At 54.0% G+C, this 128,105-nt stretch overlaps 2 protein-coding genes, 4 non-coding genes and 1 pseudogene across 12 annotated transcripts; 3 read left to right on the top strand and 4 right to left on the bottom strand.

Moving 5' to 3' along the window:
* Gm20368 (predicted gene, 20368) lies at positions 12,743-14,646 on the top strand (annotated as a pseudogene).
* Positions 36,175-73,948, bottom strand: Kif26a (kinesin family member 26A). 2 transcript variants are annotated; one of them, XM_006516162.3, is made up of 16 exons: positions 73,592-73,948; positions 70,966-71,208; positions 60,249-60,674; positions 54,381-54,571; positions 48,965-49,154; positions 45,139-45,351; positions 44,488-44,581; positions 43,922-44,184; positions 43,638-43,821; positions 43,325-43,487; positions 42,986-43,148; positions 39,523-42,436; positions 38,574-38,779; positions 38,422-38,442; positions 37,977-38,127; positions 36,175-37,471 (listed from the first exon to the last, which is right to left on the bottom strand). In XM_006516162.3, the coding sequence occupies exons 1-16, from the start codon at positions 73,727-73,729 to the stop codon at positions 37,290-37,292; spliced, it is 5,742 nt and encodes a 1,913-aa protein (XP_006516225.1). In that variant the 5' UTR covers positions 73,730-73,948; the 3' UTR covers positions 36,175-37,289. The 2 variants fall into 2 exon arrangements, with proteins under 2 accessions (XP_006516225.1, NP_001091090.1); NM_001097621.1 differs by lacking the exon at positions 73,592-73,948 and adding an exon at positions 71,516-71,714.
* Positions 73,949-86,966: 13,018 nt separating this feature from the next.
* Mir203 (microRNA 203) lies at positions 86,967-87,042 on the bottom strand. Its single transcript, NR_029590.1, has one exon. It is a non-coding gene; the product is annotated as a microRNA 203 (primary transcript).
* Positions 86,976-87,035, top strand: Gm51289 (predicted gene, 51289). The gene has a single exon (NR_162782.1). It is a non-coding gene; the product is annotated as a predicted gene, 51289 (primary transcript).
* Positions 87,043-90,348: 3,306 nt separating the features above from the next.
* Positions 90,349-111,239, bottom strand: Aspg (asparaginase). 6 transcript variants are annotated; one of them, NM_001081169.1, is made up of 15 exons: positions 110,949-111,239; positions 105,622-105,730; positions 104,830-104,941; positions 103,417-103,542; positions 102,272-102,355; positions 101,395-101,521; positions 97,856-97,968; positions 96,875-97,057; positions 96,656-96,769; positions 96,059-96,172; positions 94,883-94,978; positions 94,469-94,632; positions 93,026-93,112; positions 91,511-91,610; positions 90,349-91,260 (listed from the first exon to the last, which is right to left on the bottom strand). In NM_001081169.1, the coding sequence occupies exons 1-15, from the start codon at positions 111,028-111,030 to the stop codon at positions 91,177-91,179; spliced, it is 1,695 nt and encodes a 564-aa protein (NP_001074638.1). In that variant the 5' UTR covers positions 111,031-111,239; the 3' UTR covers positions 90,349-91,176. The 6 variants fall into 6 exon arrangements, with proteins under 6 accessions (NP_001074638.1, XP_006515408.1, XP_006515409.1 ...); XM_006515345.4 differs by lacking the exon at positions 110,949-111,239 and adding an exon at positions 109,894-110,237 and having other exon boundaries at positions 90,361-91,260; XM_006515346.1 differs by lacking the exons at positions 104,830-104,941; positions 110,949-111,239 and having other exon boundaries at positions 90,361-91,260; positions 105,622-105,709.
* Mir3073a (microRNA 3073a) lies at positions 108,600-108,684 on the bottom strand. The gene has a single exon (NR_037234.1). It is a non-coding gene; the product is annotated as a microRNA 3073a (primary transcript).
* Mir3073b (microRNA 3073b) lies at positions 108,613-108,672 on the top strand. The gene has a single exon (NR_049197.1). It is a non-coding gene; the product is annotated as a microRNA 3073b (primary transcript).
* Positions 111,240-128,105: the final 16,866 nt, after the last annotated feature.

Genomic DNA, 128,105 nt, shown 5'->3' with positions numbered 1-128,105 from the left:
ATCAGCTGCCCCTCCCTGCTGCCAGCCTGATCCCTCCAGGACAGAATCTGCCCTTTGTCCAGAACAAGCTGCCAGCAGCCAGCCTGCTGGAGAGGCAGGGGCAAACTGGACATAACTGACAAACATCTTACCCGCTTAGGATCACCACAGCACCTACCCCCAGCTAAAAACACCCAGAGGGTATAAGCAAGATCAGAGAAGACACTATCAATGAGAAGTACCTCCAAGAGCTTGGGGGCTGGGAGGTGTAGCAGGAGGATTGCCAGTTCAAGGCTTGTGGAGGCTACAGAGTGAATTCAAGACCAACATGGGGACAACAGGTCAGCCTGGATGCCTCTGTCTCTGAAGTGGATTGAGCAGAATCCTGGGGAGCCTAGCTTGCCTCCTGGGCAGCCAGTCAACTCCAAGAGCCATTTTTGTTAGCTTAGATCCTTCTGAGTCTCCCAGTGATGCAGGAAGATGATATCATTCTGGGTTCCTTTAAGGATGGAAGGGAGGAAGGCTGGTCAGCCATGGCTCAGAGCTGTCTGTACTCGGCTGCTTGGCCCCAGGGTCTGCAATTGAAGGAGAGGATGTTCGTATTACACCGAAAGGGATCTCCATAGAAACCCAAGGTCTAATTAGACACAAGTAAGTGCTTCCCAAGTGCATTTTAATTACAGCTTTGCTGAAATGTTCGTCAGCCTGAGGATTCAATTGCTGTGTATCTGAGCTGAATGGGCGCTTCCCCGTGCCAGCGCTCTGTGGTGTGTGTGTGCTGTCTTATGTCAGAACCCAGCAGGATCTGGTATCAAGGAGCCCAGGAGTGGCACCATCAGGGCTCAGAAAGCAGTGCTAAGGGCCTCAGGCATGCAGAGGGAAGAGACTCCATTCCATTCCAGGGAGCACACATGGAGAGGACAGCCCAGCTGCAGGTGTCAGGACAAAGCCAGTCAATGTCTCGCTGGCCTGAACCCACGGGCGCCACTCCATGTCTGGGGTGGGTTGAAGAGAAGTAAGCCAGGCTAAGCAAGAAGCAAGCCCTGGGAGGGAATAATAACAAGGCAGGGATGGAGTGTAGGGGTGGGCACAAGGAGTCCCAGGCAAAACTAGACACAAGCATGGAGTACTGAGGCAAGTCTCCCACCCATGTTGCTCACACTGCCCAGTGAGTCCATGCAGGGAGTGTGGCAGTAAGGAAGTGTCTGGCAACATCTCTTTGAGGCACGTGGATTGGGGTGGGGGTTACGTCCTTCCAGGGCCTCCAGAAAGGAGAGTTTGGCCTGCTACAATACCAGCCACAGGGCCCCTCCCTGACAGGTATCTTCCATGCCCCTCAGTGAGCAGAATGAACCAGATCCAAGGAGACTCAGAAGATTGGCTCAGCAAGAAGGTGCCCAGAGATGATGTGAAGTGAAACTATGGCTCACCCTGGTAGGTTTTGATAGTGGCTCTTGCAGAATGTAAGCTTGACATCCCAGTCTTGAAGTCAGGGCCCACCCATCCACTTGGAGACACCAACAAGGAAAGACAGGGCAGTGCCTGAACCCAGGAGGAGCAGACAGGCAGCCACCCCATACCGGAGGCAGCAGGTTCTGCCGTTTGCCCTGAGCGGGTCCAGATGCCCAAGGGCTTTGATTTTTCCCAAGGGATTGGATATCCAGGGCCAGCCTTTGGTCCTTGGGGAAAGCAAAGTCTAGGCAAGGAGAGACACAGCCAGGAGAAGCCAGTTATCCCAAGAGGTGGCCATGGAGCTAGGAGACCATCTGCCTATGGAAATGACTAGTTCTGTGATCCTCAGTTTCGCTTTGCCTCCGTTTCTCCAAGTGAAGAAAAGGCGTTATCCCCCAGGTCCAGATTCTGCCAGAACTACTCTTCTGTCACGTATAAGGCAAGCAAGCAGTGGGCTCAGAGCCATCCAGGTCAGGTGTGTATGGTCCTGGGATGTGCAGGAATATGGCAGTGGGGTGGGGGTGGAGCCTGGGTCAACTGGGGTATAGGTGTGAATATGAGCTGTAGAAATAGAGGGTGTGGGGTTGGGCACAGGTATAAGTCGTGGGTTACAGTGTAATATGGGGGTTAGGGGCAGAGGTGTGGTGTGGGACACATGGCATTGTTTTGGGATGTGCAGTGGGTAGATGTTGGGTGTCGTACGTGCATATGATGTGAGGTGGGATATGAGATGTGCTAAGCGTGGGGGGGGTGCCAAGTCAGGCATAGGAGGGGTGAGCTGCACCGAGTATGTCGTGGGGGTGGGAGGTGATGTACCAGGATAGGTGTGAGGTGGGATGTGGGATGGAGTGTGATGTGTAATGTGTGGTGTGACATGAGGTATGGAGTGTGGGGTGGGTGGGCTGTGGTGTGCGGGTGGTAGTATGAGGTGGCCTGTGGGAAGGAGGTGGGGAGTGGGTGAAAGAAAAGAGAAGGCTTGGCTAGTCTGTTCATGCAGCAAGCAACAAGCTTATCCCCTATGAGGAAGGATGTAAGAGGTACCAAGGTTGGTTAATCTGAGCATGTGAACACACACACACAAAACACAACATAACACATCTGCATTGCACTGGATAGATAGATAGATAGATAGATAGATAGATAGATAGATAGATAGATAGATTTACACATGCATGCACATGGCACGTAGGCACACATGAACACACATGTGTGTGCATTATACCATATTCTCCCTCTCTCTCTCCTCTCTCTCTCTCTCTCTCTCTCTCTCTCACACACACACACACACACACACACACACACAACCCATATATATGCATTGTACTGTACTGATAGGTAGACAAACAGATAGACTTACATATACTTGGCACATGGGCACACATGAACACACATGTATGCATTGTACCATATTCCCCCCTTCTCTCCTCCACCCCCCTACCTTCCTCTCAGACACACACACATAACACATACATGCATTGCACTGTGCTGATAGGTAGAAAGACAGACAGATGGACAGATAAATAGACATTCATGCATTTGGCACATGGACACCTGTGAACACACACATATATGCACTTACACACACATGCACTGGTACATGGGCACATATGAACACACACAGCAGTGCTCATTAGCAGCTGCTGGGGACGGGCTAATGGCTGAATTCACATTAGGCTACCATCCACCCTGTTAGACTCATAATTGGACATGGAGCTGCCGCCGGGGCAGGCAGAGAGGAGGGCAGCGTTTGATCCTGGAGGGGCGGGTAGCTGCCTGGGGAGTGTGCGCTCATCTGTAATTGGCGTCTCCTCCCTTGCACTCGGCCTGCCTGGCTACCTTTCATCTAGAGGACAGGCGGGGCTGCAGGCTCTCATCTCTCCTCCCAGGCCTGGCAGCCATGAGTAGTAACTCAGCTGTCCCCCCACCCCGCCCTCCTGTCTCACCCCATAGTGTGGAGCCTTCGTCTGACCCTGAGCAGAGCAGGCAGCCTCCTTTCTAATTTACTGGCCGGCCCTCGATCAGCTCCTCCCACAGGCTTGGACCCATTTGTTCCCGTCACAGGAGTTACCTTGAAGCCCAGAACAACACTGGGTATGCCTAACAACCAAATGAGTAACCACCATTGAATAAAGACCCAGAACTACAGCAAACCAGGGCAGTGCTAGCTTGGCCTAGGCTATCCCCAAACCACTGTGAATCAAGGTCAGGGCCTGGTGACTGAGGACAGGGTCAGCCTCTAGCCACCTGACTAGTCTTTTGTGGCTCTGAGATAGTGTCTCAGCTCAGCCCAGTGTCTACTCTGTTGCCCCCAGACCCTGACCCTTGCCCCATGTGTTGGGGCCCCATGTGACCCCAAGATCCGGGGCATTGAGCCAGATGTCTGCCCCCAGCTCCTATCCAAGTCATAAGGGAAAAATGAGGACCCCTCCTCCAGATTAGAACCTACCTCAGCAGGAGCTCGAATAGGGGAGTGACCCCCAGACAACAAAGTCCCAGGCAGCCTGCCTGCCAAACTCATGGCTGCTGAATGTGGCCATATCAAAACCCAAACCGTCTCAAGTCAAGAAACAAAAGATTCCAGGTAAAAGGAGGCAGAGCAACTCATGACATCTGTTCCCTCTGCCTCTGCCTCTGCTCTGGCATAGAGCCCTCATCGACGCTGTGGCCTTGCTGGACAGCCACTGTGAGCCCTGTCCACTTCTATCCCTAAGAATGGACACACGACAGAACAAGAGACAGAAGAGTTAGCTCGGGAAGCAGTGCCCGAGCTTGGGAGGATGCCGGCTCTGTCCATGGCAAGCCCGTGTTAGAGACTGCAGCCCCTGTCCATAAAAAGGCTTCCTGCCCTCAGAACGCCCAGTGACATCGAGCTCAGGACATGTGACTGTTGCCCAGCTGGGTCTAGCTGCTGCAAGCAGAGTTGGAAGCTATCCACAGAGACTGCAAGGGATACCTGCCTGGATCTAGCTTCCATACATGATGCATATTGGCACTCAACTAACACAGGGCCGATGGGTCTATGACAGCTGGGATGGGTTGGTCCTTGGTGAGTCCCATGGCCAGACATGGCCAGGATTAGCAACCTGGACCAAAGCACTTGCACTTCTCCTCCTAAAGGAGGTACCACACGCCGTCCAGGCACCCTCACACTGACTACCGTCCTCCCCAGCACTAGCCCACCAGATCACTGTCCATTATCCTGGTTTTGGTCAGGTACCCATTACTACAAACACACACATCCATTACTACACACAAACACACACACACACACACACATGCACACACATACCCATTAATACACATACACATGCACACACATACCTGTTACTACATACACACACACACACACACACCTATCCATTATTACACACACATGCACACACACATATTCATTACTATATACACATAAACACACACATGCAGACATGTACCCATTACTACACACATACATGTACATACACATTACTACACACATATGCACACACACACACACACACACACACCTGCCACCTCCATCCTGTGCCAGGGCCTTCTCTGGATCCTTCTGGCCCCTGGTCTCCCTCTCTAATGGCCTAGAACTCCAGGCTTTAATGACTTGGTTGTAAAACCACAGAAGATTTGGTCAAATCCAGGTGATTTTTAAAAAGGTGATAGGTGGAAGGGAGGAGGGAAGAGAGAGGGAGAGAGGAAGGAGAGAGGGAAAGGAGGAGGGCGAAGGGGGTGAGGGAGGGAAGGGAGCAAGAGTGTTGGCTCGTTCTTGTTGTCAATACAGGCTGATAAGATGGATACGTTTTGCTAGAAATAGGTTTAGGGCCACATCTGGCAACGGCATTTTTACATGTCGTATCCCAAGGCATCATTTGGCGTGTGTGTCTCCTGCTCTTTCTCCTCTTCTTGTAAAGGTACCAGAATAGGATCACAGGGATTCAGCCCTGAAGACCGTATCTAAGTCTCCCACCTCCCAAGGCACCCTGTAAACAAGACAGTTAGATTAAGTTTCTGCTCCCTTAATACCCCGTGATGGGGATTAGATATCAATGTGCGAGGCCTCGGGAGAAGTACTGAAGCCATATTCCAGGGTAGCAGGATAGTGGGTGAACGCTGAGAGGAAGGGAAAACGGATATGAGAAAGAGACTAGCCACCAGTGATGGGGAAACCTTTCCTGCATGACGCTGTCACCGCCCTTACCTTCATAAGAGGGACTCTCAAGGTGCTCTGCATCCTTCATCCCACCTGTCCCTAGATCCTAGGTCCTGGTTCCTATGGCCCCATAGAGTGGGAAATAAGACCTGGGAAAGCATCCACACTCCACCAGCAGGGGGTTATGTTAATAGTGTGCACCCACCGCTAAGCTCCAAGGAAAGCCAGAGGACTCCCCAAAGCAACTGCATGTTTGCAACCGGTTTTGCGATGACAGATGTATGGCTGGCTGAAAGACCAGGTGTGCTCAGGGGATGGGTGTGACTCTTGCACATAGGAACCATAGGCGCAACAGAGTGTGGCAGGAACTGGAGCCAATGCCTCCAAGGAGTGGGGGGAAGATGGGCCCTGAGGACCACACCAGACTTTGACTCTCGCCTCTGACTACAATAGGGTTCTTCCCCGTGGCTGAACCTCCCTGAAGTCCAGGTGACAGAGAAGCCAAAGATGAATCTTCCTGGTAAACAGGATGTCTGTCTGGCCCTGCTTCTCTGGGCCTTTCTGGTTCCTGTAGCTGCTCTCCTTCCTCATTTTAGGACTTTTTCTGACCCCTCTCCCTTACTAGCAGAGTGTGTACCAGGGTCTTCTACAGCTACCCAAACTCCATGAGGCCCTGAAGCTTAGGCATCCCTGGTTTTCCTGTCCAGCCAGCACCTCTGCTGGGAAAAAGCTCATCTTGCCCATCTTTTATCTTGGGTGGACACCACTTGGGGAGTCCCATGCTGAGAGGTGATCTGCCTCATCTTCTGGCTGCCATCTGCTGGCATGTCTTCATTTGGCCTACATGCAGACGCTTACACACATCCCTGGTGTCTTAGGGTTTCTATCTCTGCATAAAACATGACCAAGAAGCAAGTTGGGGAGGAAAGGGTTTATTCAGCTTACACTTCCACATCGCTGTTCATCACCAAAGGAAGTCAGGACAGAAACTTACACAGGGCAGGAACTTGGAGGCAGGAGCTGATACAGAGGCCATGGAGGAATGCTGCTTATTTGAGTGTTTCCCCTGGCTTGCTCAGCCTGCTTTCTTATAGAACCCAGGACTACCAGCCCAGGGATGGCACCACCCACAATGGAGCCTCCCAGCCTTGATCACTAACTGAGAAAATGCCTTACAGCTGGATCTCATGGAGGCATTTCCTCAAGGGAGGCTCCTTTCTCTGTGATAACTCCAGCTTGTGTGAAGTTGACACACAAAACCAGACAGTAAACCTGGCCCTGATAAAAACCCCCCAACAGTCTTAGAGGCACCCAAAAGCACTACAACCCGTCTCCTGGTGAGACCCCAGGAGGTGTGGACAAACCAGTGCCGGGCCGTACTCAATGCAAATCAGGCCCTTAATGGTTGGGCCAGACCACCAGGCTGCTTGGCATTCAGCAGGAGCCCATGAGCAAGGAGCTATGTGGTGGCGGGAACTGTGTGCCTTGGCTAGGAGCCCAGCCGACAGCTTCCCATTCCCCTTCCGCCCCCCCCCCCCCCCCGCTAGCTCAACGAGAGAATGCAGAATCAGACCCCGTAAAACTCCCACCTGCTGTACTGCAGTGTGAGGCCATGTGTGTGGCGCGCTGCTCGGGGCAGCTGTGTGCTAGCTGGATGGGCTTATGTATTGGCCTTGGGAGAACTGGGATGCCTCCCAGTCAGGAGCCTTCAGACGAGGGCCCACCTCTTCCCAGCCCTCCTGCTACCCCCAGCTCCTGAGAAATCCTGTTCATTTAACAGCTAAAGAGAAAGCCGGGGTGCAGGAAGGGAAAGCAGAAGAGACATGTTCAGAGGAGAACCAGTGACGATTGCTTCATGATATACCCGGGGAGAAATTGCTGTTACTTCACATCATACATCCCCTCCTTTGCCCCCTCCTGGGATGTCCAACAGTCCTGGACCCTTCTCCCCCATTTCCCAGGGCAGACCTGCCAAGAAGAGCTTGCCCAACAGGACAAGAGATGATGGTACAAGCTGAGAAACAGACGAAACTGCTCTCAGACACTATCAGACGGGTATCACCATGGCTTAGGTGGCACGGCATGGCCCTGTGACCAGAAAGGGACCCTCTCTCTGCACTGAGCCTGGGTTCCTCTCACCTGCATGCCCTTTCTAGATACCTGTCTAAGCAGAATGAGGGATGAACATGGGAGTGAGCCAGGTGGCCCAGCTTGTCTTCGGAGTCAACACGTGCAGCAGCTGCCCAGTGGGCCACACACATTCCCAAACTCCATCCTGTAAGGCCAGCTCAGCATATCCAGAGGGTGGCCACTGTGTTGAGGGGCAAGGTCAGGTCTTCAGATGTGCCAGTCTGAGTGATGTCTGTGACTTTCCAGACCTTCCCAGCACAGGGACCATAAGCCACTCGAGCCAGGCATCTGGAGTCACTCTAAGCCTGCCACATTCTCCTCTGCACTGTGGCAAGACTGAGACCATCAAAAGCGGGACTCAGATGCAGGCTGGGGTACAAGCAGAGAGCTTAGGGGGCTCATCCAAGCCCCTACCCAGCCCTGCCGCCTCTTTATAAGGGGCTGTAATTGGAGGCCCTGGGGACCCAAAGCACCCACCGGCTGATCCCCCAACAAAGATGTGGCTGACTGTGACCTAATCCATATCCCTGCCCCTCAGGGGTGCCCAGGTGCCTGAGCTGGGCCGGGCCTCACTAACGGACTCTAATTGGAAGGTCTGCATGGGACAGGCCCTCAGAAGCTCTCCCTGGGGTGCTGAGGACTGGAGGGGGTCATCACCCCTCCCCTGGAGCATGGGGTACTCAGGGTCTGGGATCCTGCATGCACCTGAGCCCCACCCTGAAGGCCTTGTCTTTTGTTTCAGATATGTGGGCCATCATTACAATGGGGACAGTGATAGAAAGGTTGGGAGCCAATGGACTGAGCTTTGCCCACCCTGCCCCTCCCCCCAGGAGGTGGCAGTGGGGGTGTGTATTAGTTTCTTGTCTCATGACTGTGACAAAGCAACTTAAAAAGGATTTGGACTCGTGCTTTGAAGGGTTAAAGGCCACCGTGATTTGGAAACCATGGTGGCAGGACCGTGGGACGCCCAGTCATGGCAGACTGTTGGTTTTGTCACCAGGAAGCAGGGAGATGTTCACTGCTCAGCTCCCTGCTGTTTAGAGTTGGGGACAGGTCTTTCTTCCTGGGTTAACCTTTTCTGGAGATGCCATTGAGTATGCTAGAGCCCTGCCTCATTAATGCCCTGGGTGTTTCTTAATCCAGTCAAGTTGATTATGGGAATTAATCCTGTGCTATCTGTAAGGAGAACCCAGCTTGAGCCCCGATTCTGGCCTCCAGCATACGTGGCCTACCACCTGGGGAGGGGATGCTGTCTACGTCATCACAAAATCCTGGACTCTACTCTGGGGGAGCCATAGAGGACACGTTGAAGAGGAAAAGCCTTGGTCTCTTGATCCCACTACTTCATTCCAGCTCCATGTTCTGTCCCTTTCCCAGAGAGTCCAGCGATCTCTCCAGAAAGACCTTGGTTGTCTCTTCTCCTCAACCCACTCCTCCTTACCAGTCTCTGTACCCTGAGTCGCTCCCCAGCCTACACCCTGGAAGCCAGCACTAGCACTCTAAGAAAAGAACCCCCAAATCCTTCCCCGCCTCACACCCAGCTAACATTTCCAGTTAGCTCCACTGACAGCCACACTGGAGTGTGTGCCCCTCCTAACCCTCAGGAAAAAACTCCAGACCACTTTTGCCAGCAGTGACCGTGAGGGGGCGGGGGTACCGCTACCAGATCCATCAAGATAAGAGCTCGTCCCAGGCGATACCCAGCATGCTCAGGCACACACTCTCACATGCATGTACACCTCAATTCAGACGCTTTCTCACCCGAGCAAGGAGACAGAGCTGTGGCAGAGTTCTCAGGGTGATTCCCTCATTGAGAACCTGGACAGCTCCTCCAGGGTCTCTACATGGACGTGGGGCTGAATGGCTGATCACTCACTTTATCAGCAGGGAGTTCAATGGGCAGATCTGCAATGCTCCAAGCAGATGCCCACAGAGGTAATTTATGCTCTCAGGCTGCCAGGGAGAGGCTGGGCAAAGTGTGAGCACTGGACTCTTAACTGCGCCAGTGCTAACCTGGACGGCCTTGCTCAGCGAGACAAAGGCGACACAGTCCCCTTCGCAGGCATAATTTATCCTCCATTAATGTTCGAGACAACTGACAAACTAAATCTCTTTTAAATTTAATCTGTCTCTAATAGTTAGCAGAAGAAAGGGGGAGTCCTACAAGCTCTTTTGAATATTTAAACCTCCACGTAAAAATTTCAAACCCCAGGAGCATGGAGGAACTAATATTATCCCAGGGAAGGAAGGCTCAGTACCACTCGCTTCTTCGATGCAAATACCCTGTTTTTATCTGTGGCTTACAGGCTTGTCACAAATAGGATTAAGCAACCATTTCATGAAACAGAAGCAAACAGGACTTAATGGAAAAGCCAAAAGATGGTCCAAGACCTGTTTGCTTTAATGGCTTTTCTAGCCAGGAGGCTCTGCTCAATGGCCTCCCAAGATGTGCCCCCAGGACACATGACCCCCTCCCCAGGACACAAGCTAGAAGAGCACGGGGACCCCGATAAGAGGGCAGACTGAGGTGAGGGAGAAGGGCTAGCTGCCAATTACACAATTGATCCATCAGTACAATTCACTTACTGCCTTTGCTGGGAGCTTGATTACCATCAACAACTTAATCCTTCACTCTAGAAGTCCATCCTGGGTCCATGGGGACAGTGTTCCAGTATGGGTGCAAGAATGACCAGCTGGGCACACTCGAGCCACCAGATGGGCTGTAGACAGGCCAGTCAGGCAGCCAGGATACAGGGGCCATCCCTGGTGACATCCAATGACCCCTGCAGATCTACTGGCCCTGGTCTCTGGCCCAGATTGCCAAAGACAGAGCAGACAGAGATTCCTTGAGTCTGTTACTGCAGAGCCTGGCAACCCCAGGCCTCACTTTCCCACAGCCAGACAAGCCACGCCCTGGCTCCTAGCTGGCTCTCAGGCCTCAGTTCCCACAGTGTATGTGTGTAGAGGAGTACTTTTACCAGGGGGGTCACACCACCCCATCCCATGCCTTGCAGAACTCCCACTTGCCCTTGGCCAGCTTTTTCTCAAGCCCTGGCCAGCTCAGCAGACCCCCAAAGCCTCCTCAGCCACCCTCGTTCCTCATCCACGCTCTCCAGTTCTCATTCCACATCACCTCCCTACACACTCATCTATGTCACCCTACTGGGTGTGAGGCCAGGGCAGACACTCGTTTGCACGCTGTATACTACAGGCCCTATAGAACCAGATGCAGCTTCCTCTAGCCATCCTCATCTTCAGTGTCCAACACAGCCCCCTCCCCATCTGCCTCCTGCCACCTGCCTCCTACCACCTGCCTCCTGCCACCTGCCTCCGCCACCTGCCACCTACCTCCTACCACCTGCCACCTGCCTCCTACCATCTGCCTCTGCCACCTGCTACCTGCCTCCTACCACCAGCCACCTGCCTCCTACCACCTGCCTCCTGCCTCCTGCCACCTGCCACCTGCCACCTGCCTCCTACCACCTGCCACCTGCCTCCTACTACCTGCCTCCTGCCTCCTGCCTCCTGCCACCTGCCACCTGCCACCTGCCACCTGCCTCCTGCCATGGTCCTCCAGCTAGGGTACCTGGGCTTAATAAAACCCCACCTTGCTGCCAACTCCTCCAGGCAGTCTTCCAGTACAACCCCGAGAGAAGCCTTTCACTCAATTCTCTGGTGTCCTAGAATCCACCACACCACCATCGTTGTGGTCGTTTGAATGAAAATGGCTCCCATAGGCTCATAGGAAGTGGCAGTATTAGGAGGTGTGGCCTCCTTGGGGGAAATATGTCACTGGAGGTGGGCTTTGAGGTTTCAGAAGCTTATGTCAGGCCCACTGTCTCACTCTCTTCCTGCTACCTGCTGATCCAGACGTAGAACTCTCAGCTCCTCTCCAGCACCTTGTCTGCCTGTGTGCCACCACACTTCCCACCATGAAGATAATGGACTGAACCTCTGAACTGTAAGCCAGCCCCAACGAAATGGTTTCCTTCATAAAGTTCCTGTGTTCATGATGTCTCTTCACAGCAATAGAAACCCTAATCAAGACAGTTCCCATGGCCACAGACCTTGAGGCACAGGAAGCAGGGCTAAGATGTGCCTGGAGACCCTTCAAGGTGTGAGACCCAGCCCATGCCCAGGCCTGCTTCCAGGCAGCCTAGTCTCTCTTCTCGGGCTTCTGTGTACTCATCTGAACACCGAGGGTGAGTCGGGATTTCTCTTAGGCTCTGTGCCCACCTCTACCTGCTGAACGGTTTCCCGCTCGATGTCCACCAGGGGCTTGGCCCCATTCTCACTTTCCTGCATGTGTCCTTTGTCACCTGAGAAAGCCATATCCTTCTCCTCTGTGTCTTCCACCCTCTTCCTGTCCTGTGTGACAACTGTGCTTTGTGACTCTTTCCAGGCTAACAGTTGGTGCCAGGTGAGGCAGGTAAAGGGGAGTGGAGAGAACCTACCATAGCAATGACAAACCTGGCAGTGTGGCCCAGGGCAGGGGGCAGAGACCTTGGAGGAAAAAAATGGTAGTGGACACCAATAAGGGACGGGGCCACATAGGAATCCATTTCTTCAAAATCAGGATTTCTCAGGTAGGTGGGCACCCTCCATCCTCCCACCGGCTGCCTCAAAACTCCACCAGGAAGAACTTCAGCAGCTCGAAGGCTTGAGCAGGGCCAAAGTCTTGGGTATTTGTCTGCTTCTGGCCTGAGGTCTGAAGTCTTGGGGTCTGAGGCCACCCGGTCACAGGCCCAGATCTTTGGGAGGAACATGGTTACTGTCTCGGGAATGTGCTTTATGACCTAGCAAGGAACAGACAACTGCGGGAACAACACGGAGGAGAGGTCCTCACAGTCTGAAGATCTGCAATGGCACCCTAGGAGAAGTCAAGGTCTCTGCAGGTCAGGATAAAGCTGGGAAGGAAAGGACCGTCTCGTGAGTGCGGAGGCAAGGGCTGAGGTTGCCACACACAGCCAGCCCCAAGCATTGGTCACAGACCTCCTCCTGGCACCTGTATTTGGAGATAGTGCCTTTAAAGATTATTAGCGGCCTTGGAGTGACAGTGACGCAAGATGGCAGCTACCACAGGCCCGGGAGTAAAAGTCCAAAATTTCCGACTGTTGGAAGAGCTGGAAGAAGGCCAGAAAGGAGTAGGCAATGGCACAGTGAGCTGGGGTCTGGAGGACAACAAGGACATGACACTTACAAGATGGACAGGCATGATAATTGGGCCTCCATGAGCACTATATGGAAACCAAATATATAGCCTTAAAATAAAATGTGGGCCTAAGCACCCAGAAGCAATTTGTAACAAGATTTACAAATTTGTGGGATTTGTAACAAGAGTCAGTATGAACGGCGTGAGCATTTCAAATGGAGAGATGGCTCCAAGAGCCACGGCAGTGCTGGCAAAGTGGCAGAACTCTCCCACAGCATCAAAGCCAGCCTGCACGAACCACGGCACCTGATGATGTCAAAAGAGAACATGAAGCTGCCACAGCCACCAGAAGGACATTGTGACAGCAATTAGTCACCAAGGTCTCCCCTCCCCATCCAACCCAAGTCTTCATTTTCCACAGTAGTGAATTTTCTAGATACATCTGTAGACCTCAAAGTACCGGAGCGGAAGCCCCACTCAGACTTCATCCTGGGACGCTGTTCTGATACTAACTTCTCGTCCATTTGAAATACCTAAGTTGTGCTGTGTAACAGCAACTGTCGAGTGTAACCGCTGTCTGCCTGGTTGAACTTCTGGGATCAAGAAGGGCTGGTGAGATGGCTCAGTGGGTAAGAGCACCCGACTGCTCTTCCGAAGGTCCAGAGTTCAAATCCCAGCAACCACATGGTGGCTTACAACCATCCATAATGAGATCTGACTCCCTCTTCTGGAGTGTCTGAAGACAGCTACAGTGTACTTACATATAATAAATAAATAAGTCTTTTAAAAAAAGAAGGTGCTGTAATAGGTTTCCTGTGGGAGCGGTGGGTACAGCTAACACAACTGTGAACACACATATCACCCAATCACCTGCTGCTGGCCCTTGGCCTAGGTCTGCCTTTGCCCGCCCCACCCTCCACCACAGCTGTGTGGTAGAACAGATGGGAAGGCTTCAGGTAGCAGCCGGTGGGCTTGGGGCGCTTTGGCTGCACCCCTGCTTTCTTAAGTCTTAAGTGATGCCCCATCCAAGCCATGGTTTCCCACTGCTCCACTCCCACCCTTGGCCAAAGCTTGTAACCCTCCCCTCCCTCTGAGATTGGCCATGGGTGAGGAATTCAGGGCTTCCTGTCCCCCCACTTTATCAAGGTGTGCTGCATTCCCCTCCTCAACTCCCTTGTTGCCCATCACCATCCAACACTTGCTGTGGTCAGAAGCCATCAGATGAGGTTGGAAGAGCCTGGCCTCCCTCACTTAGCTCCGGACCACACTCACCTGCCACCAGCCTGGGAAGGGAGTGTGGGGTCCTGGGCCCTGATGCTACCATCAGCCTTTGAGCTTTGCACTCAGGTCTAGAGGTGAAGAGAGCAGTCACAGGGCATCTCAGACCAGCCAGTGCTCAGGGTCCTTGGTGGATAGATGCCTAGAGAAAGGCCATGTGGAGAGTCCTCGGTGCACAAAGTTCTGAGTTGGTTCCTTTTCCCATCATTGCTTTGCTTTTACACATTGAAAAGGTTTGAACAGGGCTCTCGAGTCACCCTGGCCATCCATCGTGTCTGATGTGGAGCCTGACAGCTGGAACATGAGGCCTTGACCTTGCAGACTCAGGATTCAGTGCTGCTCCTCAGACCCTCTGCAGGGACCATGAGGATCTCTGTGTCACCATGTTTGCAGATCATCCGCAGATCTGTGGGCCTGGCCTTCTGTCGCATTGCCATGCTCCCCACTCTGTTCAGGACCACTAAATGTTAAAATGTAGATGCATACCAAAATAAAGGCAATTCGCTGTATTGCACAAAAAAAAAAAAGAAAGAAAGAAAAGAAAAGAAAAAGAGAAAAGAAAAGAAAAGAAAAGAAAAAAAAATAAAAAAGAAGAAGAAAAAAGAAAAAGAAAAAGATTAGTAAGTTAAAATGAGAGTGGCAACCAAGGCACAGAAGGAAACATAAGGTATGGGGAGAAAGGAGCCATGTGTGAACCCGAGAGAGAGGCATCAAGAGAGATAGCTCAGCAGCTCAGAGAATGGCTGCTCTTCCAGACGACTAGGGCTCAGTTCCCTGCACATGCATCAGGTGGCTCACAACCACCTGTAAATACAGTTCAAGGGTGACCTTCTGGCCTTTGTGAACACTGTGTACAATGGGTGCTGTACACACACAATAATAATAATAATAATAATAATAATAATAATAATACATTATTGTCTAAGGAGAGAGGGGGTCAGGGGCCCCTTCTGACTCTTGATTTTAGAAGGAAGCACAAATAGTGGGCCTTGTTAGAGTGTCCCCAGCCTTGTCAGAGTGTCCCCAGCCTTGTCAGAGTGTTCCCAGTGAATCTACATGAAGTCTATGAGGGAGGGAATGTTGGGAAATCCTGGGACTTTGTCACATAGGGAAGCCACAGAAGGCCATGGAACTGTGTCTATGGGAGGTCCAATGGTTAGCTTCGTTGTTTGTCCTTGATGTTCGTTTCTTTGCCTGTTTTGTCATTTTGACACACATGTTAGAGTCACCCGGAAAGAGGAAGCTTAACTGAGGAAACGTCTCCCTCTGATTGGCTTGTGGGCGAGTCCGTGCAGCATTTTCTTGGTTTATGGTTGATGTGGGGAGGACCAGACTACTATGGGTGGTGCCAGTCCTGGTGGTCCTGAGTGGTATAAGAAAAGCAATCCATGGACAGTGAGCCTTCTTGCATGGCCTCTGCTTCAATCCCCATGCCAGGGATTCATCTCGCTTGGGGTCTCACCTCAGTTTCCCTCAAAGATCAATCATGCTAGGCATGTGTAAGCCGAGCAAGCCCTCCCCCGCTCCCCTGCCCAGTTTGGTTTTGGTCTTGGTGTTTTATCACAGTGATAGAAAGCAAACCAGACAAGTCACAGTGCGGGCCAGACTACCTTAGGAGAAAGGCAGCCTTGCCCCATATCCACAGCCTTGCCCAACAGACCACTGCCCTCTGGGAACTCTACTAGGCTGTGTACCCCAGGGCCATTCTCTCCCAGCGGTGGCCATTCTCCAGGCCACAGACAGCTACTCAGGGACAGAGGGTACAGGTCTGGGTGGCTCCAGTCCTTCTAGACATCAGGAAGCCTCTAGCCCAGATGGCTGCCTTACACCTACAACGCACTATTCCTCTGACTGCCTCTCTCCAGCAAACACCAAGGAGATAGGTGGTACATAGCCAGAGCTCCGCCATTAGGCAAACCGGCCCTGCTACTGGGTAGCCTGAGCCTAGATGTGGGGGTAGGCATGTTGGCTCTCTCAGAGATTCAGTATGGGCCTAGCATGTCCTGCACCTTCACAGCGAGTGGCCATCTGCTAAGTGGTGAAGAAAATGAGACCAAAGGAGCAACGCCTGTAGCACACACTGCCCAGGCTGCCTCTGGTGTCCTCACCTGAGCAGCAATCCACGTGCCAATTTTCCATTTAGGTGCTAGGGTTCAGTGGCAGGGAGATTTGATCATTTGAGATTGGAAATGGGTTTTATAACCACGTTTCACCAGGAGTAAAGTCTTGCATCAACCTGAGGGTTGCTGGGAGTAGGGGGAGAGGCACCCACAGTCTGCCTTCCCTTTGCTAATGAGTTGATATGTTAGCGACTTGGCCCCTCCGGTCACACACTGTTCTCAGTTCCAAAGTCGGGGTTACACAAAGGTGGATGCAGTTGGCTAAGTAGGGGTTTGCTGGCTAAGCAGGGCGTTCGTTTACTCAGCACTAGAAAGCACAAACTTTTGTTTCTAAATCAAGCATTCAGGGCAATCTCTCACCGTTAGTTTTTTTTTACAGCCTTTTGCTTTTGGTTTTTTTCTCCTGTCTCTAAGCTGCTCAACTTATAGTAAGAAATCCAGAGAAAGTCTGCCCCGAGTTCAGTGGGTTGTATTGCTTCACAGCCCAGAATGCCCTGGGTTCACAGGCTGCTGACATCAGCAGATGACCGCTGAAGGTCCTGCATGGAGTGCTTGTCTCCAGCACATCAGGGTGCCACTGTGTATTTCATGGGCCACAGGCAAGAGGCAACAGGCACATGTTACCTCAGCCCGACTCATGAGGTCACAGACACCTCTAAGCCAACAGTGAGGCTTGAAGGATCATAACAGTGGACGCCACATGAACATGTGGTTAAGAGTTCAGTGCCAGACGGTGGTGACGCACACCTTTAATCCCAGCACTTGGGAGGCAGAGGCAGGTGGATTTCTGAGTTCGAGGCTAACCTGGTCTACAGAGTGAGTTCCAGGACAGCCAGGGCTACACAGAGAAACCCTGTCTCAAAAAATGAAAACAAAAAAAAGAGTAAGGACAGTAAGGAGGTCCGTGTACCCCATTGCACCCCCAAAATGGACTCTTTCACATTGCTCCATACACTTAGTGTCCTGGTACCCAGTGGGGAGCAGCCTGCCCCTGGTCTAGCCCCAGGCCTAGTTGGGATAGGGTACAGCTCCCCCCAGGCTGAAACCAGAATTAACAGAGGAGTTCTGGCTCCAGAGAGCATTTCCGAGACAGGGTGCCAGAGCTGCTTAGGGCTGCCTGGTCCACAGGGCTTGAGAGCCGCAGAAACCAGGGTCAGCAGTGGGATAGCAGCTTCCTGCCCAGCACGTGGTCCTTGGTTTGCTCCTCAGTAGCCTCAAGGCAGGACCAGCTCAGTGTGCATATAATTAACATTTCACAACCATCTCAACCTTGGTGCCTTATAGCATGCATTGCTGTACACACATGTGCACACAATGTGCATCCTCCCTGGGACATCCCACCCCTAAGTACCGCAGAGGGCTGAGAAGCCCAGAGTAGAGAGGACTCTCTGCCACCAAGCCTGCAGAGGGCCCCTGACACCAAATCAACACCCTGTCCTATGGGAGGGAGGAAGTGAGCTCAGACTGCTGTCCATATGCTTGTTGGCAGTCTCTGAAAGGCCACGCTTAGAGCCAACAGCCACACCCATGTGGCCTTCCATACTTCCAGACCCTGGATCTGAATTTAAGTTCAGGGTTCCTGGTGTCCATGAATTTCTGAGCAGAATGGAGAGGCTAGAATGGGCCGCACCCTCTGCTTCCCCCGAGACGCAGTTTCCCCAATGTTTCCCTGCACTGTGCATTCAGTCATCTGCTCAGGGCTGCTTCACCCTGCAGTGACAGCCATATGCAGGCACCCCTCCCTGCGGGGTCCTGCCTCAACCTTCCTTCCAGGCCTGCAAGTGTTATCCTCTGCCCTGCCTGCAAGTGTTATCCTCTGCCCTGCCTGCAAGTGTTATCCTCTGCCCTGCCTGCAAGTGTTATCCTCTGCCCTGCACTGCAGAAGACCAAGGGCTGAATCCTAGGCAGAGTCTCAGACCCCAGTGCTACTCTCTCTGAGAACTTAAGCAGGAGGCCAGCAGATGAGCTATGGGTGGGTCCTCAGCACCTCATGCCTCCACTCAGGACTTTTGGCTGTCTCAGAGAGGTCCAGGGAAGGTCCCCAGGAAAGGCCACACAGCCCCACCCCAGCCAGTGCCAGCGGAGCCTTGCCAAGATAGGCTCATTACGGAAGCAATTAGCTCTAACAGCTTTTAGCTGGAGCTTGGTGGCTCCAAGAGAAATTAACCCTAATTACCCACAATCACAGACCCAGCACTGCTTAGCCTGCCCCTGGGTCACCAAAGAGAAGTTTCAGAGTGGCCAGGTATCCTGGGGATTGTCACAAGAGCCTGCGCTTGCCCAGAGGAGAGCACCAGGCTCTCCCTCTCTCATAGTCCTGAGAGTTGGGAGTCTTTCCAAGTGCATGGAATGTTCCTTCAGAATATTTTCTTCAGAGGGGCCAGGAGGATGTGTTCCTCAAGAGCCCAGGCCAGTTGACCCTTACTGCTCTGTGTGCCTCTGTGACCTCTGTCACCTACATACAAATGTTAAAGCCTCTGAGCACGGCATCCCATCTGTCTCGGGGTTAATATTGCTGTGACAAAACACATAACCAAAGCAAGCTGGGGAGGAAAGAGTTTGCGCGGCTTACACTTGCATATCATAGCCCATCGCTAAAGGATGTCAGGACAGGAACTCAGGCAGAGCAAGAACCTGGAGGCAGAGCTGATGCAGGGGCATGGACGGGTGCTGCTTACTGGCTTGCTTCTCGTAGCTTGCTCAGCCTGTATTCTTACAAAACCCAGGGCCACCAGCCCGGGAATGGAACCACCCTGAATGTGCTGGAGTTCCCCAGGGATCACCAATTAAGAAAATATCCTACAGGCTTGCCTACAGTCTGATCTCATGGAGGCGCTTTCCTAGTCAAGGCTCCTTCCTTTCTGATGACTCTATTTTATGTCAAGTTGACATAAACTAACCAGCACACATCCTTCTATCCACCTGCACTTTGCATCCTGGGGCTCATCTCTCTGGCATTGGATATGTATAACTTGAGACATAGAAGCTGGGGTTGTTGGGGCTGGAGAGATGGTTCCACAGTCTGCTCTTCAAGAAGACCTGAGTTCAATTCCCAGCATCCACATGGCAATTCGCAAGTGTCTGTAACTCCAGTTTCAGGGAATCTGAAACCGTCGCATAGACATACATGCAGACAAATATCAATCAATGCACATGAAATTTAGAAGGAAAAAAAACTTAAAAAAAAAAACTGTGGGAAAGTAGCCTTAGACTGGGTTCTAACAACTGGCCTCTTGAGGAAGCCAGATGGTCCAGTGATTCTAATGATATTCTGGGTTCATCACACGCTTCTGCAGAGGCTCTGAGAGAGCAGGATGCACAGGCCGGGTGGTGGTGGGCTGGGAGGTGATTCTCAGAGTCTGTAGAGTAGAGGCCAGCTGGACCACAGCACTAAGTGCCAGCCAGGGGGACAGATGATGATTAAGGGTGTTCTGGTCTAAGGGCAATCCCTCCCAGACTTCCCATGTTGATACCCTGTCCCCAGGACCTCAGCATGGAAGTGTATTAAAAGATGGGTCCATTAAAGAAGTGACTGAGATAGCAAAGACCCTAGGTCAGACATCACCTAGTCTGTATTCTCATGAGAGAAGAAGACAGAGACACAGATACTCATCAAAGGACAACTCAGTACGGACAGAGTACCAACTTTCGGAGTCAGCCTGCCAATGGCAGTGACCAGTAAGCAGCATTCCTCCATGGCCCTGGATCATCTCCTACCTCCAGGTTCCTGCCCTGAGTTTCCTCAGTTATGGGACTGTGGCCTGACAGTGTGAGGAGAAATTAACCCTTCCTTTCCCATGTTGCCAATGTTTTATCACAACAACAGAAATCTTAACGAAGGTGAGCTGGGGAAGACAGTCCTTTGTCCCTAGGCTGGTAGTGCTAGGCATGAAGGCCCCATGTGGCTAGGGGAGCTTCAGAGACTCTGGCTCTGCCTCCCATGGGGAACTCTGCAGCTGTGGAGGGCAGACGGTGTGAGTGTGGCCAGTGAGAGCAAGGGCGGGGTTGATTGGCATCAGGATGGGGGAAGAGGAGGAGGTCGCTCGGGAGAGGCTCTGGATCTCCAGGCAGAGAGGAATGGAGTGTCCTCATTCCTCCCTCTCTGCCCACCAGCTGGCTTTGGCTCCAGCCTCACCTCTTACAACTAAAATCCTACTTAGTCCCTGGGACTGCCCCAGAAAAAAAAGAATTCTTCCGCTGCCTTGCTCAGCCTACTTTCATATAACGCCCAGGACCACCAGCCCAGGGATGGCACTACTCACAATGGGCTGGGCCCTCCCCCAGCCATCGATCGCTATTTAAGAAAATGTACCACAGACTTGTCTACAGGCCAATCTGATTGGGACATCTTCTCACTTGAGGCTTCCTCTTCCCAAATGACTCTAGCTTGTGTCAAGTTGACATAAAACTACCCAAACCTGGCTTTTGCCAAATAGCCAATAAATTATTCAGTTTGCAAAATGCCATTATGTGTGAGTTTACTTAATTGAATAGAATAATTTATGGTAAAACCTGGGGAAAGGAAGATCGATGAGGAACGGCAAAGAGGAATGATTGAGCGTCAGCGGAGGCAATTTGATTTTTATCCCTCATTATAATAATGTTAAAGGGAAAACATCAACTTGGGTCAGAATCAATATTTGCAGAGTGTCTGGACCATGAATTTTAACTGGAGGTGGCGAGGAGGTGGCTGGGCACATCAATAATTAATGCTTTGTCTGCTGCCACAAATAACGCCTGGGCTTGGGTACAGATGCCCACTGCCCACAGATTTGTTGGCGATCGTAAAAGGTAATTTAGGAAGGAGTCTGTTGGCGATGCGTGTTCAACACGCCCAACATGATTCAGGATGTGGCTTCGCACAGGGTCCTCACAAATCACGAAGACAGATGAAGTGAAACTTGGCTCTTTTCCAAAGTCCCTGTATCCAGGAGTCATGTAGCCCGCCCTTTGTGCATCTCAGGCTCCCAGCGCTCACAACACAGGCCATGTACCACCAACCCTCAGGCATCCCTTATCCCAACAGGGCAGTAGAACAGCAGGTTCCAGGTGTGAGACACACACAGCCACCCCCTGAATGGGACCCTGGGCCTATCAATCCTGCTTGTAAAAATCCAGTCACCTCCCTTGTCACCGTGTGTCCCTGAAGAACCAGAGCCCAGAGGTTCCACTGAAGGTGCCGGCATTTTGTGCTTTGCTCTCGTGAAGACTCCTTGCCTGGCGCCTTCTGCTGAGACACTCCCACTGACAGGTGTGGACGTACGCCTACATAGAAGGCTGCTGGCTCTGGCCCTGAAGGTCTAGGGAGCAACAGTGTCCAGGGTCCCTGAGAGTGACTTGCTGAGCCAGCCTCCTATATCCTGGCATCAGAGGTATCCTGAGACCTCCAGGAAGTCCTTCCCTGTCCAGTGTGGTCAGCATCAGGAAACTGAACTTTGTGAATGTAAACTCCAAGAGAGCCATTCTTGTTCAGGCCTGGTGAAGCACAACAGCTGGAAGCCCATGTGCTCAAGAGGCTGGCCGGAGGGCCCTGTGTTCAAGGCCAGTGTGGGCAATTGAGCGTCAAACCAGTGAGGCTGGTAACACCGTGTAGGATGGGTTCACTGGGAAAGACTGGCAATGTCTGAATTCTCACAAGACCCTGTCTTCACTATGATATTGTTTACACTGTGCCATTGAGCCTCAGAAGAAATACTCTGAAAGGGAAATCTGATAGGCCATGAATTGGAAGGAGAAAGGGGTCATCTTATGCCCATGTAGTCTGCTACCCACCTCATAAATACTCATAAAAAGGCTCTTAACACCCAGCCAGAGCCCACTGTACTGGCGCCACTGGGCCTTTGGTCTGCCTGCCTCAGTCTTTCCCTGGTGTGCACTAGACAATTCTTCTTTGCTAAAGAAACTTCTCTGACTGTGTCTCTCAGCTGAATTCTTTTCTTCAAGAAGACAAAAGCCAAAGAGGAAACCTTTACCCAATAGCAGAAAAGCTGGACGGCTGATGGACAGAGTAGAGTACAGAAAACTGGTTGCCAAGTTATTGACGGAGTGGGAAGGAGGAAGGATGCCTGGGTAGATGCAAGGATGGTGCATGAGACTGAGCACTGGCCCTGGGAAAGCCAGAGAGCACCCTTGGTCTCCTCTCAGGGGGAAGGAAGACAGCAGTGCATGTTTATCACATGAACACGTGACTACTGCGTAGCTGTAGAACGCGTGCTTCAGCGTGAGCGTGGTCTTAGGTCCAATCCTCAGCAACACGCCTCAGCAGCGATGTCTACCCCTTCCCCTGCCGTGGTCCTCCTGACGGACAGCCCAAGCTCAGGACTCTGACATTTTGTTTCTCTCTGCAGCCTGCAGCCCAGAAGGAAGCTGGGAAGTGGCTGTTCTGGGCTGCGGCAGCTGTCCTGCAGACTGACGCGCACAGCAAGGTTCCTCACACTGCTGTCCCACCCAAGCCTGGTTCTCAGCGGGACGCCTGTCAGCAGGGGTCAGGAAACCGTGTGAGAGGCGGCAGGCGCTAATAAAAGCCACTGCCACCTGTCACAAAGGATGGAAACAAACAGAAAGGGCCAAAGACAGAGAGAGAACAGCCTGCAGGAATGAGCTCACCTCTGTATCAAAAGGGCTGAAAAAAATCTAAAACAGAACCCCTCGCCTGAGGTACCCTCGAGACCAAACCCTGCCCCTACCTCCTCTGGCCTCCCTCTCTAGCCACTTGCACCGACTGCCCAGTCCCTCCTTTCCCTCCCTTGGTCTCTCTCGCCTGGGTAAGCTCCACCTCTTTACAGCCTACCCTCTCCTGTCCCCACCACCTTCCCTGCCTATAAGCATCCAAATGTACCGACTTCTGGTTTGTCCCACCCACTCCCAAAGCCTTCCCAGGAGTACCAGTGAACAGTCCACAACCTACTCTTTGGGAAAAGGCATACGATACAGAAAGCTCTATATAAATGTCCCTACTGTGGAAGCAATGTACACACACGTCCTGAGGGATGAGACCCACACAGACTGCAAATTGTACCTGGCCTCCATCCACACAGCCAGCCCTGTAGCCGCCATTCACATGATCTGACAAATGAGGCCATGTGCCTTACCCCGATGCAAATCACTTAAGTGTGGCCTGTGATCTGTTCAACTTCCCTCCCCCTACACAGATTCGATTCATTCAACAAAAACTACCAGCCATGCAATGTCAACCCTGACTTCAGTGACTTTGAATGGGGCAGGATCAAGACATGAGCTATTCTATATTATTTACTGGCAAATGTTTGGCAACTGCCTCGTGCAACCTCTAAACATTTAGCCATTGCATCTGGCAGCAGCAGCAGAAGCCAGTGCCTCATTGGCTCCTCTGCAATACCTGCTTGCCACTGTACATGAATGGCTAGACGGATGGATGGATGGATGGATGGATGGATGGGTAAATGGAGGGATGGATGGATAGAAAGATAGATATGTGGGTGGGATGTGTGGGAATATGAGTAAAGGGATTATAGACGGATAGTTTGGTGGATGGATGGGTGGGTGGGCTAATGGGTGGTTAGATGGATGGATGGATGGATAGATGTGTAACGGAATGGTAGACAAATAGTTTGGTGGGTGGGTAATGGGTGACTAGACAGATGGGTGGGCACATGGATGGAGTGGTGGGTAGATAAATGTATGGGTGGAGAGACAGGATAAAACAAAGTCTCCGCACAAGGCACTGCCTCTAACTGCTGAAAACATCTCCGGCTGAGCAGGCCCCAGGCTCACACCTTGGCTGCTAAACCAGAACCACTGTGGTATCATAGGGCCCACAGCCTCCTTCATTCTCAAACGTGACCGGCATCCCCCTGCTCCACTCCAGCCTCTCCCCAGCACACACTGCCACCATACTATCTCTGCGATCGAACTCTTTGACGCCTCCCTCAGTGCTACCTACTACTCAGCCACACTAAGAGCTTACGTTTGGAGATGCAGGAAATTCTGTCCTTTTGAGTCCACCTTGTGCAAGTATGCAGGACCATTGTGCCCAGCTGTCCACATCATCCTCCAAGAAACAAGGATACCTCTCCTGGTTTACAGAAAAAAATAACTTTCCAGCCAGGACAGAACAGAGGCTTGTGCTGTGGCCCTGTAACCCAGGACCCATGACAAACCCCATCCAGGACAGGCATTCACTCCAGGACAACATGGCCTTGCCTCTACCTGAGGGCCCTTTGGTATCCCATGATGTCCAGAGCCAGTGTTCCATCTCATCTTCACCAGACCTGATCCCCTACCGCCCACCCTGATGGATGTGTCCTGAGTCAGGAGCCACCCTGGCAGAGCCTGGCATAGTTGGCTTCTAGGCAAATAGTTGTCTCCTTAAAAGAAAAGGATATTCTTGTAGAGCTGGCTACGTGGCTTAGCAGGCAAAGGTGCTTACCACTGATCCTGATGACCAGAGATCCATTCCTGGGACCCACATGGTGGAGCAGAGAACAAACTCCCTCAAGTTGCCCTTTGACCTTTACACTTTGACATTTACATGTATACATGATCGAACACACACATAATTCATAAGTAAATAAAACCTGTGCATAGCCACAACACGCCTACATCAGCCTAGCTGTGACACCACCCCCCCCACCACCCCACACACAAGCTGTTCTGAGACTGGAAGTTTTCAGAGCACACAGGCCAGGGATGACCAGAACTGATGTGGGTCACGTGTGATCTCAAGAGATACCAACAACTGTATTTTTATGAATGGAAAACAAAGAGAAGACTTTTGGACTGAGGGTTTCCTGGGAAGAAACCCTGCTACCCTATCCCACCTTCAGCCTGCTGCTTCCCTCTCCCCTGAGCATTGTGGGTTCTTCCTGGACGTGCCTCTACAGCCTGAGATCTCAACAGCCATCAAGGGAGGGAGGTGAACCCCTGGGGATCCTTAAGCATCCTTCTCTCCCCTTGATTCTTCTCCTAACTCTTCAGGCTCCTAGGTGTCCACTTGGTGACCTTCAGTTTGGCTCTAGCCTGGACAGCCTGGGGGGTCCTGACCTCACTAAGGCAGCGTGGTTGGCTGTGTCAGCTCTGGAGAGGAAGGTGGGGAGCCTTAGCATAGTTCTCAGGTGAAGCACATGAAAGAGAGGTAGGCTAAATGTCTGGAGAGTCCGAGGGACAGAGGAACAGATACCAAGAAGCTTATGGGATTATAAGTCTGGGGTTTAGGGAAAGGGCTTTAGATATTGCGCCACAGTGCCTCTATAGTATAGAGGGAGAAGGGAGCCAAACTGAAGGCCACCAGATGGACACCCAGGAGACTGAGGAGCTAGGAGAAGTAACAAGGGAAAGGAATGGCACACGCCTTTAATCCCAGCACTCAGGAGGCAGAGGCAGGCAGATTTCTGAGTTCGAGGCCAGCCTGGTCTACAAAGTGAGTTCCCAGACAGCCAGGGCTATACAGAGAAACCCTGTCTCGAAAAAAACCAAGAAAGAAGAAGAAGAAGAAGAAGAAGAAGAAGAAGAAGAAGAAGAAGAAGAAGAAGAAGAAGAAGAAGAAGAAGAAGAAGAAGAAGAAGAAGACCCAGAGGTTCACCCTCCCTTGATGGCTGTAGGAGGCTCATCCTCAGAGATAGGTGAGGCAGTAGGAGGCCAGCGGTCCCAGGGTACACTGCCCACACTGTCAGCAGGGTGGACATTCCACACTCCCGCAGCACTTCCTCAGCCCCGGGCTCATTTGCAAGTCTAACTGGCCTGTGCAGCTCTGGCGTTCACACCCCATATGTTAGCACCCAAGGCTGTGATGCTGACTGGGTGAACGCTCAGCAGGGGGCAGACCCCTGCTTTACAGCACAGAGGCGATCTTAGGAAGATGTCTCACATGGAGCAAGGCTTAGTTACCATCTCCCCTCCCCCACCCAAGTGCCTCAAGCTGATCCTGGCCCAGCTGCAAGAGGCTGAGCTGCCCTTAGGCAGCCAGGTCACTGAGTTGACCTCTCGGTGCTGACAAGTCTCAGGAGCAGCCGTGGAGTTGGGGATGAATTGACCCAGAGTTCTGCTGTCTCCACCTTGCACAACGAGAGGCACCGGGGACAGGACCTCTGACCATCATCCGACCTTGGGTCATTATGATTCCTCAGTAGAGTGCCACAAGGGACTGACCATACCCCAGCTTCTTACCCAACAGAGGACTTCCAGGCAAGCCTGGTACTGTCCACATCCACGGGCATGTGCTCATGTGCACACCAATGCTCACACAGGTATCACACAGGCAGCTAGCTGTCCATGAAGACCTTGAGCACCAGCCTGGCTTTGCTTTATAGTCAAAGAGCCCTGCTGAGCAGCGCCCAGGCTTACAGAGTCTCTCTACTCTTCCTTCTGAGCTTGAGCAGGCTCAAGCCCCTGGATCTTACTTGAAGTGGAATGACAGGTAGCAGCCAGGCCCGAACAGGAGAGGACACTTAACTGACTCCAAGGTGAATGAAGAGACACACAGGCTTCCTGATGCCCAGCACTCGATGGTGTAAGCAGGGCACCTTTTCTATTCCCTAGACTGGGAGGCAAGCCCAGAGAGGGTGTTCCACTTTCATTTCTATTGCTGTGATAAAACTCTGTCCTAAAGCAACTTCGGGAAGAAGAAAGGTTTATTCAGTTTACAGTTCCAGGTTAATAGCTCTCACTGAGGGGGAGTCATGCCAGGAGCTAAGCAGCTAGTCACATGCACAGTCAGGAACAGCAAGAAACAAATTCACCACGCTACCTGCTGCCTGCTCATTGAGATTCCTCCTGACCTACATAGCTCAGGACCCCTTTCCTACAAAATGGTACTGCCCACCATGGGCTGGTCCTTCATGCATCAATTAATAATCAAGACAATCCCCTATAGGCATGCCCGCAGACCAAACTGATAAAGACAAATTGCTCAATTGAGACTGTCTTCCCAAATGGCAAGTTGACATTTAGAACGAACCATAGGCCAGGTGGCGGTGACACAAGCCTTTAATGCTAGCACTTGGGAGGCAGAGGCAGGCCAGCCTGGTCTACAGATCAAGTTCCAGAACAATCAGGGCTACCCAGAGAGACCCTGTATTGAAACGGACAAGCAAACAAAAACTAACCATAACCGTGAATAAACATCCAACCCAGGTCACAGAGCCAAGGATGCTGTGCAGCCAAGGAGGCTGTGCATCCCTGTGCTTTATCATGTGTGCTGCCCCGTCTGACCCAGTTCACTAACACCCACTGTGTGCCAGGCACCAACCAACCCCTTACTAAGCTCAGTGTCTTAGTGGAATCCCCAGGAATCGAGAGAAATTATGTTGCTCTTGATTTCAGAAGAGTACACGGAGATATAGCTTGTAGGAATCTGGCCCTGGATAGACCAGAACATGTGCCTGTGTGTACCTGTGAGTGTGCACATGGACTGATGAGAATATGGCCACCTCGGGAAGCCATTGTTCTCCCTGGCAACTTCTTAACCAGCACACAGACTGACCCCTGGAGCCCTGAGCTCAGCATGTTGGGAAAATCCCAAACACTGGGACACAAGCTGCCACCCCTCACCCTGGCTATGCCTTGTGAGCAGACACCCACCGCCAGTGGCAAAAAGCCCTGGCCATACCCCATCTCTAATGGGGTGAAGCTGGGGCTACTGTCCCCAGGGACTGTCCCCTTGGTTCATATCACAGAGCTGCCAGCTCTGAAGAACTGTCCTCCCCAGACCCTAGGTCAATCCACTCTCCTTCCTGTGGAGAACCGCTGAGGCCCAGATGGTAACAGAGGCAGATCTACTGGATGAATCCCCATCCTCCCAGGAGTGTCCCCACAGATACCTCCCAATCCGCCCCACAACCTTGTCCTTCCAAGGGCAAGAAAACCATTAGTGAGCAGTGACTGGGTCACCCATGGGCCTTGTCAGAGAGATTGGTGGGGATACACTGCTTTCCACTGTCTGAGATTGACAACGGGCTGCCTTCCTGGCTGCCAGCACACATTGGGTCTCTTCTGGAAAGACATAATAGGCGGAATCTAAGTCCTGCCTCTCTCTCCCGCAGAAGCTTCCAGGCAACAGGGCACATCCTCAGGCCATGCTATCATCCCAGCATCATCCAAGTCTCCGGCAGGGCCTGAGACTTCCTGTCCTTGGGAGTCCCTGGCCTCCTCATAGATATGGGCCTATCCTACACCCTAAACCCTTGGAACTTCTGGGCTGTGGCACCAGCCCATAACTGGTTAGAAGAGGTCTGAAGCCTTGACTCATTTGGCTTTGGGAAGAGAGTGTCTGGGCCCAGATAAGCCGACTGACCACATTTGCCGACTGACCTCCAAAACGACACAGCTCACATCCCCACGCACACCAGAGAGGCAGGCATGGACATCACTTCTCTAGAGACTTGGAGCTGTCTAATTGCTACTCTGTACCTCACAGGAGCGGGAAGGAACCAAACTGCATGCTCGCTCTGTCCAGTGTTTGGGTGACAACAGTTTCTTGGCTGCTGGGGATGCATCTAAGATGCAGCCTTTTGTGATGGGCTCTGCAGGTGTGTTCACCAATCCTAAGATCCAGCCTGAGGAAAGGCTGGCCCAGAAACAGTAAGAAGAACGAGTGAGGTGAGACAGAAGGTCAGGAATGTTATTGGAACATGAGAGGGCCTTCCACAAAGGTATCTCACCAGCAGAGGCAAGAACTCCACTACAGTTAACTGCTAAAGTCTCTCCTGTCCTAGTAGAAAACTGACAAATTTCTAAGACTCTCACCAGAAACCCCCACCTCTAGTGAAAGTCATGCCCAAGCCCTCTTTTGGAACCCTAGTGGCTCCTGATTTTACCGTACCAGTTCATAACCACATCCAACGCACCCCAGAGACACCGGTGATACCGGGCCAGAGCCCTGAAGTATGTGGAGACGGGTAAACGGAAAGGTCAGCTCCCACCCAAAGCTCGCCTGCTCTCTACCTGTGTTCCCCACAGGAGGTGGCCTCGCCTAGCTCTTCAGCTCCATTGTTGCCAGCTCAACACACAGCCTACCCTCCAACCTTCTCCTCCCCCGGGGTCCGTAACCAAATCCCAGCCAGTTCCTACTGCGAGGTTCTCAGTTCAGCCCTTCGTTAAATTGGCAACCATCTCTGGGGAAACCAAACAACTGACCTATTTACCCACCTGAAAATCAAGGGGGTGGGTGGGAGGAGGCTTGACCTGGGAAGCAGGTGGAGTGAAGGGCACGACGGGAAACTCCCTGGGGAGCCATGTTCTCTTCTGGGGGCAGAGAGTGGAGGTGGGGGCAGGGACTGACTAGCAGAGACTGGCATAGGCTGGAGGAAGCCATGCGTGCCATAAGGAAATGATGTATATATCCACCCTTTCTATAGACACCCTTTCTGGGAGGCTACAACACTGGTTCTCGATCTGTAGGTCATGACCACCCCCCCCCCAAGACCATCAGAAAATACAGATATTTACATTATGATTCATAACAGTAGCAGAATTACAGTTATAAAGTAGCAACATAAATGCTTTTATTGTTGAGGGTCACCCTAACGTAAGGGCAAAGGTCACAGCTCTTTATTGAAGGTCACAGCATTAAGAAGGTTCAGAACCTCTGGGCTAGGTAAAGAGGCCTGGAGCCAGGTGGCAGAGCTGGCGCTAGCTTACAGGTCTGACATCCATGGCACCCTGGATATCTCAGAAGCACAGGACAGACCCCCAGCAGGCCACTACTAGCTTCTGCCATCTCTCCCAAGCTCCAGAAAACCTGGGTTCCCTGCATGGTCCTGGGACAACTTCATTTACCCCAGACCCATTCAGCCCGGCCCAAAGCCAGGCTTGCACACACTGGCTGCCTGTGAAAACTCCAAGAATCCAATTATCAGCCTCCCCAGACAAGCACGAAAGCCAGTACCTTCCTGCCTCAGCCTGGCATTAGACAGAAGCCAGGCCAGCCCTGGCCCTGGGAGGCACTGGGGTGAGTGCTGGAGAGACAGGCTAGGCTGGCAAGCTGTAGCTCACACGCCAGCTCATCACAGTTCTCAGCAGAGGCCCCTGCATCTCATAAAGATGTCCAGAGTCGGCACCAGCAAAGCCAGGACCACAAATCAGTGAGGGCAGTGTCTGTGCGTCTCTGCCAGGCAGACCAGCTCCGAGACAGCCACAGGCTGCAAGAAATACAGCCCATCATCCTCTGTGGGGAGGAGAGGAGAGATTTATTCCAAGCACAGAGCCCTGTGTGTGATGTCTAGGACAGCTCAGATGCAGCCAAGAGATGCTCTTTCTACAAAGGGAAATTAAGGACCCACACCTAATATCCTCAGAACTCCCTCCCTGGTCCTCATCAGCATAGTGTGGGACCCATGTTACCAGGGGCCTCAACAGCAAGCTCCCTCTGTGGACTAAGACTTCTTCCTTTCTTCCACTAACTGGTCTTTTTCTCCATAGCTGTAAAGCCAGGACCCTCAATGGGAGGAGCTGCTATCCTGTTTTGAAAGACAAGGGCAAGCAGCAACCACCTCAGGCCTGCAGCCAACCTGGTCTACAGGAAGTTCTAGGAAACTGGAACTTTCCTGGCCTGGCCAACACCCACTGACGGCAGGTGGCATAGAGGAGCCAACCACTGGCAAGAGGCCTGGCTGCCTGGGGCAGCACATCCAGTGTGAACTCACTCCCAAGGTGACGATGACGACAGTTGGAAGGTGGCTGTAGTGACCTCACCTGGGACCGCCTTGTGGGTTCTCAGGGACGTCATTGCTCCTGTTCTCAGCCTCGGGGACAGGCTGGGCTGTCCAGGCCACACTAGTAATTACAGTGGCATCACCCTGCCCAGAGGCCAGCAGTCAACTCCCTCTCCATCCCTTTTCCAAGTCTGGGCCACTGAGTTCACTGTGAAACCCAAAGCTGGTACCGGGCTGCCATCAAGAATGGCCCAGCCAAGTCTTGGACAGTTTCTAGTACTTGTCAGGGCTGGTCTGCAGCCTGGGGTCCTGCTTTATGCACATGGTCTCTACCCCTAGAAACTCCCCTCTTTCCAAGGAGCCCAGATAAGAAGGACAAGAAGGACCCTACATCCACCTGGGTCCTCTGAGAACTTAGCAGCTCCTCAGGTCCTCATATGGCCTCAAATCTGTCGTGCCTGTGAGTCCGGGGTATGTGGTAGGGAAGCCTACTAATGCCATGGGACAGATGGATTGAGTGTCCCCTCCAAATAAACTGATCTGCAAGGTCCCAGAACCCAGGCAGCTGGGATGACCTCTGGGATACCAGGAGTGGCCCCAGGGCAATAGTCTGGGATGAGAAAATAATACCAGCAGGTTGCATGGGCTTTCAGCAGCCTGACGGAGTTTCAGTTACAGTTCTAAGAGGTTGAACAGAGCCCACAGCAGAAAATAAATAACTGCAAGTCCAGGCTGATGTCAACCAGGGTTGACCAGAAGGGACACACTTCCTACACAGAATCCCCAACTATTTGTGTGAAGGCTCCCCCTCACCTCCAGAGGTGCAGAATTGTCACCCCAGTGTGGCATCCTTGGTTGAATTTCAGGGCAAAAGAAAGGCATAAGGGTTGAAACCAAGGCAATGGAGACAAAGGCCACGCCATAGTCTATAATGTCCCCATCCCCGCTCATCAGTCACAGTGAACATGACCACAATGACCGGAGTCAGAGCACTGGGGAAGCAATGTGGGGCTTGGGGTGCTGTGGTATCCTCAGCATTGTGTTTCAATATAAACCAATGTGAAGCGTGGTTCTGTGTAGCAGAGTGTGGAAGCACACAACTGCAATCCCAGCTGGGGTAAGAGGTTCATGAGTTCGAGGCCAGCCTAAGCTTATCTTAAAAAGTAAATAAAATATAAAAACTAAAATCCAGATGGGGCACACCTGACATCCCAGTACTTGAGAGATGGAGGCAGGAGAATTGGGAATTAGAGATCACTCTTTGCTACATAGGGGATTCAAGGCAGTTCTGGGCTACACGTTTCTAAGAATAAGTAAACAAATACAAGTCAATAAAATAAGGTTGGGAAGACGGCTCTGAGGTTGAAAACACTGGCTTCTCAGGACCCAGGTTCAATTCCCAGGACCCTCACAACCTCTGTAACTCTGGCCCTAGGGGAACTGATATCTTTTCCGTGGGCACCACAAGCATGTGGTGTAGACAACAGACATGCATTCAGGCAAAACACTCATACACGTGAAAGTAAGTTTAAAAACCTAAAATACAATAAAACAAGTAAATAAAATTTAAAAGGACAATTCGGAAACAAACACACTAAAGGACTAAATTGCTGTTTTGTTTTTTTTTTTTCTAAAACTGAGGACCGACTCTGGGCCTCACACACACAGAACCAGTGAGCATTTTCCCTGGCCACCTTTTGCTGGCTTCATGTCCGTGTGTCATGCGTGTGCCTGGTGTCAGGCCTTGGAGGGCACTGGGTCACCTCGAACTGGCATTACAGATGACTCTGAGCTGCCAGGTGAATTCTGGACTTCCCACCGGGTCCTCTGGAAGGGCAGCCAGTGTTCCTAACCTCTGAGCCATCTCTCCAGCCTCAGCTATTCACTCGTTAAATTCTGAGCCCGGGTCTCAAATCCAGGGAGGATTTGAATGTTAGATCCCATGCCTCTGTCGTCAGAGTGATTGGGATCACAGGCCTGCATCTCACCCCATCTAAAAGCTGGGGAGGGTGCATTTAAGAGTCTTGGTAAGGAAGGCCCCTGTGGAGGACTGTTGGGCTGCCCAGGGCAGAGCCACGCCCTGGAGAGAAGGCTCAGGGAGGCTCGGACCTTCTAGTCCTCCCAGAAGTCTCTGTATGCGACAACAAGGATACTCCTCGCTCAGCCCCCGTGCCCGGTACCCCTGGGTTCTGCAGAAGGGAAAACCCTCTGCCCTGCCTTTTCCTGAAGGACTGACAGACCCTGGGGCTGGACCTCGATGCCTCCATTTGTAACTTAAGAACGTCTAAGGCCACCCATCTGGGACTGTGAGTGTGTCCTACCACTGAGTAGCTCTCAGCTTCCTACCAAGACCCCACCATACCCCATCCTGCCTCCACCCTGCAGGAAAGCCAGCCTCTTGGCAGCTCTGGGAATTCCTTCCCAGCTCCTCCCAGCCTCCAGGGCTTCCTGTGTGGAAACAGCCTGAATCCTGCCTTGCTAAACACAATATCAGGAGGGAGAGGGCGCCCTGTGAGCTTCCTGTTTGCAGGCAGCAGATCCCAGGGCCTGGCCCCAGTGCTCCTGGCCCAGGAATGGAGCAGCCAATCCAGAGGGGTGGAAGGAAGAGTGTCTTCACCCCAGTTCAGGAATGTAGGGGTTCTCCTGGAAGGATATGGCTATGACACAGGGCCTTGCAGTTCCCCGGGGGACTGTGAGGTAGACCTCCTAAAGCTGAGGCCACTTCCAGAGAGCTCAAAGCATTGTGAGTCCACGGCGTCTCCTTCTGACTCAACTTAGTTCTTGGAGAAGGGATCTCTCTCTCTCTCTCTCTCTCTCTCTCTCTCTCTCTCTCTCTCTCTCTCTCTCTCTCACACACACACACACACACACACACACACACACACACACACGAGAGAAAGACAGACAGACAGACAGAGACAGACAGAGACAGAGAGGAGACAAAGAGAGTCACACTTCTGGAGGCAGTAGGTCTGGCTCTGTATAGGGATTAACCCCCACAGCACCCCTCCCCATTGGGGGCTTGAAGGGGTGCAGCCACACAGCTCAGCCATTGCTCTGCCTGCTTTGACTGTCTGGCTCTTGCCTCTTCTGAGTTCTCTACTGTGTCCTGGAAGCTCCTTGCCCCTCCTACCCATTGGGCTTTCTGTGCCCAGGGCTGGCGTGGTTAGGGCAAGCAGAACAGGTCCCAACTCGCAGGCTGAGTCAAGCGGGCACCTTGCCTTAGGGAAGCACGTGGCCAGGAGCCAGGCCAGCTTCTGAGCCTGAGAGCTGACGCCTATGCTGCTACAAGCCTGCCCCCTAAACGGCCCAGGCCCATGCCCCAGCCTCTCCAGCTTCAGGTCCCTGCTGGCTGGTATCCCTTAAAGCTGGTCTGCAGTCAGGCTTCATTGAGCTGCACGATCTGGGAAACATTCCCTCAGGATCTCAATCTACCATCCTCTGTGCAGGAATGGGGTCAGGAGCTTGGGTGGCCCCATCCCCTCTGCTTCAGTTTTCCATCCCTAAGGAGGATGCAGACATATCCATTACAGGAGGCACAGGGCAGACTGCCATGGGCCCAGCTTCCACTACAGAGCTGGGTTCTGGGTGAATGCTGTGTTCCCATCCATAAAATGGGCGTAGAGGGACTCACATTGCTCCCCACGAGATTCCCAGCCCTTAATGACAGGGCTGAGAGCTTTGATGTCCCAGATGAAAGGCCATGCAAGGCTCCCAGGAAGGCCTCAGGACAGTGGGTTTCTAGTCTGGAAAAGCAAGTGCCATGTTCCTCAAGTCTGAACTGTGAGCAGCGGGCTTTACCCAGGAGGCTTTACCCAGCTGGGCTTTACCTACAGCCTGTCAAGGATCAAGACCGGGAATGCCTCTCTATGGAGAAGCTTTTGACAGTCCTGTGACAGAAAGATGCCAGTGTAGCTGAGGTGTCCCAACTGCTTCCCACCCTCATACAGCCCCGATGGCACATGCCCAGGAGGCAGAGCCCATCGCAGGGGCCTTGTGGGAAGCCTTTCCCAGGCTCTATGTGGACCCTGCCTGGACCCTACGCTGCTGTTTCTGCAGATAGCACCTCTGCGCAGTGCACACGGGCACTGGGCTGCAAGACATAAAAGTGAGCTTTTTGCCTCTCTCCTGAGACTAGCCCCCCAATTCAGTATACCCTGTACAACAGGACATCTAAATCCAAGGACAGAACGTCTTGGATGACACAGAGCTGGCTGGAAATATCACTGTCCTTCTCAGAGCCTGTGTGCTACTGGCTCAGGGGAGTCTGGGCACCTTCCCAATTGGCCTGTGACTCCCAGCCCCGTCACATCCACGGAGGCCAGGGAGCAGACTTGGTTAGAACGCTTGGGCATTCTGCAAACAGCAGAGTAGTACTGTCTGCCCAGAGCCGTCTTCCGCCCCAGACGGGGGCCCTCTACAAGGAGACTCATTCCTTTGTTCAGTCATTCTCTTCTCTTCAGCAAGTGCCCCCCAGGGCTCTCTGGGGCCCAGCCCCGTGTCATGCAGAAGTGTGATGACTCAGACCCCGCCCACCCAAGGGCCCCACCGAGGCTATGAGATACAGACACAGAGACCACACAAGGTGTGACTTGCCACCAAGGATGGGCCCTGGCAGCACCGAGGCCCCCACAAATACTGCTAGAGGCCAGAGAAGGGGGTATCCCAGTCATGGGGCTGCTAAGAGGGGCAAGAGTAGAGAAAAGCAGAACACCCAGGGCCCAAAGCAAGGTAGGACCCTGCAAGAGGACCGGGCACAGGACAAAGGGAGAAGCAAATTAACTCAGTAGGTGATGTGCAATGTGAGGCCACAGAGGGTACCCCAGGTTAGCCTCCCTATCATAGGGGGAGTCAGCCCTGCTGGGCAAGAGCTCCCGTGTGCTCAGGCACTGAAAGACAAAGAACAATGGACACCACAGCCTTTCTGGAATTCAGCTTGTCACTTTGATTTCTCCAAATAATAAACCCAGTGGGAGGGGCTAGCAGCCACCAGGGAAGGCTGTGTCCTTCCACCTGGCTCCCGGCTTCACCTTGGATCTTAGGGTCACAAAAGGTCTTAGGGGGTTAAAGACCCCCTAAGATTTTTGAAGCCTAGGCTGTTGCTAGCCACCTATTCAACTTCATGGGAGCTCATCTAGAAAGAACAGGGAAAGAGCAGGTCCCAGCACAGCTCCCTGACCAGTCGGTGGCTGCCTCCCCGCAAGGCCCAGCAGCATTCTTAGCCCCCTCGCACGGTAAGATATGAGCACATCAGGGGTAAAAGGCTCAGGGGCACCCCGGAAAGTCAGAACCATATAAACAATCAACACATCTTTTATTCACAAATAAAAACAGCCGTGAGATTGTTATCTACACATTTGTACAAAGGTCTGGACGCTTAGAAAATACATAACAGTCAGAAAGCACGAACCTGCGTGCAGGCCACATCACAGGCTGGCAGGCTCAACCCTCGTCTGCATCTGAAAAGAACAGCCTCCCATAGACCCCCCCACAATGCCCCCAGTGTCCCCCAGGAAAAGCCTGCCCCCTCACAGCTGCCAAGAGCCCCCAACCTGGGAATACCTGTACAAAACCATAAAAACATAGATCATTTGTCTTCAAATTCCCACTGCAAGCTCTATGTTTATAGGCAAAATGATACAAAAATATGAAGCTAACAGAACTTTTACAAAAACCCACACCCCCGTCTTTGTTGGCGGTGATTCGCGTCATTGTTTTGTTTTTTTTTTTTTTTGTTTGTTTTATTTTTTTTGCTTGTGGTTTTGGTAAGAATTCCTGCCGTGGAAGAAAGCATTGTGTGCTCATGGCCCAGCCCTAGTTTGTGGCCTCTGGTGTCCTCAGAACGGAGTGGGGCCCTCAAGGAGAGGAGGGGACTGACAGCTAGCTGTCCACACTCCGAGGACACCACTGTTAGTGTGGTGGTGGCCACTCAAGCGGACTGTTGAGAGAAAACTTCTGAAAAGAAAAACTAAACCAATCCTAAAAGAAAGCTGGCCAGAACAGGCCTGCCCTGCTACACAAAACTGCTTGGTTGTAAGGAAGGCAAAATCAGAAACAAACTGGCTTTCGTCTGGCCAGAGTGGCTGCAGCCACCTAGGTTGAGACTCTGTCTGCTGGTGTCTGAGTTCTGTCTTGAGTCCGTAGCACCAAATTAGAAAAGGAGAAAAGGCCTACTCAAAGTTAAAGGCACTTGCGTGGCTGTCTGGGTGGCGACAGTCTTTCCATCTCCGTGCGCTCTCTGTCCACTGGCTGGCCCTCCCCTTCCCACCCTCTGTCTCCTCTCTGAGATCCCCTGGTCCTGCACAGACCCTGCGTCTTCAACCCGCCAACCCCCTCCACATCCTCACTCCATCCCACATTACGCTCACACCCTCTGCCTTGCATGTCCTGCCTACGCCCTGTGTTCAGCCTCAAACATCCACCTCTTGTGGCCCAGGTACAGCAGTGGTGGCAGCAACTCCAATGTCAAAGCAGGTGACCATCATGACATGGGCCTTGCACAGGTTAACGCACTGCTCCAGGGCAGCTGTGGCTTGCTCCAGGGCCACCAGATATTCAGCTGACTCTGGCTCCAGCTCTGGGTCCACCTCAACTGGAGAGAAAGAGACGGTGTCAGGGCGGAGATCAGGACAGCAGCCAGGGTCCTCAATTTCCTCAAGGAAAAGTGCCAGCCCAGCAGATCCTCCCTTCCTGCCGTCTGCCATCTGCGAGCAGCTGAGAGCAGAGAGGCAGACTTGGGAGCAGCATCTGGGATCCTGGACCTGCTGGGGGGCACCCTGTTCAGGGTCTGGGATCCTATATCTGCTGGGGGTCCCCCTGTTCAGGGTCTGGGATCCTGCGCCTGCTGGGGGTCCCCCTGTTCAGGGTCTGGGATCCTGCATCTGCTGGGGGGTCCCCCTATTCAGGGTCTGGGATCCTGCGCCTGCTGGGGGGTCCCCCTGTTCAGGGTCTGGGATCCTGCGCCTGCTGGGGGGTCCCCCTGTTCAGGGTCTGGGATCCTGCATCTGCTGGGGAGTTCCCCTGTTCAGGGTCTGGGATCCTGCGCCTGCTGGGGGGGGGGTCCCCCTGTTCTGCCACAGAGGGAGAGGAGCACTCACACTGCTCTAGCCAGCGCCCAGGTTCCACCATCAGCCGGCCCTGGGTCTCAGCCAGCTCCTCGCAGAGGTGGTCACGTTTGGCCTGCACTTCCTGCAGTCGCTGCTGCCTGCGCTCTGCGAGACGCAGCTTGGAGCTGATGCACACTGGGCCCTGATGACAAGGGACAGAAGAGTGGGTTCAGATTTAAACGGCAGGGACTCTCTCCCTGGAGGTTTTCGGCACCCTGGCTTTTGCCATGGCCTTCCTCCCGCTTTGGGGCCCACAAAGACACATGGCCAACCCCCAAGGTAAAGGGTGGAGGATCTCCAGAGGGCCCACACTTGGGAGTTCCTGGACCCCAGTTCTAGTTCTGTGGAGACAGCTGTAGCCTGAAGAGTCCCTGCAGTCACCTCCCTGGCAAAGGGCACCAGGACAAAAGCACAAGGATGTTCAGGCGGTTCCTACCTTCTCTGCGTCCTGGGAGGGCTGTGGACAAAAAAAGGTGAGGTCAGGGGTTGCCTGGCCACCTCTCCAGGGGCCCAGATAGCCTATGAGATGTCCTATCAGCTGGCCCTCCCTGCCACCCCAGGGCTCCCGCTGACTGTAGCCCCCCTGACCTTGGCTTCATTCTCCCTCAGAGGCAGCCGGTGCCGCTGCAGACGCTCCACGTCATCTATTTCGTACACCTTGATCTCAAAAGGCTCCTTCAGAGAGCCGGCCAGGGGCGGGGGCAAGTCCACCCATTGCCCGGGGAGGCTGGGCTTGCGGCCTAAAGCAGCAGCGTCAGGAAGTGGGGCCGGGATCAGCCTCCTCCGCTGTAGACCTGAAACAGAGCCAGGGACACCCCAGGTGTCTAGCCACATCACCTGCACAGCCGCACCAACTGCTTACACAGCAGCAACTGCTTACACGGAGTTACTGCTCTAACTCACAGCTTCCCTCCCTGCCCCTCTGGTCGACAGGGAGGGGCCCAGAGCATGCTTGGGTAGCTGGGACACTGGGCAGGGAGAGCCCTGCGCAGCGCCCAGTGCCTAGCTTGAACCCAAACCCTTGTCTTTTTACTTTCAGGGTTTAAGAATCAGCCTCTGGTGTGGAGCGGGTCAGAGAAGGGAGCACCCAGGAACTGACTGCTTATAAACTATCGCGGGCCGTGCACCTCTACGTACAACAAAGCCCAGGGAATATCTGGGAAAGTATCTGGCTGATAATCACGTGTGCTTGCAATCTGAATATCTTTCTCAGCATTGGGTTAAAGTTTATACCCTGTGAAGGGCTGTATGGCCCCATTGCTTGTAAGCTACCAAGGGTTGGGCACACTTGGCATTCATAGAGACCACACAGGGTGAGGTGTCAGGGTAGAGAAGCCGGGCCCACCCCCAAGGAACAAGAAAGGAGAACCCCACAGAGCTGCCTCTAAATGAAGAACCCACAGGGCTGCAAGACCCAACTGTGGGTGGGGATCAGGACCCACCAGAGCCTAGGGGTGACCAAATGCACTGTCAAGGATCTCTCGGGTCTACACACTGTAGAGTGCCGTGCCCACTGAGGACCAGCTCTGCCACTCACCTGTGGCTCTCTTCTTCGGGGACTTGAGGCTGCGGGAGCGGGCACCCAGGGAGGCCGTTCCACTCTCACTCATGGAGTCTGGAGCTGAGGAGGCACTGCCAGTGGCCTCGCTGTCCCGAATCATGCTCTCGTAGCCACTGCTGCCGCCACTGTGGTAGAAAAGAGCAGTGCGGCCCATGGCGGGGGGCAGCTCGCCGCTCAGCACGCTGCTGTTGTCACTGCCATGGCCACTGCTGTAGCGCTGGGGTCTCCTCGGAGCGGTCACTTTGCTGTAAGGGGAGGGCAGGGCAGGGCTCGAGGGCTGCCGCTCTTCAGCCAGGTTCACACCGCTGTCGTTGCCGCTGTCCGAGTCCGTCGAGCCCCAGGAGAGGCCACCTCTACTAGGAGATCCACTGGCTGCCAATTCGTGGACACGGCTATGGGCAGCCCGAAATGCCTGCTTAGTGCCCATGATGGTGCCCCGACCGGCCTTGGCCCCAATACCCGGCACAGCCCGTGGAGCAGCTCGGGGTCCTGGCACAGCGCCACCAGCTGTCTTGCCTGCCACAGGCCCTAGTGGCTTCACCGGAGCACCCAGAGCCCGAGATGTACTTGGCCCCAGATTACGACCCTTAGCTCCACCAGCAGGAGGCTTGGTTGCTCCAACACCCTTGGCTGGGCTGTTCCTACAGGCAGGAGCTGGTCCAAGTGGAGGGCTGGCGGATGGTACACCCAACCTGGGCACAGCCCTTGGTGGCCGTCCTACGACATCTCTGACCTTACTGCTGCCATGTGCCAGGCCCTCACACCGTTCCAGGGACATGTGGCCAGAGGGACGGTATGGCACGTCCATCTTGCCAGCTCGGGCTTTCAGGCTGGATGTGGCCTTGGGAACAGAGGAATCAGACCGACCACTAGGCCTGGCTTCCTCCTCCCCTCGGAAGGCAGAAGGAGCCCCTGCCCTGGTCAGTCCCAGGGCCTGGGTGGGGGTGAGGGCCGTGCTCTGCTCCAGGCTCGACTTGCGCACAGGTGGGGCTGGAGGCCCTGCCCCACTAGGCCTTGGAAAGAAGGCCCCCTTGGGAGAAACACTCTTCTTACTGCCCGAGGTGGTCTTCAGGCTTCCTGAATGGACCACTGCCTCTGCTGGAGCGTCCCCACAGGATGCAGCAGGTGTGGTCACTCCTAGTGTGGTGGCCCCCCTCCGCAAAGGTGGGATCCGAGCCACAGCCTCTGGTCTCCGCGACATTCTGGATGCCACCTCACACCCATCTACCACTCTCTGGGCACAAGCCAGCATCATCTGAGTCTCAGGCAATCGAGGGGAGCCTGGGGTTGGGCTTGGGGCTCTGCCCGTAGAGGCTATCTGGCGCGTGTCACAGTCCTCTGCCCGGAGCAGCCAAGGGTCCTCAAACAGGCCACCAGGGCTGTATGGTCCCCGGCTAGGACGAGCTCGGCTGGCTGTGGAGGTAGTCCTGGGTTTCCGAGGCAGGCTGGAGTGGATAGTCTGGGCTGAGGCTACCTCATGCGGGGACCTGGCCCAAGGCTCTCTGCCAGGTTGGGTCTGAGTTGTTGCAACTGCTTCTCCAGGGTGGAGACTCCGGGCTGAGCCGGGATTGTCTGGTCTTCCACACTCTGAGGACCTGACCTTGCTTTCCTCTAGGGAGCTGCCTGGGGTAGGAAACTCTGGTGGACCTGGCCCTGCTGCAGAGTTGGGGCTGAAGGGAGGCTGTGGTGTGGGACCACGGCTTTCAGACAAGCAGACACCAACGTCGCTCAGCCAAGAGCCAATGGAGGAGGCTGGACTGCCGCCAGCCCACGCTGTTCCCTCTGGGAACTCCCCGGGGTCTCCGGGACCCTCAGACATCTGTGAGGTATAAGCATCAAACTCGTCATTGATGCTACTGATGATACTGACTGGCCTGGACCCTGAAGCCAAAGCCTGCAGGGAGCAGTCGCTGCTCATGCTGGCCAGACTGGAGGGCCGTGTGGCCCCTGCAAGTCCGCCCAGAGGTAGCTCCTCTACCACCGTGAACACCAACTCATCCTCGCCATTGAGTTCCACCGGTTGCTGCAAGGTCACCGTGGTGGTCAGCAGGCCTCTCTCCAGATGGCGTCCACGAGCCGACGGGGAGAGATAAGCCGAGTCTGAGAGCAACGGGGGCAAGGCCGCCTGTCCACTCATGCCCACTGGGGGTGTCCGCAGCACGCTGTCAGTACCCTCTCCCCCAGGTTCTTTGGGGATGCCTTGAGCTTCCGGCTGGCGAGGCGGTGGAGGGGCTGGACTGGGCAGTGGCCTCCTGCCCCCGCCTCCTGAGGTCTTGTCTGAAGCAGGTGGCTCAGGCCGGGAACCATCTACTCTCTGCTCACTCTGTGTACCAGTCTTAGAGGGGTCTGAGGCGCTCCGGTGAGTATCGTGCCCAGGGCTGCCTCGAGGGCAACTGGTGACCACTGTGGGGGCCACAGCCTTCCTGGAGGGTGTGGCCTCAGGTAACGAGGGTTTCCTGCCTCCCCGGGCAGGGCTGGCTTGGGCTCCGTCAGAGCCACCCTGGGGGCCAGGGAATGCCTCGCTGCCATCTATGCACTCCAGACGCTCCTGCAGCTCGGCGAACGTACTGCAGCGGAAGTGGTCAGCGTCCCGGGGCCCCTCGGAGGGCCTGCGTCGGCTCAGAGCGGGGATGATGGGCACGAAGTCAGGTGGGCCCTCGTTGTCCGTGAGCTCACGGTCTGACAGTGCCATCCCACCGGGACCCACATAGATGACCGTGTCGCAGGACTGCTCACTGCTGGATGAGTAATCGGGGTCTCCGGACAGGCCAGGAGCCGAGCGGTCGGGGTCCAACACCACGGCCCGTGGGTGGAAGGGCCGAAGGTGTGGGGGACGGCGGGCTCGGCCCTCCTCACAGGAGCTCTCTCCTCCTGAGGAACTGGATGCATGCTGGGGCAGGACAACAGAGCCCTGTGAGTTCACCCACCCGTTGGCACACAGCCCGGGGTCCCAACTCATCTCTTCCTTGGACTCTGCCCTCTCAGCAACATGGGAGTGTGGTCTATATGAGGCAGTAGCAGCTGAGCAAGGCTAGAAGCAAGGCTGGGAATCCCAACATGGGGCACAGAACATAAGGGCGGCTTCTGGGGAGCTCTGAGGGGTGATCAGCATGGACCATGCCACAGGCTGGGGAGAGAAGAGCTCAGGCGGGAAAGGCCATGCTAGCGCAGCACTCAGACCTAGGGCAGTGACCTCAGATTCTCTGGGGTGCCCCACAAGTCTCCTCCTGAGGTGGTGTTCACTCCCTTTATGAAGTAAACCCTACTGTAAGCATTCTACCCCTGCTCAGTGCACCAAGGACTTGGGGCCTAAGAGGTCCACCCACAGCTGGACACACCTGTCGCCTCCTCTCCCTGACATCCAGAGTCGGGGGCTAGCGACAGAGGATGTGAGAGCCTGGGAGCCCTTGGGAGGCAGCAGGAGATGGGGCTGGCTCACCTTGCCCTTCTTCCTGCGCAGGCGGTGGATGCGGGCAGCCAGCTGCACCGTGCTGAGTGTCTCTGCGTGGTGAGCTGGAGAGTCTGAGATGTGCGCGATCATAGTGGTGCGGCAATTGGTGGTAGCCAGGGACTCCCGCAGTAACATGGTGAGTCTGTGGTCCCTACAAGCCAAGGAGGTGCTCAGAGGCTGACTGAGGTGAGGGGCAGTCTAGGGAAAAGGCCAGGTGAGATGTAGACCATTGCTGGCCCTGCGCTGAGGCTCTCAGAAACGCCAGATATCAAAATAGCCAGTTCCCCAGAGGTCACCGTACTGGCGCCTGGCTGTGCTCCCACTCACCTGTAGGGCACATGCTTGGCCCCGTTGACCAGGGCCAGAATGACACTGCCCAGAGCTGACAGAGACAGACAGAGGGGTCCCCCTGAGGCTTCTCCTCCTCTGCCGACGGCTGCGTCGCAGCTGCCCAGGTCGATCAGGTGCAGGCGGCTACGACCTCCAGACACTGAGGACACATTTGCAAGCAGGCGCTTTGGTCTGGGCATCCAGATGCTTCCACAGCCCACCCAGGAGGTCAGAGACGCCCACAAGGACTCCCCCCCAGGGTGGGGGTGGGGCAGGCGACCCCATGCACTTGGCCTTCCCGTGCACCTACTTCCTCCTTGGCCACACTTCTCCACACGGTACTGGTACACGTGCAGGGTGAAGAGCATATGGGAGCTTCGCCGGGCTTCCTCCCCGCAGCCGGCACGGCTGGTGCTGCGGGCTGCCAGGGCCGCGTCCAGGTAGAAGGCCGCCTTCTCTGCTGTGGGTGCACGCAGCTCGTTCTGGTTCTGGAGCTGTGAGGGGAAAGCAGAAGCCACGGACGTGTCTTCAGTGGCTTGAGGGCCCTCCCCCCTCTCCTCCGCAGTCCCGGGAAGGCTGGAGGCGTTGCTGCACCTGTGTCCCACACACAGGGTCCTCCCGGAGGTACACGCCCGGAGATTGGGTGTCCTGAAGGCTGCCTGAAGCCACCTCGGCAAGCAGGTCCCGCAGACTCTGGTCGTGGCCGCACACTTCCACGGCAGACACGCGGATGGAGAAGCGCGTGCCCAGCCTCTCCTTGCGTTCGTCAATAAGCCTGAAGAGCCAGGAGATAGCACAGGGCACGATGCCCAGGCTCTGGGGTGAGCTGTCCTTCCCAATCATGGTGTATGATTTGCCTGGGAGACAGGGGCATGTGAGAACCACCTCAGACTCTCCACAGCCTACCCTCAAGAGTCCTGTCAGCTCAGAAACCTGCCCAGTGTCCTCAGGGCCAACCCAGATGGGCCCCTCCAGCCTCCAGCCACTCTGAGGCCTCTGTCTTCCAGAGCTGCCTGCCTCCACTTCCTGTGAGATCTCCACTCCCACACCAACCATGGAGAACTACCCCCTTCTTCAATAGAGCCAGGCTCAAAGACGGCAGCAACTGGAATGGAGGACGGTTGGAAGATATGGGTGTACGGGGATCACGGAGCACTTACCGAGGCTCATGTGGCCAAAGGAAAAAATGCAGCCATCAGCTCCACTGACCACAGACTGGAGCACGTCAGCCACTGTCCCTGAGCAGACCTCAGCCTGGGGAGGAACCCGCGGGGATTAGGGCAGGTGTCAGAGCCAAAGGGCTGTGGCCACTACCTTCTGCTATGTCTGTATACACCTGAGGCCCATCTGTCCTGCTCACATTCAGGCAGACAGTCCACAGGGCGGCTGAACTACACAGGGCTGGGAACACCGGGCCCTCCCACACTCACACAGACAGTACAGGACATATAAGTCAGCAGATGAGACACAGACAATTCAGGTAGGCGCCTATACCCAAACACCCGACCCAGCTCTGAAAGTTGCTACCCACAACACAACACAAGGAAGTCTTGGTCACTGCTCAGTGAGCTGGGTGAGCATCCAGCTTCCAGGGCAGGACATGGCTACTCAAAAGTGTCATGGGAGAATAGACTCCGAAGAGCTCAGCGGTCCCCCAGCACTTGGCCTGGAGAACCAGGCAGAGGCTGGGCAAAATCCTAGGCTATGATTACTTGGAAGGCAGACCTGGCAGGCACAACAGCCAGCGAGGCTCCCTCTCTGCAGAAGTAAATCAGATGTCACAAGCACCCGGGAGCTCCCCTCCACTGTACCTGCTCCGAGTCCTGGGGGAAGATGGCATCAAAAGCAAACATCTTGGGGACTGGTGCGGTGGGGGCGTGCCGGAGTCCTGCACAGCCTGGAGGCCCGGCAGCGGGGTCATAGAGAGTCACCTGCTTCTTGCGAGAATCCACCTTCAGGAAGGATGTGGACTCGGCTGAGCGCTGGACTCCTTGTGCCGGCCATATGCGCAGCATAACCTTCACCTGGGGGACGGCAGAAGTAGGCATCTGAGCTCCGCCCTCCACCCAGCTGGCCACTAATTACAGGGCAGGGGAAGCAAGCACGAGTCAGGACGGCAGACCAGGTCTCAGCATGGGTACTGGTACCACAGGAATGCTGCCTGAACGGATCCTACATGAGGTCAGCAGGGTAGAGAGAAAATGAAGCCCAGGGTGGGGTAAGGCTGGTGGGGTGCAGAGCCAGTTGGCAGGGCAGGAGGCAGGGAAGTACAGGTCAGAAGGGAGGGAGGGCCCCTTGGACATTTCTCCTTCAGGGTTCCTCATCCTCCACCAGCAAGCAGCCTCAGGCCAAAGTGCCCCGTGGAAAGACTCACACTCCAAGAGGACAACAAGCACACCCGTGGGATGTACAAATGAACAAAGCCACAGAGGGGCGAAAGGCCTGGGAGGGCCAGGTTCTGGGGAGAAACTCCATGCTTGCTGCCTCTGCCTTGAACCAACTCAGGAAGCCATCATCATGGAAGAGAAAAACTACAATAGGCAAAAAGCGGAGGAAATTCCAACCAGAATGAGGACCCAATCTGAGAAGAGGGAATTCTGAAATCTTGTCTAACAAGTCCCAGTTTGGGGAAGCTGAGGGTGGGAGGGGTGTGGGAGAGGAGAGGACAAAGGTGGCCCAGAGTTCCCAGAGCTCTGCTATTGACTAGTCAGCCTGGTGGACTTGAGCTCCAGGAACTCTGCTATTGACTAGTCAGCCTGGGCCATGGCAGGAACACAAAGGAGACTCCAGTGTGCCCTGTGCCCATGCCAGGCCCTGAACTCTCAATGAAAATGGAGGATATGAAGATGCCAAAGAAAACTGCATTTCAGCACCCCAAAACCTGTGTGGGGAATGGATATTCCCCACAGGTGCAGGGGAGGGAGGCTGGGGCAGGTGTGAGGTTGGCAGGCACTATTTCCTCAAGGCCACCCTGAGTTAGGGCTCCCCTTTGCCTGGAGGCCACACCTTTCACTCTCCAGTGAAATCTCTGACTTCTCCACATTGGTGTAAATCAAATTACCAAGACTCATTTCAGAACCAATATTTTTCAAGGATTTAATTGTAAGTGACAGATACATAACGCTGCAAAATTGGTTTAGGGGGGCAGCCAGCCCGGGCACCACAGGCTTGCTCCCACCAGACAAGGGGCACATTGATATGCAGAGCCTCCCATGGAGTGCAGTGTCCCACCCTCTGGGGGAGAGAGAGAGAGGAGGAAAGAAATCCATGGCTATTGTGCTACTCAGAACCTGGGCTCCATCAGGCAAGAATCGATTCTTTTACTCCCCGGAGACATGAACAAAACGGTTTCATTTCCAACCACTGCGCAATGCAGACGAAAATGTGCACTTCCAGGTAATTTTTGGCAATTTTTTTTCCAGTGTGAACTCTTCACCACTTCAGGAGCCAAATGGGTTCTGGAGATGTGAGAGGCTGCCTAGCGGGGAGGAGAGGCCTGGAGAAGCTACGAGATTTGGCTCTGACGTCTCTCTCGATGCCTCTTGAGCAGACACTGATCCCGAGTCTCCAGGCAGGGAGGGGAACGAGCAGGGCATCTCGTCCAGCCTGCCCCCCACTGCCCCCATCCATTGTCTGCTGGAAAGAACCTGTCATTACCTCAGGGAAATGACAGGGTCTCTCAGGAGACAAGAGCATCCTCAACCCCCAAATGTGCAGATATCACAAAGCCGCTGCTCGCTGGCGCTGGGGGGAAGGGAAGCACGTTTTTTTACATAAAAGCAGGGCTTCTAGCTCCCCAGAGGTGGACCGATCTGGGGAGGGGGGAGGGGCGCCACTCAGCACCCAACACCAGAGATGTCTTTTTTAATACCACAGTATGATGAATTACCTTAAGTAGCACATTAATGTCAGACACTGAATGTAATCTAACTTCTTTTCTGTGGCAATATTAAATGCCTTTCAGGAGGCGCTTCTGGTGATGTGACATTAGTGCTATTAGCACCTAGGGCCCAGGAGGAGTACAGAGGTATGGGGGACAGGGGCTGGTTAACAGGCTGCTGGCCTGGACACCTGGTCTCTGGGGGAAGCCCCTAATGGTCCAGAGTCAGCAGCAAGAAGGTTGAGGGCTTCCCTTAAGCGGCAGAGACCTGGTAGGCCCCCAAATACAGTGACAGTAAAGAAGAGCTGTCACTTGGAGCTGTTTGTTTGTTTGTTTGTTTGTTTTTTCGAGACAGGGTTTCTCTGTGTAGCCCTGGCTGCCCTGGAACTCACTTTGTAGACCAGGCTGGCCTCGAACTCAGAAATCCCCCTGCCACTGCCTCCCAAGTGCTGGGATTAAAGGCGCGCACCACCCGCCTACTTGGAGCTTAAATGGAATTCCTTATGCCACCAGCCCTAAGGCAGACACTCCCTGCTCCCACCACAGCCCCTGAGGAAGAGATGTCAGGTGGGCAGACAGGCTAACTGAGCAGGCTGGTCCTGGGCCTGGCCTTTTCGGGGGTCTCAGCCTGGCTCTATGCCCACACAGCCCAAATATGACAGCCTGATCCATGGGAACCACCTGTCTGTCCCAGAGCTGTGGCAGGTAGAGAAGAGATTGGAGTGTTCAAGTCAGTTAGGCCTGGGTCCCATCTCCCTCCTTCCCTCTCACTAGACAGCGCTGAAACCTCATCTAGTAAACACTACCAGTGTGAAAGGTGGGGACAGCCAAGGACTGGCAGGCACAGGTAGTGGGGGTCAGGAACACTCCTCCTCCCAACAGAGTAGGCACAGAGGCAGGTGCAGCTACCTGACACCTAGAACTCTGTCCTAAAAGAGGGCAGGCGGCCTTTGCCCTGCTCACGTCCCGCCCACCAGGGGGGCTGAACAACTATACAGGCCTTCACCCTACACAGAAAGACCCAGACAGCTGAGCTGCCCAACTAGACCCACCACTGCAATACAGTGGCCTGGGATAGGCGCAGGTTTCTGGTTCAGATCCACTCATCTGGAGGTGGGTCCAGAATTGAGAGGCTTTTCAGAGTCAGCTCAACCTTCCCTGGTCTGGCCACAGCACTCCTAGCCATGCTGAACGTGGATGTGACTCCCATGCCAAATGCCTGCACTCAACCCCAAGCCAGTCTATTTCCCACACTCCGCCCCATCAGAGGCTAACTCCAGCAGACTGCCTTGAGGAAACCATGGGGTGTGGCCCCATCCCAGGGGAAGGGAGGAGCCAGAAGACCTGGCTTCCAGCCACCACTTAAGCGTTCTGAGAGAAGGGCAATGAAAGCTGCCCAAGAAGCTAAAAGGGTGCAGAGTGAAGTCAGACCCCCTCCTTGCTCAGCCTGACTCAAGGCAGCATCCAGCGAGGGTAAGCAAGAGTGATATGCTTGCACCTCAAAACCCAGAAGTTTCACCACACGGCTATCCTGGAACAAGCCCCTGGGACCTGAGGACAAGTTTCTCGTCATCATTTCTCACAGCTCCACAGACTCCCCATGCCCTTCCGGGCACTGCACCCCAGAGGCTCAGGTTCCCCGTCCTTAGCTCTGCCAACTGGCTTACCGTGGCCCTAGTGGAGCCTTCTAACTCCTAAATCTTATCAAGGAGTCCCGGCCTCCCCATATCCAGGCACCGGGCCTAAGTGGGATCTACCTTTCCGAAGCTGCTGGGGTTTTCCTTGGCCTTGGAGGCAGCCCTGAGCAGGCAGGGGGGCACCGGGGGCGGCCACAGCTGCAGAGAGCCACTGAAGTCGGTGGGGTAAGTGGATGTGCCTCGGGTGGAGGGCGCAGGCGGCGGGTGATGCTTCTTGCGCTTGGAGGCCAGGCTGAGCTTCTGGGCAGCCCTGGGGAGGAGAGGAGGGTGCTTAGGGTGTACCAACAGCTACCTCTGTCACTCTGTCACCGTGCCTAGGACCACAGCAGGCTGCCCCAGCTCAGACTCCATCAGCCACGTGGAGAGTCACTCTGAGGAAACAGCCAGAAATTCTTACAGTTGCACAGTCTGAACTGTGTTTTTCTGAGTGGGGTCCCAGCCTGGGGCCACAGGCCGGACAGGAGGCAGACAGTCCATGTAGGCATAGGACCATATTCTACTCTGAGCCGAGCTCTGAAATCACAGGCGTCAATCCTAGCTATCCATACTTTTCTTCAAGCTGGCCATATTCCAGGGATACAGGGTCCAGTGTCTGTCCTGGAATGGGCTTTCTTGCAGCCCCCCAGGTCCCTGCGATAGCTGTCCCCACTGTCTCCCAATATACCTTTCCTTGAAAGTCCTCTAGCCAAGTCTCAGGCTCCTACCTTGCCTGTGGACCACGAAAATTACCCGGCCCAACCCACACCTCCAACACAGAGACCCAAGAATATCACTGGAGTTTATATTATACACACCAAGAAGCTGAGCCATGCTCCCGGGCCTGTCACCACTTTCCAAAGGAGGAGACCTAGGTGGGGGCAGGTGACCAGGACGAGAAGCTATCTTACCAGTTCCACCTCTCCCTAACACCCCCAAATGTCCCCCACCCCACACCCATCCCTCTAGGCCTATCAGGTCCCATTTCTTCCTCAGAAGGATCCAACATGCAGGAGCCCAGAGCCTGGGGCCCCCTTGGCACCTCCCACCGTGTTGCTGGTGCTCTGGTAACTCCTCTCATCTTTAATAGGAGTTGTCTTTTAAGAGGCCCCAGGGACAGCTTCCTCCTAGTGAGGTGTCATCACAGAAAATAAAAGTAATCTACGATGCATGGCGGAGTCTTTAACAGAGCTGCAGAGGCACCCGTGTGCTGCAGACTGGGCAAAGTAGGGAGTGGGGGTCTCCTGCCCAGGAAGACCCTGGGCCCCAGAGCCCGGGGTCTCTGCCAATGGTGGCACCTGCACCCTGGGCTGCACTAAGTATTTGCCTAATACCTGCCTGAGCCTGCACTTTAAGGCTCAAACGAGTCTTGTGAGAAAGTGGGGCAGTCGCTCAGCTCCTTCGCAGAAGTAACATACGGCAAACCACGGGCAAGAGAGGTGGACACTTACCTACCACTGTGTATACTGAGAATTGTGAAGTCAAGGCTTCAAGGGTCCCCAACTACTCTTGTGGGGGTCACGGGCATGGACAGTGGCCGGGAAAGGCCACAGCAGACAGAGCCTGCACCAGCTCAGGGCTCTTAGTGCCTCCCAACTCCCTATCTGGGCTCCCGCGCCAGATCCCACCCTCACAGCCTCCGGAGGAAAAAAAAAGTCCCAGTCCTGCCTCCGAAAGCAGTCTTATTTCCAAGTACGATCAGGGCAGAGGAATCACGACCCCCTTGCCTGGCACTGCCCAGGGCTGAGGCCTAATATAAGATCTATGCCTTCCCAGCTGGGCAGGAAAAAAAAAAGACTTCCTGGAGTAGGGTTTTTTGTTTGTTTGGTTTTTTTGTTTTGTTTTTGTTTTGTTTTGTTTTGTTTTTTTGCCTATAAGTGGGTGCAAAGAAAACCTGTTCCTAGGGTTTGGAGACAGTACATGAGGGCTGCCAAATATTCTCCAGGGCTAGAGGGTGTGGTGAGAGCCTCCCCGCCCCTCAAGATGTCTACACTGGTCAGCAGTCAGCAGAAGGCCAAGGCACATCCACTCTGAACCAGCTCTTTACAGCTATGTCTGGCCTCCAGGCCTTCCCATAGGTCAGGCAGGGCCAGGGTGCAACCTTTAAAGAAGGCTAGGGGGGACACCCATACCTCGAGGTATATAGAGGCCAGCAGAGGCCAGACAGCTGGAACAAGACGGTGGCTAGGAATAAGGCTGGCTTTGCTGGGTAAGCCACTGGGTCTACAGAGAACCCTGCCCTTGGTGGCCTCCTCAGAAGCCAGAGAGGACAGTACAGGCATCAGCTGACCTGGGCACCTCCTGCAGCAGCCAGCTCTTGGGTCTGACCTGACTTGCAGTAGCAGGGGAGTGACAGCCAGCAGCTGCTGGAACAGGCAGGGACTTTAGGAAGTCCCAGAGGTCAGGACCGACCCTGAGGACCCCAGTTTGTTAAAGATACAAACCTGGGTTCTAAGCAGCAAGAACATAAAAAACACTATAGTCTCCCCAAGGCTAGGAAAAAATAGGGTATCACGTGCAGGGCCACTAAGACCACCATGCTGTTAGGAAGTGGCAGCCCTGGGGCCCTGGGGTAGGCAGGGAGGAGTGAGCAGATGTGAGCAGTCTCGAAAAGAAAAAAGGCAAGAGCTTCCAAACAGCTCGCACCCTCAAAGGACACCACCTCCAGGAAGCCTGTCCTGATGCCCCGATGCAGACCCCAGCCCTAAGCTTCCTAGTCTATAGAACCACTCTTGCCAGAGACTTCCTGAGCTCACAGGGAGCCTGGCACACACCTTTGCTGAGGACGTGAGTGGCCCAGTTTGTGAACACCAGCCTGAACAGCAAGCAAATCCAAGATCCATCACTTCTCTGGTCACTGACTCGTGAAAACAGAGAGAAGAAAAACAAAACAACAACAAAAACCAAAACCAAAATCAAAACCAAAACTCGTCTCATAAAAAAAAAAAAAAAAAACTTACCTCTTTCCAAGAGGAAGGTACTTTAGAGGCAACTGGGCTTAGCACTGAGATCTCTAGGTATCTGAAAGGCAGCCTGCTCCCTTGGAGCGACCAGCTGCTGCCAGTCCAAAACTTCCCTAAGCTGAGGGGTTGGGGGACACAACAAGGCCACACACCTAGCCTCCTTCACTACCTCGGACCTGCCATCTGCAGGATCCGCCTCATGAGGGCCTAAAGTGCTTACTGGGAGCTCCTCATGGGTCAAACAGCTAAAGGAACTCAAGACCTGACTAAAGAAAACTGCCACCAAAGCAGCTGTCTCTCCACAACCTACCCCAGCAGATGTTCTCAAGATAGCCAGATTCTGGGTGCCAGAGTATCTCATATTTACCAAGGGCAGTAGGACAGCTAGGCAGGTGGGCTGTGCTAATTAATGGGAGCATCAGAGAGAGGGGAGGCTGCAAGTTGCACAGCAGTTAGAGGGTTTAGGACATGGGTATCAGGGTCACGGTAGTCCCTATGGAGTGTGGCCTCAAATTTCTGACTGGGCAGGTATTGTCTAGTCAGTGCTTAACTGCAGGTCCAGAGGAGCGGATGTTACTCCACCCCTCCCCCAACTCCCAGGCTCCCGGGTACCCTTAGGACTACAGTGTTCTTCATGTGGGCATGGCCCACTGAAGTGGGTGAGGATGGCTTGAGTTGCTTGTTCAGCCTGGAAAGAGCAGTCAGGCCAAGTGCAGAGCCCCCGCTCAGGACTGTAAGATTGGAGAACCTGAACCTCCGAGCTCACCCTGCTTTCTGGGCACAGCATAGATGCCCCTGCCACCTCATCTCCTCAGCCCCTGAAGCCCTCCCGGAGGGCAGGCAACTCTCTGACCTGGCCTTCATCCAAGGGCCACCTTCACAGATTCCAGACACACACACACACCTATACACCATTGTGCAAAACCCCCAAGGGATAGGCGAGGGTCACTCCTACTGTCCAGGATCAGAGCGTGAACACAGCACCTGCTCAGTAGGAGCTGTGGGGTGGGGCGGAGGTCTACTGCCTCCTGGTGCACTCTGGGCAATCCCCTCTCCAACTCTATGCCTCGCCCTTATCCACAAAGCCAGGTAGTGGTTACAAAGTTTCAAAGCTCATTGGGGCGAGCCTCCCAGTAGCAATCTCAGCCCTGCTGGATACCACCTGCAGAAGCACCTACTCTAAACCCGACCCTTGAGAGGCCACACATCACAGGTCAGGAAGCCACTGATAGTCACAGTGACTCCCACCCACCCCCCACCCCTACCCCACACGTGTGCGTGCATGCGTGCCTTGGGAAACCTGCCTCCAGCCCCCACCCAAGTCCACTTGTTTCTTTGTTTCTATGGTAACTTTCCAAGGTCAGGGTGTTGCTCAGGCAGAGGAACCTCCACAGCCTGGGATGAGACAAAAGGCAGTCAGCAGCTGCTGCCTGCAGCCGGGCAGGGTGGCTAATGAGCCAGTGAGAGGGGGCCACACATACCACACACGCTGTGTCAAGACCTTCCTCAGGCACCTCAGAATCAGGGTGCCAGGTGGTACCCAGACTCAGGACCTACAACCATGTAAACACTTTTCAATAGATTTGAGCATTTCAAAACCTCCTACCTAGTACCAAGCCAGGAGTGTAGCTACACACCGGCCACCAAATCCTCAAAGCAAAGGCCCTTGAAATCAGGACTGAGCAGGATAAGGACATGGCCAGATATCAGCCCCTCGTGCCCAGCCCCCTAGACCCTACCCTGACTGCTGCTGGCACAGGGAGGTTCCCAGACAGGCTGTCCCCATCTAGGCAGCTTGTCTGCATCTGGCTGGGTTGGTTGCTGAGGCCACATCAGTCACAGGAGGTCGTGCGCACTGCACTGTAGCATTCATCAGCCAGCCCTGACAATGCCCTAATCACATGCCCCGTCACGCCCCCCATCAGGCCCTCAAGTCCCCCCGGACCAGGGCTGATAAGACAGCCTCTGCACACTGCCCAGCGTGATACAGACAAGCTTATCAGCGCCCATTCGGGCTGCTAATGGGACAGTGACCCCCAGCTGGCTGCCATTACCTCTCATTATGGCGATTACATCCTGTAATCCCTGTTCCCTCAGGCTGTGGATGAGGGTAGGACTCCAGCCTTGGGTCTGCAGAACCAGAGGCTTTGCCTTGGAGCCAGGGAAACTCTCTCCAACCCATGCACTGGCCAGGCTCCCCCACCCACCCGCTGGCCAAACTCAGGAAGAGGGGGTCCTGTTCTCACCCTGAAGTACTTCTTTCCCTCTGGCCAGACGACCACAACCACACCATCTTACAACCTCAAGACAGGCATCCGGGAGGGGAGGAGTCAAACCCCAGCCTCTTCACATCTATGCACCCAAACTGTGGGCCCTAGACAGGTACCCTTGAAAAGTGTCCCAGGAGGCCAGCCGGGATTCTCGAAGCTCCCACTCTTCCATCAACTGAGCCACAGTTCTTTCTCCCAAGAACAGACAGATCAAGGCCTCCATTCTCCAACAACATGCTGCAGCTTGTGTGACCCCAGAGGACCTACCTTATAAAGAAAGAGGCCGCTGCAGACGGGCCTGTGGAACCCCCTGCTGAGGTGCCTGGGGCTGGGGTAACCAGGGCTGTAGTGCATGCTGCCCCTCGGCCCCACGCCTTCGACATACGTTCAGGGCCTGCTGCTGGAGCACAGTCTCGGACAGTGTCGGCCACAGCCACCGCAGCTACAGCTGCCTCAGCCTGGAGGAAGGAGAAATCCGCGTGAGGAACAGGCAGGTGACAGACCCATCACCCCAGGCTGAGTACCCTCACTTGCAAAATCCTGCCTATGTGACTGGAAATCACAGCCTAGAGACCTGGAGCCTGCACTAAAGGCCTAGCCTCCAAGGCAATCTACCAGGACTCCTGTCCCCAGCTCAGGGCATGTGACAGGTCTACCCCAGCCACGGAGGAAAATGCAGACCCCACCTGGGGCTGACTCTACAGCTTTTCTCAAGTCCTGGAGTGACCGCAGAGGTCAGGCAGACAGACCTCTTCTGGCCCTCATCCCTGGGCCATCTGGGAGCACCCAAAGGTACAATTACGCAAGGCACCACAATAAATATTTGGCATGAGAGCTAATTGTCCCCCCATATGATAACGTATGACACTCCACTATCTGAAATACAACTCTGGCATTTCCAACTAATTAGCTAAAATAAATTCTAGAGAGGGAGAGGCCTCAGCACGGTGCACAGATATAATTAAATGTCCCCAGGACAGCTTTCACATGCTGTTTACTAGCCCCTCGGGCTCTGGGAGCAGAGGGGACTCAAGCCCTAGCAGGAAAGGACAGGCAGCTGGTCTCTTCCAGAAAGCCCCAGGCCCCTAGAGCTCCAAAATACCCTCTCCACTTTGACAATATGGCCTGTGTCCCAGATGACAGAAGCCTGGGATCCCCAGGCTGAGAGGGCACAGGTGACCCTGGGATGAGCTCAGATATTACCAGGGTCTCTCAACGGATGCAGCCCTGAGACCAGGTGTGGTACCTCTGTAGAACGAGCCACCATGTACCCAGAGACCTTACCGCAGCAGGGCAGTTACCGTCCTTACAGCAAAAGCCTCACCCTGCTCAGCCCCTGAAGGACCCAGCTTCGAAATCCCAGACAGGGGATGGGACACTCTCTGCCTGTGAAAGCCCCAAGCCCAGCCCATGCTTTGAGCCAGTGCCAGCCCAGCACCTTCCTAGTCCCCAGCAGCACCCAGTACCCCAGGACTTGAAAGATCCATAGCTGAGCTTACCGGACACTGCACCAAACATTAATCAACTGCAAGTATAGGTGTATAGGACAACAGTCCTAAACATGCCTCAGAATCCAGCCTGGCCTGCCCTCTTCTCTGATCCACTCCCTCACCCCCACTGCTTAGTCCGGAAGACTGGCCTAGGAAAGAGTCAGTGTACACGCTGTAAGGCTGATGATCTGTGGTCTGGGTCCTTTGGAGCAGAGCCTGATTTGACTGAGCATCTACTGGACACAGCAGCCAGAGCCCAGGGTTAGAAACTTGGGGAGGAGGAGTGCTCAGCCCACAGTTAACCCAGAGTTAGCTCCTGAGTCTGTGTTGGCTGCCTGGAGATCTGTGCCCAGGGTCCCACAACACTGAGGACAGAAGCAGGAGGCCTTGCGGGGGGCTTGAGCGGCTGTCCCATCCCCTATGTGGCCCTTCTACCCACTCCCACAGGCCCAGCCACCCAGAGGCATCTACAGAGGTACCGGGGCCTTTCGCCAGCCGACCCACCTGCGCCGCTCGTTGGTCCTCCCCACACTGACCTGTCTCAGGAGTCCCGCACGTGACTCGGCTCCACCGTCCCACCAGCTGCCATGACAACACGGCTCCGTCCCTCAGGACGGCCACTGTCAATTCCCGCCAGAAGCAGAGAGCCTGGACATTGCCAAAAGAAGCCGTCCCAAAGCGAGCGCACAGCAGCGGTGGTGTGGGCGAGGGGGAGGGACCACGACATGACACAACACGACATGACACAACACGGGGAGGATGCTGGTGGACAGCCAAACAGAAAGTGTGATGGAGGCACACAGCAGCAACGAAGGAAAAGCATGGAAAAAGGAGAGCGTGAGGCCAGCCCTGGCCAAGGGAAGCTACAGAGAAAGCCCTGACTCCATCACAGCCTGAAGGCGCCCACACGGAGGTGAGACACCGCAGGACCTAAGCGGACTCGCCCAGTGTCGGCTGTGGAACCCAGCTCTGCGTCTATGGGATTCTGGCATGGGAAGCACAGCTCCTTCTAGGACCTAGGATTCCTTCCCCCATCAGGACCCTGTCAGGTGCTCCTGTGAGGGGATGAGACAGAGGCTCAGGGCTATGTGTGAGGCAAGTGTATACCTGAGGGGGTTAGCATCCTATAGAGAATGTTACCTCCTCATTCTTGCTCGCCTGCTCCTCTCCTCTGGCCTCATTACCCAGAGGCCTCCAGGGCCTGGCGTAAGGTGGGAAGTCCTGTACCTTCAGTGCATTGTGCCCACCCACATCACAGAAGCAGCTTCACTGGGCCTCCACATGAAAGAGGAGGCCAACTCCCCAGCCCCTACTACATGGGTGGGTAAACTGAGGCCTGGACAGGGGCGTCAGCAACGTTAGGACGGTTGCATCGACAGTCAGGCTATAGGTCAGAGGGAGTTCTCCACCTTCAGTATCTACTGAGGTTTCTATGAACAACAGGCAACGGGAAGGCTCTCTGCACAGACTCAAGTGGGAAGCAAGCAGGTACCCCCAGGTCGGTGCCAATCAACCATCGTGCTAAGGGGAGCCCCGGCTCCTTGAGGCCTCTCTGATGTCAACCGTGCCATCTCAAACCAACCAAGGGGTCAGGAGGTTGAGTCCTGTCCTGGAGCTTCTGCTATAAGATCAGAACAGGTTTCTTGACCTCCAGGGGGGGGGGCTTCTGACTGTGGGGCATTCCACAAGCTGGCATGGAGGAGACCACATGGGAGGCTGCTCCTCATCTGTTACATCAGTGTCTCTCTGCCTGACTGTCTAGAGCAGCGCTTCTCAACCTTAAAGCCGTGACCCTTTCATCCAGTTCCTCACTCTGTGGTGACTCCCAACCATAAAATTACTGTTGCTGCTACTTCGGAATTGAAGTTCTACCGATGTTACGAACCGTAGTGTGACTCAGGCAGCCCTGTGAAAGGCTCCACCAGAGGGGTCACGATGCACTAGTACGGACAACCCCCCAGGAACTCCCTCCATGGCAAACCAGGAAAAGGCCCCTCTCTGAGCAAGGGTTAAGAAGAGCCAGGCCTCACTGGGGTCACTGGTGGGAGTGGAGGTTCAGAGGACATCCTTCACCTGTATCTGTCAGTGTGTCACTGGGTACTGCAGGCTCTGTCACCCATCCACAGGGCAGATTTATGTCACCTGATGTTTGTAGGCCCCAGGACACCTGTCAGGGCACTCTCCTCCAAGGGAGATGCTCCCTCCAACCCAAGTGAGATGTGCCTGTGGCTTGGACTAAATAAAGCTGTGTAGACCAATAGCTTCTCCAGCCACTGAAACTCCGGGGCCATAAGGACAACTGTACACAGTAACACCCAGATGCAGAGCCCAGAGCAGCCCCAGGGCCTAGACTCTCCCAGGCCTTGCTGGTGGTTCCAGAGGGCCCAGGGAGTCACAGGTCATACTCTCCCCTCTAAGGGACCAATCCTACCTAAGTCGACCACTTTCCCAGCCCTCCGCTTCTCCTCCTTTTACACCGAGGGCCAGCCTGTCTGAACCTCCTGTGGGAACCAATCCACTGAATGGCCCCAAAGGCCACCAGCCATCTGTGACAGCTTCACAACCCATCTCTCCAGAAGTGTTTAAGAGCAGAGCGCCCAGGCAGTACTTGATCATCAGTGATCGACACCCTGCTTCAAGGGACATTGCCTCAACTGCAGCCTAAAGTTCTATTTATGGTTCTAATAATCTCCCTATTGATTGCCAGGACTGTCCTCTAATTATAAATCCATTCCCACCTTTTCCTGAACACAATCAATGTGCGATGGGAAGCAGGGGCCTTAAATACCCACGTTTTATGGCATGTAGGCCATGGTCGAGCTTGCCTAACCAAAAGCCATTGACTGGTTCCTCCCTGCATCCTCCCCACCACCACCACACCAAAGCATGAAGACCGTCAGCATGAGCTTTGATCCATGTCTGCTCAGACCTAAGGCTATGGCCAGTCAATCAACGGGGCCACACAACACCCCTGGGGATCAGAGTTTTAGGTCTGAGCATGTCACCTGAGGCTTCCTTTAAGATCCAGTTCAACGTCACCTCCTCTAGGAATTGTTAATTTGCCTGAACAGTCAGGGCATCTGCACCCTACCCCTGGGTTCTGTTCCCACTCCTCAGGCAGCCCAGCTGTTGGGTCAAAACCCCAGAAGGACAGAGCAGCTGGCCTGCCTTCAGTTTGGTAAGGGAAGGGTGCTAGGCCATGATTAGCATGGTACTCCAACCCCAAGGACAGATGGCCTCAAAAACTGAGCCCCTGAACAAAAGCCCAGGCACCAGCTCCAGCTTGGGCAGAATTCTCAGCCCAGCCCACATCCAAGAGCAAAGTCCAGCCAGTAAGTTGCACCCTCCTTGGAAAGACCTTCAATCAAGACAATGGGAGGAGCCTTCCTTACATGGGAGCTTATATCAGCATTGCCCAGTGGCTCTGGGGTCTCTGTGCCTTTCTGCCTGTCTCCTCCAAGTGCCACTAGACACACAGACCAAGGGTGAGAGCTGACCATCCCACCTCAGGGACTTTGCCAACTCCCCAAGCTTGCATAGCTAGCTGCTGTGTGCCTGGAATGCACACCTGAAACTCTACCTCAGAGGCAGGATTCCTTAGCAACACCTACAGGATCCTCTGCTGTCAGAGGCCAAGGGAACAAAGGGGTGGGGGTGGGGGGTGCACTACTCCACGTAGCCAGGCACACAGGATCCACAACAGTCTGTCCCTGCCCCGATTCACATCCCGCCTCCCTCCTGCCTCTCCTCCCATAAGCCATCAGTGCCTCAATCTTGGTAGATTTGTTTACACCCTCTCTACCTAGAGGATCCCTCCCACGACGGTCACCGGTCTTGGGGGGGGGGGAACACGACAGGGACTCAGACCAACAAGTCCAAAGTACATTGCCCTCCTGCTGGGCACTGGGGGGGAGGGCTCAGACTAACTCCTCAACAAGCTGGTGGCTGTGCCCTCAGCGGTGCCCCTGGAGAAGCCCCTGGAGCAGGGGCAGAGTCAAGCAGGGTTCATGCAGAGTGCTGGCTGGGCCCTGGTGGTGTCAGGCTCTCCCAGGGTCTAGTCAAAGTCATCTGTTTTACCCACCCGAGGAAACCTCTAGGCCAACAGCATGACTCTCCCAGCTTCCACTCTGGGACTCCTTGAACCAGGTAGAAAACTGGGGACACGGGAAGTTGGAGAGTTGGAGAGACTGCAAGAGACGTGACGAGGTGCACGTAGGCAATGCCCCAGAAAACCACTCCTGGCCAGGGACTTCAGAGATGGATTAAGGGGAGCCAGGCCTTCAACCTAACCACCAATGCCAGCAACTGTGAACCTCACTGTGTAGTCTAGGCTCTGTCTTCCATCCACGGTATAGTCTATGCCACCCAAGCTGCACCTCTGAGGACAGCCTGACGTAGCAGGTTCTCAAAGGAAGATGTTCTCTCTAAACCCAAGACCAGACAAGGCTGGTCTCAGGAGTCCTTGGTTCCTCCAACCACCCACAGCATCACAAAAGATCTAGGAAGGTTAGCCAAAAGCATCCCTGATTTCCCCCAGGCTTGCAGTGGGCCCTGCTGATACCACGCTACAGGGCACCCAGACGTGGTCAGGAGCCTCAAAGAGAGTCAGCTGCGATCCAGTAGCCCACCTACCCAGAACACTCACCAGGCAAGTGGGTGGCAAGAAGCTGTTGACCCTTGAGAGGCTCCACACACCCTCCAAGCACTGCTGGGCCTGGATGGTGACTGTACTCAATGCTCCCCCAAGGCCTGCTGGTGCCACCGACACCTGGACGCTGGGGCCAGGTGGCCAAGCCGTTGCCTTCCTCCTGTCAGGTCCCACAGGGGGCTGCCTCCCCATGAGGCCCACGGGTCCAGGTGGGTCCCTGGAGCTGGGAGCCGCAAGGCCTCCTCGGGAAGCATTGGGGTCCTCGTGACTGGCAGGTGTCTGTAACAGGCGCAGGGCTTCCCGAGTGAGCTGGTGCAGATGCGTGGTACATACGTCACAGCGGCTCTCGGTGTCAGGGCGGCATGCCGGCTGAACCCCAGAGGCCGGGAGCTTGTCAAGCAGCAAGGTAGAGAGGCAAGGATCCTGGGGACGGCAAGGGACAGCAATCAGTGCTCAGGGACACAGGGAGCCCATCCCCTCAGCCCAGGCTGTAGCCAGAGCAACACCATCCATAACATTATTATGGCCCAAACTATTTCATCCGCATGAGCCCAGCAGGAAGGTAATTATCAGAGTTAATAGTGAGGTTCCCTGTGCCCTTGACAGCCACCCACCTCCCCACCATCATTAACCACGCTGGTTCACGGCTAACAAGATGTGTCTGTGGCTCCCTGACAACCGGCTTGTGGGTAAAGGCACTGGTCCAGGGCCTGGCAAGAGGCTGGCCAAAAGCAGCCCCCAGGCTCCCTTCCCCCTGCTTTCTCTCATGGGTCAGAGGTCCAATCCCTGTTGCTGCAGTCTCCAGCCAGCCCTGGTAGAGGCTGAGAGCACAATGCGACAGGGTACTAGCGTGGATGTCTCTTAGCAAAGTCCCCAGAGTGAGTGTGGCCATCTCTAACTCTGACAGCAGCAGGGACGGCGTGCATGGCTCACTGTCCTAAGCAAAGAGTGCTCAGAGACACTGTCCAGAGACAGGCAAGAAGAGGACCCTCAAAGCAGGCTGTAGGTCGGGGGGATGAGATTCCCACCCAGAGGGAGGACACCCCCCCCCAAAGGGACAATACCTCCCCGGAGGGACACAGCACCCTGTATGTGGACACACACACCTCCCACAGAGAGACTGGGGCTGGGTCAGGCTCAGAGTGACCTAACTAGGGCAAAACACCCATCCTGATCCAATTCCCTGCTCTCCTGTCCAGGCCCATGTAGTACAGTCCCTTAAACAAACACAGCCTAGTGAAGCTACAGCTGTCATCCTAAGAGCCCAGGATCAGTGGTCCACTCCACCAGCTCCAGCCTTGGCCTCCTTTCTGTCCAGTTTCAGGCACTTCCACACACTAAGCTGACCATACAGGTCCCAAGGGTTTTCTCACAACACCTGACTCCAATACAGCAGCCTTCCCAGATATACCCATTTCTCAGACCAGACGGCTGAAGTCATCCATCCCACAAAAGTGTCTCATTCATTTATCCCAGAAATGCATGTTTCCTCAGCATGCCCAGGGGCTGGTCGCTTGTGCCCATAATGCTCAAAGCAGTGAAGGCTGTGGCCAAAGGTGAGAGAGGCAAGGGACCTATCATGACGAAGGTCTTTCCTCCTTGGCCCCATTTCCACCCACCCAGAGCCCAAGGCAGATAAAAGAGTGACCTCTGTCAGACCCAGTATCATGCCAGCCGCCTGATTAATGGACTACTCCGTAAATTCTGGATGGTTTCCAGGCTGAGAAGTGCCTGGCAGATCAGGTCGCCATTAGCTGATGCCCCTGGAATTCACCAGGCTCAAGCATACAAGGGGGAGCCCTGCAGGGCATGAGAGGTCCCCAGAGATGGCACAGGGCTGGAGACTGGGGTGGGGTGATCCCAGCCAATGACCCAGGCCCAGGCGGAGGGTAGGCTGGCCTGTTTCCAGTCTGACTCTTCTGCTCTGATTTTCCACTCAGCAGGAGGCTACAAAGGGAAGGAAGTGTGTCCGGGTGCAGCCATTAGCTCGGCTTGAAAGGGGCCGCCCAGCGCAGGCTCCAGCCCCGAATCCAGGCCCAGCTACCCTTTGTTCTGGGCCCTCTGAACAGACCTGGAGGCCTCTGCCTGTCTTAGGGGCCACAGCCTCTGAAATAAGCCCCCTCCCCACAGCAGGAGGCAAGAATGAAAGCTAAGCCTAAGGAAGGAGAGTCCACCAGGCCCAACAACACAGCTAGGCAGAGAGCAGGCGAGAAGCCTGACCGGCCATCAAGAGCAGAAGTCCATTCAGGCACCGGACGGGAAGCAAGCGGGAGAGGGAGTGGACTCCCATATTCAGGTCCCCACTGAGAAGGTGGCCAAAAGTCATTTGCTCATCTGTGCTGTTGGCTCCGGCTCCGGGTATCTCAGGCAAGAGGCCTTCCTCCTCCCAACAGCTGCCCTGCACCCCATCCCTGCTGCATCAGCTCCCAGTGGGCCAGGACCCAGGTAGGAGCAAGCCTAGAAGTAGCCAAGTCAACGTTTTTGATCCCTCACCACCACCACCACCACCACCCACCCACCCACGTTGGGGGTTGGCAGGGCTAAAACCTTAGGCCACTTTTCCAGTCCTGGTCACACAGGGTGACCAGGCTACTCAACACATTACGGTGCAGTTGGGCTGGGGTGTGGGGATTGTGACCCACAGCACTGAGGCCCACAGAGAGCAGAGCCACTGTGGGGCTGGGTCCTTCACAATCAGCCCAAGCCCTTGTCTCCGGGAGCAGCTGGGAGAATAGAGGAGAGTGAGCAGAGCCGAGCTTCCCATAGTATAGTTAGGGCTCTAGGGAGGGGACACACGCGCACACACTCACACCACACAACACACATACTCTCTTTCACACACACACTCACACATAATCACACCATACACACACACACACACACACACACACACACACACACACACACACACACACACACGCTGTTCCAGCAAGGCCCTCACTCAGATCGGACAAAGGCCTTGAGGTGGCAAGCCACCAGATTCCCCTGCCCTGCCCCCTCAGCCACCAGCAAAGCCTGCTTGAACTTCCTCTAGCTGTAAGGATCTCGGCACACAGCAGGGACAGAGGGAAGTCCAGGAGGAACTGTCAGGACCAGGCTTCCTTTCCTAGCCACCCCTGAAGCTTAGTGTCCAGGAGCCCAAGCCCCCAGGGGTCCTAGCTCAGGATCAGGACTTTAACTCAGAATCCCCAGCCATTGGGCCTGTTGCTTTCGAAACCCATTGCTTTCAGATAGACAGTAATTACTCCATTGCAAAATATTACTTTTAATTTCCGCTTTATGGTCTAATTAAACAGATATTTTACTTGTGCTTGGGAAAGTATTTTTCTTAATTTGATTCAATTTAGCACTGTGCACAACCCACCCATCACACGGTGGGTTTTAGGGAGCCTCCCGTTTAAAAAATGATGGCTTTCCCGTTTTTATTTTGTTTCTGGGGTCTGCAAGTTGCTTTAAGTAATCTTTCCATTTTCTCCTTAGGAGAATGAAAGGGGGAAAAGGGGTACCCTGCTGCAGGGCTGGTCAAGCTTCACCCAGAGGTCAGGGCAAACACAGACTCTCTCTGGGTCCTGCCAATCACCCATTTCTGCAAAGGGGATCCCAGCCTCCACGGCAGGGCAGGTAAGAAGCCTAGGCCTAAAGTGCCTACGTGCCTTACACCCTGGTGTCCCCCACTGCACCACCACACAAGGACAAGGGAGGGAGCAGACGAGTGTGAGCAACCTGTGACTACAGTGTCTGCTACTTCAGCCTCCCTTCCTTCCCAAACAAAGCATTCTGGGCTATGACCCTGTAGAGCAACTGTTTCCGGAGTTGACAACAGGTCCAGGAAGAGACTCCCAGTGGCCTGCTGTCGAGGACATTCCTATGTCTCGTGCAGCCTGGCAGGGTGGTCCAGGGCTCAACTTTCCAGCCTGGAAACTGGCAGGCACGCCCAGGCTGCTCCACCCTACCAGGCACCTCACTAGAGGCCCAGACCCTCTATCTTCTCGGCTGCTAGCCCGGCCCACCCAGCACCGACCGGCACGCCACCCATAGCCCTGTGCCAGGAGACGCCCAGCTGGACGCTTCAGGACAGACTCCTTCATTGAGAGCCTCCCCCCTCAATAGCCACCCTGTTCTCCACGAAGAACCCACCACAAGATGCTAGAGACCTGGGGCGGGGGGCACTGACAGCCTCAGCTATGGGACTAATTGGGACCCGACCTGAAGAGGCATACCTTATATCCTCTGACTTAGATTTCTGGACACTCATTCTATAGCACAGACTATGGTCCCTACACAAAGCACAAAGGTTCCCCCACTGGACCATGAGGCAGCAAAGCATCCCCTGAGGCTGCAGCAGGTTCACTGCCAGATTAGGGTAGCCATCTTCCTGAAGCTGGACCACAAATGGGATTTGCCTATGCCTCTGGAGACAGCTGAGCACAAAGAGGCTGAAAGTCACCTGGAAAGGGACATGTGCAGAATCTGAATCAGGCCCCCGCTATTCAGTCCCTGGGCGGAGTCCTAGAGACCACCCCATGTAGGTGGCCATTGCCACCCTCCAACAGGGGCTGCTCAGTGTCCTGGGCTGCGCTGCACCACGGGGATATTCCTGGCCTACAGCTTTCAGCAAAAACTTTCTGAGATGATCCAAAGCCAGCCCTGGCCCCAGGGCTTGAATGCAGCTCTATCTGTGACACCCTGAAGAACTGCCACCTTACTGGTTCCCAACCCTGTCTGCCACCAATGACTGTCCCTGCATGAGTTCCAGACACACCTCTGTCATAGTCACGATGCTGAGTGTCTTGTTTATACTCGAGCCTTCCCGACTGGCTTGAGTGTAATCTGTAGGTGCTGCAGGCCTCAGCTGCCCAGCACTGCCCTCCAGATCCTTGGCACTCTGCTGAGGAGGCAGACTTTGGAAGAGAAGGCGGGTGATGGGCTCAGGCGGCTCCCAATCCCTCCCTTACTACATGGGAAAAGAGTTCGATGTGCCTGCATGCTTAGAGGTATTTAGGCAGCATGCTAAAGTACCAGGCAGCCTCCAGTACCAGGAGTCTGTCTGGGGTGCTCTGGTCTTTCCATTCTTCCAGCTTGTACCTGGAAGCTCTTCTCCCCACCAGGTCTTAGGGTGCCACCAGGTCTTAGGGTACCTATAGGAAAGGATGAGTTCTGACCCTATAAGAGATACCCACCCATATCATCAAGCCCAAATCACCTGCCAGGCAGGACCCACCCCCTCCCTGCCCATCCGTCACCCTACAGATGTGAAATGGCAGGCAGACTAGGTCCCTGGTATCACCCAGAATCCAACACCCAACACTTGACAAAGCCCTGCCTCTCCACCTCTACATACAACAACCTGGTCGACCTCCTTGGGAAGGCCAGAGAAACTGAAGCACTTACCTCAGGCCACACAGCCCAGGCAGTAGAGCTGAAACTCTGACTCTAGGGTCCCCGCCCCCCCCAGGCCTCCCCCTTCCATTCTCCCTTTAAGCCCAGCCCCCTCCGCCTGTGCGTATTAGGTTTCTGGGGCTGGGGATCAGAGCTCTGTGTGCTTCCTCTTGTGGGAGCATGCATGGGAGAGAGGAGAGGCCGACAAGAGCAAGGCAGGCCTTATGGTTGCACTAAAAAAAAAAAAAAAAAAAAAAAAAAAAAAAAAAAAACTGAGTTGGCTTTAGGGCAGCCTCTGGAGTTCCACACACGCTGAGCCCATGAAACGCACAGGAAGGAACCCAAGGCTGGGCTGCCAGGCGGCAGAGCTGGGCCAACAGGACAGAGGGAAGCCCACCCAGCCATCAGGCCCCTGAGCACAGGATCCAGCATGGCACGCTCCACCCGGAAACCGGAGACAGCTCAGGTTGACCCTGCTGCCGGAGTCAAAGGTCAAGCAGACCGTCTGCAGAAGCATCCATCTGACTCTGGATCCAGCCAACAGCAGGCCTGGCCCTGGGCCACACATGACTAACAGTCCACTAGCACAGGGACCTGCAAAACCTGCCTGCCCACCCCCACCCCAGCAGGATGCTACCACGAGGCAGGAACTAGCCATGGCTGGGGGCCTCTCACAGGGAGCCAGCTGCCCAACAAACAGCCTTGGGCTTCCTGAAAGGCAGTCCAGGCGAATCATCTGCAGGTCCACCACTGAGAGACAGGGCAAGGGTTCCAAACCAGGAGCAAAGGTGTCTCCTCTTTGGGCCTTGTAGGGACAGATGGGGAAACTGAGGCCTTGGTAAAGGAGAGACTGAACTCGGCAGTGGCAGAGGCTAGACCACCCACCTGGCTGCACCCACAGGGCCAGGCCAGTCTTACCCACCTGCCCTGCACTGCTCAAGTTCCACATGATGTGAACCAAATAAACAGAGAAGCTAGGCCAAGGCTCCCTCGCTCACTCCGGGCCTTGAGCACAAAGACTGTGTGGCAACTTCCAGGAGTGAAACAATGTAAACTAAAAACAAAACGATGTGACACAGTCTAACTTGAACACACAGGAACGATCGCTTCCCTTAAGAGAACATTAGCGGGAGGTAGGTTGTCTGGAGTAAGGAGACCTACTGTGAGCTTCCTGGGAGGCAGGTTAACGTAACTGAGAACTGGACCTTCAATGAATTTAAGACAAGAACCGGCTCCCCTGCCTTCCACCTACCAGCTCCTTCTGGAACACCAGTGGGAGGGTTTGAAAACCCTACCTACTCCAAACCACTGCAAGGCCCTTCAGTTTGACAGAGCCACTCAAAGTGCGGGGAATTCTACAGCCTCCTCGCCCCCAGGTTGTCACCTGTCATGAGAGGGCAGTGAGGCCACCGACCACTCAATTCTTGCCAGGCTTCATGTATGGCCGTCAGCCTTCCTGACAGAAGACATGCATACAAACACACACACACACACACACACACACACACACACACACACACACACACCCTCAAGACAGGACGCTTGTACCAGGCACCCGAGGTATGTAGAACAACTACTTCAACACTGCCCCAGCAGAAATCCAAAGGGGGGGAAAATCCACACCCTTAAGCCTAAGTACCCCACCCCCACCCCAATGCTGGAAACTCCAGGCCAGCAAAAACAAGTAAGAAAGACAGACGCTGTAAGAGAACTATTCAATGCTGTACACTGAGAGAAACAGGGAAGCCAATCCAAGGAACTGCAGAAGATAGAGGGTAAGGTTGGGGCTACCAGGCTCCTCCTGATCCCACCTGGACCCCAGAGTAGCATAAATCTCTGAGCACCTCCAGTCCAGCCCCTGGAAAGGACACCTCCCTGCTGAGTCACCTCATCATCTGAGCACCAGCCAGCCAGCCCCAGGGAGCACCAACCCCTCTCACACCTCCCCTAGCTGACACCTGGGCTCAGCTGGGAAACGGTGCTGACGCCAGGGCCCCACCCTGCAAGGCCCCAGGCACGTACTGGGCCTGGCTCCAAACATCAAGGAAGGTGGCAGCCTTGAGTGTGGGGGGCGCTAGCTATCCCAGGGAGCAACTTCCGAATCAGAGGAACCAACCTCAGTCCTAGGTCATCCAGGGCCACAGCCTGTCATGGGGCAAGCACGGTCTGACCTCCCCATAAAACACAATGCAACCAGAGCTGGGACCTGCGCAGCCAGAGCATGCAGGCCCTGCCTTTCCAGAGGCTTGCTCCACACAGAAGGCAACCCAGTGAGAAAGGGCCAAGACATGCCCACAAATGGTGTCAAGACAGAATGAGGACATACCAAGTCCCTGATGCCAAATCACAGGGATGGCAGGAAGGCTCCAGGCCCTGACCCTGACCCTCAAGGGCTGTCTCCTGTGGATCTGGAGGCTCCATGGGAATGGGAGCGATAGAGGGACCAGCACCAAAAGATTCAGCCTTTGGCAGCCTTGTGCACAGCTCCACTCAGGCAGGCAGAGGCTGCAGCAAAGAAACAAAGGCCTCAGGAGGCAGGAGGATGAAACTCTGGGTCCATGAGGAGGAGCCCTGCAAGACCTAAATGAGAGTCGATCATTTTCCCATTGGGGAATCATCAATTCGGCTCCAGTATTGACAACCAAAGAACCACTGGGCCAGGAGGAGTCACCACCTCTGAGTGACTCTTGGGGCATCATCTGGGGTGGCCCCTAAGCAACAGCCAAACTTCCTTTGTAGGGAAGAAGGGCTATCCTCCTCTGGGACCGTCACCTTAGGGGACACACAGACAGAATCCAGCCCAGCAGCCTTTGGGGTGACCGTGCATGAGGCCTGAAAGGAAAGTCTAGCCATTCGGCTGTTTAACAAGCACTTACTCACGACTAATCCGCCTGCCCTGGCAAAGCTACTGCTTGCGACCAGAACCCTGGACTAGGATAGAGGTAAAGGGAGGGTCTGCTGGAACCTATGACTTCTTCACCATAGCAGACTAGACACAGAAAAGATGGGGCTCAGGCACTCAGACAGCAGAATAAAGAAAGACCTGGGCTTTGGCTCTTTGGTGGAAGGTGCTATGCCACAATTCCCAAACAGATCTCATGGACAGGAATACGTGAAAGGGACCCCAGCAGGGTGATGGCCAGGTGGGCTCCAATTACAGCATCCAACAGCCATGAGTACCCAAAGGTCCAGAACGAGGGTGACCCTCAAGCCCACCTCAGAACCAGAGCTTCCCTACATGCATGCAAGGCAGGCAACAGGTGACTAGTGTCACAGAGGAGGAGACCAGCCAAGGGCTCTAAGAGACCCTGCCAGGAGGGTGTCTGCTAGGAGAAAGGTAGGCCAGAAGTTAATGGTGGTAAGTTTTTCACAGGCATAGAATGCTACCAGGCTGTCTCCTTGCCCCTACACCTCCTTCTTATGCTGAGATTAGACATGGGTCCCCAAGCCCAGGGCTCTAACCACCCGCCCAGGGTCCCAGCTTCAACCTCCATCCAGCAGCCCCCACAAAGATAAGCTGTGAGAATCAGGTAGACTTCCCTACAAGCTGTAAAGTGCTATCTTCACGGGAGAGTTCCTGCTCCCACAATGAATTAAGAGGTAGATCCCCTTGGAGGATCCTAGCTCTCCACCCTAAATTCTTAGCATTGCCTTGGCCTTGGAGAATAGAGCTACCAAAGACCACCCACAGTGATGATCACCGTGTCCCCCATCTGCCCTCCAGAGAGATCCCCCCTTACCTCAAAAGCAGACTCTGTGTGTGTGTGTGTGTGTGTGTGTGTGTGTGTGTGTGTGTACACAGTGGTCAATCAAGGGCTATGGTTGCAGTTCCCTGTGGCCCACACTGGCAACACCCCAGCAGTACCCGTGTGCCACAGGGCATTCGATTCTTTCCAGAGCAAAGCCTTCCTATCCTGAGCACAGCACCCCACAGGTTAGACAGCATTCCCAGGACAGACTGAAGCTTCCTCGTGAAACAAGACAAAACACATAGTAGATAAGATGCTCAAAGCCACACAAACCCTTGGCCAGGACCCTGGTTTGCCCACCACCAGGGCCAGGCAAGGTCAAGTAAGCCTTAACTGGTAGGGCGGAGGAGCAGCTTACGCCAAAAGCCACACACAGGAACGTGGAGAGGGGCAGCAGTGTGTGCAGGAGACCACAGACCTCCATTGACGGCCCCCAACCCCACCAGTTCACTACTATGACCGCAGCTTTTCCTTTACTAGGACTCCATCCAGTCGGCCAGGTCCTGGGCGGCAGCACAGTCAGAGGGGGAGGCAGCTCGGCTCCTAGATCAGCTTGCTTCCTGAAGGACCTCGGGAGAATATCCCAAGGACCCTCTCTGAGATCCTCAAGGCTTTCTAAGATCCAGGGCTCAGCAAAGGCCATTGGCAAAAGCCAAACAACACCCATGGTCAGCCATCCCATCCCATTCGGGTCCACAGATCTAGCTGGTCTGAGAGGCTGTTAACATCCCCGCCACAGACAAGCCAGGGGACCTGGAAAGGAGCCCAGCATAGACACACCTGACTGGCATCCACCATATCTGACCCAACCCAAAGGAAACCCAGGGTCTCCTCCTAACCACAGCACTCCTTAGAGGTACTGGGACAGGATGGGGACTACAGGCGCTTCCCAAGGACTGTTCACCAAGGCTGAAGGTTAGAAGCAGCTTCCTGTGGAGACCCCCCACACCCCTGCATTGCACACTTCCAGAGACCATTGTTCCCTGGAACAATACTCCAGTTCTTTACATGCCTGGCAAGACTGGCCGGAAAGCCCAGTAGACTCCTCTCCCACCAGCGCCTGCCTGCCATGCTGCAGCCTGGGAAACCCCGAGGCTCAAGAGTCATTACCCACACGGAAGGCCTGGGCCCCAGAGGCAGAGAGCCAGGGCAGGGCACAGGCCCATAACAGACACTGAGTAGGTATGGGACAATGATGCACGGCCCCCGGGTGCAGAAAGGGGCCCACTCTCTCACCTTTTATGCCCTCTCTATACAGGCATGCCAATGTCCAGATGCCCAAAGTGCCTCACCATGACAAGCCCTGCCCTGGGAGTGAGGTCCCGTCTTCCCCTTTTCTACCCCTCCCAAACACAGACTGATTCCAGCTGTGGGACATCTGTGGCTAGGAAAGAAATTTACCCAACCCCCTATGACACGCAGCAGGCCTCCTAGGGTGAGGTGCACCAACACACACTCTTGCAGACTATGGCACGGGGTGGGGGTGGGGGCACGATGAACTCGCCACGCTCCAAGCCCCAGCCCCAAAGATTCCCAAGTTCCAGCCCTTCCCTGTTTGAGATATGGCCTGAAGAGGGGTCACTTACCCGGAGAGGAGTCCCGGGCCCGCTGACCAACTTCCACGCCTGTCGTTTTAGCTCCACGAGCTTCGTGTGGCAGTGGCGGCACCACCCGCCCCCACCGGCCGAGTGGCTCTGCTCAGCGCTGGCCCCGGCGCCCTCCGGAGCAGGGCGGCTGCTGCATGGGTCTTGATCGAGCCCGGCGGGCAGCCTCTTGCGCGGGGATACCTCAAGTGGCGGGGTCTCTCGAGCCGGGCCGCACTCAGCCACCTGCGGGGGTTGGAGATGGGACAGTAAGCCCAAACCTTCGCGCGGCGCCACTGCGGGACTCCACGCGGCCGACTCCAGACCCAGTCGCTCACGCCCCTAAAGCCACGCTCGCACAAAAGTTAGGGCCCTGGATGCAACGCCAGGAGTCCCTGAAGAAGAAGCCCCAGCCCGACGCTCGGGGCCCCGTCCCGCTCCGCGCCCCACCCCTAGAGGGCGCTGTACACCCCGCTAGCATCATCGTTGTCCTGGGCTCTGAACCCGGTGCCCGTCGAGCCCAGCCGCCCGCTCCTAGCAGGGCCTTGCGTACCGCGGGCTGCACCGCACACAAGGAGGCGCCGCGGCCGACCATGGCACGGTCGCAGGAAGGGATACGTTGGCTCTCGGGGTACAGTGGCTACGTGATCCGGCCCAGGGGCACCCCCATGGCCAGGCCTGCTGCTCTGAAGTTGGCAGAGCAGGCGAGTGGCGGAGAGCACGCTGTGGACGCGACCGGCTTGCTCCGGGACAGGCTGGGCGGGGGCGGGCCAAAGCTTGTAGGGGGAGGGAAGGGGGCGGGACGCCAGAGCGCCGCCCCCATCCTGAGCAGAGCCAAGTGGGCGGGGGTCCCGCTCCTCCTTGCGGCCCCGCCTACTGCTAGGACCCCCAACCTGTTAGTTGAGTGTTGATGCGGGAGGGGCGGTGGGGGCTGCCGAGACACAAGTTACGCGCACGCATGCGCCTCTGTCTCTCCTGAGCGAGGATGGAGTGCGCCTCCTGGGAGGCACCCAACACTCTCATCACTTTGCGAGCGGGAAAACTGAAGCTTTTGCCCAAGATCGCACAGCACGAAAGCGGGTGGGGGTGGGGGGATGGGGGGTAATGAAAGGGGCTGGACCCGGGCCAACGGCTTCCCCAGAACACCCAGAGCACTTGAGTGTGTCTGGCCATGCTTTGGCGCCAACTGTCTCTCATGGATGAGGGTCGTGTTTCAAGAAGTGCAGTGAGGGGCTACGAACTGTCTCGAAGTGTCCTTGCAGCCGCGCCTGTGCCTTAAAATGGATTGCACACTGAGCCGCCTGCGAAGTGGGAGGAAGCGCTGCGGCTTGGCCCTGGGGGTGTGCCGGACCTGTTGTCTGCCGGCCTGGCAGATGGGGAGTTAGCTCCGGAATTAATTGCCTGTTTGTCTCCGACCCGGAGGTCTCCCTCCTTCCCCAGCGACCAGTTGTTGCTCTCGCCCAAGTCAGACCCCAAATGTCACCACCTTCTGAGGTCGCGGGGGACTCCGGCCCAAGCTCTGGATCAACCCGAAACCCCAGATAGGAGCCAGGCGGGATCTGCGGCGTGGCTCCCCGTGACACAAGCGCCACCTGCCGGCCGTAGTGAGCACAGGTTTCGAGGGCGCAGAGACAGGACACCACGCGTTCTGAGCGCAGAGCTTTCCGCTTGAGGCTGAGACTTAGGACAGCTGAGCCAGGGTGATTCAAGGAAAGACCCTGGTCGGACATCCCCAGAGCAGTCAGACCTTCGCACGGTATAAGGTCTGTCAAACGACCTCTCCTTTCCCCACCTGGACCCTGCTTACTTAGCCCTCCACTCCTACGCACTATTGGCCAAGAGTGGGATGAAGATCCGGTTTTCCAGGTCATCTACGACTTAAAAGAGTCTGTAAACACGACAGGAAGTCATGAATAAACTGGGAACGGGCTCCCCACTTTCTGCAACCCCCAAGCCTCCAGGCCCTTCTCAGCCTTGCGAAGGGAAGACAGGCAGGCGACGGCCCACCATGGGATCCGGGTAGCCTCAGGCACCACCCTCCTCAGTCCACCCCTGCAAGCACTACAAACAGCGTCACCCCGCCCGCCCCTCTACCGCACTGAAACAAACACCCGGGGCCCAGGAGGCTCATACATTGTTATCGACTTACACACACGCACACATACTCCTCACACGCACACCGAGAAGCATCACCCGGAACCCAGGGCCTGCGCTCATGATGGGCCACACCCGCAACTTCACTTCCCCGCACCAGCGCGGTTCTTCGGGAAGCATACTCTACGTTCGAGTTCCCAGAGGACACAAAAACACAGCTCCACAAGACCCCGGGATGCACCAAGCAACCAGAATGATCTCAGAACTCAGATCACCTCCCCCTAGGCTTTTTCCTCGCCCATCCCTGCAAGGTGAGATAACCGCGATCTCTGCGCTACGCTCTCCTCCGTGGAAGATCGCTGCTCAAGGCTCGGGTTCCAGCGTAGCCTCGACTAGAGAGGGAGAATCAAGCGGCATCAGCTCGGGAAAGTGCAGATACAGGTCTCCGCCCGGGACCTGCCGCGTTTTCGCGGTGCTGCGCAGCAAAGTCGCGGGACGGCGTCACCACTGCCAGCCCGGCCCCGCGAGCTCTCACCTTGCCTCGCCGCCGCAGGAGGTGACTGGTGAAACCCAGGATGATGTCTGAGTCCAGGCAGAGCGACCCCATCTCTAGCAGGCTTGGAACCTTTCGGGGCGCGCCGCGGGGCGGCTCGGGGGACCCCGGCAGCGCCATGGAGGAGTGGACCGTGGGCAGCGTCCTCGAGCGTCTCCCGCCGCCGCCGTAACCACCCCTCCCGCGCGCACCCTGGCCGCGCGCCCGCCGTCGCCGAGCCCCGCACGGCGCCCGCCGCCCACCAGGCCCCCAGTACTCGGCGGCCGGCGCCCCCCCAGCCCTGCGCTTGCTCCGCGCCGAGCGCCCGCGCTGACAGCCCCGCCCGCCCGCGCCGACAGCGCCCCCTCAGCCCGGGCGGCGAGCCGGACACGCGGACCCGAGTTGGGGAGAGGTGTGTAGAAGAGAATGGGGGACCAGGATCCCGCTAGGTCTGCACCTATCCGCCTTCCGCGTCCCAAGACACCAGGACTTTTTGCAGTGGGCACTGCCACCAGGAAGGGACACCGCAACCAAGTTGGGCTCCTGGAAACCTCTGCAGATAAGGGGCATCTTTCCAGCTTCACCCTATGCTGTCCTAGGCATCTTAGGGTCCGGTCTGAAGAAAAGAAAAAGACAGACAGACAGACAGACTTGGGGAGGCAGATAACCCGGTGCTCCCAACACTGCACGTGCTCCAAAGCACTTACCCCTGGGGCAGTGTTTAGGAACCCTCTCTCCCCAGGTTTGCAGCGAGGCTTTGCTTGGACACAAACTGGCACTCTAAAGCCTTGGGCATGGGGGGTAGCACGGGGTGAGATCACAAGGTCTGGGCGGAGGATCAGTCCGGGAGAGAAGGGGTTGCCTAAATAACCTAACCCCGCCCCCCAAGTCTTTAGAGGTAGAGGGTATCGGAGAAGGAGACATCTTTAGAGGCCAGGCTGGGCTGCTGAGACTCCCGATCCCCTCCACACTCCACTCTGGAGAACCTTGGAATCTCTTCATCTCTGCTCCTTCAGCGCTGGAGTCCCTTGCTTGACGCCCCCCTGTGGCAACTAGAGATCAGTGTCTCAGCCTGACAGGCCAGGGACCCTGTGGTTCTGCTTCCAACTCTAGTCTGCCGGGCTTCTAAACTGGAAAGGAACAAGAGGGGCCATGGACCCTTCTACTGCAGTGGCCATTCACAGTCTGGGACAGAGACCAAGACAAGCCATTAAAGGGAACGGAGCCCCTCCTCTCAGCTCCAGATCCGGAGCCTAGGCTCCAATAGGACATCAAGCTTCCTCTCAGAAAAACCACTCCTGTCTTCACCCGCCCCCCCATTCAGTCCCCTCCAAGCCCCTGAATCTCGGGAGGAGGCCATCCACCACCTCTGTGGATTGATTAAAGTCATTGTAAGGATTTTTTTTTTTTTAACGTTTCATTTACCAGGTCGAGGTCTGGGCAGAGCTGTCCCCAGGGAAATCTAGGCCAAGGGAACTAAACAGAAAAACCTCCTGCAATTGAGTGGAGCCTCCACAGGATTAATTGCCAGAGCCCAGCTTCCAATCAGGCCACACACAAGATATTTCAGGAAGGCTGCAGTGGTCATGTTCTCGCAATGAGCATGCGGGGCTCTGGACCTCACAACCTGCTGGTGGTGCCCCCTTCCCTGGGAGGCACTTTGACGTAATAGAGTCCAGCAACTCCACTCCCACCCTTCAGACCTTTAAGAGAAAAGGCACCTACTTGCAGCTGGCAACTGGTAGGCAGGCATCTAGACCAGCTCCCAGATGGGCACTAGGAAATGCAGTCCAGGCAGAGCATGTAACATGGCCAAATCCTAGAACCTCATATAGGAATAGGGGCTCTGTGGACAGCATAGCATTAGACAGTGTGGCTTCAGCTCTGCTCCTGGGGGAGACCAGGGAGTGGCCTTCGCTTTATTTAATGCTATTGTGTGGGGGGGGGGATCTGTTTAGTTTGTCATTGAGATTTGTTTGTTTTGAGGTTTTGGGGGTTCACTAGATAGCCCTGGCTGACCTGACGCTTTACCACGTAAACCAGGCTGGCCTTGAAATCAACTGAGATCTGCCTGCCTCTGCTTCCCAAGGGCCGAGGTTAAACACGTGCACCTCCATGCCCAGATAACTTTGTGGATTGTTTTGATCACTAGTTTGAGTAGTTGATAAAAATACTGGAAAAGAGTAGGTGGTCCAGACTGGTAGCATTTAAGGGGTCTGAGTCCATGAGCCCAGAATCTCATTCAGCAAGAAAAACCTCAGCCTTTTGAGAGTGATGGGACAGGGGAAGTCTGCCTCTCTCTCATTCCCAGAGCACTTTCGACCGTCCCTCAGTTCTGCATACCTGGCAGCTCACTGGGACAGAGGCATGTGTATGGACATGCGCCACCTACATAACAACCTTCGCTCCTTTTTCCTGACCATGATGCTAGAAAAGGTGCCTTTCGATCTCCGTTTCACAGATGAGGAAGCTGGACTCAGAGACAAAGCCTTTTGCTGGGTGGACGGAGTCTGGGATGTGAGCAACGAGTCTCGATGTCTCCTGATTCCTTTGTCCCCGGGGCCTGGTCTCTGGAGAGCAGCAGTGTGGTAAAGGGCTAACCTCTAACCTGAGTGTGTCCTGCAAAGGGGATGGAACAGAAACAAGTGGAGGGTGGTCAGCTCTGCGGTGGCCAGGGCCGGTAGGAAGACATGTCAGAAAGACCACTGTGGTCAGACCACCGCTGTGGTGTGGTATGCAGACCCCTGCTGGTCACTGGCCCCACCCCTCCTTCTCCACTCAATTATCCTACTCTTTCCACTAGGTGCTCAGACCCAGCCCTTGGGAAGGCAGCAGACACATGGCTTCAGCACCCTGGCCAGCGCCCACCTCCAAGAAGCAAGGGGTGCGTGAAGCAGTCTCTCTGCCTTTAGAATTTGCTCTGGATTAACTCACCCCAACTCACCTAACACTTGGACATTTCACCCATCTAGACCCCCCTGTCCCTACTGTCTTCTCCTTCCTAAGGCTACACGACCACAGACTGATGCCTTACACCTGTGTGTCCTAGCTACTGCCTCTCCAATATCCAACTGGAGGCCATGCATTCATTGTTCTGTCTCTGCGAACACAGCGGGAGAACATAGAGATGTCAGACGGGTCACACACACCCTTCTCTGCTTCCCATGGTTCCCACGGCCAGGCACCCCTCTCTGACAATGACTGACTCAGACCCACCCTCGTGGGCTTCCTTGCTGCTCGCAGAGGAGGCTCTGCTCTGCTGTTGTAGCAGGCTAGTTGGGAGCTCTTCTCACAGACAATGCTGGCCCTTTTTTTCTCCAGGTTGCCCTGGAATGATGCCTTGGCTAAATTTAGGCCTTCCTTGCCTAAAATTCGCAGCCATGACAGAGCCTCCCAGCCCCCTCCTGTGCTTCCGTTTTCTTCCTTATCATTTACCACAAATTAAACTTCTCTCTTTTTGAATGTCAGTCACCTATCATAAAGTCAGCTCAAAATGGCAGGACGTCCTGTGCTCTTTCCCAAGGCCTCAAGTAGAGGAGAAGCTGACAAAATTGAGAAATACCGGGGTTCCCGGGTTCTGGCTTTGTACCAGTCCCACCCCAGGCATGCCTGCAGTGCTAGACCCTGGTGAAGCATGTGGTGCTAAATGCCCCCCACCTGCCCAACCAGTCCCCTGCACAGCTATAAGGGAGAGCCTGGGCCCTCCAGCCTCACCTGACGAGACTGCTGGCCCTGATAGAGATTCTGAGAGTTTCTCTTGAAACTCCATCCAAAATTGCAGTCCCCAGCCATCCTGCAGGACCTGAACCCCTTCTGCAGTTCAGCCTCCCCCTTCATCTTCATATTCCAGCCTCCCGCACTACAAGCCCAGGCCACACAACACCATGCCGTTGTGCTTAAGGCCAGCAGATGGCGCCGCTTGGCCACAGTCCTTATGGCAAGGAACCAAAGATCACTTGATCTCTCTTATGTGGATAGAGAAACTGAGGACCTATGAGAAGAAGATTGTTCTGTGTACCTGACAGGGTGAGATGCTTCAAAGCACAGACCCCAAGACTCCTGCCACCAGCCCTGATACCTCCTACACACACCTAACAGGGCTTGGCACCCACCGACCCAAGACCTCTGACTTCCTTCCTGTGTCCCTCCCTACTCCAAATCTGGGCTTAGCTTCCGTCTTTGAATGGGCAGTGTCCAGTGGAAAAGGACACATAGTGGTCAGAGTCCTTGGCTGTCCAGGAATGTTGACTGAGGGCGCAACTTGGAAACCTTTAGCAAGTCCTAGCACAGGGGCTGGAGAGATGGCTCAGCAGTTAAAAGCACTGTCTGCTCTTCCAGAGGTCCTGAGGTCAATTCCCAGCAACCACACGGTGGCTCACAACAATCTGTAATGAGATCTGACTCCCTCTTCTGGTGTGTGTCTGAAGACAGCAACAGCGTATGTACTCACATACATAAAATAAATAAATCTTAAAAAAAAAAAGGAAAGAATTCCTAGCACAGATGTGTCACCCAAAGATCTCAGCACTGAGCCTACTGTTCCCTACAGCACCCTACTGGGTGCCACTACTTCAGGGAGCTCTCTATGGCTAGGTGTGAAGGCAGCCTTGAAACTGTGACTTTGAGTATGGGCGTTTGGTGGTATCAGTGTTCTAGAGAGTGGCGGGAGCCTGAGCTGATGGCTGCATGGGTAAAAGTGGACTGAGGGATCCAGGCAGCACCACTGATCACATCGAGGGTAATCAGACCCCTGGGGGCTGGGATTCCCCGTGGCTCCACCAGCTAGTCCTGGATGAAGCCGTGATGCTGGACTCCATCAATGTAAACACAGACACAATTCACAGAGCAAGTACAATGCATCTGGCTAATAAATATACAATAGCAGAGGTGAGGGAGAAGAGAGGGAGCCCTCTTCCAACCTGTGTGAATATGTGTGTATCACATACAGACATGCAGGTAAAACATTCATACACAAAAAGTAAATTAATGTTAATTAACAAATAAGATCAAAGAGATTTCCCAAAAGGTAAAGGAAGAATAATTGAAAACGGAGAAGGAAGAAAGGTTCGAGCAATGGCTCAGTGGTTAAGGGCACTAGCTGCTCTTCCAGAGGACCAGGGTTCAGGTCCCAAGACCCTCGGTCAGCTCATACCTGCCTATAATTCCAGTTCCAGGAGACCCAATGCCCTCTTTTGGCCCCTGTGAACACCACACATATGTGGCACTCACACACACGTAAAAGTTAGAAAGGAAGAGGACCTGCCATATTAGAACAGGAAGGAAACAGTTGCTGAGCAAGAAGATGCCCATACATATACATACATACATATATACATACACACATACATACACACATACATACATACATACACACATACATACATACACATACATGCATGCATACATACATACACACATACATACACACATACATACATACATATATACACACACATACATACATACACACATACATACATACATATACATACACATACATATATACATACACATATACATACACATACATACACACATATACATACACATATATATACACATACACACATACATACACACACACATACACACATATATAATACACATACACACATACATACATACATGCACATACATAACATTCATACATGCACATGCATACATACATGCACACATACATACATGCATACATACATGCACACATACATGCACACATACATACATATACATACACACATACATACACACATACATACATATACATGCACACATATACATACATATACACATACACACATATATACACATACATACATGCACACACATACACACATACATACATACATGCACACACATACACACATACATGCATACACACACACACACGTACACACATACATACATGAGTGAGGAAGTATTCAACAAGAAGCCTCGGGCAGAGGCAGGCTTCCTCAGCACTAGCACACCACATGGGAAGTCAGCATCTTGTAAAGTTTTGAAACAATGGTAGGATGAACAGAAGCTCCTACCAGGCTTGTGGGGACAGGGGAGGAGCTCAGACATCACAGTTTGCAGCACCACTGAAGGTGGAGGAAACAGCAGTTTCCAGCGCAGAGGGAAGCAGATTCCACTCCCGGTCAAACCATCAGCTCGTGTGGAGGTGGAGAAAGGCGAGATCAGAAGGCTTCCCTTTCTTGAGCTTCTTAGAAGACGAGCTCCTGTTTAACACACCTGCACACACACCACCAAAGGACCTGAACCAAGGAAAACAGGTATGGGACTGAGGAGATACAGAGCCCAAGAAGAGGCAAGGGGAGTTTCAAGCTGGTGAGGAACTGGTATGTTAGGGTTCACTGTGCTAAAGTCCCCAAGGGACCAGACTGAAGCAAGAATGCAGAGGAAGCCTGAGCTCCAGGGAGGCAGGGGGGAGGATAGGGGGATGGAAATGGTTGTATGGTTGTGTGGACCCATTTAGAAGGGATTTAAGCTTCCAAGGCTCAACTGTGACTCCTCTTTCCATAGCTCACGCTATTAACATCGCGCACACTGAATGTCAACTCAGTAAAACTTTGTGACCAAACTATAGGATGCAAGTGGGCTAGGGATGGAAATGGTCAGAAATAGCATATCCCAGTATGCAACACTGGGAAGGAAAGTGCTCAAGAAGACAAGGTGGTCTGAAGCAGAGAGGGGAGCACAAAGTGGATGGGTCACCCAGGCCACCCAGGGCTGGACTTGGATAGAGAGCAAGGGGATTGGAAGTTTCTGTTCTCTTAATGTCTTGAAACAATTTGATCACATGAGTGTGTGCATGCGTGCCAGCAAGCTTGCGTGTGAACAATGCATGTGTGAGTGCCATGGTGTGTGTAGAGGTAACAGGTGTGTGTGTGTGCATGTGCGCACGAAGCGTGCATGCGTACATGTGCCTGTGTGTGTGCATGTGCCTGTGTGTGTGCATGTGCATGTGTGAACAATGCATGTGTGAGTGCCATAGTGCGTGTGTAGAGATGACAGGTGTGTGTGTGTGTGTGTGTGTGTGTGTGTGTGTGTGCATGCATGTGCCTGTGTGTGTGCATGTGCATGTGTGTGTGCATGTGTGTGTGCATGTGCATGTGTGAACAATGCATGTGTGTGTGCCATAGTGCATGTGTAGAGATGACAGGTGTGTGTGTGTGTGTGTGTGTATGTGCATGCATGTGCCTGTGTGTGTGCATGTGTGAACAATGCATGTGTGAGTGCTGTGGTGCGTGTGTAGAGGTGACAGAACAACTGTCATGATTGATGCTGCTTTCCTTCCACTGTGTTTGAGACAGAGTCTGTCTCTATTTCTGCCACTGCACTGCATACTCCAGGCTAGCTGGCCCATGGACTTCCATAGGATTCTCAGATCTCTGCCTTCCACCCACCGTAGGAAGCACTAGTATACAGATGTGCACCACTGCATCTGGCTCTTCACATGAGCTCCAGAGATTCAAATTCAAGTTGCTAGTCATAACCACTGAACCCTCACCTCAGACCCCATCTTACTTAAAGATTTATATCTATGGTGGTTATATGTATGCCTATGTGCCTGTATGTGGTATGTGCGCATGAGTGCAAGCCAGCAGAAGCCAGAAGCAGATGTCAGAGTCTTAAAGCTGAGGCAATAGGCGGTTGTGAGTTGCTGGATACGGGTGTGTGGAACCAAACCCCGTTCCCCTGTAAAAGCAGTACAAGCTCTCAGTTGTCTTCCCGGCCCCGGCCCCACCTTATGTTTTTGAGACAGAGTCTCTCATTGAACCTGGCATTCAGTCATTGTCTAAACTGGCTGGCCAATGAGCTTCAGGTACCTTCCTGTCTGTTCCTGGCACTGGAGTTATAGACACAAGCCGTCACATCCAACTTTGTATGTAGGTGCTGAGAGCTTGGATTCGGGTGTTTGTGCTTATGCAGCGCACACTTTACTCTCTGAACCATCCCCCGGCCTCCGAGGTCCATCGATTTGACTTTTAAAATCACATCCTTGTTTAAATCCTTTTTGAAAAAGTATTTGTTCAATTTCAACATGCAGATCAAAGATACAGTGTATTTCTGTGTCGCTTTCAAAGACATCTCAGTGGAATTACAAAGAGAAGGAGCACAAGACATCAGCACATGCGGTTTAAGACCAAAGCAGTTCTCAGAGGAAAACCCTCATATGTGTACAGTAGAGAGGTAGAGAGAACAAAGACCAAATAAGGCAGGCTTCGCCAGTTACAGTGCCTGTGCGAGCTAGGACTGATGTAGCCCTGACCTATGCATGGGGGTATCTGCCCAAGGCACTGTGCATTCACAAGTGAGAGTGGGGTGAATATCTTCCAGAACTAAGGGAAGGCTAACAAAAGGAAGGGTGGGAGTTGTCTGAGAGCTTCCTCAGGACTGTGTCAGCTCAGCCTACACTGGTTCTGTTTACACTGGCTCTGTCTACACCAGTTCTGTCTACACTGGCTCTGCCTCTTGGGCATCACTGGGCAGCCACTACGATATAGTATATTATATACTATATAGGCTGCTTTCTTAGGAAACTGTGTGCATGTCAGATATACTCCTGAATCCTGGTTGTTGAAGAGAGGAGGGAGCAAGGCTTGCCCCCGACAGAGCCAGTTCGCACATCTGAACCTCCGAAGAAGGCAACACAGCCCAGGAGTCCAGAGGAGAGCAGTTCAAAGTGAGAGCCCACTGGGTACATTTGCAACCTTGGCATGACCCGTGGAAAACAAAACATTCTCAGGAGAGCAGAGCCCAAAGGGAGAAGAAGTGTGTTCTTGGGGTGCTAAAGGGGGGGGGCTTTCACTCAGGGTGAAACAGAATAGCAGGAACATAGTTTTAGCCTTTGGAGAAAAACAACTTCAAAACTGGCAGAGCATGTGGCATTGGCTAAGGAGAACACCAAGTGAGTAATCCCGGAGAGACTGGGGGCTAAGGAGGTAGGTCGCCCTCGAACCTACCCCAGCTTCTTGCTTAAAGAGCTATGGGCCTCCACTCCCAAAGGGAAAGCTCTAGAGGGGCCATGTGCATTGTCTGTGCATAGAGGCAGCATGGTGTCAGAGAACTGCACAGAACTCCTGATTTCATGGGGGTTGAACCAAGCCTGCCACACACACTTAGAAGTGTAGGTCTGCAGAGTGAGGACCATAGTTGGCTACCAGGGCTCCACACAGTCTCTTGGAAGGAGTCCAGGAAAGCTGTCTCAAATACCCACCTTCACAACGCATATGCTTTTCAGGAGCCAAACTGTGTGACCCGAGTGCCACCACTGGGAAATGTAGAGGCAGAGGATGGTATGGGCTGGCTGAGGGTACAGCTCAGGGATGCTATGAGCAACCACGGGAAAGCGGGGAAGGGGGGGAGAATAAAGGAAGTGGCACTCATACAGCAGGATATTATTGTTCATTATCAAGACAGATGGCGTGGCACACGCCTGTATTCCCAGGACTCAGGAAGATCTCTGATCCAGGACAGCCTGGGCTACATAGTGAAACATGGTTCAAAGTGAAACAAACCCAAAACATGGCTGGTGAGATGGCTCAATGGGTAAGAGTGTTGGCTGCCAATGTGAATCCCCATGCCCAACAGGAAGGAGAGCTCCAATCCTGCAGGTTGTCCTCTGACCTCCACGTACCCACCCCACCCCACCCCATGTACATGTATACACACAGTCATAGACAATCAAGTAAATTAAATGTAATATTTTTAAATATTAATTACCACAGTCAAGGTCACAAGCACATTCCTCTCAACCCCCTAAAGATATAATCGGTCCTTTCTGTCCCCTCCTTTCCTCTCTAACACCCCTGAAATTTTTGTTAGGAGGTTTTAAGCTGCCAATTCAGGCTGGAGAGATGCCTCAGCCGTTAAGAGCACTGGCTTCTCTTCTCGAGGTCCTGGGTTCAATTCCCAGCATCTACATGGCTACTAACAAGCGTCTGTAATTCCAGTTCCAAGATGGAAAGGAATCCAAGGACATCTGACGACTTCCTCTGGCCACTCTGACACCCTCTTCCGACCTCTGTGGGTCCTGCACACAATGCACAGATGGCAAGCAAGCAAGAACGCATAAAATAAAAATAAATGAACCTCAAAAACATTTTAGCTTACATTTCTAAATTTTGTTAAATATAGGACTATCTAGGTTTTCCATTTTTTGTCTTACTAATGTGCATATGTCCTATACATCATATGTACGTATATATACATATTCAAAAGCTAGCCTCAGTATGTAGCCCTTGTTGGCTTGGAGCTCCCTACGTAAAACAGGCTGGCTTTCACCGGTTGTATCCTCCTGAATGCCTGGATCAGAGCCACACATGCCACATCTGACTCAGTAGCATATTTTATATGAAAATTTCACATTTGTGTTCTCTCTCCCGTCATCAGTCTGGCTAAAGGCTTATTCCTCTTTATTATTTTTTATTTTTGTGGTGTTTAGTGTCTTCATGAAGGAACACCTTCAGAGAACCCTGTGCAGGCACTCAGACCGGGCCTCCCTCAGGTTATCTACTTGGCTTGGAGGCTGAGGGGCCAGCTATGCCCTGGGCTCCTCTAGGACAGGAGACTCACGACATCTCCAAAGCTCAGCAGCACAGGGGCCTGCCCCCTCTTGCAATCATCTCTCCCTGCTGAGGCCTGTTGCTCGATACTGTTCTCAGCCTGGGGCATTCACCTGGAACCGGCCATCCTGGTTCAGGAGCCCAGGCCTCTGCTCTTCATTAGCCCTCCAGGTGAGTCAGCTACCCAAGCCTGAGAACCCAGCAAGCATACTGGCTTAGCCGCTTTAATGGAGACCAGAATAACATCAACTTTATAAACACAGGTGTGCTCCTCCCGTGGGAAAGCCAGGGAGAGGGAGAGGGGTCTGAGTGGCTAGGATGGTCTGCTCTAGGAGCTAAACAAGCTTCTCAGTTGATCAGGACAGAGAGGTTCCCAAATCATTCAACTTTCAGTACTAAACCAGGAGATCCAGGCAAACCTGTAAGAGTTGGCAATTCTCCTAGGGAGGCTGTGTTGGGCCGCAGTATGTGGTCCAGTACTGTCCTAGATCCATCCAGGGGCGGAGAAAGTAGGCAAGGACATTGCAGCTACCTCTGTTCACACCCCCTGCAGGGCTGGAAGGAGCCTCACATCCACACTACAGTTCAGGGACAGCCTAGGAAAGCAGATCTGTGAGCGGCCTGTTAACACTGCAGCGAGACCCGTCACCAAAGGCAATGAATGGATCCTGGGAACTCTAGAGAGGCTCTGAGCTCAAGGGCTGGGGCACACATGGCATCAGGTGTGTGCATATGGTCCCTGCAGAGGAGGAGCTGCCTGCTCTCCTAGCAGCCTCAGCCCAAGGCTACCCAGAGACTTCCCTGGATCCTCCCAAGTCCTGGCTGCAAGGAGCCTCTCCAGCGAGCCCACCAAAGGTCTTCCACCTTGAAGCCACGTTTGCCCACAAAACCACAGCTGTGACAATTGTGCTTCCTTCAATGGCCTTTCCAGCCACCCCCACGTTCCCTCTTTGTGAGAGGATGTGGAAATCCCAGGGCATAAGGGCACTGACAAGGTCTCCGACTTGTAGGAGGTAGAGCTGGGTACGGACACACCTACACCCACACCTCGCCCTACCCAACCCAAGGCTGGACTTGAGCTCAAGAGGAAATGTGTCTAGGAGGACATGGAGTAGGAGAGGGGATGAGACATCTTTCTCTCCAGACCCTCAATTCAGAACCAGGTTCCTAAGACTGGTGTATGGTCTCCAGCCTGGAATGGCCAAAAGCCAACTGGGATCTCAAATAAAGGGGCAGGAAACAGAGTGCAGGGGTGGATAGATTCTCAACCCCTGAAACCCACGCCTACTCCCCACTCTGGCTCTGGGAAGTACATCTCAAACGCCAGAGAGGGTGTCTGGGTCAGCAGCTTCACTCAGGATGATCAGAAGTAGCCAACAAGGAGGCCTCCTCCACAGCCAGGAAAAACCTGGCAGAAAGTGGAAGCGGAGCCCGGGGCTGGAGTAGTTACCTCCCCAACCAATGGCTTCACTTTCTCCTTCTCTGGTGATTAGGATGCCTGAGAAGAGGCCTCACAAACAGGCCTCAATGAGAAACCTCAAGGACACAGGGATGCTTTGGAATACGTTTATTATTATTATTTTTAATCAACCTACAATATGCACATTTAAACCAAGTTACATGATTCACAACTACAGACCAAGGACATCCAGCGTGTCAAACCCCGACTGAATGGCCAAGAGCACTCACCAGGGGCACTCACCGAGGGCACTCACCGAGGGCACTCACCGAGGGCAGTCAGCACAGCACCTGGGATGCCCTCTGGTTCCTAGGGGTACCTGCTCTCTAACAGCCCGAGGTGTCCACAGTGGCACTTTCTGGCTAACAGGCAAGATGCTGACCCAAAGTAGATGCTAACTGGGTGCGGAGTGGGGGCGCCCCATGGGACACCATTCCCTCCCACCTCTGGCCGTCTCCTGTACTTGCCTGGCATGCACACATGCAAAGGATGGGTACCTCTCCAACGTGCCATCAGGACACAGGGACTCATCCAGTGGGAAATGCTCTGACCCGCCTCAAATTCAGTCTAGGCTGTCCAGTGGCTCCCATATTTGGGCCAAGGAAGCTGGGATAGGAGGAGGCCCTCTTTCCCGATGTTGCTATGTTGTCGGTTTAAGGGTCCAGGCATCCATTTCTTTCCACACAACCCCATCTGACAGGGCCTGACCACCTGGAGGTGGAAATGCCAAGTCAAGCAGACTTTGCTCAGAGCCACTTACAGTTTCACTCAGACCTCTCCCATGGGTGCACTCATCCAACAGCTGAGCCTGAGGCCCCAAAAGATCACCCTGGCTCAACTCTGCATCAGGACTGGGCCTGTCCCCACTACCACTCTTCCAGCCCGTGTCTGGCCCTAGAAGCTGTCCATTCATACAGCACACACTCACAGGATCACTACCCCAGCCTGGAAAAGGGAGAGCTCCCGCAGAAGAATTCTCAGCTCAACAAGATGACTACCAAGGGCTCGGCAGCCTCAGCCCCAGTGGCCACTCTCACGCTGGAGCAAAGAATGCCCCTTGACCCAGAGGTCAGGCGGCCGGCTCCTGCCAGAGGTTCGGTGGCTTTGGACAAGGGTGGATCAGGAGAGAATGAAGGTGAGGCGCACGTGTCAGCAGTGTGGGCGAAAGTGCAGGCTGCTGTGCAGGTCCAGGGCCAGCGTGCGTCCCGGGTCGTCGCTCTGCACTCCTGCCAGGCTGCGGGACTGCACGAGTCTCGGCGATCCGGGTGCCCCCACCCCACCCCCGCGCCCCTCTCAAGCCGACCTTGGCCGTCGGGGCCGCCCCGTCGCTGCTGTCGTCGCCGCCGTGCGCGCCGGGTCTAGTGGTCCTAAACATTTCACAATTGTGCTACAGAACTGTTGAACTGTCAAGAACCACTGGACCAGGCGCGCCTGCACACAGAAGTTCTGCACAGCCCGGAGCTCCGGAGCCACAGCTCAGCGCCCTCCTGCGACCCGGCCCGCGTGGCCGGGCTGCACTCTGTGCGGCGGCAGCCGGCGTGCCTGCGCCTTTTATGCGTCTAGGTCGCCCCGCTCGGCGCCGGAACGCGCCAGCCGCGCTGGCCTGACCGGTTTTTCCAGGCCCGCGGGTCGCGCGGCGGGTCGGCCCGAGGCCCCGGGAGCTGCTCCGCGTGCTCGCGCGGGGGTGGCCCTGAGTCACCGGCCGCACCCGGCGCCCAGCTTGGCGCACCTGGCCGGGGTCGACGCAGGGGCCGCGCCCGCTGGAAGCCCGAGAGCCGGCTTTGCAATGCTCGCCAAGGGGCCACGCCGGCGGGGCACGCACCGAGCCCCACGGGCGGCGCGGGGGCGGGAACGGACACGCCCGCACCGCGGACTCTCTTCAAAGAGAACTCCGTGGGAGGGGAAGGAGGGAACAAAGAGAAAGTGAAACTGGGTGGGGGGGCTGCGGCGAGTTTCTGCTTCCCAGACCTGGGCCTCTCGGCGCTCGGAGGGGGCGGGGCGAGCCCAGTCCTGGGTCCTGGGTCCTTGTGCCATGTACCAGGGACCTTGCCCGCAGTCCAAAGGGCCCTGTCTGCTCCGCACCTGCAGGCGCCCTGCCCTCTTAGTCACCGAGCCCTTAAGGGTTCCCTTCCAGTGCAGTAAGGACAGTGTTAAAGGAAAAGGAGAGCGATTGGAATCAAACTTGAGCCCCTGAGGACCAGAAGGCTGTCATAATGCATTCAAGTTCTGGCCAGCTGGCCCAAGGAACACCAGTGTCTTCTTTTCCGGGGTGCCACAGACTGGGCCAAGGCAGCAGGAGGAAGCCTCTAGACCTTTCACTGATGGCGCTGTCAAGTTTAACTTTTGCATTCGCCTTGTAGGGTGAACAGTGTAGGGTTTTGTGTGTGTGTGTGTGTGTGTGTGTGTGTGTGTGTGTGTGTGTGTGTGTGTGTGTGTGTTAATGTGTTTGGTTTTGTTTGTTTGTTTGTTTTGCAGTTGGGTCTTCGGCCTCAGAGAGAAGCCATGCCTTCTCAGAGGTTCCACAGCCCTTGGCAGTGTGCAAGTCTGATTGAATGTGGAGTCAGAGGGGCTGGCATGGAGAACTAGGGAATGTCCACAAAGAGGCATTGCTGGAGTCTTACTCACCAGGCACACACTTAGTCTGGAAGTTGTCTCCTATCTCCGTGAGAAACCCTCAACGGCAAGACAAGAAACAAACAAACAAGCAAACCCCTTTGTACCCAGTCTAGCCTGAGTGGGCTCCTTTCCCATAGCAAATGTGGGCACTATGCCTCAGAGGGGACTTTTGAGAGGCAGGTGAAAACTCTGGCTCTCTTGCAACCTGAAATATGACAACCAGAAGGGTAACCTTGCAAGAGATTACTTGTGTATGAGGAGATGGGTGGGGGTGGCCTGGAGGGCTCAACTGGGGAGTCTGATTATAGAATAGAGGGCGCTGGGAACCAGAGGGCGTGACAAAAGGGAGATGTTCCCTAGAGATAGCCCTGGCGTTCAGAGGAGCTGAAGCCTCCCTAGAGGGAAATTACCAGTGTGCAAAACAGCAGTGAGCCTTGCCTGCTGGGGGCAGGGCCCGGCCCTCCTCCACTGTGAGGAGGGCCATAGGGTTCCCCAGCTTATCCAATATCTTATGTCTGGTCTGAGGGCAGCCTGAACCACCTCTGCATGTGCTAACAGGGGATTCCAGGGTTCCTGCAGATGGAAGGATGGCCCAGTGCCCTTTGTAGGAGCCTGAAAGGGACATGCGAGTGTCCCAAGTATCGTGCTTCCTAAAGCAACTTATCTGGGACCCTCAGAGGACCTTATTAATGCAGCACCTGCGTCCCCCCCCCCCAAGCCTTCTGGACGGTGCCTTTGAGGCCATCTGGCATCTGTCTGGTGTGAGGTTGCATCCCATCATCCTTGAGGATCCTGAGAACCGGCCTGGCTGCCAACCCTTGTAGGAGTCCCTCTTACCTGCCCGATTGCTGCCTCCCCCTGACCCTTGTTGCTCATATCTGCAGAACCTGTATGGGGACCTGGGGAAAAGCCTCAGTCAGCCTTCCACAACTGGAAGGCGGGACTGGGGGTGTTTCAGCAGAACAGGGAAGGGAGCCATCTCAGCTTGCACAATCCAAGTGTGGTGGATCCCAAGCAATGGCTCTGCCAGCCCCTCAGGAGGAGAGTGAAGGCCTCAGGCTGAGCTCGCCTTCCACACTTTCCTATGTCTGACAGTCTCACCTCCCTGCCCTGGACCCTGGAAGTCTCAGCCCACAGGTGAAGTCAGGTCTTGTAGATGGATGCTCATGCCCCGTGGTACCTCTCCACCTACTCATGGAGGATTCACTGAGGTGTGGGGCAAAGGCTTCTGGGCCCCTGCTGTGCTGAGGTGGTGTCACCAGGTTGTGCAAGGTGTAAGCACACCTGTCTGGGTGAGGAGCTGGGTGGCTGCCAGGGCAGCGTCTGCTGGGTCCTGGGAACCAGGCTGAGGAGCCTAAGGTGTGGGTAGGGGAGCCTCAGCCTGGCTCACCCAAACGGCAAGGCCTAGCTCTTGGGGTCACATTTGCCCACCATCTTTAGGGTGTAAATTCTCATGGGGCCTGGGTGCTTTCAAGCCCTGTCTAGGGGCTCAAAGGACAGATGAGCACCTTCATGTAGGTACAAGGGAGAGGGCAGTTCCTTGCTCCTAGCAAGAAAGGGCAGAAGCTGTATGTGGCAGAATAGATGGCAGCGTCTCACACCTGAGGACCTGAAACCTGGAGAGGGTCATGTTCTTGTTAGATGTTTGAACTGAGGACTGAGCAGGTACCTGCTTCCTAAAGTCCCATTATGCCTGCGTCTGGATGCTCACTGGCTCACCCTGGCAGGATCCTTCCCTTCCCCACAAGCAGCCCAGGCCACAGAGGGTAGCAGGCTGAGAGCTGGAAGATGCACTCCCGCCGCCATGCCTGGGGACTATCTGCCAGAACTCCAGGGTTTCCGGACACTCCTCTCTAGCCTGTGGCTGCCTCAAAAAGGAGACTGAGGCCCAGAAGAGAAGAATTAGGATTGTAGACCCCCCCCCCAAGCGGCCAGGGGATGGGGGTGGGGCAGGGCAGCTCGCTCAGGCCCTCCCCATGTCACCCTATCCTGCCATGCCAGGCCGGCCTCAGGATGATTGCTTAAGTGGACTGCTGTCTGCTGTGGAGATGGCTCTCTGTCCCACAGCCTGAGGCCTACTCCCCACATACTGACACAGTCACAGCCCACAGACCCATCCAGGCCAAAGAGCAGCTGTCCCGACAACTTTATTGACATTCTTCTCAACAAAGACCTTCAGATTGTCGTGCGGAAAGGCTGGGAAGCAGCTGAGCAGAAGACAGCTCAACTTAGGGAGGATAAGTCCGCTCTGAGTCAGCTCCTGGAACACGTGGCTGGAGGAGATAGCAAGGCCAGGACAGAGCTGGTTTCTGAAACTCTTCAAGGTCTCACCAAATACAATGACGCTAACATAGTAGCCAATCGCTAACATAGTAGCCAATTGCTAACATAGTAGCCAATCGGCTGGAAGTGCCTGCCTGAGGTCCTAACATAGTAGCCGGTCAATCGGCTGGCACGTGCCTGAGGTCCCTTAGCAGTAAGGAACCGTTTCTGCTGCAGCAGGATGGCAGGTTTGGGGCCAAGGAGCACTTCCTAGAAACAAGGCTTGCTGAGGACTTGCAGAGGTGGGGCTCCCCCTTCAGGGGGCGCTGTGTATGGAGTCCAGGCAGTCTCTGGAGATTGGGGCTTGCCCACCCTGTCTCAAAACCCCAGAGCAGTGGGGATGGAGGTCAGCTGGGAGCAGGCCTAGACCTTTCCAGTTACTCAGCTCAAGACTGGATAGGGTGAAGATCTGAGATGGGCTTCTGCCACGTGAAGCCTCAGCAGCCTCTGTCTCCTCCAGAACACTGTTTTCTCTAGGGGTCCCCAAGAAAGGCTCCGGATGACACGTCTCCCATATCCTCTTCCTCCAGCTGCCTCTAAAATTGGCTCTGGGATATCAGGTGCCAGGATCCAGTTGCAAACCAGTGAGAGTTCACTGAGGAGCTAGCAGCCCATCCCAGGACCTAGTGGGGCTGGGGCTGGGCACAGACACTGTCCTTAAAGCTCTGTAGCAGGGCCACCACATCTGCATTTCCAGCTGCTTCAGCCTGCAGGAAAGAGAGATCTGTGGGGACTGCCTGGGCTACAGCACCCAGAAACCCCAAAGCCCTACTGACCCCTATGGACACCCCGCCCTCACCCTGGGGACTGGTTGGATACAGCCTCGTGGAGTGGGATAATCCTAAGGAAAGTTATTTCCCTAGGAGGAGTGGGCAGCTCCTGGTCCAGGATTTGGGAGGGCAGTGGAAGACCTCCAGGAGACCCGGAGAAGAAGGCACACAGGAGGTAGGCACTCACTACTTGCAGGGCACAGTGTCCATCATAGTCTGGCTGTCCCAGGTCAGCCCCAGCCTGCCACCATGCCCGCAGGCCTTCGCTGTCTCCCCTTGATGCCAGCCTGGGAGTTGGGGGAGGGGGCGATGGAGAGAAGCTGTCAGAACCTGCTGGGTCCCTCACCTGCCTACCTTATGAATGTGCCTCTCCCTGTGCCCTAGGTACTCTTACAAAGACAGCCCTAAACAGCTGATCCAGCAGCACCCAGCCCTGGGGCAGGAGGCTAAGCTGCGGGCGGGCGGCCTGGAGTCTGGTTTCACCTATGGGGTGTGACTATGACTCAGGTCAAGGGCACGAGTGCTCATGAGCGCGCACGCGCGCACACACACACACACACATACACACACGTGCACCTGTGAGTATGCACATACCCACCCCCTGCCAGTTTCATATTTCACAACACAGACTCTGTGACGTGTCTGGCCTGTCAGAAGGCAGAAGGAAGTAACGACAGCCAGTGGCTACCGAAGGGAACTGGGTAGCTGAAGGGTCCGAGTCAACCCTGGACCCTGGCAGGCTACAGGCGCATTCTGGCTGGGGAAGAAGTATGGGGGTCACTTTCCCTGTAGAGGAAGTTTGGAGCGGACAACCTCAAACAATGTCTTCATTCTGCTAAAGTCTGTATTTCTACTCTTAAGAGCCAGGCCCCACCCTGGGTAAACTGAGGCTAGAAGAGCCCCAAGTGGCCTGAGACTCCTTCCTGCTCAGGAAGACATAGTCCCTGGTGTGGCGCTGTATAATTTCTGGGGTGGATCATGCTGGAAGCACCTGCAGCCAGTTCACCGACACTGGTTCCCTATACCTCAGTCCAGCTAGCAGCTCACGTTAGCCCAGCCTCTGTAAAGCAGAGTCCCTGGGGATGGCTGACGCTAGGCTCAGCTTCCTGGGACCTGCGTGCTGCCTCACTTTCATCAGAGCCAATAGGTCTGCCCCCGGAGAGGGTGGCAGTCCTGAACCAAGCTACCCCAGGAGGCCCTTCAAAGCCAGCCTCCATTCTCTTGTTCCCTCCCACCCTCCCCCCATCGCCTCTGCAAGCCACCCTTATCCCTCCATCTTGGGAGGAAGTCAGCAAACAGCACTTTTCCCCTGGGAGACTGCAGACCAGTGTGGGGGCTGAGGTTGAGGCCTATAGACTAAGGACGTCCCAACAGGTCAGTCTGAAGTCTCATAAGTCTCCAGGACCCAGGATGAACACCTTATGACAGCACCCAACTCCAGCTGTCGCAGCCCAGATCTGCTTTTCTCTCTCCCTGTTTTTACTCCCCCTACCCCCCATGCCTACCAAGCCCACAGCACATGCCCACCCACCCCTGCTGATTGTTCTGTTGGGCACCCCTATAACAGGTGTGAGGGAGATGCGTCGGTCAGCCAGGCCACTGTATGCCACCTGGGTGTGGGCTGGCTCCCCCTCCTCAGCCCCACCCAGTGGCCCTGACCCCTCCCGGCACCTCCCTTACACACAGCCGCTCAGACCATCACCTGCACAGCTCTGTCCCAACGTCCTCCAGCTCCTGGGGAGACAGGCGGGCCCCAGCAGCTCTCAGCAGCCCAATGACACTCTGATGCCTGTCATGGAAGAGTGCTGATTGTCAGTGTGGCCTGGACCCTGCCAGCCTCACTCAGTTCTCAGAGGGTGGGGGGGTGGGGTGAGAACTGGGGCGACTCAGACACCCACAGCCTAGTCCCAGACAAGGACTGTCCCCTGTTGCCCAGACCAGGGTGACACCTCATCCTTTATGGCCTCCATTCAGCCCACAGGTGGAAAAGCTCTTTGTGCAAACTGCACACCCCAGGAGGCCTCCCTCCTCAGCTGGGAGCAGCATCCCAGACACATTCAGCCAGTCAGTCCCACTGTGTCACACCACCGAAGTGACCTCTCTCTGCTCAGACCCAGGATAGGCCCTGGGGAAACCAAGTCAGTTGTGCCCCAACTCCACCCTTGGATATAGGTGGGGAAACGTGAACAGTGGGGGTCCAGCAAGGCGGGAGCTATTTCCTGAGGCGATCTAGCTAAGCCACACCTGGAGGGGCAGGGGTGTCAGCAGGGCCAAGGTGGAGCCTCCCAGACCTGTTCTGAAAAGAGGGCTCTGCCTCAGCATCCCCAACCCAGGGTGGGGGTGTCACGGGGAGGGATCAGGACTGGACACTACCATCTGATATTCCTGGGCAACTCAAGCACCCCACTCCCTAACAGCCCAGGGTCTGTGGGCTGTGCGCTGCTGTGAGAAGCCCAGGAGAAACTACTCTGGCAGAGATGCCTCTGCCAGGCTGGTCTGGGCCGCCGCCATGCTCCATGTACTGGCAGTAGAGGTCACAGAAGGAAGTACCCAACTCTGATGACATGATCTCTGCACCCAATGCTGCTCTTAGCTCCAGGATGGGGATACCAGCTGGACCCCACCGTGTGGCCTTAGCCTTCCTGCATGAGACGGGAGAAATTGGCAGGCTTGAGGGCACCTCAGGGTCCTGTCTCCTTTCCCTTACAGGATGTTGGGCAATGCCCAAACACCCACACTCTCTTAGCATGTCCAGGGCAGAGCCTGGCAGGCAGGACTGGAGAGGACAGGTTGAAGTGGCTATCTTTCCACATGGGGTGAGGAGGGCCAGTTGGGGACCCTCCACCCAGGTCACCTATGCCTGTCACAGCCCCTCTGCCAGCTTTTTTTCTGCCAGATCTTGGGAAACACGGATGACTGGAGGTCACCAGGAACTCCTCACACTTCGTCAGCGGTATTCTCCTTTCGGAGACACTGCCAGCGTCTTCTGAGGCCACCTCCTCCATGTAGCCCTTCCAGATTGCCCCACGGAAATATGCCTCCTTCACTGACCCTGTTTGTGTTCCACCCGATCTTTGTCCCCATCAGACAAGCGTCCGCCGTGCAGCTGCCCACATGCCCATGGCAGCACCCAGGCCCCTGGTACCTGCCCCTCACGGCCAGCAATAGTGGGCTCTGACCATCCTCATTACGGGCATCCACATCCGCACCCCTCTGCAGCAGCATGGTAACCACTGCGGCATGGCCCCTCCGTGCAGCCACATGCAGTGGGGTTTGACCACTATAGTCCTTCAGGTTTAGGTCTCTGTCCTAGGATGACACAAGGGCACAAGGCCTCAAAACAGGGCTAGGACAGGTCAGGTGAACCACCTAGAGGACTGGAAGGATGAGAGTTCACAGGTCCACCCCTACACCATCTTCCAGCAAGGCCCTGGGGCTGGGATGCAGGCCCCATTGCCCAGTGTGGCTTAGGAGCATTAGTGAGAACACCTGGGGAGGGTGTTCTGCCCGTGTGAGCGGCGTCCCACCCACTAGCTTGGTCCCTCAGTGGGGAACTCACCAGTTCCACAAAGGCCTGCAGGGTGTCCAGGTCACCAGCGTGAGCTGCAGCCAGGGCCAGGCCGGGCAGAAGAACATCCTTCATGGTATCAGCCTCCTGACAAAAAGGCAATGGTGACATGGGCCACTGCCATGCTTTGAGGCACTGAGTATTCACAGGATAAGAACAGAAAGAGCCAGCAGTACCTTGTCTATGTGAACCCATCTCTCCACAGGAGGAAGGTACCCAAATCACCCCACTGGAGGGCTCTGGCAGGAGTCCCCGTGCCCACCTGCCCCCACAGCCTGGAAGCAGAGACCAGGCTACCACCTGTTTCCCTCTATCTGCTATCTGTTCCATTTTCTGCCTCCCTCCGCTGCAGACAGGAAGAGTCACAGGTCATTCCTTGGGAGAGCATGAGAAATGGTGCAGGGTCCCCCCTCCCCCACACACATCAGAAAGGCATCAATGCACAGTATTCCTGGAAGGGCTACCGTCCCACTGCCCAGTCCCCCAGGGGTCCTCCAAGGCCCTGGAAAGTCTTCAAAGTGCCACTTTGTCCAGCGTCCATGCTGGCCCTAATCACAGCTTCAGGCCAGCAGGGCCCTAGAGGGACGAGGAACCTCATCACACAGTCACCCTAATGACGGGCCATACCCACAGGCAACAAGGAGTCATTAGCCACCTGGCTCATAAGGTAACTCTGCAGGAGCCACTTGCTGGGCTCCTGGGCCCTCTGTTTCCTCACCCCTGCTAGGGTCTGCGCACTCAAGTACTGAGGGCAGAGGAAAGCTTGGGGGTTAGACCACATTCCAAGGTGCCCGTGTGTAGCCTGGAACCCTTAGCTCAGAGTCCTGAAGAGACCCCAGTCAGCCCTGACTCTTCAGCACCAGGACAGACAGCAGGACAGACAGCATCCCACCTTGCTTAAGCTCACCCCAGTCTGAGGTCCAAGCCAGCAGGACGTGTCCTGACCACAGCAGCCCCTGCTTGGCGGCTCCATCTTTTCTATCTCCACACAACAGACAGGTCCCTTTCCTGACTCTGCCTTGAAATCCCTCTAAGTCCTCACCATGCACCCCAGAGCTTCTTCCTGGTCCCCTCCTAGGCCAGAATGACAGTACAGGAGATGGATGGTAGGTTCTGCCATCCCCCGAGTGTGTTCACCCTGCCACTCCCACACAACGCAGCTGGTACCTGGCTGCCATTCATACTGAGAAGCCAAGCTACCCTGCAGCCCAGCATGCCATCCTGCAGCAAGACATCTGTTGCAGGCAGCGTCATCTCCCCACGAAGATCCTTGGCCAGCAGCTGGAACAGAAGGATATGGAGGCTTAGCCACCACCGGACCGGGGAGTCCAGACTATTTGGAATGACCTGGATCCCACAGGGAGTTGGGCCTGACAGAGGTCTGATATTCCACCTCTGTGACACCCTGCAAGGGCTTAGTGTGACCCACAATGCCCACAGAAGGCTAACACTGCCCTCTCTCCCTAAAAACTCTAGGTTTCCTAAGACTTCAGCCAGGGCTTGGCAGCCTACAGGCCTGGAGCGCTCTGTAGGAAGTGGGAGGCAGGGCAGGGTGTCAGGAGCAGTGGGGGAGGGATACTGAACTGGTACCCAGAATCCAAGACTCCCCAGAGAAGGCTAGGGTGTGGCCTGGATGAACTGGGTCAGCACTGGCCCTATCTTCCCTTCCACTTCCAGAACACAGACACTCCTCCTAGCCCTCTCAGTAGTCAGCAGGTATTCATGTGCTCTCGGGAGTGCTCCGAGTCCCAAGGGTACACCCACCTTCTTCCTGTCATTCAGGCTCAGCCCTGGCTGGCCCAGCACATAGGACAGTTTGGCCAGGGCAGCCTCTGATGTCATGTCGAAGCCCGAGACTATGCCAGCTCCTGCCATGGCCTGTAGAGGAACCAGGAAAGGAGGCTGGCCCTGGGACCGCCACAGCGAAAGGGAAGCAGAGTCCAGATACCCTCCCTTTGTCCCAGGCCCACTTTCCACCCCTACCATGCCAGATGCATAGTCCGAAGTCACAGCCCCCTGAAGGCAATGGGTACAGTTGACAATGATCAGGCCTTGTTCGGCCGCCACCCGAAGCTCCTGTAGTAGGTCTGGCTTGGTGGGCCCATTCCCAGAGCCGAAGGTCTCCATGACCACGCCTTTCAGTGGGGGCTGGAGGAAGGTCCGGACCTGGGCAGGGAGCACAGATTTGGGAGTGTTTTCACTGGAAAGAACAACAGGGCTTATCCTATAGGCTTCCTAACTATCTGACTTCCCTCTCATGGTAAGCAGGGTCTCTCTGACTGTGGGGCGAGCTGAGCCTCAATAATTCCCCCTACCCCTCCAGTGTTAGCTTAGAGAACCAGGGCTCCTGACACTGAAGACCCTCAGAATGGGCCCTGCCCAGACTCCTCCAGGCAGGACAACTACATTCAAGGACAGAGGAGAGTTTTGTGTCCTATCAGCTGTAACAGGTAAGGGGGGCACCGCAGACATCACAAGAAGAGCCAGTTCAGAGGGCTGAAGACAGGAAGAAAAAGAAAAGGCAGAGAGAGAGGCAGCGGTGGGTGGGGTGGGAGGAGTACAATCAGGCCAGCCTGAGCTACATTCTAAGACCTGGCCAGAAAGAAAGCAGGAACAGTAGAAAGCAGAGTCCCTGGGGACACTCCCAGCCAGCCTCAGAGTGGCATCCTAAAGGTGGCACCAGGTGACCACACACATCCCCATGTGTCCACAAGCCCATACCCAGCCCAGATGCTCAGCCTCCCACCTTCAATCAATCAAGACTTCATCCCAGGAAGAGCGGAGCTCAACTAAGAAGGCAAGGCTGCCCAAACGGGTAAAGCCATCGCTCTGTGAAGACCTTGGCCTGAGCAAGGCCACCAGGGTGCAGGGAAGTAAGACCACAGTTCCAGGGAGCCCTGGAGGTATGAGGGCACGGGAGCCGTGGAGGGCACTGTAGGACAGAAGGCTCTAAGGTTTCCCTACCAGGGAGGCGGGAATTCCAGGGTAGAGGCGCAGTAGGCCCACGTCAGGCTCCATGCTACTGTGGACCACCAGATGGCTCTTCCCGCAGGCCTTCCGTACCAGCTCACGGTTGACTGAGGACAGAGAAAGGTCTCCATGGGTGAAAGCTCCAGCTGAGCCCCCAGACCTCCTCCAGTTTGTCTTTCTTGCCCACCCTCTTGTTCATCCTCCTCCAGGAATCAAATCAGCCCTGGTCTCCCTCAGGCAGGCACCTCAGTTCATAGCAATCCCATGGCCTGGGGGTGTGTGTGGGGTGACGTTAGGAGAAAGGTCAGTGGCCAAGCCAACCGGTGGTGACACAGATGGGGACGAGGTCTATGGGGCTGAGGGTTGGGGATGGCGGCTAACAGGGATGGGGAAGGAAGACTCCCAGTCAAGCCTGACTAAGCTGAAGGAAAAGTGTGTGGGGTGGGGACCGCACACCAGGCAAAGGGACTGGCGTATGCAAAGGCCGGATGGAGCAGCAGTCTGCTAGTCCCAGAGGAAGTCCAGCGGCTCCCTCTGATCAGACAGTCTGGCTTGTTGCCCTCTTGCTGAATACTGGGGACCCTCTCTGCCCACCAGCCGTCAAGTCAATTGGCTGATCTTCTCAAGCTGTGCCTTTAAAGAAAGCAAGCCTCCATCTCTTTACCCCACAATTCAGGGGGCTTACTAGGGCCCATCCCCCCTCCCATCCAGGTGCTGAGTAATGGCAGAATCCCAGGCCTAAACAGGGAAGGGAGGGGTAGGAATTTGGGGTCAGCACCCCTCAAACAGAGCCAAGCCAGGGAACCTTCCAAAGGAGCAATTGTCCACAGGGTTAAAGGCCACTGTGAGGTCACACCCAGGCACCCAGGCCACACGGGCAGGAACAGGCATGGCAAGTTATCGCTTGAACTTCATCAATCCTGGGCACCCAGAAGCCCCCAGGCCAACAGAGGTGGGATGTTGGTGGCTTCCCTGTAATAGATTGCAACAGGGGATCCTCTAGTCCAGCCTAGGAAAACTGAGTCCTGGAGAGGGGATGGTAGCCTTGAGGTGCCAAGCACGGAGCCAGGACAAGACCACAGCTCCAGGACCTCCTCCAAGACTGTCCACCCTCGCTGTCATCCTGACCTTGTGCTACGTGAGGGGGTCATGAACTCAGGAGGTCTACAGACAGAGCATCCACATGTGATAATCAACTTGACAGTATTCTGGACACACACTGAAGGGTGAGGGGTGGGGGTGGGGCAAGAGAGGGAGCAGAACCCTCAACTGCACACCCTACTGGCTACAGCATCCATCAGCTGATACAATGGCAATGTGAGGGGTCCTTTAATTTAAGGACCTGCATCTCAGCTGGGCAGACTGATAAGGCTGGGTGGCGGGAGTTACTGCCATCAGAAGAGTTATGGCAGGGGAAGGGGGTGGGGGGCTGTGCACAGAGACAAAGGACCCATGGCCAGCCACTCTCCTGATGAGCCTGGAAGTCTCTCCTTGGGATCTTTAAGTCCTCCCCACAGTGGTTCTGGGGACATAAAGGAGAAGGCAGCAATGACTAAGCTAGGCTGTCACCTCAATCCTTTAACAGCCCCTGCTGTGTTCCAGGCTGAGAGATGAATCTAACCTGGTAGTCTAGTCTGCTCTTAGCCTTAGGGTCTGAGGTGGCCCTGCCGGTTCTGGAGGTAGGTGGCTCCTAAGTACAGAGCAGGGCACATGCCTGTGTGTCAAAGGTATGGCGTAAGACCCCAAGCTAGTGGACAAGATCAAGGGGTGCCTTTGCAGCAGGGTGGCTCCCTCCCTCAGTTTCTCTGCTCTGGTGGCCTGGGAGGCTTCCCTGCAGAGCAAAAGATGGGAACTAGGAGTGAGAAGGGGAGATGGCACAGGGGAGGACAGAGGAATGAGCAGAGCCAGCAAGGCCTAGCTGCCCCCCAGGCACGGTGTCCCTGCGCCAGTGCAGAGCACACCGAGCAGTATGGTCCATCACCTTCCTGTCTGTCACCAAGGATGGTCCCTGGACCCCTCACCTCCCAGAGGGTAAATGAAGAGTCGGTGGCAGCCCTCAGGAGGCCCACATCATGTGGTATCAGGGTTGTGTCCTATGGCTTGCTGGCAGGAGGCAGGTGCAGGAGCTCCACGCCCCTCCTCCCCAGGCCCAGGCAGCCACACCCTGAGCAGAACCCCAGATTTCTCCACACGAGAACCGGCTGGGCAGCCTGCCGATAGCAAGAAGGCGAGGTGCAGGTTCCCACACACCCACACAGCAGGATGGTGGATCAGGATATTGGGCTGGGAGTGGGGGTGAGCCTCTCAGCTCTGGGCTAGGGAAGCTATACTGGGCTAGGCTAGGCTGGGCTGGGCTTGCAGGCCAGGTGTCCCCGTGTGGCAGTGTCTTTTAGAATCAGGGTGAAGGCCTCTCTGCCAACAGGAGAATCTCCAATCCTGAGCCCATATAAGGAATGACTCAGGCTTAGAGAGCTGAGCTGCAGAGCAGGGTCCACATCTACTGCCCCCCGACCCCACCCCAGGCCACTAGTGTCACCACCCAGCATGGGCTAATAGCTAGACCACCATAAGTTACCATCTAATGCAGGCTCTTCCAAGAAGGACCCCAATAACAAGTGGACCTCTGCCACTCCAGAGACCCTGGTGTTCAGGCTTGAGGTTTTTCCCTGGCTAGAGGGTAGGGGGAAGGGAAGGTTTTGAGGAAGTAGCCCTGCCCTCTCTGGAGGTTCTCCTGAGCCTGGAACAGCTTCTGCTGCCTAGGAAGTATATCAAGAACCTGCAGGTCCCAGCAATGCCATGTCTCACCCACAGGACTTGCTGTGCCCAGGCAGACGCACAGTGTGGGTGAGGGCTGCCTCCACCCTCCCAGAGAGATGGGACGCTGCCAATCATCCCGCCAGACAAGAATTGCTGCTTTGGCTTAGGCTAGCAGCTTGACCTGAGCATGCACAATGAAGCCCAGTCCTACGAGGTGCAAGACCCCTAATGGAGTTCCAAAGACAACAGGTCAGAGACCAGAGCCTGGGCCTGCATCTCAGTTATAGGCAGGCCCCGGGGCTGTGTTCAAGAACCTGGGACCAGTGGGCAGGAGGGCCACTTGCCCTAGGATGAGATGCTGTTCGAGTCTCCTCTGTACCTGGTTAGGACAGGCCAGGGAAGGACCAGGAGACACTTGCTCTGAGTTGAGAGAGACAGAGGAGAATAGAGATCGAAGATGGGAAACTGGGGGCCATGGGAGTCAAGGTCTGGCCAGCATCAGAGGCCACTCTGCACTTAGGGTAAGGAGTGTCTAATCCCTTATGGAAGCTCCAGGACCAGGACCCTCTGGGATGCCTAAGAGCCATGTTACACTACAGAAGAACCAATGTATACAGCAGAGCCACAGGCTGTCACCGACAGGAACTTTTTAGCTGAGGGTCATGGGAGCCAGACTCCCAAGCTCTGAGCTTATGCTCAGCACACAAGTCTCCCACCTCCACACATCCCCAGGACCCCCTTTCCCCGCCCCCCACTGTGCTCTCAGATCCCCTTACTTGTGACATCCGCGCCCACAGTGGCTAGAGGGGGCAGGTTAGGGGAGCAGAAGGCGGCAAACCTCCGAGCGTCCACCTTGGTTGTCCGATTGCCCCGGAAGAGCTGATTCTGGAAGAACAGGCAGACCTGTGGAGGACAAGACAGCAAGCAGCTCAGAGCGAGCGCCCATGACATCCTCCATCACTCCCCAGCCCAGTAGCATCCACATACCAAACCTTGACAGTCACCTTCCCAGGTCACCTTCCTGCCAACACCACCAAGTGAAGACCCAAGTCCCCTGGGGCCCCGGGAGCCTGGCATTGAACACACAAATGACTGCAGGAGGCACAGGCTGGCTGCTCGGCCAGCACCTCTCCACTGGTGCGTGTACTACTGGTACAAGGAGCCAGGGGCTCCCGAGACTCTTCTAAAGTGAACGGGGTTGGGGGGATACCCTTGACCTGCCTGCTCCTCTTTCATAATTCCCAACCCTGACTCGCCAATCTCCAGGGAACAGCTAAAGACAAAGCGACTCCCAGCCTGGCCTGTGAGAGACAGGCCGGTGTCATCTTCCTGTTCTGCCAGGTGAGACAAGGAGCCCATGAAGAAGGACACAACGGACTCCAAGCCTAAGGTGGACACAGTCCATTTTCATGGACTATGCGTATGTACATAACACAGTGTAGAATATCTACAACGTAAAACCTGGCTGCTGGCAGGGGTGCCGGGGTGGAGGGGGCGGGGCTTTCCTTCCTCAGCTTTGTCACAGTTGTGATATTTGGGAGGATAGGGACAGATGCTCCAACCTCCTGTGGGTCCCATGTGTGCCATGACCACATCTCTGGCATTCACTCCTCCATCCTCCACCCAGGCCACACATGCAGCCAGGCCAGATACCTCAGGGATGACGTATTGGCCAGCCATGAGCAGAGCCCCCAGCAGGTTCTCACGGCCGTCACTCCACAGTGCGTGGATAGGTACCTGGAGAGAGGGCAGAGAGGTGGCTGAGGCCTGAGAGTCAGGACATACCCAGATCCCCATTCTAGGCAAACCTCTCAGATCCAGCAGGACGGCTTGGGCTGGGAAATAGGGTCTGGAGACACTTAGTCCACTCCCAAGGCTGCCAACCATTGACATTCTTTCTGACCAAGTCGCACTGGGCTCCTTAACCTGTCCATCTGGTTGCCACAGAAGTAACCAGTAGACACTCAGGTCCAGTTTTGGCCCCCAGCCCACAAAGCTGCCAAATCCCTCACTATACTCCAAGAGTTATGGGGCAGACAGGGGGGCCAGGGTGGGAAGTTCTTCCTGAGGCCTGCAGAGCAGGCTGGCTTGTCTCTCTACTGCCTAGGTATACCACAGACAGGGTCTGGAGTGGCTGAGCAGTGCCTGAGGACACAAGTGCTCGGGACTGCTGTGGGGTATGGAATGGAGAGGCCAAGGTCTGTAAGATCGTCCGGCTGGAGGATGCTCAGCTGGGAGCACACAGTGCAGCGTCCCCGAAGGGAGGCTCCTCCTAGGGTGCGTGAGCTTGGGAGGACTTATGGTTGGGGCGAAGGTGTCCTAGGTTAGGGCCAGGAGAGGGGATGTCATATGTAAGGGTTGCTAGGGATAGCACCAGAAAGAAGAGGAACAAGATAGGGTGTGGGGGAGTCTCCTGAGGAACTGCTCTACGTGCAGCCACCGTGATGAGTCTTGCGTGGTGGCACTGAGCAGCAGACATGAAGCCCAGTAGAAAGAAGAGGGATAAAAGCCCTGCATGGTAGAGCTGGAAGGGGCTAGGCTCTGAGTACTCTAGGGACCTTAATGGAAAAGACCTCCAGGAGTCTGTGAGTCCCTCGCTTCAGGAATTGGTAGCTCATCCAGGCAGTTTAGCAAGAGTGCAGTGGCCAGGCAGGGCCACCAGCTAACATGTCTACACACTCTAGCCAGCAGGATACAGCAGGGATGGTGCCAGGAAAAGCAGCTAAGCAGGAAGCCCAGGGTTGGCCACGGCCTGGCTCTGAGGCCCCTGGAGGTCTCTGACTCTGAGGACATGTTACCTGGGCACCCGTGAGGACGACTGGTTTCTGCAGATTTTCCAGCATGAAAGAGAGCACTGAGGCAGCAAAGGCCATGGTGTCTGTGCCATGGATGACAACAAAGCCCTGGTACTGTGCGTAGTGTCTCTGTTGGAAGGAATGAGCTCAGGACAGGACAGGTCTCTTCACCTCAGCCCTTTTCCCGGGAACATGGCGACAGGCAGGCGTCTCCTCACAGGCCATGAGAAAGAGGAAAAGCCTGGGATGCCGGTAGGGGGGCTGGTGTGGCAATCTTTTATCCCCCCAACCTCACAGGCCCTCTCTGGAGTCTCTGCCTGGAGTCCCACTCTGTAGCTTACTTCAAAGAAGGAGAGGGTGTGAGCCCCAAGGACTCTAGCTCCCCAGATTTTCAGCTGGCGCCTCCCAGGAGCAAACTGTCCATGGTGGACACTCTCTAACCATCACTTCCTGGTGGCATGCTGGCCAGAGGTGTGGCTGCCAAGACAATAGTTCTGAGGGCTAAGAGGCTCCATGCTCCGAAGGAACCTCTTGACCCATTGAAAGACCAGAGGAGCTAGGCAGTCCCATGGAGCAGTGTGCCCTCTGCTGGCCGTATGCGGTACAGCTGCTTCGCCTCCCACTATGAAGAGCACCAGGCAGTTGGTTGGGTCAGTGCCCAGTAAACCTTCGTGAGACTGAGGTGTAGTTCTGCTTCATGACAGGGTAGTACCAACTGGACCTAGCCTGGAGACTCTATCAGTCACAAGTGAAGAAGACTGCCCTGGGAAACGTGGAGCCCATTTTACCCTACTCAGGACAGCTGGGGCTTCTTAAGGGAGACAAGCAAGCATAGTTACGACTGCACCTGAGAGTTAGGTCTAGGATCATGGAGAAGAGAAAAGCTGAAGGGAGGGTTAGATCCAGGGTAAAGCAGCTGCCCTCGATGCTACAACTACCAGTGGGTTTGGTGCTAAATCCAGAGAGGCAACTCTAAGGTTGAGATTGGGGGACACGGGGGTCAGGTCCACAAAGCTACTCAGCCTCCACATATCCCACCACAGCACTAACTGGAACAAGTGAACTGTATGAGCAACCAGCCTCTGCTCTATGACAGAAAGGGGATCAGACTGTGCAGTGCGTGGCCCAGGACCCAGCCCTTTCCCGCTGCTTGTTAACAGCCACGCAGGTTACTGCCACGTCTCAGGCAGACACAAACTCTATCAGGAGCCCATAGTTACTCACTTGCCCAGTGTTCTGCAGGAGGCCTGCCATGCCCTCCAGTCCCGCCCACATTTAACCCCTCCCACACCATAACCTCCCCCAGCATACCCACTTCCAGCCCAACCCTGCTTTCTGGCCCCACCCACATCCCATAGCCCCGCCCATGTCCCTTCCAATTCCACACTCTGCCCTGCCCACACTCCCACCCTCTACCTCTATGGTTTGGGCAATCTGAACCCACTCAGTGATGGTCATGTCACTGGAGTCGAAGAGTGGCTGGCACTCCAGCACCGTGTAGATGATCCTCTGGTCAGGGCTGGCCGGGCTGCAGGAGGCAGAACCTGTCTCCCATTCTGCCTTTCTCCTGATCCAAAGCCCCACCTCCACGGCGATCTCCAACTAGGATGTGGGGCGGGGCTGTGGCATCCTGGGAGGGGCTGGGGTGTGGGCAGGGCTGCTGCATCCTGGGCAGGGGTGTGGTGTAGGCGGGACTGTGGCACCCTGGGATGTGGGGTGTGGAAGGGGCTGGTGCCTGGCAGGGGCTCAGTGTGGAAGGGGGCTGTGTGATTACTGTAAATAGATTCCCCCTCACTGGCCTCACATCATGAGTACAAGCCCAGCCTACCTTCCACCTTAAGTTCCAGGGACAGACTGCATCTCCAAGAGGTAGACAGGCTAACCTTAAGCAGTGTCCCTACCCTAGCTCAGAGAGAGGTCAAGCCCAGCTCATGTGGAGCAGAAATCCACCTCACTTGGCTATGAAGGGTATAAGGTAGCTAGGGCAGTAAGCTGAGTCCCAGGCTCACCAGAGGGCACAGGTCCACCTCTGGTAGAAGGCCAAGGCCAAAGCCCATGAACTCAAGGTTTCAGATGTGCCTCATGCAAATGGCTCACATGGAGGGTCCAGGACACCAGAGGCTATGTCCTCAGGACCTGCCCATGCTATCAACCCTAGGCCAGCCGCACATCATCCCTGCCACGGAGCCTGGAAGAAGGTTCACTCACGGCAGCACCAGCGTATCCTCGGGCAGGCTGTGGGCCTGTGCATACTCTTCATCGTGGAACATGTGAAGTGTCTTCAGGACGGCAGCCAGGCCTCTGCCAGGTACCAACACTGCAGGCAGAGTCCAAGTGGGGCATGGGCGTCAGATCAGGGCCATGGCAAACGCTTGCAGTCAAACACCCATCCCTCCTCCTAGGTGTCAGGCTCTGGACTAGGGCAGGGGCCAGGCTTCGCTGGACCAGACAAGACTCTCACAGGCTGGAAGGGCTGGGCCACAGCGGCCCCTGAGACCCCAGGTAGCTTAGGTAAGAGTTTCATCTGGAAGCTTTGGCATTCTTCTCTAGAGCTGACTCCTCAGAGAGTCCTAATCTTAAACCCAGATGATCCCAGAAGCTCCAGCACCAGTGTCCGCCCTGTCCTGCCTCTGCTTGTATCAAATATGTCTGTACACCCTGCCAAGAGGGGCAGTGGGGCCGGGTCCTCTCTGGGCTTTGACCCAATGGCTGTTATGTGCACTCACAGTCCTACCTCAACCCGTGCATGTGTCCCGTCCACCCCACCCCACCCCACAGAGTATGGACTGTCCCCAAACAAAGGCCAAACACACAAGTGCCCCAACCCACCCTGCAGCATTAGTATCTGAGGCACCTGGATATCAGGGAACACTGTGAGCCCTGCTCCCAAGACACCCCAATGGGTCCTACTGTCTGGCAGAGGCTCGCAGAAAACAAGGCTGAAGTCCCAGCCGTTGCTCTATGCTAGCCCTGTGACCTTGGGCAGATTGGGTAACCTCCTCAGACACAGTCACTGTACCAATCCCTGTGTGAGGGCCTCCCCACATGCCTGGGCCCTGAGCACAGCAGTAAAAGCACATGAGACCCCAGGAGGAGGCGGTGGTGCGTGCCAGCCGTGGGTGTCACCTGTCACAGCACAACCTCTGCTGGCTGGACCCTTTTCTGTTGCTGCATGATCATCACCAAGACACTAGTCCTTCAACAGCCTGGTCATTTCTCAGCACTGGACGGGCACGCTGTGCCTGCTACCGGGGGATCTGCAGCCAAGCCCTGACTATGGGAATCACTCTCACCTGCTGCAGGCCGAGGGACTTTTATCCACTGAACTCATTCCCAACTATCATCCCGTGCCCCCTCTTCAATACCAAGCCCCCTCTGCCCCTCCTCTGGTCATAGCTGCAGAATCCCTTTGCCCGGAGGCCCTGTACTTACTGTGAGGATACGAACAATTCTGGGGACCATTGAGGAGCCCACCTCTGGCCTAGCAGGCTTTCCCTCCCACTCCACACCACACCTAAACCAAGCTGCCAGTAAATCACCCCAGAAGGTACAGCTGGTGCTGAGGGGCACCAAGGTGAGGGAGGGGAGGGCCCAGCCCTCAGCATCCCCTTAAGCAGCCTGCAGACCTGTGGGCCCCAGAGGAGTACCAGCCTCAACCTAGTCTGATGCCTGCCTCAGCCTGACACCAGTAGCCATGGAAGCATCCAGCCTACCTCCTTCCCAAGGGTGCTCTTGGCGACATCCTATTTCTGGGGCTGACTAGAAGGACACTTGAGCACTCCAGCCAGCCCCAGGTACCCTGCCGGCCCCTCCTCTTGTAGTAACATCTCTCCCATCTTCCCTCCTCAGCTGCTACTCCGCGGCTGCTTGCCAGCCTCTCACTGTTGCAGACTAGCTCTCATTCCTGAGAACACTGTCATAAGTAAAACACAGATCAGATGTGCTCTATGCCCCGCCCCCCAGGTGCAGGTCAGGAGCCTGCAGAATCTGGAGCTGACAAAGCTGTTCCCCACCACACCACTGCCATGCCCCCAGCTTCACTAGGTACCCCCTAATCTCCAACACACCTCCAGCCTGGCATGGTGTCCCTAAAACTTCTCAGGGTGCAATCTGTGGTCCCTGTCACTTATGGAAATGTTTTGAGGACTGGGCTCAGAAAACAGATGAACCCTGTATGTTTAGTCAGCTCCATGGGCCTCCAGAGACACCCTAGGTGTGACCAGGACATCAGCCTGCTTGCCTCCACGTGCAGTAGCTACCCAAGGTACCCAACATCCTTGTCTAAGAACCTGCGGCATTTGCCTTTTGTGACAAAGTTTTTGCAGGTGTGATTGTGTAAAGTACACCGGGGAGGAAGAGAAGATGCTGGGTTTTCACCTGTGTGCCCTTGTAAGAAAAGGCAGGCAGGGGAGCGACACATCGGAGACCATTTGGCAAAGCAGCACACAGAACAGAGGTGTGCTGTCTCCTCGTAGACAGGAGGAATGTGGCCTCAAACCAGGACCCTGGCAGTCACCAGGAAGACCGCTCAGCTGTTAAGGCCTTGAGACTTTAAACTTTGCCTCCAGAAAGTGGGGCGGGCCCTGAGGCTTTCAATGCTGAGTGGCTGCCAACCCCAGGACACTGAGACCTCCACTCTCCTGTGAGTTCCCTTGACAGAAGATGGCACTAGATACTCCAGGGGCGGCAGGGAAGGGGAAGCGGAGGTGAGAGACCTGTGGATGTGTTTGCCTGAGGCAAAGGTCTTCTGTCTACAGCTGGATTATTAACTCTGACCGTGGGCAGTGGCGCCTGAGGGTATCATCAGCTGGACTGAGGGGGTACAGACATTGGGAGCCCCATCTTGAAGGGGGGCACCTGACAAGTATTAAAACTAGCCAGGAGAAATCTAAACTCTCCTATGCTTTCTTTCTGGAAAGAAACTACAAACTTGTTACCATATGACAAGATCCGAGAAAAGAAAAAATGTCACAGAAACAGCGAAGGAAGACAGGACCTGAGCCGCCGCCAGGTAAGACCATTTTTCTGGATTCCATTTAAATTAGAATTTTCTGTGATTTCTTTCAGTGTTCTAATACTGGCCTTCATTCCCGATTCCGATTTCATAAGCTGCATCCTTTTCCCGTGGAGGGTACCCCCAAAGCATGTGACCCTGGGATGCTGAACCCCCCTCCACCTGGCCTCCTGCTGGCCTGCACTATGGTCACAGTGGACATCAACCCATCTAGACTCTAGGGCTGGCGCCAACTGTGACCACTGGGCAGGAACAGCTTTGGCTACTCCGTGCAGAAGCTTAGCTCCCCTGTGGTGGTTGCACCAAATGGCTCCCAAGGGCAGCAGGCAAGAGGTACCCTAGTTAACACAGGAAGCCCTTGGGTGACCAGGTGTCACTGAAACAAGCCTAGGACCAGGCTTAGCGTCACTGGACACATGTTGTTTTTTGACTTGTGACATTTCCATAGAGCCCTGAAAGGGGTGGTGGAGAGGTGAGGCATAAGGTCACCTCTGCCCTCTCCTGCCTTGGCAGGACTCCCCACCCAGTGTTGGGCACTGTTTACCAGAAGGTACACGAGCTGTTACAACAGCGACAATATAAACAGCTTCTCTGTAGCGGAAGCCACCACTCCCACTCACAAGGGGCCAGGACCCACATAAAGTGGGGCCACGCTGGTTAATCATTCATGCCAGTGGGGCCATCCAGGACAGGCAGGGCCTGCAGCCCACAGTTCAGCAACCTCATAGCAGGGCACACAGGGCTGCGACATTGCCTGAGCCCCAGGTTCCAGGCTTAGGCTTTACCCAGTTTGCCTTGCTTTGGGTTCTGCCTCATTTCCAGAAATGAAAATCTCCCTTTTTTAGAAAGTTAAGGTGCCCATTCCTATCTGCCACACATGAGGCAGGCCCAAGGCTCTAAGACCTAGCACTGACTGCCCATTTGTGTGTGTAGATCCCCCTCGAGGCCATCAAAAGCCACATCTCTTTTCTAGTTCTCCCTTGTTCCCAGAGGACTAAGCCCAAGGCTCCCAAAAATTGCTCTAAAGAGTGACAGTGGTGGCACACGCCCTTAATCCCAGCACAGGCAGAGGCAGGCGGATTTCTGAGTTCGAGGCCAGCCTGGTCTACAGAGTGAATTCCAGGACAGCTACGGCTATACAGAGAAACCCTGTCTCGGAAAAAAAAAAAAAAGTGGAAAGGGTCAGAAGCTGTAGGCCGTGGGATCCCATGAGGGCCTGGGATGGGTTTCTGGATAAGCTGGTCTGGGGAGCAGAGCCCTCAGCTTAGAACCGTACTGTCCTGGGGTCTGAAGCCTGCTGCCATTTTGATCTCCTTGGGTGGTGTGTCTGCCACCCTGAGGAAGGAGCTTCTAAACCAGGCAGATGCCTGTTGGCCTCCGTCTCTTCCCAGGGCTTGCATATCCCCGGGGGGTTCGTAAGGGGCCTAGAAGACCTTCACCCATCTGAAAACCCACACCTTACTGACCTGGGCCTTCAAGGATTCATTGCACTTTCCTGACCCATCATGTTCTTCCACTGTAGCACACACGGGGACATCCAAGGGGCACGAGGCACAGTGTCACCACAGGTGGGACTGTGCGCAGAGTCCACTGGTCCCTTAGCTTGGGCCACACCAATTAGGTTCAACAGGACTGAAGTCGCCCAAGTGTCAAGCCGAGAGGGGAAGAGTCCAGGTGGGACAAGGTCCCGGTGCATAGGGCCAGTCCCTGTTCTAGGCAGTTCTGAAGCCTCCTCTCTAAGCTGTGTGCTGGGTTCCTCTCTCCTTTCCTCACACTGCACGTCCTGGTCTGGCCACACTTCTTCCTCAGCCCAGCAGCCACTCCTTCCAGGAGCCTGTGTTCTCAAAGGAGCCCTCAGAGAGTGGCCCCACTACAACCCAACAGCACACACGGTGCCCACTGCAGTAACTGACCCGCTAGCGTTCAGCTTCTTAATGGGTGCTGTTGCTTTGTCATCAGTCCAGTGAAGGCTAAGCAAATTGGCCACGACCTCACCTGCTAGTGGGGTGTCCCCGGGGGGCATTCCCCAGGTTGTCTCGACCAGAGGCAGCAGAATGTGTCAGAGGACAGACTTCCAAGCCCCTGACCCTGGTGCCCAAGCTCCTTGAGCAACCAGCTTGGCCCTCAGTTTAGGAAAACTAAAGGTTCTCTGCAGGGAGAGAGCAGGCAAGCAGCTCTGCCTGAGGCAGTGTTAGTCCCTCAGAGGAAGCTAGCTCACCCTAAGGGCTTTCATAGGCTAGAAGGTGTGGAATGTTCCAGCATCCTTCCCAGCGCCCCAGGCACAGAACAGAGCAGCCTTCCATGGTCCCTCCTCCCCCCATGAGTCTCATGGCTTCAGGGATAGATAACTTCAGGTCAGGAACATTTACTCTGCCCCTCACCCTTTCTAGGGCCGGGGCTCCAGCCACCAGAGCTCCCAGAGGAGAAAGGGTCCTTTCTCCCCTTTCAAGAGACAGCCCCAGAGTTCCCAGTGGCCCAGCCCTGAGGTTGTTCTGCTTAGGGCGTGGGGACACAGACTTACCTCCGCCTTCGCTCCGCATGCCGATGGTGCCGCCAGTGTAAATGGCCAGCAGCCGCCGCTCTGGTCCCATAGCACGCGCCATGGCTGAGACAGCTGGCTCCTCAGTGGGGACAGAGCCAAAGGGAAAACAAGACCGGGAAGCGGAGGGGACTGCAGGGTGGGGCTTACTGGAGGTCTGGGGCTCCTCTGGTTGGTGGGAATTGAAGATCCAAGGTAGGCTGGACCTCGGGGTGTGGAGGAGGAGTCACCTTCAAAGTAGAGAGCGGGACACTTGGACTCTTGTAAAGGGCAGGAAGAATGTCTGCTAGGGATGGGCTGAGACCATAGGAGGGTGGGGCCTCAAAAAGGGGCGGGTTTTCTGGGTTTGCCTTACCTAACTCAGGCCAGGGACCTCCAGAATGCCCAGTCAGGGCCACTCTCCAGTCCCAGTCTAGACACTCTCCACAAACTCCTTGAGTCTCTGAGGGTCCGGTCTCACTTGTGATCTAGAGGCACCAGGAGGGCAGGGAAATGCAGGAGCAGGGTCTTAAGAGCTAGGAGATCCTGATGCAGAGATAGCACACCTACTGTGTTCCTGAACTTGGAGCAGACCCAGCCCTTCAGAGGGAACTGAGCACCATCTCCAGAAATGTCCCCTCCCCAGAAATGTCCCCTCCAGACTACTTTAGGCAAAGGTGGGGCTGTCTCAAAAGGGATGGTGGGCAGCGATCCCCTGCCCTGATTACTTGCTGGGAGCTCAGGCCCAGAGGTTGAGAGTTAAAGATCTCAGTGGCACAGGTTCAGAGCCTAATTGAACCTCGTGGGGTGGGGGTGGGGGTGGGGACATGATGTTTTGCTATGTCTTTAGTCTCTCTGTTTTTTGAACACCCAAATCCAACCTATAATAGCACCCCTGGAGACCCTACTTATCCCCTTGTGCATCTCCTTCAATACTGATCTGTCACCCAGGACAGACCCCACCCTGTTAACACAATTTGACTTACAAACCCAGAATACCAAGTCTGACTAGGAGCAGGCCATCTCTGCTGATATCCCAGCTCAGAAGCTAAAGCCACGAAGGAACCAGGAGGAGTCAGCGGTCAAGTTCTTGTTCAGGGAACTCAGCTCTTGTTCTTCTTGAGTTTGCCCTCCAGAGACAGGATGGCAAGGGGTTAAATGCTATGGTGGGGACAGTAGCGGCTGTAAACAGGGCACAAAGAAGGTGATAGTGCTTCCACAGGTGACCAAGGTCTCCGTGTAGAGCTGCCATGGTGACAGAGTCAGGGCAGAATGGGACAAACATGTCAGGCAGTATGAGCAGGTACCCAGGTCTAAGGCTAGAACAACACTGGCTGGTATTTGCCAACTTGACACAAGCTAGTCATTTGGGAAGAGGGAACCTCAACTGAGAAAAGGCTTCCATACAACTGGTGTGGGAGGGGCCACCCACCGTGGGTAGTACCACTCTTAGGCAGGAGGTCCTGGGGGTACATAAGAAAGCAGGTTGAGAAAGCCATGAGGAGCAAGCCTGTAAGCAGCACTCCTCCATAGCTTCTGCGTCAGTTCCTGCCTCCAGGATCCTGCCTTGTGGCAGTCTAAGTTGTGGAAGCATAAGCCAAATTAACCCTTTCCTCCCTAGTTACCTTAGGGCATGGTGTTTCTCACAGCAATAGAAGCTCTAACTTAAAACACAAGAGCACTCACGGGGTGGGGTCACTGGCTCAGGAGGGAGACCAGGGGACACTTGAGATCCTTACAGTGAACAGCCTGCAGGGTGCATAAGCTGGTTTGTCCTAACCCGACCTCTGCTACCAGATGCAAGGACGAGTGGAAGACAGGTGGGCATCGGGGAGTGGGGGACACTGCGTGTAGGCGGAGGACCATGGTGTTGAGAGGGAGGTGAGCAGCGAGCCTGTCGGGAATGTGTGTCGTGCTGAAGCTTGGCGTGGGAGGCAAACGCTAGCTCTCTTGTCAACTGTTTTCCACACTGTGACAAGAAAGTAAAGAACATCAACTTACAAGGAAGAAGGAAGATCAGCCAGCATGGTGGTGCACACTTGCAACCCCAGCGCTCAGAAAGCTGAGGAAGGAAGGCCAAGCCAGGCTACATAAATGGGACCCTGTCTCAACAAAACCAAACTGACATGTGCATCTCTACACTGGGGGTGGGGAGCAGAGGCAGGCTGGTCTCTTGTGAGTTCAAGGCCAGCCTGTTGTGTAGAGGAATTTTAATCCAGCAAGGCTGCTCTGGCAAAGGAGTCATATCCAAAGACCTTCTAGCTCTGTGTGACTTGGCTAGTTTACTGACAGGCCTTTAATCCCAGGAGATAGAGGCAAGTAGATCTCTGAGTTCAAGGCTGACCTGGTTGGTATAGAGCAAGTTTTAGGTAAAGAAAAGCTTAAGTCCTGACATGGTGGTAGACACCTTTAATCCTAGCACTCAGGAGACAGGCATGCGGATCTCTGAGTTCTAGGCAGCTCTGTTCAGTCAGTTGAGTGCAGGACAGTGGAGTTGAGCTCCTGAGTCCATGCAGTTCAGTGCAGGCCAGCAGAGGCAGCTGAGGCCAGAGAATAAGAAGGAGCCAAATTAGAACGAATTGCCGGAGTTAGTTTGAGGCCAAGCAGAGCAATTCGGCGAGAAGCTCAGAGAAGCCAGTTTGAATCAATCATCTTGGAGAGGAGTTTGAGCCAGAACAGCTGAGTTAAGCAGCCAGCCAGAGTTCAGAAAGAACTAGATGGGGTGAACATTTTCATCAGTAAGGCTCTGAGATGATTTATATCGGGCAAATAAAAGAGACTTCTACACTGTTGTACATATAGAGTGAGTTTGGAGACAGCCCGAGCAAGCTACAGAGAACTGGGTGGGACGGCTCCGAGAGAATGGCATTTGCCTCACGAGCCTGATGCCCTAAGTGTGGTCACTGAAAGCAGATGTGGTGGCCCCAACATTTCTGCACTGAGCCTGGAGATGGAGGCAGAAGAGTCATCCAGAAGCTAGAAGGCAAGTTATACCCAAGTGTGCAGCGTGGCAGAAACAAGAGAGTCCCTGCCTCAGCACAATGGAAGCAAGAGCCGAACCCCAAAAGCTGTGCTCTGACCTCCACATTGAGGTACACCTGAGTGTGCACACAGCCTCAGATCCTCCACACTCCTGCTGCAGTACACGTGAGCAGGCACACACAGCCTCATAATAAATGAGAGATGAATTAAAAGTTTTAATGAAGCTGGGCGTGGTGGCACACGCCTTTAATCCCAGCACTCGGGAGGCAGAGGCAGGGGGATTTCTGAGTTCGAGGCCAGCCTGGTCTACAAAGTGAGTTCCAGGACAGCCAAGGCTATACAGAGAAACCCTGTCTCGAAAAACCAAAAATTTTAATGATCCAGGCATAGTGATGCCTTTAATTCCAGAAACATGGGAGACAGGGGCAGACAGATCTTTGAGTTCAAAGCGAGCCTAGTCTACAGAGTGAGTTCCAGGACAGCCAGAACTACACACTAAGACCCTGTCTCAAACAAAACAAACCAACCCAATAATGAAAGAAAAGCACAGGAGGCGATGTTTACGCTGACTCATGGTTTCAGGAGGAGATGTTTACGCTGACTCATGGTTTCATAAGTTTGGTCTATGGTTGACTAGGGCTCTCTTGTTTTCTGCCTGTGACAAGGCACAACATCATGGTGTAAATGCCTGATAGGAGGTCTGTTTGCCTCTGAATAAAAGACATACCTGGGGTCAGGGACCCAAAATTGCTCTCAAGGACACACCCATAATGATTTAAGACCTTTACACTCGGCTCTACCCACTAAAAATTCCCCTAACTTCCCAGTAGTTCCACAGGCAAAGCTAAGCTATCAACACAGCTTTGGGGAGACACTGCAAGTCCAAACTTTGTAGCTCCCAGGCCTCTGGGCCAGGCAGCCTCTAGGCAAGTTTGTTGCTGAGTTGAGAAAGCTTAGGCAGCTAATGACTCTGTGTTAGTTTGTCCCCTGTCACTGTGAGAAATACTCAAGAAAACCACCTTGAAGGAGGACGTGTCTGGGCTCACAGTCTCCAAGGTTTCGGCCCATGCTCAGCGTACTGGTACTTTTAGGCCTGTGGTAAGGCCCAACACCACAACAGGGAACGTTGTGGGTGCAGAGCTGCTCCAACCCTGTCGTCCCAGAAGGGGAGGGGCACGGGGGCACTGGGGCAGAGCAGAAGCATGTGTGTTTTTATTTTTGTTTTCTTGTGGCACTAGCCCAGAACATGCTATACACATATTAAATAAGCGCTCTGTCATGGAGACACACCCTTTCATCCCCACTTTCTCCCAAACCCATCCAGCTGTGAACCCACAAATAGAGTCATTTACTCTCAAGGGTAGAGTCCTTAGGATCCAGTCACCTCTCAAATGCCTACCTCTGAGTACTTGCATTGGAGACTCGGCCCTGCCCGCCTCACTCCCCTCTCTCCCTGCCCACTTTGGTTTTTACACTCACTTCTACAGAGCACAGCCCTCAAATTGCAGCCCAGAACCAGCAGCACTACCTAGAGCTTGTGGAGATGGCAGGAACCCAGGCCTCACCCAGGCCTCTTGACTCAGCGACTGATGGGACCCAACAACCTATACCATGGCACACCCTCCAGAGGCCACTGAGACAAACCAAGATGAAGAACCATGCCCCAGGGCCAACAGACAATGGTCACAGGGAAAAGCTGTCACCCTCCCTAGAATGGCCAGGCTCACTGTGAGGGGCAAGCCAGGTCCCAGGAACACAGCTGGTCTTCTATCAGTGAAACAGGGGCAGAAGACCTGTCCCCAACTGGATTCTTGTCCCACCCTTCTCCAAGAATGCAGTGGACAGATAGGGATTTCAAATAGGAGGTTACTGTCAGTTGGGATAAACCCTAAGGGGGTCCAACAGATTGCTATACTGGGTTAAAGTGAAGCTGGTGTGAGCTCCTGGTAACTGTGGATGCTGAGAGCTGATAACCCATGAGAAGTATGGCAGCTCAAAGTTCTCTAAGGTCCTGGGATGCCAACCAGGACTCGTCCATTGCAGAGCAAATCTGCAAGCTCTGGAAAATGTCACACCCAAAGCTCTCCTCTCAGCAGGCTTCGGGGCACCAACCAGGGCTCAGCCTTGTGGAACTCATTTGCAGGACTTGCATCCTTACATCTCTCCCAGACTTTCAGGAGCAGCAGGTCACTGGGTGGTCTCCGAGTGCAGAGGCTGAACCTGCCCCTCGAGTGAACTCCTGTCCACAGCTGAAGCATTGAGCCACAGCCGAGGACAAGGCAGTAAAGAGTCCCTATCTGCAGCCACTGCCCAAGTCCTGGAAGCTGGCTCTAGGCAGAAGCCTCAGGCTCCAGGCAGAAGCCTCGGGCACCGGGGTCCTTTCTCCAGTGAGTCCTGCAGGCACTTCAGTTGTCCCCTCTCCTCCATGGAATTCTAATGTACCCTACACACTGAAGCTCAAACGTCCAGGGCACCATTTGGTGCTGGGTGAACGGAGCTGGGTCCACCTGACTTACTAAATGTCCATACACAAGCAGAGTCCATCAAAAGTTGCTACAAGTTCACAATCAGGTCTCTGCTGGGGCTTGTAAGACTGTTTTGTTCAGGAGGCTCTGCTGGCCCCCTCCACTGCCCTACTTTGTCCAGCCAGCAGTTCTGTGTTTGTTTTGAGGCTGCTTCTGCACTGACAGTAATTGGCAGTCCACGTCAGAGCTACAGCGGTCAGGAGGCTCCCAGAATGCTTTGTACTGGGATCCCTACCCACTCCAGCTGTGGCAGATGCAGGGCAGACTACTGTCCACAGGGTGTCACTCCGCCTTAAGTCTAGGGGACCTCACAGCTGCTTCACACAGATGAAGGAAGACTCCATGAGGTAGAGAACAACACACCACCCTAGTGTTCTTCCACAGTTGTTGGTGGAAGGAAGCTCTGGGAACGACCCCTGCTAAGCGCATAGCATGTTCTCCAAGCTGGGGCTGTCTCTCTTACCTTCTATCGTGATAGATTCTATGGTGACCCTATGCTGTAAATTCCATAGGAATGCCGCTCCATCCATCCCTGGGATGGTGCTGAAGCAGACACTGTCCTATTGGGCAGGCAAGAAACAGAGGCACACAGACTGCCTGGAAACATGGATACAACACGGGCAGGCACACATGGCCCAATTTCCAGTGGCTGACAGGGGAATGGGCAGGGCCGCAAGTACAATCGAAGATGGAGTCACCTGTGCAGGAATGGTGTGTGTGTGTGTGTGTGTGTGTGTGTGTGTGTGTGTGTGTGTGTGTGTGTGTGTAGGAGGAAGGCCTTCAAGATCTAAACCCCTGTAACATGGGCACTCTGAAATGTCACATATTGGCAGTATACAGCCACTGAGTCAGGTGGTCAGTGGTGGGTTCCAGCAATCTCTGAAGGCCTCTGCCACCCCCCACCCACCCTTCCCTGCATCCCGGCTTCCCTGCATCCCCTGAATCATCCCATCTCCAAATTCCTAAGCAACAGCCAACTGTCTGGGAGCCACAGGGGTGCCACAGAGCCCACAAGCCACTCAGCAAAGCAGAGAAACCTCTAGTGGCGCCTACAGAGGACATTCTCATGGGAAAACAAATCCCAACCTTAGCCCCTACAGAGATGCTAGGAAGGGCTTACAGATCCAAGAGAAAAGACTGAAGTTACAAAGTTTCCGGAAGGAAACAAAGGAGGGCTTGTTTGTGGCCTGTCTCCCAGTGAGTCAAAGCCAGGCACTAGCTACAAAAATTCAGACCTAAGAAAACAAACCGTGCAAACCACTTCTCAGTTAAAAAAAACGATTAGAAGCCTGGGCTACCCAGTAGGCTGTAAACTTGGGCTACACAGAGAGACCCTATCCCAAATGGTTAAAAAAAAAAAAAAAGGGAAAAAAAAAACGGGAAAAAGGACAACAAAAGATACATTATAAGTAATTAGGCCAAAAGAAGTGTGGTGGCAGGAGCTGGAGAGACGGCTCAGTGGTTAAGACCTCTTGCTGCTCCTACAGAGGACCTGGAATCCGTTCCCAGCACCCACAGCAGGTATCTCTCAACCAGCTGTACTCCAGCACAAGGAATCTGGTGCCCACTTCTGGCCTCCATGATCCCTGGATACATATGGTGCCCATGCATACACTTGGGCACACACACATAGGCATGATCAAGAAACTTTTTTTTAATGTTAATTAGCCCTATGCAAAGCCTAATTTAAAGTACATTAAAGATCTAAAGGCAGGATTTAAGCTGAAGAGGCTCTTAGGAGAACACAGAAGAACCCAACAGGACAAGGGACTTGAAGTTTCTGTGGAACTTGGGTGTGAAGCTGAAAACATCAGCAGAAAACAGCCAGAGGAGAAAGGTGGCTTATAGGGGGTGCAGGGGGTGTCCAGGGGCTCTGTCCACTAAGGAATGGCCACCCAGGCACCAAAATGTGAGATAACCAACTTAAAAACAGCAAGTGTCAACAAGCGTGCAAAGAAAGCCACTAATCATTACTGAAATGGTAATTACAAAGTTCCAGCACCAGAACCCACGTGATTATGGAAGGAGCAAACTGACCTCCACGAGTGCTCTGTGGCACGCAAAACCTCAAGCAGCTAATACCTCACACCCCACCCCTGAATGAGTACTCTAAAACAATAAAACAGAAAGAACAGAAACAAAGAAAAAGAAATAAAGTCTCTTGGAGGAATCTGGGACGTCCTGCACTGCGGGTGGAACTGCACCAGAAGAATTCTGGGAAGGACGTGCAGGATGCCAGCAGGATGCCAGCAGGATGCCAGCACTGCGGGGCGGAACCACAAGGAAAGGGTTCTGGGAAGCCACCTGGGAGGGTCCACAGCTGGACCCGTGACCACCTAGCACCACTCCAAGAGCTGGAGGGAAAAGCGCCACAAACAGACACGTGCTCAAGAGAAATGTGGCCTGGACATGGGTTAGTGTGGGGGGGGGTCCTGCCATGTGACTCATGGATGAACTCCTGGGACAGAATTAAGAGAAATAAGCCAGTCACAGAGACACATGGGGTCTGCTCCTTGAGACACCCAAATGTGCTGGAGACTGAACCTGCAGTGGACAGGGTAGGCATGTGTGGTCTCTGGGAGATGTCATGAGGGCTCAGCCTCACACGTGGACACGTGGATTAATGTCATTGCTCAAGGGCTTTACCGAGGGAATTTGGTTTCTTTGCTCTTTGCCACCTAACGATACTGTATTCAAGGCACCATCTTGGATGCAGAGATATGGTCCTCACAAGATACCAGGCCTTGAACTTTCCAGTCTCAGAGAAGTAAGTGTTTCTTCTTTATAAATTATGCAGTCTTGGGTGCTCTGTTACAGCAACACAAAATGGACTAATGTGCTAGCATAGTTAAACACAGAGACAGAAGGTGGAATGTTGGTTGCCAGGCTGGGAGAAGGAGGGTCAGGAGGTTGCCAAGTGGGTTCAGAGTATCAGATATGAAAGATGAAAGAGTCCGGGGAATAGAGAGATAGCTCAGTGGATAAATACTTGATGTGCAATCATGAGTACAGATCTTGACACCTATGTAAAAGCCAGGCATGGTGGCCGTAGCCTATCACCTCAGTTGGAGAAAGATGGACCCTAGGGCCTCCCTGGTTAGCAAGGCTAGGCACAATCAGTGTCTCAAAAAATACTATGGACATAGCAGAGGAAGATACCTGATGTCAACCTCCAGCCTCCATACACACATGTACAGACAAGCACACTCAGTACACACATGAACACAGGCAGCCATCCCATGTATGTGTACACTTGCTGAACACTACTGAACCATACACTTGCGAAGTACATTCAGGCTAGGGAAATTTAAAGCAGAAAGACCTTGTCTCAAGAAAGGAGGTAGGCAGCACCTGGAGCCTGACATGTAAAACTGTTCTGTGACCTCCACAATCCCACATGTGAACACACATGTGCATGTGCACCTTCACACACATACATGTGCCTGCATACACACATACATATGCATGTACCTGCACCTTCACACATACATGTATCTCCATACACACAGATACACATACATGCATATGTACTTCCATACACATACATGTACCTGCATACACACAAACATATAAGAATGTGTAACTTCACAGGCATGCATGTGCCTGCATACACACAAACACACATATGCATGCAAATGCACCTTCACACAATACATGTGCCTGCATACACACAGATACACACATATGCATGTGTACCTCCACACACATACATATACCTAAATACATACAAACACACATACACGCACGTGCACTTTCACACACATACATATACCTCCATACACACAGATATACACACACATGCATATGTACCATCACACCCACATGTATATTTATATGTACATAAAATACACTGGCATATACCACCTTCACACACATACATGTACCTGCATACAGACGTGCATGTCACCCTCACAATATACATGTACCTGCATACACACAAACGCACATGCATGCATGCGTGCCTTCATACACATACATGTACTTTTATACACACAAGCACAAATAGTTACTGTAGTAGTTTTTCTGTTTCTGCAGTTTTTCCTCACAATTAAAAAAAAAAAAAAGACAAAATCAAGCAATGCAATAATGCCCACAGGACAGTATCTCATGAGGGACTGAGTTGTGAATAAATAACCCCACAACTCAATAAAAACATAAATATGGGTGTGTGCTGGCACACACCTGCTCTCCCAGCACTCAAGAAGCTGGAGCAGAATAACCACAGTTCTAGGATAGCCTGGGCTACAGAGTGAGATCCTATCTCAAACTAACAAGCCCCCAAATGTAGCATAGGGCCTAACACATACTGTGGAAAGGTAATAGAAATGAATAAAGCAGGAAGTAGCTGCTTTATTGGCGGTACCCAGCTGTTATCCCAACACTCAGAAGATGAGGCAGGAAGAGAGTTCGAGGACAGCCTGTTCTACAAAGCCAGTCCCAGGCGAACCTCAGCCACTCGGCAAGACCCTGTCTCAAGGGAAGACAAGATGACAAAGCAGGAAGGGATGTGGGCGCTGACAGGGGACAGCACCACAGGCACCACACACAGAGCCTCGGCCACCACACTCTGAGGCTCAGCTCTCTTTGGACAGACTGTGGCTGAGACCCTAGAGGAGGATTGGATGGTGGGAACCAGGTACCACAGAATCTTCTGGGAAGCCTCCGGCAGGCAAGAAAGCTTTGCACGGGTGAGCATGGGCCACCCTCCTGCAGGGCCCCCCCCCCAAGCCCTCTGCTGGCATGCTGGCATGCTGGCATGCTGGGGTAAAGCCCATCAGTAATCACCAGCTCTGTCATGTGGGCAGCAGAAGAGTGGCCCTGAGCTGACAGCTCTGGAACACATAGGGAGGTGGTGGCTTTCGATGACCTTAAACTACCTCTGCTCCATGATCCAGTAACCCCACAACTTCTGGGCATGTTTCCAGGAGAAACGAAAATGTGACCAGAGATTCGTAGCAGCTGTGCTCGTGATAGACAAAAATCAGGAGGAGGCCAAGCGCCTGTCTCGGGGAGATGGATGGAGTCACAGGCACACTTGTGCAATGGGCTGAGAAGAACAAACATGGACTTGCACAATGACACAAGAAACCTAAAAAACATTCTGATGAGGGAAAGCAGCTTGGCCCCACGGTACACGCGGCAGTGTCTGCCTCACGTGGATCTCCACACACTCACACTCACCTCAGCAGGGTGACCACAGGGGCCCACACAGAGTCTGAGGTATAGGAGCGCCTGTGGGAGCAGGGACATCCTGTTGCCATGTGTAGGAGGCACAGGCTGGCAACGGCCCAGTTTACTTTGCCACAGAGAAGACTTACAGGCTCCCTGAGTGGGATGTGAACCTTAGAGAGTTGCAGCGGGGGAAAGAGTCTCTGGTGTAGTGATTGTGATAGAAAGGAAAGGAGGGAGGGAGGGAGGGAGGGAAGGGAGGAGGAGGAGGAAGAGGAGAAGGAGAAGGAAGAGGAGGAGAGAGAGAGAGAGAGAGAACACCACTGTGGTGGTGAATTGAGAAAATCCATCTAGGAAAGGCTATGGCAAGCGAGTTTGCTGGAGATGGCCCATTGTTTTACATGGCTGTGATAGGTGCACTCTGGAGAGGCACAGCCCCTGGGAGACTTCATCCCAGGATTTCATCTCACTGCTGATATGCCCTTCCTGCCATTATTACATAGCCACATGATTCATGGGCATCAGCCCACCCTACTGGGAAAATCCCCTGCAGATTAACATGAAGATGAACTTTCATGAATTAATGCTGTTTAGATGAATTAATAACTTTGTAGAACTCCTGGTTTGACTCAAATAGTTTTCAGAAGAAAATTTAAAGAAATGGTTTTAGCTGTTTTGCCAGAAGGAATCGAGAATAGAATGTGGCCCCCTCCTCATAGAATAGTAAGTAAAGGCTGCATAATTAGGAATACAAGGAGCTTTCATAAGTGCACTAAGAAGAGAAACAGGCTTGGGACATATTAGTGACCAAGGAAAACATTCATCTAGGTCAGGTCCAAGGATGAGGCCACAGGTGTGAACCATGATAAAGCAAGGCCATGTACAACTCAACCGTTGCTTTGAACTTATACTGAGCTTATAGAATGAAACACTGCTTTGAACTTACTATCAACATCCTTCTGTAAGTCCCTTTTTGTGTAACATCGTATCGATGAAGTAATTTTATAAAGAGCTTTTGTTTGAGAAAGTGTAAATTGACAGAGGAGAGACATAAAGGGCGCCATTTGGGGCTCAGCCCCATCCACCAAATGAATACATGTGGCTCTGTTTGTCTATATGTACACACACACACACACACACACACACACACGTGTAGGTGTATGTGCATGTATGTAAGTATGCATAGACACTTGTGGAATTGTTGAGGCAAGTGGTCAGGTGGGGTGGGGGGGCACTATGTGAGTTCTTGAATTCTCCCTTTTTCCTCTTCTTTTCTCTCAGGCTCACAAAGAGTTAACAACCCCCAAGCCTCTCATCTGGCCAGTGAAGGGCCCTTGGCCAGAGAGAACTAAACCTTTTTCTAACTCCTCTCCTGCTATCAGAGGGAGTAAATTACCAGAAACCAGTGGCTTTTAGCCACATAATAGCAAAGAGTTAAGGACAGAAGAATTGCCAAAAAGTAAAGAGCTTTTGACCACGCAATCTCGGATGGAATTGCCAAAGGTAAGGCAGCTTTGGCCAGATCTCACACCCCTTCGCTGCCTTCTTCGGGGAAACGGGGTGCCAAGATAAGCCCCATCAGTAAATACTGTCAACTGGGCAGGATCTAGAGTCAACAAAGAGACTGACTTTCGGGTATGTCTGTGAAGGTATTTCCAGGTAGGGCTAGTCAAGGGGGGAGGCACTACCCTAAATGTGGATGGCACCATCCCATGTGGTCCTAGACTGAAGGAAACAGACAGCAAGCTGATCACCAGCTTTCATCTCCTCTGCTTCCTGACTGTGGATGCAGTGTGACCTCAAGCTCTTTCACTGGGTGCTTGGTCACGGTGATGAGAAAAGTAATACAAGTATCAATGTTGAAATTGTATTGATTGATCATGCTGGCTATTTCGTATTATATCAGCCCTTGTGGTTTAATTGTTAACCTGACATAACTTGGGAAGAGAGATTTAGTGAGGGATTGTCCATATTGAGATGTGCTGTGGGTATGTTTGTAAGGGGTTGTCTAAATTAACTGATGTGGGAAGACCCAGCCCACTGTGGGCAGCTCCATTCCCTAGACTGGGGTCCAGAACTGTCTATGAGTGGAGAAACCAAAATGAGCAGAGCAAGCAAGCAGGTAATGTGCTGTGCTTATTTCTCTCTGCTTGTCACTGTGGATACAATGTGACTAGCTGTTTGAAGCTCCTGCCTTGATGTCCCCACAATCATGGTCTGTGACCTGGAATTACAAACTGAAATAACCCCCTTTTTTCCTGCAAGTTGCTTCTTCTTTTTTTTTTTATCTCTTTTCTTTTTTTTTAAATTGGATATTTTCTTTATTTACATTTCAAATGTTTTCCCCTTTCCATGTCTCCCCTCCAGAAACCCCCATCTCCTCCTTTCTCCTGCCACTATGAGGGTGCTCCCCCATCCACCCACTCCCATCTTCCTGCCCCAGCATTCCCCTACACTGGGGCATCAAACACCCTCAGGACCAAGGGGCTCTCCTCCCATTGATGCCCCACAAGGCCATTCTCTGCTACATATGGTATAGCTGGGTCCTCAGGTACTACTGTGTCCAATTTTCTGAGGAACCACCAGACTGGTTTCCAGAGTAGTTGTACCACCTTGCAATCCCACCAGCAATGGAGAAGTGTTGCTCTTTCTCCACATCCTCACCAGCATCTGCTGTTACCTGAGTTTTTGATCTTAGCCATTTTGACTGGTGTGAGGTAGAATCTCAGGGTCATTTTGATTTGCATTGCCCTGATGACTAAGGATGTTGAACATTTCTTTAGGTGCTTCTTGGCTATTCAAGTTTACTCAGTTGAGAATTCTCTGTTAGGCTCTGTTCTCCACTTTTTAATAGGGTTATTTGGTTCTCTGGAGTTTAACTTCTTGAGTTCTTTGTATACAATGGATATTAGTCCTCTATTGGATGTAGGATTGGTGAAGATCCTGTTTATGTATCCAGTCTGTTAGTCTATGTCTTTTTATTAGGGAATTGAGTCCACTGATGTTAAGAGATATTATGGAATAGTGATTGTTGCTTCCTGCTATTTTTTATGTTATTTCTATGTTTGTGTGGCTCTCTTCTTTTGGGTTTGTTGAAAGAAGATTACTTTCTTGTTTTTTCTAGGGATTAGTTTCCCTCCTTGTGTTGGCGGTTTCCATCTATTATCCTTTTTTAGGGCTGGATTTATGAAAAGATATTCTGTAAATTTGGTTTTGACATGGACTATCTTGGTTTCTCCATCAACAGTAATTGAGAGTTTTTCTGGGTATAGTAGCCTGGGGTTGCATGCTACGTCCACTCCAGTGAAGTCTCTTAAGGTCTGTATGATATCTGCCCAGGATCTTCTAATTTTCATAGTCTCTGGTGAGAAGTCTGGTGTAATTCTGATAGGTCTGCCTTTATATGTTACTTGACCTTTTTCCTTTACTGCTTTTAATATTCTTTCTTTGTTTTGTGCTTTTGGTGTTTTGACTATTATGTGATGGGAGGAATTTCTTTTCTGGTCCAGTCTATTTGGAGTACTGTAGGTTTCTTGTATGTTCATGGGCATCTCTTTCTTTAGGTTAGGGAAGTTTTCTTTTATAACTTTGTTGAAGATATTTACTGGCCCTTTAAATTGGGAATTTTCACTTTCTTCTATACCTACTATCCTTAGATTTCATCTTCTCACTGTGTCCTAGATTTCCTGAATATTTTGGGCTTTTTGCATTTTGCATTTTCTTTGACTGTTGTGTCAATGTTTTCTATGGTATCTTCTGCACCTGAGATTCTCTCTTCTATCTCTTGTATTCTGTTGGCGATGCTTGCATCTATGACTCCTGATCTCTTTCCTAAGTTCCCTATCTCCAAAGTTGTCTCCCTTCGTTATTTCTTTATTGTTTCTATCTCCATTTTTAGATCCTGGATGGTTTTGTTCAATTCCTTCACCTGTTTGGTTGTGTTTTCCTGTAATTCTTTAAGAGAGTTTTGCGTTTCCTCTTTAAGGGCTTCTACCTGTTTACCTGTGTTCTCCTGTATTTGTTTAAGAGAGTTATTTATGTCCTTCTTAAAGTCCTCTATCCTCATCATGAGATGTGATTTTAAATCAGAGTCTTGCTTTTCTGGTGTGTTGGGGTATCCAGGGCTGGCTGTGGTGGGAGAACTGGGTTCTGATGATGCCAAGTAGCCTTGATTTCTGTTGCTTATCTTCTTGTCCTTGCCTCTTACCATCTGGTTATCTCTGGTGTTAGCTGTTCTTGCTGTCTCTGACTGTGGCTTGTCCCTTCTGCAAGCCTGTATCCTGGTACTCCTGGGAGACCAGTTTTCTCCTGTAGGAATTTGGGTATGGAGAGCAATGGCAGGGTCAGCTCCAGGGTGCAGACAGAAACCAGAAGGATCCTGTCCCTGGCTGTTCTTTGGTTCCTGTGTCCTGATGGCTCTTGGTGGGTCCCTCTTGGGTTAGGAACTTGAGCAGAAGTGGTGGTCTTACTTGTGCTCACAGGCATTTCGATACTCCTGGGAGACCATCTCTCTTCCAGCCATACTTGGGTGTGCAGAGCTGTGGCACAGGGTCAGTTCCAGGTGCAGATGGAAACCCTCAAGTTGCTTTTATCAGTATGTTTATCATAGCAACAGAAATGAACTAGGACACTAAGCGATCAACAATGCCAAACAGAAGGAGCCAGAGCACTGACTTCTATATAAACATGCTTCCAGGACTGGAGAGATGGCCACACAGCTAAGAGCAAAGAATCCAAGTTCAATTCCTAGTACCTACATGACACCTCACAACAGTCTGCAAGCCCATTTCCAGAGATTCAAAGCCCTCTTCTGTCCTTTGGGGGCACCAAACATTCATTAATGCACATATACATATGCATACAAAATACCCATAAAACAAATACACATGAAACAAACAAAAATCCTGCTTCCGTGGGTTGGTGCAGGTCTGCTCCCTGCACTCACAGGATGTCACCGACATCTGATGTCTCAGGTGCTGGCTAAGTGCAGTGCTGGAAGCGATACAGTAGGTGGCAGTGGTGTCCAAATGACCAAGTCGCATGCTAGGGAAGCCTTCCAAGACTTTCTTGAAAGTGGCTCATTGGAGAACACGATTTCAGGGGAGGACACCGGGTAAACGCTGGCAAGCTGCTCCCTCATTGCAGGTCTTCAAGAGCACAGGATAATCTCAGACTCCTCGGGAGCCTTCGAATGTTACCGTGCTCTGAGGTCAACGTGGCATTTTCCAAATAACGAATAGCACACTGAAAGGCAGGCTCTGTCTCCAGCATCTCCCTCCCTGTAGAGTGACTGCCTGGCCTTTGCAGTGAAGCTTCAGATGGGCACAGGTCCTGCCAGGCTTTCGTAAGCCCACTCTGTGGAAAGAGAAAATGCCCAAGGTGTTTGCTGGCAGGACTCTGATGCCTGCCTGTGCTGCCTCTGCTCCTCAAAGGCAGAGAGACATTAGCACAGGAACCAGCAGCTCCATGCCGCCTCTTCCCGCGTGTGCATCCTGCTTTTGCTTGCCCCCGGCTGCTCTCTCATCTCCCCACTGCTCCTGAGAGACCTCTCTCTGCTTCCTGTCCCCCCACTGCTCCTGGGAAACCTCTCTCTGCCCCCCACTCCTCTTTCACATCTTCCGCCTGTGTCCATATTTTCAAAACTCCAGATTCCGGATATTGGGGAAACACAGGGCGTTTGTCTTTCTGACTCTGCTCTTCATTTTTCTTAGCAGGATGATCTCCCAGTTCATCCATTTTTCCTGGAAAAAAAAAAGCAATTTTATTCTTTACAATTAAGGAAACCCCCAGTGAATGTGTACACCTTACCAGTTTATGTGCTGACAGGCACTGCGGTTGATTTACTATCATGGTCACAGAGAATAGTGTCAGAACAAACATTGTATAGGTATCTCTGTAACATGTTAATTTGAAATTCCTTGGGTAAAATGGAATATCAAGAGAGGTTGGTTTTGTTTTTGTTTGTTGGTTTTTTTTTTGTTTTGTTTTTTGGGTTTTTTTTTTTTTGCTTGCTTTTTGAGACAGAGTCTCTCTAGGTAGACCAGGCTGGCCTTGAATGCACAGAGAGCCACCTGCCTTTGCCTCTGAAGCACACGGATTATAAATTGAACTACTGCCGGGCGGTGGTGGCACATGCCCTTAATCCCAGCACTTGGGAAGCAGAGGCAGACAGATTTCTGGGTTCGAGGCCAGCTTGGTCTACAGAGTGAGTTCCAGGACAGCCAATGCTATACAGAGAAACCCTGTCTCAAAAAAAAAACCAAACCAAAACAAAAAAGTGTGAACTACTGTGCCTGGCCTGGAGTCTCACACACACACACATAAAATATAATTTCATTCTCTTTCAAATCTTTGGTCTCTTTTTTCTTTAATTGTTGCTGCAGATATGTCTGTCTGTCTGTGTCTATATGTCTGTCTTTATTCCTAAATGTACAAATACAACTTACTCAGTTACATGTTTTTAGGGCTGACCATGTGGTATTGG

Source organism: Mus musculus, chromosome 12 (genome assembly GCF_000001635.26).
Source record: "Mus musculus strain C57BL/6J chromosome 12, GRCm38.p6 C57BL/6J".
Taxonomy (NCBI): Eukaryota; Metazoa; Chordata; class Mammalia; order Rodentia; family Muridae; genus Mus; species Mus musculus.
The sequence above is the reverse complement of the archived record's forward strand: the minus strand, read 5'-3'. Positions and strand labels throughout refer to the sequence as shown.

Bases quoted from the DNA above. Each gene is read 5' to 3' on its own strand.
- Kif26a (XM_006516162.3), bottom strand. From the start codon at position 73,729: ATGGCGCTGCCGGGGTCCCCCGAGCCGCCCCGCGGCGCGCCCCGAAAG. The intron at 71,209-73,591 runs GTGAGAGCTCGC...CAACCCCCGCAG, and splicing joins TCCTGCGGCGGCGAGGCAAG to GTGGCTGAGTGCGGCCCGGC. The intron at 44,185-44,487 runs GTAAGTGCTCCG...CCTGTCTCCCAG, and splicing joins CTTTGGCCACATGAGCCTCG to GCAAATCATACACCATGATT.
- Aspg (NM_001081169.1), bottom strand. From the start codon at position 111,030: ATGGCGCGTGCTATGGGACCAGAGCGGCGGCTGCTGGCCATTTACACT. The intron at 102,356-103,416 runs GTAACATGTCCT...CCCTCTCTCCAG, and splicing joins TCGTCCTCACGGGTGCCCAG to GTACCTATCCACGCACTGTG. The intron at 91,611-93,025 runs GTGATGGTCTGA...CCCAACTCCCAG, and splicing joins GTTGGGACAGAGCTGTGCAG to GCTGGCATCAAGGGGAGACA.